This window comes from Cebidichthys violaceus, unplaced genomic scaffold (assembly GCF_023349555.1).
Source record: "Cebidichthys violaceus isolate CVI_PGR_0920_01 unplaced genomic scaffold, fCebVio1.0.p SCAF_2, whole genome shotgun sequence".
In the NCBI taxonomy this organism is placed as follows: Eukaryota; Metazoa; Chordata; class Actinopteri; order Perciformes; family Stichaeidae; genus Cebidichthys; species Cebidichthys violaceus.
In genome coordinates, this window is record NW_027176372.1 from 17,307,021 (window position 1) to 17,432,986 (window position 125,966).

At 40.0% G+C, this 125,966-nt stretch overlaps 5 protein-coding genes across 7 annotated transcripts; 4 read left to right on the forward strand and 1 right to left on the reverse strand.

The window, feature by feature from the left end:
- Positions 1-1,958: 1,958 nt before the first annotated feature.
- si:ch211-175m2.5 (uncharacterized protein LOC568697 homolog) lies at positions 1,959-4,613 on the reverse strand. The gene is made up of 5 exons (XM_068714897.1): positions 4,381-4,613; positions 4,136-4,297; positions 3,950-4,049; positions 2,953-3,083; positions 1,959-2,800 (listed from the first exon to the last, which is right to left on the reverse strand). Exons 1-5 carry the CDS (start codon positions 4,432-4,434, stop codon positions 2,510-2,512), a joined length of 738 nt encoding a protein of 245 aa, XP_068570998.1. The 5' UTR covers positions 4,435-4,613; the 3' UTR covers positions 1,959-2,509.
- A 1,366-nt stretch (positions 4,614-5,979) lies between these two features.
- Positions 5,980-9,265, forward strand: polr2g (RNA polymerase II subunit G). Its single transcript, XM_068715450.1, has 8 exons — positions 5,980-6,094; positions 6,374-6,483; positions 6,705-6,864; positions 7,271-7,321; positions 8,210-8,275; positions 8,549-8,620; positions 8,731-8,764; positions 8,910-9,265. Exons 1-8 carry the CDS (start codon positions 6,083-6,085, stop codon positions 8,921-8,923), a joined length of 519 nt encoding a protein of 172 aa, XP_068571551.1. The 5' UTR covers positions 5,980-6,082; the 3' UTR covers positions 8,924-9,265.
- Positions 9,266-9,444: 179 nt separating this feature from the next.
- Positions 9,445-17,313, forward strand: eef1g (eukaryotic translation elongation factor 1 gamma). Its single transcript, XM_068714898.1, has 10 exons — positions 9,445-9,513; positions 10,401-10,559; positions 10,676-10,739; positions 12,170-12,312; positions 12,481-12,624; positions 12,766-12,895; positions 13,521-13,725; positions 15,067-15,239; positions 16,135-16,259; positions 16,935-17,313. Exons 1-10 carry the CDS (start codon positions 9,502-9,504, stop codon positions 17,091-17,093), a joined length of 1,314 nt encoding a protein of 437 aa, XP_068570999.1. The 5' UTR covers positions 9,445-9,501; the 3' UTR covers positions 17,094-17,313.
- Positions 17,314-28,326: 11,013 nt separating this feature from the next.
- ahnak (AHNAK nucleoprotein) lies at positions 28,327-61,368 on the forward strand. Of its 2 annotated transcripts, XM_068714900.1 has the most exons (8): positions 28,327-28,614; positions 35,964-36,027; positions 40,710-40,761; positions 40,914-41,070; positions 41,177-41,394; positions 41,509-50,490; positions 51,199-55,303; positions 56,012-61,368. In XM_068714900.1, exons 4-8 carry the CDS (start codon positions 40,914-40,916, stop codon positions 60,394-60,396), a joined length of 17,847 nt encoding a protein of 5,948 aa, XP_068571001.1. In that variant the 5' UTR covers positions 28,327-28,614; positions 35,964-36,027; positions 40,710-40,761; the 3' UTR covers positions 60,397-61,368. The 2 variants fall into 2 exon arrangements, with proteins under 2 accessions (XP_068571001.1, XP_068571000.1); XM_068714899.1 differs by having other exon boundaries at positions 51,199-61,368.
- A 4,456-nt stretch (positions 61,369-65,824) lies between these two features.
- On the forward strand, positions 65,825-94,769 carry klhl4 (kelch-like family member 4). 2 transcript variants are annotated; one of them, XM_068714903.1, is made up of 11 exons: positions 65,825-65,929; positions 79,865-80,032; positions 81,229-81,365; positions 81,704-81,900; positions 85,190-85,402; positions 86,717-86,903; positions 86,994-87,218; positions 90,291-90,453; positions 91,467-91,679; positions 92,729-92,900; positions 93,244-94,769. In XM_068714903.1, exons 2-11 carry the CDS (start codon positions 79,890-79,892, stop codon positions 93,301-93,303), a joined length of 1,710 nt encoding a protein of 569 aa, XP_068571004.1. In that variant the 5' UTR covers positions 65,825-65,929; positions 79,865-79,889; the 3' UTR covers positions 93,304-94,769. The 2 variants fall into 2 exon arrangements, with proteins under 2 accessions (XP_068571004.1, XP_068571002.1); XM_068714901.1 differs by lacking the exon at positions 65,825-65,929 and adding an exon at positions 71,234-72,475.
- The last annotated feature ends 31,197 nt before the right edge of the window (positions 94,770-125,966 follow it).

Genomic DNA, 125,966 nt, shown 5'->3' on the forward strand with positions numbered 1-125,966 from the left:
ACACACACACACACACACACACACACACACACACACACACACACACACACACACACACTCACACACACACACACAGACTTTGCTGGAGAATGTAAATTACTGGCCACGCACATTAACACAACACTGTGCATTATGCAGACTTGCACACGAGCATGCACACTCTTAACAGGAACTGACACAGAAGATAATGGCCTCATCCTTGTGTCTGTCCATTTACTAATGTCCCATATGTGCTCGCTTGGTTGGAATTCATCCCATATGCCTGCCTGCATTTTCTTCAATGAGTCACAAAGTGCGAGTGCATCTCTGGTGTGTAAATAGAGTATCTCAGTTAAAGGAAAAATATAATTTCTAATAAAAAAAACTAATTCGAAAGCCTAGAAATACAGCCTGCTGTCAAGCCAAATTCCCATGTATTTGTATGACTCATCACAAATAATGTGGGTGCCATTCAAGTGCAACCTCTGAGTAGTAAAGGGTTTCTTACTGTATATATTCAGATTTTGGGGTAAGTTTTGCTGAATTGGAGTGCTGTGAAATACCGCAATTTGTATGCAAAATCTGCTCAGAAATTGCTGTGTAGTTGCTGCACCACACTCAGATGAAGAATGTCTTAAACATGTTGCTGCTCCTTACTTTACAGTAATATCCTCCCACATGAAAGTTAAGCTTCATAAATGATGTCTACTTCACTGGTGATATTTTTCCCCTTTGACCCACAACCTCACTGATTCCTTTGTTGCATTCAGCTCTTTTCTCCAGCTCTCTATCATGCAGCCATTTGACATATTACTTTGTCCATCAATGTAACAGACTACAATAAGAGACGAGTGAGAGCCTCCACCTGAAAGCTATTAACTTTGTTTTCATATGATCTGTCTATTTATTTCAGCAGCAGACCATAAATTAGCCTTTTCTGGAGCCTGATTTCTCCTTTTAATACTAATAAGAGACATGGGGGTCAGGAGGGTTGGTGCAATGAGGAGTTAGAGAGCAGTTCTTTAGACATGTGACGCTTAAGGTGGATAAGGACAGGACAGAAGAAGCCCTGAAGTTAGGTTTCAGATGATTTAACAATGTGTCTTAAGCTCAGTGGAATTCAGTGCGAGTGTGTGCATACTTGAAGTGTCTCACTGAAGAAAACATCAAGTTTGGATGACCTTCAGAGTCTGGGTGACTTTCAGAATGTCACTCAACATGTTAATTCCAATACATAATTTGGATTATTTTGGACTGTCGTTCCCCAGAGCTTTGTTCACAACCAAACACATAACTCCTAAATATCAAAGTGAATGAGGTTTTTTTTCAAATGCACACGCAAAAATAAGAGAATTTGCACATGCGCTCTTATTGCCACCCAGTATTTGTAACTCCGACGTCACTCACACATGCACAGCAAAGCAAACCTTAGGTGACGCCTGGAGTCATGTTTGACTTGTATCTCTGTGGATAATACACAGCACAGGAGACATCAGCATTAAAAGTAGGTTGCCAGAAAATAAGAGAATGTTGTTTAGCACACAGAAATTAGATCAGGAACAGTGATTCATCACATCTCCAATGAAAAAACAACAGAAAATGACAGCTACGATTGCACCAATCATGTGTGAGCCTAACTGATAATAGAAAATAAATATGTATTTCTCTCTACTGTATAAGGCTGTGTTGACTAATGGCTCACATATGCAGCTCTTATGGGGTATAAAACCACATTCATCTTTAAATCATAGTTCAGCAGTGTACACATGCACACGATATATGCATGGGTGTGGTGCCATCTGGTAGTGATACACAGTACTTCACCAACATTTTGTGATTTCTTCATTTATACCTGTCCCACCATTGGCCGTCCTGCCAGCAGCTAACTGTGATACAGGTGATCTGTTAAAATCAACTATTTCCCCCCCCCCCCCCAAAAAAAAGGTAAATTCAGAAAAATAAGTGCCAACACTTTCACATTATCAAGAAAAATAGTTTATTTAAAAGATAAAGGGAAAGCTTTGAGAAGCAGTTTTAAAATTTACAACACAATCAATGTCAGTAACATATTTACACTATTCCTGGTAGTCACAGTAACAACGCATTGAGCAACAACGAGCACTCAACTTGTGAACAAGGAAATAAGGAGCTGGCTTGAGAGTATGAGTTTCGTGCGATTATGTTTCATAAGACACAAACATGGAAGTTAGAAGACAACGATGACATTTTCAGTAAATGTAATGTAATGGACAACCAGCTGCAAAAAAAAAAGAAGTTTCCCCACTATATGGCAACCAGAGTTATAGCCACACAATCCAAAAATTATATAGATTAGACACCAACAAAACCACGTATGCCACGTCAACACATTCACACACTTTGTCATGTAAATGAGCACAATTTACATCTACAGCACATATACTTTGCAAAATCCTCAATTTGACATGCTGTGCTCAAAGTGGAGGGCCGGCAAAATAACACTTAGGAGACTTTTGATTGATTTGAGGCATTTACTAAAATATCAGTGATCTTACTCCCCTTTAGCTTTCCCTTTGTCTTTGCTCTTGTCCTTTGGTATACGGCCCATGTTATAAAATTCTATGTTTGGCCTCATGTCGGTGAGGTGGGCGAGCCGGTTGGACATGGCGAAGAAAGCAGCGATGGCAGCGATGTCCCACGCATCCTCGCGGTCAAAGCCCACTTCCTCCAAAGGCTGGAAATGCTGCTCTGTAATGGTGTCGCTGCGACACACAGCCATCGCAAAGTCCAGCATGGCGCTCTCCCGAGGTGACAGCTCTGCATTCTCATAGTTAACGACGACCTGCGTGGAAATAGGGAGGTAGATAATTAGACATAGTGGGAAATTTAAGTGATTTAAATTAATATATAACTTTTTTGAATCACCAAAAAAAAAAAAAAATTTTGCTGTGAAGGAGAGGTAAGTAGTAAAAAAAAATCAAGTAAAGTTTATACCTGATCGCAAAGAGTGGGTTTCTTAGAGTAGATGCGGTGCAATGCACTGTGGGATACCACACAGTAAAGACATTTGTTGTGGATACTGGTAGCTACTACAATCAGCTCACGATCTGCCTTAGTCAATCCGCCTGGAAGACAGAAGACATCATATTAATGTGAAATTGTGAAAACAATAACATACACAACAACAAAAACATACACAGAAAGTACACAGCACCAGAGCTGGCTGGCTGGTTTTAGTCAACAGAGGAACTTCGTCAGATCCATGATATTCAAGAAGTGGCTACAACGCCAAAAACAACATTCCTCTACAAAACTAGTTTATGATGTTCAGTTTAGTAGAGACAGGGTGATGGGAAGAGAATGCTGAGGTTTTTAGCGCCACTCCCCTGATTGTGTTGTTCAGGGGAGATTTGTATTGTAAATTGTAAGTGTGAATGCTTAGAGGCCAAAATGGCTAAAATTTAACGAAAAGCCAGATCGTGGTTATCCAATAACTAACTAAGCCTACCTAAAAAATGTGAATGATCTGTGCAGAGATCCTGTGAGAGTCAAGATTCAGCCTGCATTATTGAATCTGTATGTCTGATCACCCTTACACTGGTTGCACACCAAGCCCCACAGAGCCCTGCGGAATACAGTACATAACAAAAGCCAAACAGGGTGCAGCCTTGTAAAAGGAGTCCGCATACTGCCTACAAAAAGGAAGAAAAATAACATCTTGGCTTACTTTAAGTGGTGGATGATGGGAGGTGTGACCTAGTAGCTGGATAAGGGGTAAAGTGTGAATGCTGCATTGGAGTGTTTAGGGGCCCTGGAGCATGTTTCAGGAGCCCAAGCGCTGTCCCCAGGACGCCTATCTATCACCGCTCCAGAGTAACACCACTTGCATCTACTGCCACCACAGAGAAACATAACACACACACACACACACACACACACACACACACACACACACACACACACACACACACACACACACACACACACCTACCTGTCTCTTTGTTCATTAGTTCATTGTAGTACGCAAAGAAGGCTCTGAACTCTGCTGGTCTATGAGAAAGGGCTTTGAAGACATTGGGCAAAAAGCCTCCCTGTAAAGAAATAAATAGGAAGTTTAGCAGGTAAAATGAGAGTCGATCTGAAGAGTTTAATACGTTCTGTCTTTTTGTTTTTATACCTTTGACTCAACTTCCTCCATGAGCTCTACTATATCATACGGCAGATCTTTCTTGTACGGAATTGGATACCGACTGATGTTCTCCGGTGGCGGCGGATCGCTGGAGAGAAGCCTGATCCCCGCTGCCTTCTGTCGAGGCACGCAAACCGACCGGAGAGACGCCTGGACGGAAGACAGGAGAGTCACACGAGTCATGCAGGAAACAGCATTGGCAGAGCTCAGTGGAAACATAATCGATAACTTACCAGCTGTGTGAACATATGGGGACGAAACAACTTCGACACGAGAGTGTTCGCCATTTCAGTCCGAAAGAGGAGCGTCAAAAACAGACGGTTTGCTCGGGTAACGCTAGTTTCAAGTCTTCCCACTTTACTGAAGTCTGGTAAAACTGAAGTTTGGTAAAAATATATATTATTTATCAGTCTTTCCTTCTGTCAGTGACATCATTGTTTTTACTTCGTTGATGTTGTGAGTCAAGTCAAACAGCCAATCATAGAGTCGTACTGAGTCACGCCCATAATTCTTTTTCTTCTTCTTCGATTTAATTTGCGGCAGACTAGACGCAGCCACGGCCTGTTGCTGCTCTCCACGGTTATTTTGCGTAATTTTTATTATTAGAGTCCAATACAATGTTGAAAAATTGATTACAGATTCTGTTGTTTCACAATTTCCAACGGTGAGAATTGACTCACATGAATGATCTGTTATTCCTCTTATTGACAGCTCCGTATGGCGTGATGCTTATCTCTCTGTGATAGCTGGTGCTCCATAAAGGAGTGCTTTACAGTTTGTAATCATCCTCACAGCTTCCATCTGGATGCTTACCCACCATAACCAGCCCATTGTTTCAGTCCACAGTGACCCGGCCTTTGCCTAGTTATTAACACATTGTCTCTTCTGTCCCTTCTTGTATTTGGCTCCTGCTGCAATGTTGGCTATATAAAAAAGATTAAAAAAAACCTGCCTCTGTTTCAAGAGAGGGGCGTGAATTTGAAGGGCCCTGTACCCACGAGTTGCAAAAATATCCTAAACATTATCGTGGGAGTTTTGCAACTTGTGGGTTACATTCTAGACACAACCGTCAAGTTGGTTGGTCTCAGGTCTGTACGGTCTGTCCCTATATACAGTCTATGATCTGTCCCTATACACAGTCTATGATCTGTCCCTGTACACAGTCTATGATCTGTCCCTATACACAGTCTATGATCTGTCCCTATACACAGTCTATGATCTGTCCCTATATACAGTCTATGATCTGTCCCTATACACAGTCTATGATCTGTCCCTATATACAGTCTATAATCTGTCCCTATACCGTCTATAATCTGTCCCTATATACAGTCTATGATCTGTCCCTATATACAGTCTATAATCTGTCCCTATACTGTCTATAATCTGTCCCTATATACAGTCTATAATCTGTCCCTATATACAGTCTATGATCTGTCCCTATACACAGTCTATGATCTGTCCCTATATACAGTCTATAATCTGTCCCTATACCGTCTATAATCTGTCCCTATATACAGTCTATGATCTGTCCCTATATACAGTCTATAATCTGTCCCTATATACAGTCTATGATCTGTCCCTACAGTATATGATCTGTCCCTATATACAGTCTATGATCTGTCCCTATATACAGTCTATAAACTGTCTCTATATACAGTCTATAAACTGTCCCTATATACAGTCTATAATCTGTCTTTATACACAGTCTATGATCTGTCCCTACATTATGATCTGTCACCACTCTCATGCAGTACCCCTCCTCGTCGCCAGGAGTCAGTATGGAGCGCACTGGCAGCAACAAAATCCCATCTATCTACCCTTTGCCCCGGAAATGACTTAGAAGCGAACGGTCGCGAATGAGCGGCGGTTTCTGTCAAGACGCTTTGGATAATTTATCAAAACAAAAAAGAATTACGAATTGAACATTACAGCAACATGTTTTACCATGTAAGTATGTGTAATACCCTCCGTGTACGAGCCGGCTGTTAGCAGTGTAGTGGTGTTTTGATTTATCAATGTGTGACTAGCTTGATCGGTTAACGTAGCTATTGTAGCTCAACTAAACTTCTCAGAATCCTCCACGCTTTTGATTAACCAGATGCAGTGTGGCGGCCACCGTAGGATCACATGCATACCATAAAATAATATAACATCTATAACAGTGTGCAACCCGCATCATCAATGCAAGCGGTGTCTTATAATGCGTGTATTGTTTTGTGTTATCAGATTTCTTTGGAGCATGAAATCTTACTACATCCGAGGTATTTTGGCCCTAACCTCCTCAACACCGTGAAGCAGAAGCTGTTCACAGAAGTGGAGGGTACCTGCACTGGCAAGTGAGTAGCTGCGAGACTCAAGTTCACCTGTCATTTCAGTGGAATGATGCATAACTGTAGGTTGTAACATGTGTTACTAAAGTGTAGTGAATTGAAACCATTTGCAATGGAATACATTGCATTAACAAAAACACAATCAAAGGCAACAGATCAGGGAGGAAGTTATTACCTTTGCATTTATATTCCCACATGTTATTGATTTGTGTGTGTTCCTCCTTCAGGTATGGCTTTGTCATCGCAGTCACCACCATTGACAACATCGGGGCAGGTGTAATACAACCGGGGAGAGGGTTTGTCCTCTACCCCGTCAAGTACAAGGCCATTGTGTTCCGCCCGTTTAAAGGGGAGGTGGTTGACGCTGTGGTCACTCAGGTCAACAAGGTAAGGGACAATACAGCTTACTGGCATGTGAAATCTGACATATTGATACTATAATATCTCGACACGGCACTGCTTTTTATCTAGTTTTCTAATACTAAAATGTGTACATTTACTTCTGAAAACTCAACACAGTAATGTAACTGGCTATTTTAATGGATATAACTCATGTTGTTAAAAAGTAAAACAAGGTGCTTTGTAATATTAATCATAAAGGTAATTTAGATAATGGCAAAGATAATTTGATATTGGTTAATGATCACATCTTTTAACTTTATCATAGTAACTGTGCCTCCAGTGGAGAGTTGATGCTTCTGTAGTGGTTGATGTTGATAAGTAGCTGATAATGGATATTTTTATTTTGTGTCTTTATATATATTTGACCCGTATTTTTCTCTGTTTCTTGCAGGTTGGATTGTTCACAGAAATTGGTCCCATGTCCTGCTTCATCTCTCGCCACGTGAGTCAGCATAAAATGTATAGTTGTGACCGAAACGGTTAGCTTTTATAGGCTCTTTGATTTATATCCTCTTTGTTAGACGTGGATCGATTAATCTGACATTTTTCATATAATTGTCATCAGTTGAACTTGGCTCTGATTGTGGCTCATGGCTGCACAACCGCCACCAGTCATACGGGGACATACATCACCATTGACAAACCATATTCAGTTTATTTCTCCACACAAAAGTTACTTCTTGAATATATAACGCAACACTATGTGCTCTTTGTCCACGATGGCAGACAGGGAGGAACATAAATCATTCTACTGTTACTTATTTAACAAGTAACATTCTCTTCTCCAAATCCAGACACATAACTATTCATGAAATAAAATGAAATCGCACACTTAAGGATCCTCCTTACCTCGGGAATATGCATGAACATTAATGAGTGTCATTTAATAATCCTGGCCAGTCATAAGCCCCAGAAGAGGGCATCGGCCATTGCAAATGAATAAAACATATTCCAATGATGTAATCGATCCACTTACACACAGGATGTTCTTTTACTCATGATTACATTTGTAATGACAAAAAATGGTTTATTAAAAACTGCTGATGCAAAATTGCTGACAGAAGTAAAGCATGTCATAAACTTCAACTAAAACTTTCACTTTTGTTCTTTCAAAATAAATGTATGCTTTGATGTTCAGTTCCAGATTACTTTTTTAATTACTTTGAGTCTGATGTTCAGTTTAAGATATTTATTACTTTGAGTTTGATGTGGCCGATTAATAAGATGTCAGCTAATTCCTGTTCCAAACTGTTGTTATTCTATCTGCCTTTAAAAGTCCACTATCGGTTGATCTCTAATCTTTATCTCACAAGAAACTTTGTTTTTTCAGTCCATCCCTTCAGAAATGGAGTTCGACCCCAACTCCAATCCTCCTTGTTATAAGACAGTTGATGAGGTAAGAATTCATTAATTATTACTTATTACCAGCTGGAAGGTTAAAAAGGTATCACTATTACACACCAGTTTTTAATTGAATAGATCACCACAAATCCAGGTAATTATAGTAACGCTGGAGTAAACAAAGTTATTTTTTAGAAAACATAATAAAGCAAGAGTGAAGTAAAAGTATAATGTCATACATTCTGTATACAAAGTAGTTACAGTGCTGTTGTGCTCTTATTATTTTACTGTTCCTGAGTCTTGGATGTTTTCTTCTCCTCTTGTCAAGGACATTGTAATCCAGCAAGATGATGAGATTAGGCTAAAGATTGTGGGAACAAGAGTGGACAAGAATGACATTGTAAGTATTTTTCTTCTTTGGATCAGATGTTACACAGTAGTTTATAAAAGTGATGTACTGTGTCTTAATATAGGATAAGTTTAAAAACAAGCTTTTCTCTTGTTTTTCAGTTTGCTATCGGTTCTCTCATGGATGATTATCTGGGTGAGTATTACACAGAATATAGTCATACAGGTTCTGAATCTGTTCGTCAATGTGAAATTATTCTGCACAATAATGTGATACAGCTTCAAATGTCTTATTTTCTGTTTTTATAAATTATTCTTTAACTTGCCTTCTCTACTTCCAGGTCTTGTGAGCTGATTCGGCCCAGAGGGAGCACACTCCACATGGGACATTTATGTAGTAGCTTAGTGATTTTGTTGTTAAAATTAATATTTTTCTACATTGATCGATATGGTGACAGGTGGAGAAGCCCCATAGCGACCTCATTTTGTTCTAATGCTGCACAGCTTACATTTGTTTTATTGGAACTAGTGTAAGAGTCAGAGAAAATCCAGGATAATGTTTGCTAAATCTATAGCAAGATGGCATACAATGCAGAAGCAGAACATGTATTGTTTCTTTGTAGAATTCACAATTTCTATCTCAACTATACGTTTTTGTTTTTTGTACACTGACTGTAATAAAGTATTTTATTTGTTATATCTTTGTATCGGTTTTTAAATGTCCCAGCATGTTAATATGTCAGAGCAATGCTCTTTCTTAATCTGCAAAGAGACTTGATGCTCAACTGCATCTGTGTGATGTGGCAAAGCATCACCCTGTCTGTATATGACACGAGGCGAAACGTGAACGCGGAAACTTCGCAAGTACGCGCACGACTCACGGACGTAAATACGTCAGCAGAGCGCTCGTTCTTTCTTTCTCTCGTCCTGAAGATGGCGGCGGGGGTGAGTAAGATGGAAAGATGCACATTTGGGGTTTCTCTTGTATCTTTCCTGGCGCAATCCGTCGTAAATCAGGCCCATCTGCACTGCTATTGAGTAGCTTTTAACGTAAACGATGCTTTCGGTTTGTTAAGTAGCAGTTATTGGCCGTATTTACGAAGAATTTCATTCAGTGTTCGTATAAACTAAGGTTAGCTTTTTGCTATCCTGACGTAGCATTCACAGTGAATGACGCTCCTCTTCCGACCCAGGCTTGTGCCACGTTACCGTGGCTGTTTTCAAGCTGTAAAAATGTATTGTTGGAGGTAATTTCGCACAACCTTAGTGTTTATATCCTGTGTTTGGAGGCTTTCGACAAACCGGTACTGCCTTTGGCTAAAGCTATATTACCGGTATCGGTAGCTAGCATTAGTTAGTATTTAAAGCAAGCTAAAAACCACGTGAAACAATAGTTGTTCGTAGTTGACGTACGTTAACGTACATTTGGCCTCGGTAGCCATTAGTTTTATCTAAATAAACTAGACTCCAGCTTCACCCTGCTCCCATTCGTGCCTAGTCCGTTTAAATGGCAGTGCGTCCAGGTTTGGTTAGCATCATCCATTTATGTCAAGAACTCTACCAGACCAAGCTATCTCTCACACTGGTTCTGTGGCTTTATTTAACGCACCACTCCTATTTTCATAGATGTGTCAAGACCTTTCATATTATATTGTAATGCAATAGAACTAGAATACAGCCAGAAAACATGCTTTGGTATCAAACCATTGTGAGATATTGGCATGAAAACCTCAACTTCTGTTCCACATGCTAGCAAATATGTGATGCATGCATGCATGCTGAAATCATGTGTATTTTAAGTTAAACAATTGCTATTTTCTCCCCCTCTCCAGACTCTGTACACGTACCCAGAGAACTGGCGGGCCTTCAAGGCCCAGATTGCAGCCCAGTACAGTGGGGCTCGCCTCAAAGTCGCCAGCAACTCCCCTGCCTTCACCTTCGGGCAGACGAACCGCACTCCTGCCTTCATCAACAACTTCCCACTGGGCAAGGTTGGTGTGGTTATGATGGGCTTGTAGGACCTTTTTTAAAAACCTACAACCAAAAAAAACACATGTTCACGGTAGAAATGTGTTAAATCATTCTTGAATTCTGCCATTGTTTGTAGGTACCTGCCTACCAGGGAGATGATGGTTTCTGTCTGTTTGAGAGTAATGCCATTGCTCACTACTGTAAGTTATTAGTTTTTATTAGTAATCGCATGGTTAACTGAAGTGTCTTATGCACTATTCATCTTGGTGTGCATCCAATAGGTCCATATTTATTGATAACCTTAAGTTTTAAAGGAAGCAGAGTAAATGCCGTTAGGTTTAAGGGACAGTTTCTCTGGGGTTTCCCCCACATGTTAAGAATTTGTGGTGGTCGTCGCACGAGTCCGCCAACAATTCAAATTCATAAATTGCATAAACTTAAAAATATTAGCTAGCTTATGTGGCGCAGGTCACTGTGCTCTATCATGTGCGTGTCATGGGTCCATGCACACATGCATTGAATCCAGTCTTCAGAGGTCCAACGGATCGGATCAGCGGAGAAGGAGCCAATATAACTTTATAGATCCCTGATCAGGTTTTTTGTTGCCGGTCCATATTGGTCGATACAAATCCTTGTTTAATTATAGCAGCTGGTCTACAAGGCTCCAGATCGTCGTCTTTTCTTTGTCTACGAAGATAGACAAATAGATAGGCTGTATTCTGTTTACATGTTTGTTACAAGTTAAATTTGCATTCTTTAAATGTGAGGAAGATAAATGGTTGTAGTTAAAGAATTGCACCAAAGTAACTGGATGGCATTTGACAAACTTATTTTTAAAGTGTTACATAAATGTAAATTAAATACTGAATCACTTTCAGTGACAAAAGTCCCGTTTCAATCAAAAACCAATGTCTTGCCATATTTCACAATTCATCTCCAAAGACCTAGATAGAAACAAAGCTCAACTCTTTGGAGGAAATGGATGATCCCCAGTCTTTGGGCAAGGCAGTGTCCAGTCATGGCACCAAGTCTTAATCTGACAGGGGAAGAGAAACTAGAGACCATGTTCATCCCAGTCATCTCTGTGTAGTGAGTTAAAGGCTGGTTCATGCTATGGGCACAGTAACAAGAGACTTCCCTCAGGTAATTGAGATAAGACAGAACTGCTTAAGTTTTAATAGTTTCACAAAAGGGGAAAAGGAGCAAATATAACTTTAAGAGATCCATGATCACATCTTTTTTTTGTTGCCGATCAGTGATGATCCATATTAGTCGATACAAATCCTTGTTTAATTATAGCAGCTGGTGTACAAGGCTCCAGACTTTCTTTTTTACACTGTCCCAACAATCATTTAAATTGTTCTCGGTGATAATCACCAACATTGTTTTCCTTTTGCTGTGTAATTAATTAATAGTTATACCTGATAGACCGGTTAAATGTTTGCTGCATACATCAGACTTTGTAACTAGCCTGCACCTGAAACTGCTTGTGAAGCATGCTGTTGAAGGCAATACATTAATACTGCAATGCATCGTTAATGCCATGAAAACAAACTTGTCTGTGCGCTCAGTGTACAAAATATAGAATGGTATGACATTATGATTAAAGATATTCACCTTTCACTCACAGTGAGCAATGATGCCCTGCGCGGTGCCACTCCCCAGGCCGCTGCCCAGGTGCTGCAGTGGGTGAGCTTCGCTGACTCGGAGATCATCCCACCAGCCAGCGCATGGGTCTTCCCCACTCTGGGAATCATGCAGTTCAACAAGCAGGTTTGCAGCTCAGCATTTTCTGGTTACGCTAAAGACTTGAATGTGGATTTTGTTAGCTGTGGTGGGAGGTTGGTAACCATTTTAGTTGGCCAGAGTGGCTTGCGCTGTAGTTGTCATAGATTTTATGTTTAATTTTGCATAATCATTCTTCCGTCTGGGTCTGTCTAGGCCACAGAGCAGGCCAAGGAGGACGTGAAGAGGGCCCTTACTGTGCTGAACCAGCACCTGAACACCCGTACCTTCCTGGTGGGGGAGAGGGTCAGCCTGGCTGACATCACTGTGGCATGCTCCATGGTCTGGCTCTACAAACAGGTTTGGCATACACACGGCACGTAACGGTTACACACTGTTAATAATAAATATTATGTTCTTGTTGCAGCACTTGCAATGAATGAGTAGTATTTGAGTTGGGATGCTCTCCGGGAGGACCTAACACACCTCTGTCCCCTGTAGGTCCTCGAGCCTTCCTTCCGTCAGCCTTACCCCAACGTGACTCGCTGGTTTGTCACCTGTGTCAACCAGCCCCAATTCAAGACTGTCCTTGGGGAGGTCAAGCTGTGTGAAAAGATGGCCCAGTTCGATGGTGAGTAGTCGCCAGTGAGATCAGAAGACGCACATTGAGCACGCTGCTGGAGAACCCGGTGTAATTTAAAAGATAAAATGTGACATGCACCTGCCTTTCAACAGATACGTTCACATTTTTCAGTTTAAGTGAGAACAAAGATGTGTAACTAAATCTTTTGGATGGGCTGCATTCTGTTTACATGTCTCCTAAAAATGAAGTTAAATCTGCAGATAAAGATATGTGGTTGTGGTTAAAGGATTGCACCAAAATAACTGGATGGCATTTGACAAACACAGCTATTTTATAAAATGTAAATGAAATGCTGAGTCACTTTCAGTGACAGAAAAGTCCCTTTTTAATGAAAAGGCCGATGTCTTGCCGTATTTCACAATTCATCTCCAAAGACCTAGATAGAAACGAAGCTCAACTCTTTGAAGGAAACGCAGGGTCCCCAGTCTTTGGGCAAGGCAGTGTCCAGTCATGGCACCAAGTCTTAATCTGACAGGGGAAGAGAAACTAGAGACCATGTTCATCCCAGTCATCTCTGTTTAGTGAGTTAAAGGCTGGTTCATGCTATGGGCACAGTAACAAGAGACTTCCCTCAGGTAATTGAAATAAGACAGAACTTGTTCCGTTTCTCCAGCCAAGAAGTTTGCCGAGATGCAGCCTAAGAAAGAGACGCCACCCAAGAAAGAGAAGGGCGGGAAAGAGGCAGCCAAGCCCCAGGAGAAGAAGGAAAAGAAAAAGGAAGAGAAGAAGCCTGCCCCAGAGGAGGAGATCGATGAATGTGATGCCGCTTTGGCTGCTGAACCCAAAGCCAAGGACCCCTTTGCACACCTGGCAAAGAGGTAAAAAGATCTTCATGAGTTCCTTGTCTAAAGCATGTGGCTCCTCACACTTCAGCTAATACTGTAGAGATGGTGAGCCAATAGTCTGCAGGTTGCCAGTTGATCACTTCAACAGATTATTGACCCTATTTTGTGCATCCAATCAAAAAAACTGTTTATCCCCCGTCTTTGGGCAAGGCAGTGTCCAGTCATGGCACCAGGTCTTAATCTGACAGGGGAAGAGAAACTAGAGACCATGTTCATCCCAGTCATCTCTGTGTAGTGAGTTAAAGGCTGGTTCATGCTATGGGCACAAACCAGATTAAACCTCAAGAGCTACAGTTCTACAGAGAAGCATTTCTCTGTAAGACATGTTAAGTTGTGCAAGTAGTCCGTAGTGGCTCAGTTTTCCACCTCCTACAACTTAAGTAGGCGGGCAGCAATGCTCTTTTTTTCAAAATCATTTTTTTCTTCTAAATTGCAGAAATAAATGGGTGTGCAGGGGTAATTAAGAAGTCAACGTTTACCCAAACATGCAGTGATGCATCTAGTCGTGTCCTTTATGACTAGGGCTGTGACGATTAGTCAATGATGTCGGTGCTGAAAATCGTTGGAGCTGCTAAATGCACCAAGTGTTTTATTTATTTAATCTTTTAGTGTTCTGCCTTTTTTGTGTAGCTGCTTCGAATACTTCTAGCTAAAAATATAAATTTTTCAGAAAAGCACTGTTGACTTTTTAAAAGCACTGTTTATCCTGAGCCTTGTATATCAGACAGACGCTATTATGACAAAGACCAAACGGCTCTTCTGTGGGAGCGGATCATTCCGGTGGACACACAATGTTGCTGGTGAGCGTTGTGCTTCTTGCTCTAATCTTTCGGCCGTCAAACGGTGCGGCGATGAGGTCATCCATACAACGTGTAAAGGCCAGCATCCGGTTATGCTCATGGGGGGAAAAAAAACATGTCACGCAAATATATTGTAGCCGAAATGGATAATAAACCTCAAAGGGCCGATGCTAGTTGTAAATCATAAAACAGTAGTGGGTGGTGATATGTTGTCATAAAAAGATAAAAATAATAATAAGCCTCAGCGCTCTCTTTCCATAAAACGATAGGATGAAGCGCTCCCCAGGCTATAATGACACGGGCCCTTATGCTAGTTTGTCAAAAAATGTTCGTCTATCATTTCAATTACAAACGTGTAAGAATATGGGGAGCATACTTTGATAGGCTACTCTATTCTAATATATTTCAGGTGCAGTGTGATTTTTGTTTTGTGCTGCATTATACAGAATATTGTCAAAATACAATGGATATATAGTTATGACCCAATCTTATTTTCCCTTTTATTCTTTTCTAGTGCATTTGTCATGGACGAGTTCAAGAGAAAGTATTCCAACGAGGACACCCTGACAGTTGCCATTCCCCACTTCTGGGAGAACTTTGACCATGAGGGTTACTCGATCTGGTACTGCCAGTACAAATATCCTGAGGAGCTCACGCTTACCTTCAAGAGCTGCAACCTGATCTCAGGTGAGACTCTGCAGCAGCTGTTTAACCAGACGCCATAAATCAAAAGTGAATCACACTTCTTCTTTTTTTCCCAGTCCTGCTTATTGGAGCAACAATACTGTGAATTTTGTCTGCGAAGACTGATTCATGTGTTGGTGTGAGTTTCCGTCATTTGTTCAGGTTTGCTCCCATAGTCTGAAAACAATAGTCTGTTTTTGTTAAAAGTGGCGCACATCGTGTTTGTTTTATAGTATCACAATGTGAATCAAGCCTTACTTGAAGGTTGTTTCTTAATGATTAATAAATGGGTTGCAAGTTAAGCTAGAATTATGAATCTTCTGGAGGCTTAGTGTAGATTCTTAAGTGGCATAAACCAGGTTCCTGGGTGGTTTTGGCCCGTATTTCTGTGTAGCAGAGCTCTTCTGTGTTCATTAAGATCATGCTCAGAGAATGCATAACAAACCAGGTTCCTGGGTGGTTTTGGCCCGTATTTCTGTGTAGCAGAGCTCTTCTGTGTTCATTAAGATCATGCTCAGAGAATGCATAACAAACCAGGTTTAGTTGATGATCAACGCTTGTGCTTGTTTTAGGAATAATTCAATTTTGAAATCTTTGCTGTTGCTTCTTAATAGTTGTAGAATCAGGCAACCCCCCTTCATGTGGGGGGGAAGCATATGGTCCCCCGTCTTTGGGCAAGGCGGTGTCCCTTCATGGCACTATGTCTTAATCTGACAGGGGAAGAGAAACTAGAGACCATGTTCATCCCAGTCATCTCTGTTTAGTGAGTTAAAGGCTGGTTCATGCTATGGGCACAGAAAAAAAGACATAAAGAGAACTACTCTAAAGGTGTTTAGTTTTTATGTTTTGACTTGTTTCTATTGATTTAATGTCTTAAATCTCTCCATGTTCTTCACAGGTATGTTCCAGCGCCTGGACAAACTCCGAAAGAATGCTTTCGCTAGCGTCATCTTATTTGGCAGCAACAACGACAGCAGCATCTCTGGCATCTGGATCTTCAGAGGCCAGGACCTGGCCTTCCCTGTAAGTTCTGACGGGGACAGACACCTTTTCCACGAAGTCCTGACCTGATAACATCCTCACCCTCAAGCATGTAGTGCTTGAGTTTGACACACTGATTTGGTCAGTCGTTCATGTGCATAAGTTGCTAAAACAAACTGCTGCGGCTAAACATTAAACCAGTGTTTCCTGAGTGACAACATGTTTGATTGAATCATTTAGATCCCCCGTCTTTGGGCAAGGCAGTGTCCAGTCATGGCACCAAGTCTTAATCTGACAGGGGAAGAGAAACTAGAGACCATGTTCATCCCAGTCATCTCTGTGTAGTGAGTTAAAGGCTGGTTCATGCTATGGGCACAAATGATTTCCAAAATCTAAATAATAGATGTTTTAGGTTGATGAGTGTCTTCTATGCTGTTTGGGCTTTTGTCTTTTGCTAAATTAAGTCACATGACTAAATTAGACTGCAGCTCACAATTGAACAGATTGCATGAGACCATGTTCTAGCTTGACGTTCTTGAATTTGTTAAAGCATAGACCGAAGCTCTCGAAGTTTGCATTTCAATGCACACCATGTGATGGTCCAATTATTGTGTACAGGAAAATCATCTGATTATCAGTTGTGGTACATTATCAATTCATCAGACCCGAAGGTGATTCACTCGCATTAATAATAACATGTTTTTATTCCCCTCCTAGCTATCTGCAGACTGGCAGATCGACTACGAGTCATATGACTGGCGCAAGCTGGATCCAAACAGCGAGGAGTGCAAGACCATGGTGACGGAGTACTTTGCCTGGGAGGGTGACTTTAAGCACATGGGTAAAGCCTTCAATCAGGGCAAGATCTTCAAGTGAGAGGACACTGAGAACGTCTGAACAAAAGCACTCGTCGCTCTGCTGTCCGGCACTTAAAATTGATTGACTTTCAGCCATCATGCGCTTACTTTTCTGCAAGAATGACTTTGAATTACAGTGTTTAAGGCAGGAGTGAATTGTCTGAGTGGCCCCAAACAGTTTTTTTTTTTTTGTTTTGACCTGCGAAATAAAAGCATTTTCCACGATGCCATCTATGGGATATGTCTGTGGTCTGACTTAAGTCTGTTTGTTTAATGTTGTGTTTGAGTGGAAACCAATTCCATAATTTTTATCTTTTCCTAGTCAATGCCTCCCACAAAATTGACAAATGTCAACAAGAAAAAATAATTTAGTTTACACAATGAGCAGAATATCACGGAGAGCTCTGCTAGTTTTTCCATTCACCTCCAGTCAAAAGTAGAAGTGAAACCTCGCTACAGTTGAAGAAAAGCCTTTCTTTTCCTTTTTTTTTTTTTTTTTTTTTTTTTTTAAACGCACGAGTTCCCTGTTGCATGGTATAACGGTGCCCCTTTCTGACCACACCAAATGGCAATGCTGTGTTTGTGTGGTTGGCAATACATCAAGAATTAAAACTAATGACCAGAAGACTGTTACTCAAAGCTCAGCTGGGTATCAAATCACTGATTCCCCACAGAAGATACTAGACACTTTTGTTCCACCTCTACTACTGATTTTGTGAACGTGTGAATACATTTAGCGTCTCAACTGGGAAACATTTTCGTTTTACTTGAATTAGCCCCGGAGGAGCAGTTCTCTAGTATTGCGCTGTAACAGTGTTCAGCTGCTGTCTTCTCTTATTCCAGTAGGGGGCAGCCAAAGACTTGAAACTGGAAAACCCTCGAGCGTGTTGAATGGGGATCATCCAATAGGGAGAGAGAATTACTGGGCTGAGCTCTGTGGTTTGCTCAGTCCAAGACAAGAATGCTGTCTGCTTTAAACTATGGGTTACTGTTTTGATGTTTCTGGTGCTTTCCCAAAGAGCGGAAGCCTGAAAAAATATTTTATAAAGAACATCAACTTGAATGCCCTTTAACCGTCTTCTACAAGGCCAAGGGCCTTTCTCTTTCCAAGTTTCATTGAGACATTGGCATTAGAAAAGAAACGCCTACATACTGACTACAATATCATTTAAGTAGACACTGACAGTAGTTAATCCACTGAACTTTATTTTATCAACAACCTGCATTGTTCTTTGTACATTTCTATTTGAGGGTTTATTTACAGGCGGATATAATCCGTGCAGTTTCACTTGAATGTGGAAATACATTTTAGTGCCTACTTCTGCAAGTTGGTATCGTTTATTACATTAACAGGAATAGATGTGTGTAGTCTGCATGTATAGATACAGCCATTCTTTTCACATAAGACTGAATGCCTAAATCAAAAACTAGACTTTTCTATCTTTCCTAATGAGGGCGGAAGATATTTCTAAAGCATCAGGATTTGTGTCCCAATAGAGTAAATATTGGACTGCGAATACAAACCATTTGGTTTAATCGGACACACCCAACCATATCGTAGTTTGTATTGCACTTTTGATCAGTGATTGTTCCCACACCTGCAACCTTCCACTTTAGCTCTAACTGAATTCTTTGTTTGGTGATTCATTGTGTGTCGTCTATAGCTGCAGGTAAAATAGGACACCTGGGACGGCCCGTATGATTTATTTATATTCATAATACAAGTTCACATCTTTGAATGTCAGTCTCGAGATGCTTAGTAATATATTTAGCAATTTAGCACAATCAATCCTAGTTTTATCCCTGAATATGTTAAAATCTAAAGCTGAGAAGATCTTGGGTGGATCAGTTTTTCTCTGACACACACACACACACACACACACACACACACAAGAAAGGAATCCCATCCGGGAGTGAGTCAGAGCTGTAATTTTTTCCAACGTACTAAGCGTGATTCAAGATCGTTTGGGTTCAACCATCTTCCGCCACAGTGTTGAATGAGGGAGGCCATTTTAGTTTGTTCTGTAGTCTCATGGAAATCAGAAAATGGAAATGTTCCCACAACAGCAAAGCGCCCAAGTCCTTGAACACATGACTCACCCATCCTGTGGATCGTGGTGGAAGAGGGCTGTAACTTGAGCAAATAACTTCAACTTCATCACAGCAGTTACAACACCGCTGATAGCTAACCCTTTGATTGCTGAAGGAGTGGTGTTACAAAAGCCTTGTAATCTTGCAATCAAATATGAAATTAATGTGAGGAAAGCACATTGAGTTTTACACTCTTGAGGCAAGTTTCCTTTGCAATGGCTGCGGTATTCCAAACTATTTTCTGGTTCTTATTTGTGTTTAGTAACTTTAGAGTTAAAAAGCAAAACTAAAGCCAACCACAAGAACAATACGCAGTTTTATGCCAACAGCAACATTTTTTCTTCCAGCCCTGCCAACCGTCCTCGCCCTGGTCTTTATTTCTCTCTTGGCCACACACTCACTACTACTTCTTCCTTCCTCTCTTCCTCTCTCCTTGCGCTCTGGACATATTTCTATGTCCATACATGTGCTGGTGTTGGGGCTGTGGGGGTGTGTGTGTGTGTGTGTAGGGAAGGGGGTTCTTAAAAGCTGTTGCAGCAGCTAGGAGTGGCGGCAAGGGAGGAACACCAGAGAGAGGCTGTATTGTTTCACCACATAAGGTCCCTGTGTGGCTGTCAGCCCCCTGTAGGAGCTTTATGCATGGTATGCATGTGCTGAGCATCTGGTGATGGAAGACACATCTGGAAAAGAGTGAGGCGGCCAGTGGGGGGCTTGGAACAGCGAGGTGAAGGGCTAACACTGGGGAGTCTGAAGCTGAAACCTGACAAAGTTTTCTTTAAAGAAGCTCAATACATTGCAGATGCTATTGCTAAAGAAGTTCTTTTCTGGGTTTAGCGTTTTGGTGACTCGAGAAGTTATAATCAGACAGTTAGAATGAGCGATTTATTTGTTTTTGTTGCCGCAGATAACTTAAATAGATATTTCTTCCCCTTTAGAGATGTTTACAGCTCTGCACAGTGTCTGGGCTTAATGGTTGAAACAACATTGTGTCAGCATTGTCAGACTGTCGTAGGGGCGTCTCTAGGCGAACAGAAACAACACTCGGCCGCCACATGTACAGAGTCCCACCCTCTGAGTTTTATGGAGTTTCCCTTAGACCCTAGTTTGGGTTTGGGCTTGCAACCCCACTGACACACACACACTAAATTAGAACAACAGCAAAGGAGGTAGGAATACGGATCCTTAGTCAGCACTTGAGGGCTTCTTCACTTTAAGCATGCCCCCCTTTGCATTTGAGGTAAAGCCAGGAACATGTGAATGCTAGACTGGAATTCTAGGGAAGGCAAATAAGGCCACTGACAAACGCATGTAAAGCAGGGGATTTATGTCAAGCATGCACACATTTGACGGTGGTAGAAATGCATTTCTACATACAACCTGATGTATCTGTTTTGATTAGGCAAGAAAAGTGACCTTCGTATTTTAACCTCGGTTCCGGAGAGAGGGGCGTTTCCTACCATTGGTGCACTTAAAGGGGTTTGAACTTTCTCTGTGCACTACAACTCAGCATAGTAATTTAGTACTGGAATGGAATGAGAGAGGTCAGGGGTGAGTATGCTGAGGGGGAAATGGCTGAATAAGGCAGGGAGAGACAAGATCATGTGTTACAGCATCCAAGGAGGCTTTGCTCCATAACAATGCTTGCAAGTAACATCCTTAAGTTGAGTTTATTAAGTTTATTGTTTGGAAAAGGGATTATTTATTAATTATTTCTTGGTGGGTTTGTGTTGCCCTGCAACAGAGGTTGCCAGTGTGAGAGTGGAGAGGAAAGTGCGTGACAAGGAGGAAGAGCGAGAGAGGTACGGCGGAGGGAAAACAGACAGCCCCTGCGCTTTTGGACATGAAACCCCAGAGTTGCCTCTGGCTCATATTACCAGAATCAGGAGGTGGGGCACTGAGGGATATTGTCAAACTAAAGCAAAACTGTAATACGCAGTATGATTACAGAGTGTAGAAATATTGATAACTGTCATGGAAAATAATAACAATACTAATTTGTTCCCTTTCATCATACTTCCAGTTGATACACTACCTTCCAAAAGTATTCAGAATTGTGTTTTAGAAATACTACCTTTAAAAGTTAGTCGTCATAGCTTTGCCAGCGCTTTGTGGTTTGGGTGTGTACTGAACCTTCAATTTTCCCATTGGCCCCAAGCTATCCATTATCTACCCTTGAAACACAACTGCAATTGCACCTTGTTGGAAACAGGTACTTTGTAGCTATAAGAACTGAAATCAGCACTGTTTAGAGTAACTTACATTGTTTTCAGACATTTAATAGACTTCCGCCTTCATTGTGTGGCTACGAAAGAGGCAGTTTAGGTCTGGATGAGCTTTCTGAACATGCATGTGAACGTATATAGATTGCAGTTTCATGTATTGACTTGTCCGTGGTTTACGATTTACATCACACCCAAAGAAAGAGTTGGAGTGTTGGCCCATTTATAGCTATTTCTGGAATGTACAGCGAAGGAGGGTTTCTGCGTCTGTTGAAGCACAACAGATGGGGGGGTGAGCCAAAGGGAGGGACAAGTCTTGCAAAACCCTTCATTCCCATGGATCAATGATTCAAAACAGTTAACGGTGAGAGATTGTCAGACACTGTATACAAAGGGATCACATAGTGGGCTATCATATGCACACACAGAAGTATCTGTGGCTACATGAATGTGTCAAATCTACGGAGTTTCCAGGGACTGATATGTTGAAATAAATTGGGCATCAGTAATACACCTAAAATGAAGCTTGTAACGTAATTACTCTGGCTGCACATTGTGGCGGCAGGCCAAGACTGAACATGTGAAAGGTGTTCCCAGCATTCACCTGTTGAGATGAGTCTAGTGTGCAGACATGAAAAGACTGGGTGGGGAATCTGAAAAAAAATAAAACAATCACAAACAAAGTAGAGCAACAGTTCCTCCCTACATTACAAACTTCTTTGTGGCATGTGATATTTATCCATACACACACAGAGCATTGCTATGGAAACACCCCTGGAAGTACCTGCCCCCTTGCTTATTATGTTGCTATAGCAGCCATCCCAGAATAGTCTCTTTTTTTCCCCTCCGTCTCTGTCCCTCCCTCGTGTTCGTGACTCACAACTTGCAGTGGAAACCACAATTCATCTGTCTCTCATTCCCCTTTTTTCCCCCCTTTACATTCTTCTCTGTACCAAAGGATCAGCTTGCCTTTCTGAATCATTGACGTGTGCGTGAGGGAGCACGCAGGCGCTGTGGGGGGATTCCAAAATGATTACCAATGATGAGTTACTATGGTGAACACAAATATCAGGCGGGGTGACCTGCGTGTTGCAAGATAGTGTCGGCTATCTTGAGTGCTGCACGCTGTCGTTAGCTGACTGTGATTTCTTTGTAGTTGTAATCTCTCCATGGATACGCTCTGCTCCCGCTTGTTACTTTAGGTCCACTTTGTTTTGAGAGGTTGCAATTTGTGGTCTGCTTACTCACGGGGCTCCAGGCACTGGATGGCACAAAATCACATGCGCAATAATGTGTTGCATATGATGCAACATATGAGGCATTTGGTAATTAAGTTAAGTTAACTTTTTGCACATCATCTCTCTTTTGCTTTAGTTCCATTGTCCCTAACTAATTTCACAAGAAGATGAAGAAAATCCAATTATCTGTGCTAATTAAATTAAATTAAATTGGATTTCTAAAACAGGATGAGGCCAATCCTTAACTTTCACAGCAAATTTACAAGTAAGGAATTTTCAAACCATATTCAAAGCTTCACTGGTCTCAGTTTGAGCAAATAAAGAATGGAAGGAAAATCCAGTGAGTTTTGACTACGGTTAACAGTTAAAATTTTGTTCAAATATGTGTTGAAATTGTTTCTGGCAAAAAACATTAAAATGAAAATTAAATGAAATAACGTAAAAGTAAGCAGCAGAATGGCTCCTTTAGACATTTTATTGTTATATATTATAGGATAATTATATTTAAGCATAATATATACGCAGAATTTCTTTGTTGTTGCAGTCTGAGGTGGAGCGAATGTTAAGTACTTAGTATGCTGTTAGGTAATGTATTTATATAGCATTACCTAAATGCTACTGAATTTCTGTATTACATTCCAGCACTGATTATAAAAGAAAGGCTTTCACTTTTCGAGATAGTAATGACTATATGTAAAGATAATTGTGCAGTGCAATATTTGAAGTTATCAAATTAGTCTGAAGTTCTATTTATTTGCACAAAACCTTATTAAACTATTTACTTAGACTATCCAGTTTGTTAAACTGTAAAAAAAAAAAAAAATTCAGGTTGTATTAATTTTCTTAACACTATATTGTCTAATTCCATGACATAATATGATATTGCATAACATTACATTACATTAAACTTCTGATTTTAATAGCATGTACATTTAAAGATTAGTGTGAGGATGAGTCTGAAGATGGGTGTGGTCAGTAGGGGGTAGTAAGTGGAGAGCAGGGGCTATTGGCCCCATGGTCTCTACTTTGATTTGATTTGACATTTTTATCTCAGCAATGCAGTCAAGAAATTATAGTTTCAAACAGTCAACTGATTTGTAATCCACTGTGTTTTAATTAATCATTCACTTATAAGAGATACAATACAACACTGTCACAGGAACAGTTGGTCTTGTTGCATTTATTGAGTTAAGGACTCTGAGCTGAGAGAGCCGATGCTGCAGGCGATCACACATACACTTACATTCGTCAATATCTTTACACAAGAGAAACTGGTGTGTTATTTTGTAGGATTCCTTGTACATATGAAAAAGAGTTCCTATCTCAATGAATCTACCTGGTTAAATATAGGAAGCAAGGTCAAGTGCAATTGTAATAAACAGTAACGCGACCAAAAGTAAACAGCACTCGGAAGATATCGCTCAAAAATCTCCTTTTTGACTCATCTTCAGCAATAGCACATACTCGCTTATGTGGAGCACAAGTTGAATCTGTAGTACACTTGCTTTGACATTCTTCAACACTGACAATGCCTCTTTGACAGTGTTTATCTATTTGTCTGTCTTCAGCAGTCACAACATTGACAATGTTGCATTGTGTGAAAAATCTAATGAAATTGTTATACAAAGAACTCTTCCATCTGCACACAATCTGCTATCTGTAGTGAGTCCCTGCTTTTATTACTGATCTTGACGACGACCTTTTAAGTTAAATGGCATTTTTAAGTGACCACAAATGCAGCAAACAAGATCAGTTCCAGTGAATGCAGGCCATTTGAATGGGTTTGGTGTTTATGTAAATCAACAATTTGTTTGTTATACTCCAGTATATAGTTATTGGTTACACCTTACAGTACTTTCGCAATAATTGTTGTTCTAGTCACCTAGAAAGAGAGCGAACATTGAGTTACATTCTCAAATGTGTTTTGACATAAAACCCTTCTATTGTATCTTATGTTCTCACAGATTATCTTGATGACTCATACAAACGAGGCCATGTGCCATGTACACTGTGTGCCTTGTCTGAATTTAGGAAAGAATTTCAGCTGACAATTGTGACACTTTCCCAGAGTAAAACATGGGTTTTCTCTCTTTTCATTGCATTCCTAACCTTTTTCAGCTATTTTAAAAACGATTGTTTATTTGTTTGGGTTAAAAACTCTGTTGAGATGTGTTCAGATAGTGCCTTGTGTCTGATTAATCCTGCGTTGCGCAATCAAATGGGCAACTTCCACCCATCTGGCTCTCATGCCAGTAATAGGCTGTTGCTCAAGGATAGAATTTAAACAATCATTATATCTAGGTGTGGTGTCAGTTTTGCTTAATCGTATCACAAGTTACAGTTCTGCTCATGCCAGCACCATGTGACTTCCCTTATCCTGCGGGAGACATTAATCATACACACACAGTCTCTCACATACACACACACACACACACACACACACACACGCACACACACAGACACACACAGACACACACAGACACACACAGACACACACATTCAACCGTCCATCCCCATCTAATCCTTTGATTTTCCTCTCCTCGACAGTCTGAGCTGCCTTGTTTTCATTGTAGTCATGGGCTGTGAGTCATCGAGCATCTGAGCCAAGATATTTGCGCTGGTTCACACTGGCCGACACACCTAGGACCAGGAAACACACCCATTCTCACATATCCTTGTATTCAACTGGAATGACCTGCCACAAAGTGGTGAAAGTAAGTAGGGTTTCAGTTTGCTTAAACACGCCTTGCAGGTGTGCAAATTATTAAGGACATCTAATTTATTGTTGATTATTTTTGTCCCTATTGCACAATCCACATTTTAGTTCCTGATCTTGATCTTGATCTTCAACTCCTGTTTTGGATTGATTTAGCTTTAATACACAACGGGTGAATCAATCAGTAATCAGGCTGTTTATCAGTAGTCACCTCACCAGTGTAAGAATGAGCTTTTAAGTTACAGTGAAGTATATAATAAGTATAATAAATATATAAGTATAGTGAATCCACATGGTCATTCTGAGTAGTAAAGAGCGCGCAGCAGTGCCAGTGTTTTACTGTGGGGTTGTTATTTGACCCTAACGACTTAAAACCTAAAAGTTGTTGAGTAGCACACAAGCCTGCAGATGTTTATATGTGCACACACTATTGGATACCTTGAGCTGAAACTGTTCTTCAAAGACAACAGCCACACCTCAGTGGCAAAGAGTCAAACGTGTGGAACTGAGCAAACCGGTGCAGTAGCAGGACACTTTGTGTACATAATATAATCATCCTTTTCACCGCTTTAGCCACACGGTTGAAAAGTACCAGATGGTTTCTCTAACATGTGGACAATATAAATGATCTCTGCAGTCAATAAAGTGAAATGTAATGTAATGCATGTTGTTCACCTACTCATTTACAGAATAGGATTTAAGAACTTTCCGAGCCCTGCAGTAATGTGAAAAGCATTGTTTATACAAAACGCGGTTGCAGTCCAAAGAGTAAAGCAACGCCACTCTTGCAAACAAAGTTCTTTAAGATCTCAGTTTATTTTGCACATAGAAGGGATTACTTCTTCACTTTTATCTCAGCATGCTCACAATTACAGACACATAAACACATGCGTGCACACACACACACCGTGAGGATTCTTCTTTTTGAGGAGGAACTACACCCTGTGTTTGATAGAAAACAAAATCAGAGCTGTCTTATGATGTTGTAATGTGGCAATATTAAAGTATGTGTGCGCGCGCATGTATGCTTGTGTGTGTCTGAGTGCCACTCCCTGTTCGGTCTTTGCAAAGCCACGCAGTAACTTCCTCTGTGTGTACTTGCATGTTTGCTACTTCTCCTCACTAAGCATGGGTGTGACATGTACAAGGAGGAAAGGGGTGTTTCAAGAACACTGAACATTGGTGTGAGAAATTAACATATCCTAAATTAGTGATTTCTAACCGGGGCGACTAGAGTAACACCATTTTAATTCTGTTCCGCTGCTTATATGCCAGTAACAACACTTAATTACCACAGTCTACAGTGGTGTACTGGCCATCTGGCATGTCAGGACAAATCCCTGTGGGCCGCCTCATCGGTGGGTCGGTGGACTGTCAAAGAATCCATTACGTTTTTTGCCAGCCATCCAGCGCTGTCTGCCTCCTCACCGGCCCTGTCTGTGTGCGCTACTGTTGCGGCTGTTAAATGTTGGAAACATTGTTTTGAGCGTCACCATCTACCGAAATGACACGTTTCAGAATCAGAATTGACAACATTTAAAAAAGTCCTCAACCTTTCTCTTCTGCATACTAGTAGCAACGTAGTCCCTCTCAGTTAGCTTAGTGTTAGCGTAAACCCTCTACAGCACTAGGCTTCCCTTGATTGCACTTGACTGTTATGTTCGTGTCCTTTACTTTGATAAAGTGTAAGTAATGGGAGTACACCCAGACTCTGCAGCCATCTCAGCCATCACATTTTGGCATGAGGATTCTTCGGGGTTAACACAACTGTAATAATGTTACCAAAATCCTATTAGTAATGTGTTGTATTACTTTGCTACTGTTTGTTGTTAAAAGCAATGTGTTATTATAAGATGTTGCTTTTGTAACTTTTGTGCTTTCGTAAGCACTACGCCCAACACTGGCAGCAACAGCATTGTGAGAGTAGGATAACTGAAACATCATTCAGTACAAAGCAGTAAGAGGAACTGTACCATGACTATGATGCTTCACTCTAAAACATCTTTCATGTGACTCTGGCTATTACAAAATTATGCAGGGGAGAGAGTGTGGTCTTCATACTGACAATGGCTGAGATTACTATTACAATGCATATGTCTTAAAATCCAAAACCGAAATGAAGTTATTTATGTTTATAAAACATGCAGCTCTTCCAATTCAGTAAGACTTAATTCAGGGTGGGCATTGTTAAAACAAAAAACTTGTAAATACACACTTCGCCTTTTGTATGTAAGTAAAGGACGTACTCCTGAGTCATTTTTTGTTAATGATAACTTTGTGTCAGTTTGTGTGCAGTAGTTTAAACACTGTAATAACATGTTTATGCTATTGTCCAGCATATCACATTGTGGTGTGTTACTCTGTGTGCTTTATTCTTACTCTTACTCTTACTGAAATGTGAAACAAAAACTGATGAAAAACAATTTAAAACAGTTCCATTTTGTTTAAAATGGCAAGAAGTTAAGAAACAAAGACACAACTGCATGGTTTTGACTGCTACACTGATCATTGTATAAGCATTTATGCAAGGCAGTTAAAGTCTGCTGCTGGCTGTCAGTTGGATATGAAGTGCGTCACATTCCTTGAATTAGCTTTAAACACTCAACATGTACCTTCCAGTTTTTTTAATTGTTATTGGCAGAAAAGATGAAGCACCAAAGCTGCCCTGTATGAATAATATATGATATGGCTCAAACAATATCTTGTCAGCCACTGCTAGTTGTTCACTTTGATATAAGCATTTTTGATAAAAGCAGTTTCAAAAATGCTAACTGCTGGTAAACGTTTGGTGATGAATGTATTATGGACATTTTAGTTATTGTATAGTAAATAACTTTTTCGCTCCATTTATGTTTAAAGCTGAAGTTACTTTTCCTGTCGCATGTCACCGGAGCCCTCTATCAGTGGGTGGTCCCACGGCTGCTGTGAACCACTCCCTCGCACCGATCCCCTCCCCTGAATTCCCCTCCTTCTGCAAACCAGGAGCCCTACCCATGCAGCTCCCTCTAACCACTCTGCTCAGCCCAGAGGAGCAGCCACACAGAGAAAAAAAAAAAGTTTAAATCAACTCAGAGCAGAGGAGGGCGGGAGAGAGGGGGAAGAAAACGCCCTGGAAACTTGGTCTTGATCGAGAAATAGGAAAAGAGTGACAGAATCCTAACTACAAAGTTGTGACTGGAAGAAGTGCTTTTCTTGGGCTGGGAGAAGGGAACAGGACAAGTTTTCAAGGATGCTCAAGCTGGTGTGAGGCTTCTTGGGCGCAAAGACTGCGCACAGGTAAAGATGCACTTTGTTATTTCCTTAGATTTAAGTTCATGCTTTTTAAAAACTGTGTTTGTGAACTTTGTTGCCAGCTGTGCTTTGCTTCAATATTGCTGGTTGTTAGTTTTGCTGAAAAATAGCAAATCCCTTATAATAACCTGGATTTAGTTTAAACAACTACGTTGCAAAATCCAGCTTTCTTGTAATATTCCAGGCAACTGCAGTGTGTGTAACAGTGATACGTTTATGGTGACTTTTATGGTGACGTTTATGGTGACTTTGTCCTACTTTATTTTATGTGTTCAGCTTCTGTGGTAACCTATGGGTTTTTTGTAAAGGGAGGTTTTGCAATAGTGATGTTTTGTATGAAGACAAAATTGATATCACTACTTATGTTTTTTTCTGTAGAACTGCAAAGTGGCAGTGATTTTGTGTGCATTTCATCAGAAGTTTAAATACTGATTTAAAATAGGGAAAGAAGTAAGAAGTGGGTGTGTACCCACAGACGCCACATGAATGCAGAGGGCTTGACTGGAGTTGCGCACTTTACTTTTCTTTCAACTGCGCACAAAGGTTGTTAACCAAGGTGCATGTGAGTGCTGAACCCACTGTTATAGAACGAATATACGGTACCTCCATATGATTTAAGTCAAGAAATGAGAGGTACCAAATATCACTACTTTTTTATAATTTGACTTTGAATCCACATAATCACTTTGGGATAGTGAACTTTTTTTTTACTGCACTAGAATATCCCACACAGTAGATGAAAGTTGAATGGAGGTTAAAAATAAAAGAGTCGGGTACTTTGCGTTTATGTTATTGTTCAGGTCTTTCTCTTATCTGTCCAACGACTTTTGCTAAGACCGTGAAGTTTAGAAAGTAAAGGTAATTCTCTATGAACGCGTGCAGCAACAAGCTTGGGTGTGGATTCCTCCCTTTCACCTCCCTCCACCCCCGCCTTTTCCCCCTCCCTTCCTTCTTGCTTTGCTGTCTCCTCACAGAGGCACACCCTGTATAGCAAAAAAAACCCATACATGCTGCAGACTTCTGTCGCAGTGGGTCCCTCTAAATCATACAAAGGTTACACAAAGTACTGATCATAACGTTTTTCTCTGCCTATTAACTGTGTTGTAGGGTGTTGTATTATCAGCCATATGAAACAATGAAAAATTCATATATGGGCCTTTTTAACGCAGTCTGCTTTTGTGGAATGCGGCAAACATGTATGAAGGTTCTTGATATGACATAAATCCGTTTTTGAATAAGGCCCTTTCCAGCTAGCGTTACGTCAGAGAAAGTTGGCAACTATCACTGCTGCTTTGTTCTGAGAATTGTTATGACTTACTTTTTAATATTTCGGATAAAGAGAGATTTCTCTGTCTTTCTTTTACCTTGGGTCTCTTAACCTGGGCACCCGGCCAGGGTGTGCAGGGGAGGAAAGAGGGGGTGCGGGGAGGAGAAGGAGGGAGGAAGACAGGGAAAGAGAGTCAAGGAGTGAGTAAGTGAGGGGGGATGGGTGGGGTGAGGGTGAGGAGGGGAGTAATGGAATGTAGTGGTTTGGAAAGACAAGCTAATTGAAACCAGGTTTGAGGCATAGAGGGGGAGCTTAGGCTTGGTACTTTTGGAGAAATAGAAAAACGCACTTTATCTGCCCAAAAAAGTTGTGTAATATAAATTTTCCGTCCTAACTTGCGTACATAGTATTAGCGGAACCTTTCCAGGTGTGCTTCAAACCAGAATCATCACATATAGTCTTGTCTGATTGATATGATGTATTGGTTCAAGTTGAGTAAAAAGTTATGGGAAAAAAATGACCAAATGTAATTGTTTGTCAAATCTCGATTGAATGTCAAATTTCTTGGTGTGGAGTTGCTCCACTGCTCCGTCTTGCCACACCCAAAAATAATTTCAGTGTTAGGGAGAGCTGCTTTTTGCTCCGCTCTGCACAATCTTGTCTACAATGCGCACTTAACTCATGATGAGGGCCTCACAGTTGTACATATCTGGCATTTCTCAAATTAGTCTTGTCAAGGTGATTGATTGTGACTGCTTGAGGAGCCAAATAGTGACACAGGGCTAAAAGGCCATTGGGTTATAATTTAAGATGATTAGGGTTCTTAGCATTTAAAAAAATACATGCTTTAATTGGGGGTAACAAACATATTAGTAAAGGTGAAGATTTGTTGCCGGAAGGGGATGGATCAATACAAATATTTGAGTGCTAAAAGTCATAACTTGTTCCTGACGACACGCAGCTAAAACGCTTGTCCGTTAACAGCCTTATCTTGGCCTGGGGGTGGATACTGTTTTTCAGAACAGTGTAGAAGCTATTTTACATTGACACTTGATGTAATGTCTGATATTTTCACCCCACTGTGAAATTTTGAAGAAGCTTAATTGCTCAGTCATTGTCGCCAACAATGTTTCTTGCCAGTCATGCTGATTATGATGCAGTTGCCACCCGTGTGACAAACAGCATCTCTGCCAGCCTTAAGGACATGCCTCCTGACTGTTTGGAGTCTTAGCACAATCATGTTAAGATACTTTTTACAGAAGCACTATCAATTCTTGACAGGCAGTACAGGCGAGAGTGTTGTTACTCATCCGTGCCAGTGTGAAACGGAAAGAAACTGGTCTCTAGCACGCTTCCTCTACCATTTCCTCATGGGCTTGTTGAGTGGGTGGTTGGAAAGAGGGACAGCAGGGAGAGGCAAAAAAGGAAGTTGGATGTACTAGTGAATACTCAAAAAGAAGGGAGGGTGGTTGCAATCAAACTAGAGTTGATTTGTTTCATACTCGCTTTTCATTTAGAAGCAAAGCTCGGCTTTCGGACATTCTGCAGTCTCAGCAGACTCCCTGAGGGATTGGTTGAGTGAAACAACAGCCAATTTGTAGATCCGCAGTTGTTCCATTGAGGGAAGTTTGTTTTTCATACAGCTGCAAATCAACAGCAAACTGCAGTGTGCGATTCAGTTGTGAGCCTTTCTAGGCAATCCACCCAGCAGCCACTCCCTTCTCGTCCATCTAGTGCCGGTTTGCAACGTTTCAGCGTGTCCTCAGTATGCTCACCTATCATTAGCATTGCTTGCCTTGTTTTGGAGAAATAGTGATTTGAGAAGTACGATGGGACAGTCATCATAAGTTACACACAAAGCCTCTGCAAGTCACACCCATGCACAGGCATGCAATTCAGACGTATTGTAGCTTTAAACTTGGTGAGATTGATGCAATCATGGGATTTAAAAAGGGTGTGAATCATTTCTCTGATAAGCCGATAACTTTCACCACTTCTCTGCCAGACAGTTGCTCTACAAATCCATCCAAAAATGATCAATCTCACATGACTGTTGCCTTACTGCAAGTTCTACCTGCTCTCCACTAATTTTATGTCCTACACCCCAAGCCCCCAAAAAGCTGTTATGTTGACCTGCGTAAGGAATGACAAGAACCCTCTTTGGAATGGGGCAGCCAAAATGTCAGGGCGACTGGGCTCGGAATGTAAATTCAGAAATACATTCAGCTTTGTTTAAGTTTTCTTTATCTGCCACAAGATACGCAAGAATGGCACGTCATCACAATCCAACACTCTCTTGCTCTAAACAACTCTGCACTACTGTGGTGTGGTCGAAATGCTAAGTATGAATACATATACTAACGCTGTGATTATGCTACAAGCTCTACAGCTAAGGAAGTCTTATGTCTATATATACATTCTGCTGCTACGGATGCCATCTCACCCTCCTTAACCTTCTTGTCTCCTGCTCCATGAATGGACTTGCATTTGTTCTTGTTTAAACAGCAGCTGCTAATGACAAACTGAAATGAGTTGAAGTTGGGCAGTTATGTGGCATGGCCAATAAGGTTGTTATGGATGTCTGTAAATCTCACTTGGTATCTTATTTTTGTGGCAGAACTTTGTGAACGTCATTGTCCTTTCTCTCTCTCTCTCTCTGGTGTAACTGTTTATGCCACTTTGCATCCTAAACTCAGTTATTCTGCAGCTGTGCTTGTCATTGTCCTTTTTTTTTTTAACTGTTAGTTTCTCAATGTTGGCTCTGAAACTACCCACAGGCACCAGCCCAGGATCACTTCACCTTTCAGAACCTCATCTATAGCCACAGTGGTTTGTTAAATGTTTGCAGAAATGTTACTGTTGTTTCTGTTGTATAGCCCAATATTACACAAAATGTCTCAGTGGGATGTACAGGCCCACAACGGCAACAGTTTGTGATGCAGCCTAAGTCCATGAGAAGACAAGGAAAAACTGCCCTGAAAACATTAATGCATAAGGAAAAAATGGAAGAAACCCCGGGAGAGGAGATTCAAAGTGAGATCCTCCCTCCTTGGATGTCTAGGAGTGTGATAGAGAACAATGAGTAATCATAGGAACCATGATTTATCCGGTACTTATTGCCTCATATAGCATAGAAGAGTTATTTTACTTTCCTTTTGTGAAAAATGAAGCTTAGAATATAATTTACATGAAAATCAAGACATAGTTGACGCTCAGCGCAACTCCGGTTCACTTTGTGATCTCGTAAAACCAAGAGAACAGGATTTTAAGAGTTTTCTTCAGTTTTTCCATTTTGTGTGCAAATCCTGCCAGAATCACAATAGTTTAATCAGCAGCAGGCCAAGTTGGCGTCAGTGGGCAGGCTTTGGTTTATGTAGGACTTGTGGTTTAGTTGAGGGCTGTGTGGACTATGGAGTGCAGAAAGAACCATTTATTTTGACGTGCATTCCTTTTATATGTGTCACACATGCATGTCCTATCTGCGTTTTTGAGGGAAGTCGGGGGCCTGCTGTGTCTCTTTTGGTATTTGCTGTACTTGCTGTGTCAAACTACAATAGAGAGAGACTAACAGGGAGTTTATTCTGCTTTGACAGCCCAACTGATTTGGTCGCTGCTTGCCTCTCTCTTTCCCTCTCTACACTGGGGCCTTTTTATTTTATTCATAATGAAATCACTCACCACGGTGCTTGATTCACTTACAATTGAGCTTTAATCATTGTCACACTGCCCTTGTTTTCTGTTCGCCAAATTGATTAGATTTGGCAATCAATATGATGGATTGACAACAGCCACTTTGATCAGTTTCCAGTGTACTGTGACCTACTACGCACAAACAAGTCAAACTGTGCAGGTATGTGCCCTCATGGCATAGAAGAAGACACAAGGACTGGGAATGGGTGAGGTGTAGAGTGTTGTTTTTTTGCATCTACTTGGTGCACAGGCGAAGCTAACTAAAATGAATGATGATGACGATGATGGTGACGTGGATGGTGAAAATGGGATCCAGTGTTGCTTCTCAGTGTTCATTTGAGAGCGTGTATTTTAGGGTGCCTCTAAACGTGCATATCTGACTGAATGTGGTGTTCTTGTTTATTTGAGCAGAACCTGGAGGTTGGGGGTGACGGCGGGGGGTGGGTACTCAGGCAGGGTGCAGGGTGGGCGGCATAGAATGAGGCTAGAGTCGGAGAGAAAGAGGACATTTCTTTGGAGTTAGTCACTGTGGGGAGAGGCTGGGCTCCCTTCCAGCTGGCCTGACAGCTCTATCAAGGAATGTGTGTGACTGGAGGCCTGGGTGGGGCTGTGCACTGAGCTGCTCCCTCTGCAAGCAGAGCACAGGGGCAAAGCGACGTGATCCACCTCGTGGACTCTGGCGCGGCATTTCTACTATTCAACATGGAATGTGTTTTCATTGGCTTTCGCCACTGTAGGTGACCACACTTCACCTTACTGTGCATGCCTGCATGTGTGTTTATGTGTGGCCTCAACCAAGGTATTGAGAACAGAAGGTGTTTTCTATCTTTTGAGTCATGTATCTGGAAGTCATCACAAATCACATTCATCAACAAATCTCACAAAATAAGTCATAAGCATCTCTTTCACAGAGATCTCAAATACCCTTTATCTAATTTAGTTTTGGGCACTAGTGATCCAGCTAATTATATCTCACATTACCTTAAGTAATTTAACAGATTCTTGACAAAAATCTACCTTTTTTTTCAGTCAGCCCTTCATCTGAACGACTCCCAACATGACAGTCTGATTAATAAGTCTCTCTAACAAGAGTATGGGTTAGAGAGTGTACACAGCTGCTTGGTCGCAAATTTCTCTCAGCTATGTCCCATCTATTTCAGTATAAGGCCTGTTCAAAAAGGTAATCAACAACCCATTCTTAGGCAAAGCTTTGAAGTGTTTTACAAGCTTTGTACCAATGTCGCTTGGTTTAAGGAGCATGTTTGCTCTCTGTCGCTTTATAGCATTTAGCGTTTAGCATCGTTATTCAAAACTAGACTGTTTAGAAATAGGTTCAGAGACTTGCAAACACAGTCATTTGGCATACGTTTCCCAGAGTAATGAGCAATTTAATTTGAACATGGGGGGCTGGGGAGGCGAAGGTTAATGATGGGGTTAGAGAGCCTGTCTCCGAAGAATTTGTCTGAGGGACATGTTCCCACTGGTAGATGCCTGTCTGTACACACATCAAGTCTGGTTCTGTTTGTACTGAGACTGACAAAGAGAAGGCTTTGTTTAGCAATATGCCGATGGGTTGTAGCAATAATCCTTGTTAGTCTGGTAAGAGTTTGAGCTACCCCCACAGTGGGTAAAAGTAAGATTGACTTGGTATGCAAGATGACACTTGAAATCTAAACCATGGATATAGTCGCAACATTTTTAATTGGTGTATTGGCTTTTGTATTTGCACATTTCTTTTGTTATACTACAGTGGTTTTATACATCTTGGCAGTGCAGTCTTGTCTCACAATCATCTCTCAAGCAATGAAACTAGAGCAGAGGAATTTACAGGCATATTACATGTCCTTTTAAAGTTCCTCTTGAAGTACTTTTTAACTCTCAATTTCAAATTGCATCAAACTGAACTGGATCCTGCATAGATACTGTGTTAGTGTGTCCGTCTATCTTCTCTTCTGCAGAAGTGAGGGCAACACCAAACAAGTAGCTGGATTTATTTACTTAAAGGGAGTCGTTTGCATATTTACTTGCCAGGGTCAGTGCTTCTACTTCTGTTGGTTTAATTATTAAAGTCTCTGAGGACTCGGATTGGTTATGGGCGGGACCATTGAGCATGTACACAAAAAAGCCATGAGTGAATCGTGGCTGTATGTGGCTTCATGTGTCATGTTGGGACACACCCCTTAAAGCAACAGTGACTTGTATGTGAGGAATATGTTTTGCTATCTGTCAAACATAAGTCTGTTATGCATGATAAATTGACTTCTTTTGTATCACCCATGATGACGGTAAAATGTATTAACTTAATGTTCTTGTTATTTAAGACATTTTTAATCATGTTATTTAAATCCCAATCTTGTTTTTGTTCCTCTGCCAACAGAAGCCAAGAATTCAAGAACCACAGCATCAGACTGAAGGCCTTGGCCTTGCTTGAACAATCCAAGGTAAGTGTCCTTAGACATAATGCAAGAGTTCCACACAAAACATTTATTACTGGTTAAGTAACTGAAAGAAAACTACATTTCTTATCACCCATCACTCCAATCCAAGGCCATCTAGTCAGTGTCACCTTAGAACAGTGTTCTATTATGCGGCCAGACGCAAAAACCTCTGTTGGAATGTTTGTTGCAAAGCCTCCTTTGAACCTGGAAGGTCATTCCACCACCATTCAGCTGTGAAAGGCCTGCCTTGTGGAAACCTGACACTTGGCTACTTCTGCTCCCAGTGCCTCCTCTTTGCAGCCCTCCTTCCTCCCCCAGACACCACCTGTTCCGCTGAAAACCCTTCACCCTTCTTATGAAACAAATCAAAGGCCTGCCAAGCCCATACTGTTTTCACTGTTTGAAGTTGGCAGCTGTGGACAATTTATTCCTGAAGAGTCGAAGAATAGCATAAGAAGCTATACCAAACCCAAAACGTATGCAGGCTGTAAGAGAGGCGTATCCAGAAAAGCTCTGTGGTTGCACTCTAGTTAACAGAAGCTTTTGTCTGTCTGGTTGTCCTCACATCCCCCCTTGCTCAACACACATACCAGGCCATAATAACACATGATAGATAAACAAGCTCATCTGTTTCCATTTGCCCTCCTACCTCCATGCCATCCTTTCCTTTAATGCTTCTTGCAAAAATCTAATTTTGTTAGATTTACAAATATGCATTTTATGACATCATTAATCAAATTCGCAGACATGTGACATCAGAAACATCAATCTCAGTCAGCGAATGAAAGAGAAAGAATAGAGGACTGGCTGATTCTCATGCTGCCTGATTGCATTGAGTCACAGACTGCCCGCCTGTCTTATGATCTCAAGAACAGAGGCTTGCTTATTTAGCATCTGTTTACAACACAATTAATATCTAATCATATGATCTTTGTCAAGTTAATTGTTTCTCTGTGCTCTATTTCCAAAAGAGGTTATGCTATGCAAGGGCATATTTTAAGCTTGTCTCAATAGAGGGAGTCTTATACTTGAAACTCATAAATAATGAAAACATAGAGAGAAGCATGTATTCACAATGCCCTCTAGTTGTTGTAAGCTGCTGAGGAGACTCTTCAGTGATAGCCCTATTTTAAAACCTTCAATTCCTCCCACCTCTTACTGTTAACTTATATGCTTACATTTCACAGGGCAGTTTCACAGCCATTCCTCTTCCTTTCTCACTTACTATCTTGCTTACTTTCATTTTTTTTCTTTTTTACCATCTCCCTCCCTCTCTCTCTCTCTCTCTCTCCAAGTTCCTTCCTTCCCTCCTATATTGCTGTGAGCCTCAGCTCCTCACTGCGGCTTGCTGCCAGAAATATGTCAAAGCTTAGAAATAAGGACAGCTCAAATAGTTCACCCTTGTGGTACAATGTGAGAAAAAGAAAAAGAAGTTGAAATATGGAAGGTAATTATGCATGAAAATAGAGAAAGTAAGAGGGTTGTGTCCTAAGGTTATACCAATTGAAGATTGAATAAGAAAATAATTTTCTTTCCCTTGCTCTTGTTTTTTTTTGTAAACACATGGCGTTGTCTTCCACTTTCCTCTGTGAGATTTTATAAAAAAAAAAACTTCTAGCCAACAATAATACGACCTCATTTGCGAGTGAAAATACTTCAAATCCACTGTCCCCCTCTGAAACTGAAGTTCTACAATTTAGTGCAATGTCAACAAGTCCTGAGAAGCATGTGAAAGCAAAAAAGTGAGGAAACCAAGATCATGTGAAAAGTTTATCAGCTATTCTCGTCTGTTTTCATTGACTGAATGAAGAGGGGAGGCGGGTATGGAAAATGAGCTGCGTTGTGACCCATAGGGAAAACACAAATTCTTTTGGTTCAGTTCAAATGCTCTCGGCCTGGTTAAGATACTATAACTGGCAGTGTTAGTTGACCTAAGTGGAATTGGATCTTCATGAGTTAGTTGGGTAAAACTGGGTTTGTGGAACTTCAAACTGCCTTGCTTGTCCCCTCCATACACATTTCAGCGGTGTTTGATGCATGTAATGTTATGGATACTGTAATGCTTGAGGTCTTGATAGATTTATGTTAATATCTTCAATCAAGTCACACTGACAGAGACAATGAGAAAGAGGTAGGAGGGAGAAGATCAGGTTGTAGATGCCTGCGAGTGGTTGGCGTCATATTTGCCATTAACACCATTTCTGTCTTATTGTATTATCACTCTCGGTGGCCCTGGCTCTTGTTATTCATTCCTGAGAGTGTGCAAAAGGCTATTTTAGAGAGCAGGCTTAATATTACCCCTAACTTAAAAAAAAATAATGATGTGTTAATGGTTGGGATACAATTACGTCAGGAGACAAACTGGTCTCTAACTCACACACACACACACACACACACACACACACACACACACACACACACACACACACACACACACACACACACACACACACACACAAGTCCACATTTACACAAGGAGCTACATGCACCACCGGCTACAGGATATTGTTTAAAGTCCTAGTGAACTAGCCAAAACATCAGTGGCGTCTTTTCTTAACCTTCTCATTTGTTTAAAATACTATATACTGGCAGTGTGGTGAGAGTGCCAGATGGCCGTTGACTGAATAATACTTAATATCGACCCTTTTGAAACAGCTGTTTCTTTATCTTTTCCTCAGGTTCCTCTTATTCCCAGCAGCGTGTTATCTTGTAGAGCAGTGTGGCAGCTTCAGTGAATGGGGAAGGGAGACTTACTGGTGTATCATGTTATTTACTGTGGTACAAAATAGTATGGAAAAATGTGTACGTGTGTTTTTTTGTAATTATTTCTCAGATTGACATTTGAAAGGCAATTTTCTCAGTTTTCCTAAAAAGAGAAAGTCTAAATTATCCTTAAATCTTTTTCCTGATAACATGTAAATCCAGCTGTTGTAACAGTTTCTCATGAGTTTACATGTCTTATCTTGTTTTATTCACGTGTATGTGAATTAAATGATCACCCACGGTTTACTATGTACTATCTCAGCAATCCAACTACATGTCATCACCTTAAATAATGGTCTTGAAGCAGGTCTGCTTATCTCAAAGGAAGACACTTGTATACCAAGTGGAAAAAGGCATGCATGAAGTGTGTAGCTGACCACCCAGAGGTTGTATTTTGCAATGCCCTGAATAAGTATGGTGCAGAGTGATAAAACTAGTAAAGAGCTTCTAGCGTCCGTTTCCAAGTTGGTCTTACATTGTCAAGTCCTCCCCATAAAAACACATGCAACTGTCACCGCTATGACTCATATCCTGTTCGTATCCTGTCTTGTGCCATCCTGTGGATAGGATTTTTTCATGTATTTCGGCTGATTACATGCAAATAGACAATTTGCTGAAACCTAATGAATGGCTGCACAGTCTGATGTGGTAAGATGCATCAGTCAACAGTGGAATTATTCCCTCATAAAATTACAGTGGTATTATAGTTTTGTCATGATGTAATATCAAATGTAATATCAAACGTTCTAGCAGTGGATGAAAACATAGCTCACAGAACAACTATGCCTATTTAAATGAGACTATTTATGACAAAAAAAGTGATCAGTGTTCGAAAAATATATCACTTTGCACAATAGTTTTAACCAAATGAATGCAATGTAAAAACACTCAAACCAATGCTGACTAGGTAGAGACACATGGCTCAGACAGCTTTGTGTAATTAAAGGTTTGGGTTGTGGAGAGTTTGGTAATAATGAAACAATGTTTTGTCTGATCCAAACAGCAGCATGTTTGAGGAGGCTGGGTTGAGACTGTTGTAAAAAAAAAAACTTCATATCTTTGTGATGGTTGCAAATGTGTTTACTACAGCACGCATAGAGATAGAGAGTTATAGAAAAGCTAAACATGCCTGTAAGTTGGCTTGATATGAACCGATAGAAATATGGTGAATTGTTACATTATTATTTGATTGTTAAAAGGGATTCTGTATTAAGACCAGCAATATGTAGTAAAGTTGACTGACCACACCCAGTAAGTAATATGACGTGCTTTTGTATCGCTGAGTAAACCTTAAAAGTGATCAACTTTGTGATGCAGTGGTAGTCATGAAAATAATTACCATATGGTCAACCTAGATTGAAACTGATATGTAGCTGTCATTAATGAACAGAATAAGAACTTTGCTGTGCATTGCGTATTTGAGAGCATTTCAAAATGTGTACTTATTTTAGTATTAAACTACTGTTTGTGGATATGCATGTGTGTTAAAGAGAAGACATGCACCAACATACTTGTGTATGTGATACTGTGCATTTTCACACCCCTGTGTGTGTTTTCATAACACAAGGCAGCTTTAACCATCATTGTTCTCTCTATTGACATTGGAGCAAGGGTGTAGGCGCAGGATTGGGCTGTTTTCCTCAGGGCAGGGTGTGGTCAGACTCCAACCAAAGTTGCAAAACACAGCGTGCGAGGTAGAGGTAGTGTTTTCTGGAAGGGTTTTACCACCACCTAGTGTTTGCCATTTGGTCCTACATGCCAAACCTATAGACAGTGGGTTGGGTAAATGTTAAATTTAGGATTAATCTTAAGGGTGAAAGAAAAACATTTTATCTGGAATAAATTACTTTGTGAACATAAAGTGATGGATTGTACTCATAATTTTGTCCTAATGATTATTATTGTCTTTTTTTTTTGCGCAGGAAAATCAAGATAGAGTTTCCAACACACCGGGCTTAAATAGAGCAAAACAAGGTATTTTATAAAAGTCATAATAAATCTCTTGTACTTTCTATATATAATGCATACCTTGGTGAAAATACACTGTACACTCTGTATATACTGTTCCTGCCAACTTTCTTGTAATGTTTCTCTCAAACACATTATTTGTATGGTTATGTTTGCAGATGGCTGAAGAGGAGGAAACCAGAGAGGTGCTCTTTCCAAATTGGGAGGGCCCAGACAAAACTGGATTGACCATTGAACAGACAAGTGGAGGAGATATCTTTGTCAAGGAGGTGAAAGGAGAGTCACCTGCAGCACGGTCTGGAAAAGTGTGTGAAGGTAGGAAATCATTTTCTTTTCTCAAATCATGAAGTAATGTATGTCTCACCTACATGCTGACTCGTATTCTTAACAGATGTTTGCCCTGTCTCTACAAAATTCATAGGTGACCAAATTGTGGGTGCCACTATCTACTTTGATAACATGAGCTCAGAAGAAACAGCTGAGCTACTGAAGACACTGAACCACCACAAGGTTGGACTAAAACTACAAAACAAATCTCCTTGCTGCTCGCCCTTGAGCACACCGTGTCGTTCACCAGTCAGCACCCTCACATGGGAAGGGAGGACCAGGTTAGGAAGTTCCAGTCCAGACATCATCCTTGTAAGTTATTTTTTTAATTATATGATCATTGATTTGTTTGTGGGGCATCTATTGAACAAAATACATGGGATGATAACGTTTCCATGTTGTACGTCTTATTGTATTTTTCTACAGGGTGGGGAGGATGAGGACTATAAGAGAATATATTCAAAGAAGATAAAACCAAGGCTGAAGTCTGAAGACCTTGCAGAGGGAGTAGATGTTCGCACAGAGCGGCATAGCAGCACAAGCAACGATGGCAGCACAATTACGACCGTGACCCGCCGCATCACCACCTACACAGTGGATATGCCGGGTGGTATAAGTGAGCAACTTGAACTTTCAAGCCCAGAGTTTAAGGGGCTAAGGCACGAATCTGGTGATGGCTCTCCTCGTAGACAATTCTTCCAAGGCAGCCATTCAGGTAAAGTGGGAGCAGAAGAGGGAGTTTTTGAGTCAAGTAAGGTCTCTTACACTGGGCCACAAGTGAGCACCAAAGAGACAGGGGGAAGTGGGAAAGTTCAGGTCACAACTACAAGAGAGGTAGAAAGTCCCAGATTTAAAGGGCCTAGCTTTGGAGTAACAGAGGGTAAAGGCCAGAGGAGCTTTGAGATCTCAAGAGGGAGTGGGGAGCAAGGTGATGGCAGCATTCAGATGTCAGGAACAAGCATGACACTAAGAGACAGCACAAACACTGGTAGTGGACGTGTTACAATGGGAGGGTTGGGAGGTGCAGAGGTAACCTCAACTGATGAGAACGGAGGGTCAATTGGTCTTTCTTTACCAGGAAAAAGCATGCAGATTTTGACTTCATCCATGGATAAAACACAAGAGGGAAGTATTGACACCAGTTTAGGTGAGAGGACAAAAATGAAGTTATCTGAAACTACCATCAGTCACCCACAGGCAAAGGGATCAGGCAGCAGACTAGGAGGACCAGCAATAACAGTTGGCAATGTTTCCACAGGTTATTCCTCAGGGTCAGGCAAGATTTCAATGGCAGGTGATAATGTCAACATTAAGGGTTCAAAGTTGAAAGGTGAGGTTGATGTCAGCCTGACAAGCACAAAGGGAGGAATAAAAGCAGCTGGAATAGACACTGAAGTTCCAGGGTATAAAAATGAGGGGACTGTGAGTGGCAAAAAAACAATCAAGATGCCTGTGTTTGGAATGAAAGGAAATAAGGAAGAGGGAAATAGGGTTGAAGTTAAACTCAGTGGTGATGCAGGTATGTCAGTACCTGTAACACATGAAAAGGTGCGGAAACCAGAACTAGATATCAAAGGTAAAGATATGGAGATCAAAGGTTCTAGTACTAACATTGTAGGACCAGTCGTCAATGTAAGACTTCCAGAGGCAGAGTTCAAAGCACCTGAAATCAACTCTAGCATTCAAACCAAAGTACCAAGGAGTGATATCAAATACAAAATGGAAATGTCGGAGGTGAAAATTCCATCTATATCTGGGCCAGATACAAAGGGTCTAGGGGTAGGGGGAAATATTGATTTAGCCGTGGCAAAGACTGAGGGAGAAATTAAGTCACCCAAAATGGACCCTAAAGTTCCAGTTATAAATATTGAGACGAAAGAAGGAGATTTAAAAATGCCTCAGATAAAGATACCGACATTTGAGGCCAAGGGAACAAAAGTTGATGTAAAAGCTTCTGGGGTTGACTTTAAAGCACCATCCAAAACAGGGCCCACAATTTCAGAGCGGGATATCAGTCTGAAAGGAAGAAATGTGAAGGGAGATGTGGATGTGTCAGTTCCAAAGATTGAGGGACATGCAACAAAATCTGAAGTTGAAGGACCAAAAGTTGATATTGAAAGGCCTCAAGGTGGATTTGAGATGCCTGGAAACAAAATTGATGTCAAGGCACCTGAGGTTGACATAAAAGCATCCAAAGTTAAAGTTGAAATACCAGATGTAGACATGCAAGCTCCCAAAGTGAAAATTGACCTTGAAGGACCTAAAGGTGGATTCAATCGTTCCAAATTTACAATGCCGTCCATTGATCTGAAAGGTCAGAAACTTGAAGGTGATGTGGCTTTGTCCATACCAAAGATTAAAGGAGACATAACAGCACCTGAAGTGGACATAAAAGGTCCACAGGTTGATATTGAATGTCCAAAGGGTGGATATGAAATGCCTAAAATCAAAATGCCATCATTTGGCATCAAAGGTCCAACAATGGAGGTTCCAGATGTTGCTGTAAACCTTCGCAAAGGCAACATTGATGTTAAAGTACCTGATGTTGACATTAAAGCACCAGAATTTGATGTTGAAGGCCCTGAAGTAAAAGGACCCAAATTCAAAATGCCATCAATATCAGGACCCAAGCTGCCCGAATGGGATTTGAGTCTGAAAGGACCGAACGTGAAGGGAGACTACGATGTGTCAGTTCCAAAGATTGAAGGTGACATAAAAGCTCCCAAGGTTGACATTGAAGGACCGGATATTGACATAAAGGGCCAGAAAGGAGGATTAAAAATGCCTAAATTTAAAATGCCATCCTTTGGACTGAAAGGTGCAAACGTTGAAGGGCCAGAAGTTGATGTAAGCCTCCCGAAAGCTGATATTGACATTAATGCTCCTGACTTGGATATCAAAGGACCAGATTTGGACATTGAGAGTCAAAGTGGTAAAATCAGAGGACCCAAATTCAACATGCCAAATATTTCAGGACCAACAATTTCCATGCCAGATATGGATTTCAAACTGAAAAGTCCCAACATGAAAGGTGATGTGGATATGGCAATGCCAAAGATAAAGGGAGGCATAAAATCACCTGAAATTGACATCAAAGGTCCACAGGTTGATATTGAAGGTCCCAAAGGTGGATTTGAAATGCCTAAAATCAAAATGCCATCATTTGGCATCAAAGGTCCAACAATGGAGGTTCCAGATGTTGATGTAAACCTTCGCAAAGGCAACATTGATGTTAAAGTACCTGATGTTGACATTAAAGGGCCAGAATTTGATGTTGAAGGCCCTGATGCACAAGTGAAAGGACCCAAATTCAAAATGCCATCAATATCAGGATCCAAGCTGCCCGAATGGGATTTGAGTCTGAAAGGACCGAACGTGAAGGGAGACTTCGATGTGTCAGTTCCAAAGATTGAAGGTGACATAAAAGCTCCCAAGGTGGACATTGAAGGACCGGATATCGACATAAAGGGCCAGAAAGGAGGATTAAAAATGCCTAAATTTAAAATGCCATCCTTTGGACTGAAAGGTGCAAACGTTGAAGGGCCAGAAGTTGATGTAAGCCTCCCGAAAGCTGATATTGACATTAATGCTCCTGACTTGGACATCAAAGGACCAGATTTGGACATTGAGAGTCAAAGTGGTAAAATCAGAGGACCCAAATTCAACATGCCAAATATTTCAGGATCAACAATTTCCATGCCAGATATGGATTTCAAACTGAAAAGTCCCAACATGAAAGGTGATGTGGATATGGCAATGCCAAAGATAAAGGGAGGCATAAAATCACCTGAAATTGACATCAAAGGTCCACAGGTTGACATTGAAGGTCCCAAAGGTGGATTTGAAATGCCTAAAATCAAAATGCCATCATTTGGCATCAAAGGTCCAACAATGGAGGTTCCAGATGTTGCTGTAAAACTTCCCAAAGGCAACATTGATGTTAAAGTACCTGATGTTGACATTAAAGGGCCAGAATTTGATGTTGAAGGCCCTGATGCACAAGTGAAAGGACCCAAATTCAAAATGCCATCAATATCAGGACCCAAGCTGCCCGAATGGGATTTGAGTCTGAAAGGACCGAACGTGAAGGGAGACTTCGATGTGTCAGTTCCAAAGATTGAAGGTGACATAAAAGCTCCCAAGGTTGACATTGAAGGACCGGATATCGACATAAAGGGCCAGAAAGGAGGATTAAAAATGCCTAAATTTAAAATGCCATCCTTTGGACTGAAAGGTGCAAACGTTGAAGGGCCAGAAGTTGATGTAAACCTCCCGAAAGCAGATATTGACATTAATGCTCCTGACTTGGATATCAAAGGACCAGATTTGGACATTGAGAGTCAAAGTGGTAAAATCAGAGGACCCAAATTCAACATGCCAAATATTTCAGGACCAACAATTTCCATGCCAGATATGGATTTCAACCTGAAAGGTCCCAAGATGAAAGGTGATGTGGATATGGCAATGCCAAAAATAAAGGGAGGCATAAAATCACCTGAAATTGACATCAAAGGTCCAGAAGTTGATATTGAAGGTCCCAAAGGTGGATTTGAAATGCCTAAAATCAAAATGCCATCATTTGGCATCAAAGGTCCAAAAATGGAGGTTCCAGATGTTGCTGTAAAACTTCCCAAAGGCAACATTGATATTAAAGTACCTGATGTTGACATTAAAGGGCCAGAATTTGATGTTGAAGGCCCTGATGCACAAGTGAAAGGACCCAAATTCAAAATGCCATCAATATCAGGACCCAAGCTGCCCGAATGGGATTTGAGTCTGAAAGGACCGAACGTGAAGGGAGACTTCGATGTGTCAGTTCCAAAGATTGAAGGTGACATAAAAGCTCCCAAGGTTGACATTGAAGGACCGGATATCGACATAAAGGGCCAGAAAGGAGGATTAAAAATGCCTAAATTTAAAATTCCATCCTTTGGACTGAAAGGTGCAAATGTTGAAGGGCCAGAAGTTGATGTAAGCCTCCCGAAAGCTGATATTGACATTAATGCTCCTGACTTGGATATCAAAGGACCAGATTTGGACATTGAGAGTCAAAGTGGTAAAATCAGAGGACCCAAATTCAACATGCCAAATATTTCAGGACCAACAATTTCCATGCCAGATATGGATTTCAACCTGAAAGGTCCCAACATGAAAGGTGATGTGGATATGGCAATGCCAAAGATAAAGGGAGGCATAAAATCACCTGAAATTGACATCAAAGGTCCACAGGTTGATATTGAAGGTCCCAAAGGTGGATTTGAAATGCCTAAAATCAAAATGCCATCATTTGGCATCAAAGGTCCAAAAATGGAGGTTCCAGATGTTGCTGTAAAACTTCCCAAAGGCAACATTGATGTTAAAGTACCTGATGTTGACATTAAAGGGCCAGAATTTGATGTTGAAGGCCCTGATGCACAAGTGAAAGGACCCAAATTCAAAATGCCATCAATATCAGGACCCAAGCTGCCCGAATGGGATTTGAGTCTGAAAGGACCGAACGTGAAGGGAGACTTCGATGTGTCAGTTCCAAAGATTGAAGGTGACATAAAAGCTCCCAAGGTTGACATTGAAGGACCGGATATCGACATAAAGGGCCAGAAAGGAGGATTAAAAATGCCTAAATTTAAAATGCCATCCTTTGGACTGAAAGGTGCAAACATTGAAGGGCCAGAAGTTGATGTAAGCCTCCCGAAAGCTGATATTGACATTAATGCTCCTGACTTGGATATCAAAGGACCAGATTTGGACATTGAGAGTCCAAGTGGTAAAATCAGAGGACCCAAATTCAAGATGCCAAATATTTCAGGACCAACAATTTCCATGCCAGATATGGATTTCAACCTGAAAGGTCCCAACATGAAAGGTGATGTGGATATGGCAATGCCAAAGATAAAGGGAGGCATAAAATCACCTGAAATTGACATCAAAGGTCCAGAAGTTGATATTGAAGGTCCCAAAGGTGGATTTGAAATGCCTAAAATCAAAATGCCATCATTTGGCAGCAAAGGTCCAAAAATGGAGGTTCCAGATATTGATGTAAACCTTCCCAAAGGCAACATTGATGTTAAAGTACCTGATGTTGACATTAAAGGGCCAGAATTTGATGTTGAAGGCCCTGATGCACAAGTGAAAGGACCCAAATTCAAAATGCCATCAATATCAGGACCCAAGCTGCCCGAATGGGATTTGAGTCTGAAAGGACCGAACGTGAAGGGAGACTTCGATGTGTCAGTTCCAAAGATTGAAGGTGACATAAAAGCTCCCAAGGTTGACATTGAAGGACCGGATATTGACATAAAGGGCCAGAAAGGAGGATTAAAAATGCCTAAATTTAAAATGCCATCCTTTGGACTGAAAGGTGCAAACGTTGAAGGGCCAGAAGTTGATGTAAGCCTCCCAAAAGCTGATATTGACATTAATGCTCCTGACTTGGATATCAAAGGACCAGATTTGGACATTGAGAGTCCAAGTGGTAAAATCAGAGGACCCAAATTCAAGATGCCAAATATTTCAGGACCAACAATTTCCATGCCAGATATGGATTTCAACCTGAAAGGTCCCAAGATGAAAGGTGATATGGATATGGCAATGCCAAAGATAAAGGGAGGCATAAAATCACCTGAAATTGACATCAAAGGTCCACAGGTTGATATTGAAGGTCCCAAAGGTGGATTTGAAATGCCTAAAATCAAAATGCCATCATTTGGCATCAAAGGTCCAAAAATGGAGGTTCCAGATATTGATGTAAACCTTCCCAAAGGCAACATTGATGTTAAAGTACCTGATGTTGACATTAAAGGGCCAGAATTTGATGTTGAAGGCCCTGATGCACAAGTGAAAGGACCCAAATTCAAAATGCCATCAATATCAGGACCCAAGCTGCCCGAATGGGATTTGAGTCTGAAAGGACCGAACGTGAAGGGAGACTTCGATGTGTCAGTTCCAAAGATTGAAGGTGACATAAAAGCTCCCAAGGTTGACATTGAAGGACCGGATATCGACATAAAGGGCCAGAAAGGAGGATTAAAAATGCCTAAATTTAAAATGCCATCCTTTGGACTGAAAGGTGCAAACATTGAAGGGCCAGAAGTTGATGTAAGCCTCTCGAAAGCTGATATTGACATTAATGCTCCTGACTTGGATATCAAAGGACCAGATTTGGACATTGAGAGTCCAAGTGGTAAAATCAGAGGACCCAAATTCAAGATGCCAAATATTTCAGGACCAACAATTTCCATGCCAGATATGGATTTCAACCTGAAAGGTCCCAACATGAAAGGTGATGTGGATATGGCAATGCCAAAGATAAAGGGAGGCATAAAATCACCTGAAATTGACATCAAAGGTCCAGAAGTTGATATTGAAGGTCCCAAAGGTGGATTTGAAATGCCTAAAATCAAAATGCCATCATTTGGCATCAAAGGTCCAAAAATGGAGGTTCCAGATATTGATGTAAACCTTCCCAAAGGCAACATTGATGTTAAAGTACCTGATGTTGACATTAAAGGGCCAGAATTTGATGTTGAAGGCCCTGATGCACAAGTGAAAGGACCCAAATTCAAAATGCCATCAATATCAGGACCCAAGCTGCCCGAATGGGATTTGAGTCTGAAAGGACCGAACGTGAAGGGAGACTTCGATGTGTCAGTTCCAAAGATTGAAGGTGACATAAAAGCTCCCAAGGTTGACATTGAAGGACCGGATATCGACATAAAGGGCCAGAAAGGAGGATTAAAAATGCCTAAATTTAAAATGCCATCCTTTGGACTGAAAGGTGCAAACGTTGAAGGGCCAGAAGTTGATGTAAGCCTCCCGAAAGCTGATATTGACATTAATGCTCCTGACTTGGATATCAAAGGACCAGATTTGGACATTGAGAGTCCAAGTGGTAAAATCAGAGGACCCAAATTCAAGATGCCAAATATTTCAGGACCAACAATTTCCATGCCAGATATGGATTTCAACCTGAAAGGTCCCAACATGAAAGGTGATGTGGATATGGCAATGCCAAAGATAAAGGGAGGCATAAAATCAACTGAAATTGACATCAAAGGTCCACAGGTTGATATTGAAGGTCCCAAAGGTGGATTTGAAATGCCTAAAATCAAAATGCCATCATTTGGCATCAAAGGTCCAAAAGTGGAGGTTCCAGATGTTGATGTAAACCTTCCCAAAGGCAACATTGATATTAAAGTACCTGATGTTGACATTAAAGGGCCAGAATTTGATGTTGAAGGCCCTGATGCACAAGTGAAAGGACCCAAATTCAAAATGCCATCAATATCAGGACCCAAGCTGCCCGAATGGGATTTGAGTCTGAAAGGATCCAAAATGAAGGGAGATATGGCCACTCCAACGATTGAGGGAGACATAAAAACACCTGAGATTGAGATCAAAGGTCCTAATGTCGATTTTGAAAGTGGACCAAAGCTGAAGTTACCAAAAATATCTGGACCGAAAATATCATTGCCAGATGTTGACATCAATCTGAAGGGACCAAAGTTGAAAGGTGATTTGAAAGGGGATATTCAACTACCAAAAGCTGAACTTGAGGGTCCAGATGTTACAATTGACGTTCCAGAAATTGGCACAAAGAAATCAAAATTCAAAATGCCAAAGTTTGGATTCAAGAGCCCAAAGATAAAGTTACCAGAAACTGATGTGGAAATGGTAAAAGGGGACATCAGCATAAAAGGGAAGACTGGTAGCTCTGAACATCTTGATCTTGACCTTGGGTTGACTGGTTCGAAAACTAAAGGATCAAAATTCAAGATGCCAAAATTTGGTTTCAAAGCCCCAAAGGTTGAAATGCCAGAAGTTGACATTAATCTTCCCAAAGCTGGCATTGACATAAAGACTCCCAATGTTGACATCGAAAGACCAGGTGTTAACATTGAGATTCCAGAAGGAAAGGTCAAGGGACCAAAACTGAAAATGCCAACATTGTCAGGACCAAAACTTTCCATGCCAGATGTGGATTTCAATCTGCAAAGTCCAAAACTCAAAGGTGATGTGGATATGTCACCTCCAAAGATAGGAGACATAAAAATACCAAAAGTTGACATTAAAGGTCCACAGGTTGATTTGGAAGGTCCGAAAGGTGGAATGGAAATGCCTAAAATCAAAATGCCAGCATTTGGCATCAAAGGTCCAAAAGTGGAGGTTCCAGATGTTGATGTAAACCTTCCCAAAGGTAACATTGATGTTAAAGTACCTGATCTTGACATTAAAGGGCCGGAATTTGATGTTGAAGGCGCCGATGTAAAATTGAAATCACCCAAATTCAAAATGCCATCAATATCAGGACCCAAGCTGCCCGAATGGGATTTGAGTCTGAAAGGACCCAAAATGAAGGGAGACTTCGATGTGTCAGTTCCAAAGATTGAAGGTGACATAAAAGCTCCCAAGGTTGACATTGAAGGACCAGATATCGACATTGAGGGCCACAAAGGAGGATTAAAAATGCCTAAATTTAAAATGCCATCCTTTGGAATGAAAGGTGCAAACATTGAAGGGCCAGAAGTTGATGTAAGCCTCCCGGAAGCTGATATTGACATTAACACACCTGACTTGGATATCAAAGGACCAGATCTTGACATTGAGAGTCCAAGTGGTAAAATCAGAGGACCCAAATTCAACATGCCACACATTTCAGGACCAAAACTTTCAATGCCAGATGTGGATTTCAACCTGAAAACTCCCAAAATCAAAGGTGATGTGGATATGGCAATGCCAAAGATAAAGGGAGACATAAAATCACCTGAAGTTGACATCAAAGGTCCACATGTTGATTTTGAAGGTCCCAAAGGTGGATTTGAAATGCCTAAAATCAAAATGCCATCATTTGGTGTCAAAGGTCCAAAAGTGGAGGGTCCAGATGTTGATGTAAACCTTCCCAAAGGCAACATTGATGTTAAAGTACCTGATGTTGACATTGAAGGGCCGGACTTTGATGTTGAAGGCGCCGATATAAAATTGAAAACACCCAAATTCAAAATGCCATCAATATCAGGACCCAAGCTGCCCGAATGGGATTTGAGTCTGAAAGGACCAAAAATGAAAGGAGACTTCGATGTATCAGTTCCAAAGATTGAAGGAGACATAAAAGCTCCCAAGGTTGACATTGAAGGACCAAAGGGTGGATTTGACATGCCTAAAATCAAAATGCCATCATTTGGCGTCAAAGGTCCAAAAGTGGAGGTTCCAGATTTTGATGTAAACCTTCCCAAAGGCAACATTGATGTTAAAGTACCTGATGTTGACATTGAAGGGCCGGACTTTGATGTTGAAGGCGCCGATATAAAATTGAAAACACCCAAATTCAAAATGCCATCAATATCAGGACCCAAGCTACCCGAATGGGATTTGAGTCTGAAAGGACCCAAAATGAAGGGAGACTTTGATGTATCAGTTCCAAAGATTGAAGGTGACATAAAAGCTCCCCAGCTTGACATTGAAGGACCAGATATGGACATTGAGGGCCACAAAGCAGGATTTAAAATGCCTAAATTTAAAATGCCATCCTTTGGACTGAAAGGTTCAAACATTGAAGGGCCAGAAGTTAATGTAAGCCTCCCGGAAGCTGATATTGACATTAACACACCTGACTTGGATATCAAAGGACCAGATCTTGACATTAAGAGTCCAAGTGGTAAAATCAAAGGACCCAAATTCAACATGCCACACATTTCAGGACCAAAACTTTCCATGCCAGATGTGGATTTCAACCTGAAAGCTCCCAAAATTAAAGGTGATGTGGATATGGCAATGCCAAAGATAAAGGGAGACATAAAATCACCTGAAGTTGACATCAAAGGTCCACATGTTGATTTTGAAGGTCCCAAAGGTGGATTTGAAATGCCTAAAATCAAAATGCCATCATTTGGTGTCAAAGGTCCAAAAGTGGAGGTTCCAGATGTTGATGTAAACCTTCCCAAAGGCAACATTGATGTTAAAGTACCTGATGTTGACATTGAAGGGCCGGACTTTGATGTTGAAGGCGCCGATATAAAATTGAAAACACCCAAATTCAAAATGCCATCAATATCAGGACCCAAGCTGCCCGAATGGGATTTGAGTCTGAAAGGACCAAACATGAAGGGAGACTTCGATGTATCAGTTCCAAAGATTGAAGGAGACATAAAAGCTCCCAAGGTTGACATTGAAGGACCAAAGGGTGGATTTGACATGCCTAAAATCAAAATGCCATCATTTGGCGTCAAAGGTCCAAAAGTGGAGGCTCCAGATGTTAATGTAAACCTTCCCAAAGGCAACATTGATGTTAAAGTACCTGATCTTGACATTGAAGGGCCGGACTTTGATGTTGAAGGCGCCGATATAAAATTGAAAACACCCAAATTCAAAATGCCATCAATATCAGGACCCAAGCTACCCGAATGGGATTTGAGTCTGAAAGGACCCAAAATGAAGGGAGACTTCGATGTGTCAGTTCCAAAGATTGAAGGTGACATAAAAGCTCCCCAGCTTGACATTGAAGGACCAGATATGGACATTGAGGGCCACAAAGCAGGATTTAAAATGCCTAAATTTAAAATGCCATCCTTTGGACTGAAAGGTTCAAACATTGAAGGGCCAGAAGTTGATGTAAGCCTCCCGGAAGCTGATATTGACATTAACACACCTGACTTGGATATCAAAGGACCAGATCTTGACATTAAGAGTCCAAGTGGTAAAATCAAAGGACCCAAATTCAACATGCCACACATTTCAGGACCAAAACTTTCCATGCCAGATGTGGATTTCAACCTGAAAGCTCCCAAAATTAAAGGTGATGTGGATATGGCAATGCCAAAGATAAAGGGAGACATAAAATCACCTGAAGTTGACATCAAAGGTCCACATGTTGATTTTGAAGGTCCCAAAGGTGGATTTGAAATGCCTAAAATCAAAATGCCATCATTTGGTGTCAAAGGTCCAAAAGTGGAGCTTCCAGATGTTGATGTTAAAGTACCTGATGTTGACATTGAAGGGCCGGACTTTGATGTTGAAGGCGCCGATATAAAATTGAAAACACCCAAATTCAAAATGCCATCAATATCAGGACCCAAGCTACCCGAATGGGATTTGAGTCTGAAAGGACCCAAAATGAAGGGAGACTTTGATGTGTCAGTTCCAAAGATTGAAGGTGACATAAAAGCTCCCCAGCTTGACATTGAAGGACCAGATATGGACATTGAGGGCCACAAAGCAGGATTTAAAATGCCTAAATTTAAAATGCCATCCTTTGGACTGAAAGGTTCAAACATTGAAGGGCCAGAAGTTAATGTAAGCCTCCCGGAAGCTGATATTGACATTAACACACCTGATTTGGATATCAAAGGACCAGATCTTGACATTAAGAGTCCAAGTGGTAAAATCAAAGGACCCAAATTCAACATGCCACACATTTCAGGACCAAAACTTTCCATGCCAGATGTGGATTTCAACCTGAAAGCTCCCAAAATTAAAGGTGATGTGGATATGGCAATGCCAAAGATAAAGGGAGACATAAAATCACCTGAAGTTGACATCAAAGGTCCACATGTTGATTTTGAAGGTCCTAAAGGTGGATTTGAAATGCCTAAAATCAAAATGCCATCATTTGGTGTCAAAGGTCCAAAAGTGGAGGTTCCAGATGTTGATGTAAACCTTCCCAAAGGCAACATTGATGTTAAAGTACCTGATGTTGACATTGAAGGGCCGGACTTTGATGTTGAAGGCGCCGATATAAAACTGAAAACACCCAAATTCAAAATGCCATCAATATCAGGACCCAAGCTGCCCGAATGGGATTTGAGTCTGAAAGGACCAAACATGAAGGGAAACTTTGATGTATCAGTTCCAAAGATTGAAGGAGACATAAAAGCTCCCAAGGTTGACATTGAAGGACCAAAGGGTGGATTTGACATGCCTAAAATCAAAATGCCATCATTTGGCGTCAAAGGTCCAAAAGTGGAGGTTCCAGATGTTGATGTAAACCTTCCCAAAGGCAACATTGATGTTAAAGTACCTGATGTTGACATTGAAGGGCCGGACTTTGATGTTGAAGGCGCCGATATAAAATTGAAAACACCCAAATTCAAAATGCCATCAATATCAGGACCCAAGCTACCCGAATGGGATTTGAGTCTGAAAGGACCCAAAATGAAGGGAGACTTTGATGTGTCAGTTCCAAAGATTGAAGGTGACATAAAAGCTCCCCAGCTTGACATTGAAGGACCAGATATGGACATTGAGGGCCACAAAGCAGGATTTAAAATGCCTAAATTTAAAATGCCATCCTTTGGACTGAAAGGTTCAAACATTGAAGGGCCAGAAGTTGATGTAAGCCTCCCGGAAGCTGATATTGACATTAACACACCTGACTTGGATATCAAAGGACCAGATCTTGACATTAAGAGTCCAAGTGGTAAAATCAAAGGACCCAAATTCAACATGCCACACATTTCAGGACCAAAACTTTCCATGCCAGATGTGGATTTCAACCTGAAAGCTCCCAAAATTAAAGGTGATGTGGATATGGCAATGCCAAAGATAAAGGGAGACATAAAATCACCTGAAGTTGACATCAAAGGTCCACATGTTGATTTTGAAGGTCCCAAAGGTGGATTTGAAATGCCTAAAATCAAAATGCCATCATTTGGTGTCAAAGGTCCAAAAGTGGAGGTTCCAGATGTTGATGTAAACCTTCCCAAAGGCAACATTGATGTTAAAGTACCTGATGTTGACATTGAAGGGCCGGACTTTGATGTTGAAGGCGCTGATATAAAATTGAAAACACCCAAATTCAAAATGCCATCAATATCAGGACCCAAGCTGCCCGAATGGGATTTGAGTCTGAAAGGACCAAACATGAAGGGAGACTTCGATGTATCAGTTCCAAAGATTGAAGGAGACATAAAAGCTCCCAAGGTTGACATTGAAGGACCAAAGGGTGGATTTGACATGCCTAAAATCAAAATGCCATCATTTGGCGTCAAAGGTCCAAAAGTGGAGGCTCCAGATGTTAATGTAAACCTTCCCAAAGGCAACATTGATGTTAAAGTACCTGATCTTGACATTGAAGGGCCGGACTTTGATGTTGAAGGCGCCGATATAAAATTGAAAACACCCAAATTCAAAATGCCATCAATATCAGGACCCAAGCTACCCGAATGGGATTTGAGTCTGAAAGGACCCAAAATGAAGGGAGACTTCGATGTGTCAGTTCCAAAGATTGAAGGTGACATAAAAGCTCCCCAGCTTGACATTGAAGGACCAGATATGGACATTGAGGGCCACAAAGCAGGATTTAAAATGCCTAAATTTAAAATGCCATCCTTTGGACTGAAAGGTGCAAACATTGAAGGGCCAGAAGTTGATGTAAGCCTCCCGGAAGCTGATATTGACATTAACACACCTGACTTGGATATCAAAGGACCAGATCTTGACATTAAGAGTCCAAGTGGTAAAATCAAAGGACCCAAATTCAACATGCCACACATTTCAGGACCAAAACTTTCCATGCCAGATGTGGATTTCAACCTGAAAGCTCCCAAAATTAAAGGTGATGTGGATATGGCAATGCCAAAGATAAAGGGAGACATAAAATCACCTGAAGTTGACATCAAAGGTCCACATGTTGATTTTGAAGGTCCCAAAGGTGGATTTGAAATGCCTAAAATCAAAATGCCATCATTTGGTGTCAAAGGTCCAAAAGTGGAGGTTCCAGATGTTGATGTAAACCTTCCCAAAGGCAACATTGATGTTAAAGTACCTGATGTTGACATTGAAGGGCCGGACTTTGATGTTGAAGGCGCCGATATAAAATTGAAAACACCCAAATTCAAAATGCCATCAATATCAGGACCCAAGCTGCCCGAATGGGATTTGAGTCTGAAAGGACCAAAAATGAAGGGAGACTTTGATGTATCAGTTCCAAAGATTGAAGGTGACATAAAAGCTCCCAAGGTTGACATTGAAGGACCAAAGGGTGGATTTGACATGCCTACAATCAAAATGCCATCATTTGGCACCAAAGGTCCCAAGGTTGACATTGAAGGACCAGATATGGATATTGAGGGCCACAAAGGAGGATTTAAAATGCCTAAATTTAAAATGCCATCCTTTGGACTGAAAGGTGCAAACATTGAAGGGCCAGAAGCTAATGTAAGCCTCCCGGAAGCTGATATTGACATTAACACACCTGACTTGGATATCAAAGGACCAGATCTTGACATTGAGAGTCCAAGTGGTAAAATCAGAGGACCCAAATTCAGCATGCCACACATTTCAGGACCGAAACTTTCCATGCCAGATGTGGATTTCAACCTGAAATCTCCCAAAATTAAAGGTGATGTGGATATGGCAATGCCAAAGATAAAGGGAGACATAAAATCACCTGAAGTTGACATCAAAGGTCCACATGTTGATTTTGAAGGTCCCAAAGGTGGATTTGAAATGCCTAAAATCAAAATGCCATCATTTGGCGTCAAAGGTCCAAAAGTGGAGGTTCCAGATGTTGATGTAAACCTTCCCAAAGGTAACATTGATGTTAAAGTACCTGATCTTGACATTAAAGGGCCGGAATTTGATGTTGAAGGCCCCGATATAAGATTGAAAACACCCAAATTCAAAATGCCATCAATATCAGGACCCAAGCTGCCCGAATGGGATTTGAGTCTGAAAGGACCGAACGTGAAGGGAGACTTTGATGTGTCAGTTCCAAAGATTGAAGGTGACATAAAAGCTCCCAAGGTTGACATTGAAGGACCAAAGGGTGGATTTGACATGCCTACAATCAAAATGCCATCATTTGGCACCAAAGGTCCCAAGGTTGACATTGAAGGACCAGATATGGACATTGAGGGCCACAAAGGAGGATTTAAAATGCCTAAATTTAAAATGCCATCCTTTGGAATGAAAGGTGCAAACATTGAAGGGCCAGAAGTTAATGTAAGCCTCCCAGAAGCTGATATTGACATTAACACACCTGACTTGGATATCAAAGGACCAGATCTTGACATTGAGAGTCCAAGTGGTAAAATCAGAGGATCCAAATTCAGCATGCCACACATTTCAGGACCGAAACTTTCCATGCCAGATGTAGATTTCAACCTGAAAACTCCCAAAATTAAAGGTGATGTGGATATGGCCATGCCAAAGATAAAGGGAGGCATACAATCACCTGAAGTTGACATCAAAGGTCCACAGGTTGATTTGGAAGGTCCCAAAGGTGGATTTGAAATGCCTAAAATCAAAATGCCATCGTTTGGCGTCAAAGGTCCAAAAGTGGAGGCTCCAGATGTTGATGTAAACCTTCCCAAAGGCAACATTGATGTTAAAGTACCTGATCTTGACATTGAAGGGCCGAACTTTGATGTTGAAGGCGCCGATATAAATTTGAAATCATCCAAATTCAAAATGCCATCAATATCAGGACCCAAGCTGCCCGAATGGGATTTGAGTCTGAAAGGACCCAAAATGAAGGGAGACTTTGATGGGTCACTTCCAAAGATTGAAAGTGACATAAAAGCTCCCCAGCTTGACATTGAAGGACCAGATATTGACATTGAGGGCCACAAAGCAGGATTTAAAATGCCTAAATTTAAAATGCCATCCTTTGGACTGAAAGGTGCAAACATCGAAGGGCCAGAAGTTAATGTAAGCCTCCCGAAAGCTGATATTGACATTAACACACCTGACTTGGATATCAAAGGACCAGATCTTGACATTAAGAGTCCAAGTGGTAAAATCAAAGGACCCAAATTCAACATGCCACACATTTCAGGACCAAAACTTTCCATGCCAGATGTGGATTTCAACCTGAAAGCTCCCAAAATTAAAGGTGATGTGGATATGGCAATGCCAAAGATAAAGGGAGACATAAAATCACCTGAAGTTGACATCAAAGGTCCACATGTTGATTTTGAAGGTCCCAAAGGTGGATTTGAAATGCCTAAAATCAAAATGCCATCATTTGGTGTCAAAGGTCCAAAAGTGGAGGTTCCAGATGTTGATGTAAACCTTCCCAAAGGCAACATTGATGTTAAAGTACCTGATGTTGACATTGAAGGGCCGGACTTTGATGTTGAAGGCGCCGATATAAAATTGAAAACACCCAAATTCAAAATGCCATCAATATCAGGACCCAAGCTGCCCGAATGGGATTTGAGTCTGAAAGGACCAAAAATGAAGGGAGACTTCGATGTATCAGTTCCAAAGATTGAAGGAGACATAAAAGCTCCCAAGGTTGACATTGAAGGACCAAAGGGTGGATTTGACATGCCTAAAATCAAAATGCCATCATTTGGCGTCAAAGGTCCAAAAGTGGAGGTTCCAGATGTTGATGTAAACCTTCCCAAAGGCAACATTGATGTTAAAGTACCTGATGTTGACATTGAAGGGCCAGACTTTGATGTTGAAGGCGCCGATATAAAATTGAAAACACCCAAATTCAAAATGCCATCAATATCAGGACCCAAGCTGCCCGAATGGGATTTGAGTCTGAAAGGACCCAATATGAAGGGAGACTTCGATGTGTCAGTTCCAAAGATTGAAGGTGACATAAAAGCTCCCAAGGTTGACATTGAAGGACCAAAGGGTGGATTTGACATGCCTACAATCAAAATGCCATCATTTGGCACCAAAGGTGCCAAGGTTGAGGGTCCAGATGTAAATATAAACTTTTCCAAAACTAACATTGATGTGAACACACCTGAAGTTGACATCAAAGGTCCAGAGTTAAATATTAAAGGGCCTAAGGGTGAATTTGAAATGCCTAAAATGTCATTGCCATCATTCAACATCAAAGGTCCAAAAGTGGAGGGTTCAGATGTTGATATAAAACTTCCCAAAGGAAACATTGACTTGAAAACACCTGGTGTTGATGTCAAAGTAAAAGGGCCTAAAGTCAAAGGAAAGATTGATGCATCAGTGCCCAAATTGGAATCAGATATCAGAGGTCCAAATGCTAACATTGCTGCACCCACCATCACTATGGAAGGTGGGTCTATTGATCATGTACTGACCGGTGTTACATTTCCCAAGTTCAAAGGTCCTAAGTTTGGAATGAAATCCCCGCAACTCGGTGTGGAAGCACAAGGTTCAAAACCTGAAATTAGACTCCCAGATACTGAAGCAAGTCTTGATGCCCCTGATATTAATGTCAATGTAAAGGGGAAAAAGGGGAAATTCAAACTTCCTAAAGTGAAAGGAAGGGCAAAGCAACCTGATATAGACATAGAAACATCAGCAGCAGACCTAGATTTTGACACACCCAATATTCATGTCAAAGGAACAAAGGTAAAGAAGCCTCTTTTTGGTAAGCTTCATTTTCCTGATGTGGAATTAGATATCAAATCACCAAGTTCTGATATTGAAAGTCCAAATTTTAATTTGGGAGAGACAGATGTCAAATTGAATCCTAAATTAAAAATGTCCAACATATCCACTTCTAATATTGATGCAAATCTTCACAGACAAGGAGAAGCAACCATGTCTGCAGGTTTTACAGGCCCAAAAGTAAATGTGAAAGGTGGTGCAGAAATTGATGCAAGTGTTCCAGGGGGCAGTGCAAGCAGTGGCCTTCATTACCCAGAAGGTACTGTAACATTTCCCAAAATCAAGGTGCCAAAATTTGGTATTGCTCTGCCTCAGATGGAAGGCCAGGCAGGTAGAGGAAATGTTGAATCAGCTAGTGGAGGAATGAATATAAAGTCTCCATCTGTCAGTTGCCAAGTCAGTTCACAAAATGTTGAGGTTCCCAGTCCAGAACTGAGGCAAAGAGAAGGAAAGGTAAAGGTAAAGATGCCAAAAATGTTTGGTAAATCAAAAGCAAAGGGCAGTAGTGCAGGTGACCTTCGGGGACCAGAGGTAGAATTGAGTACAAGTGGAAAAGGCAGTAAGGCACATAGTGGAAAATTTGAAGTGGAGGGTGATCCTGGGCTCAGTGTGTCAACTAAAGGAAAGTCAGCCTCACTGGATCTATTCAAGAAATCAAGGCATCGGTCTTCTTCTCTGAGTGATGAGGGGGGGCTTGCAGTAAGTTCTTCTTCAGGTCACTTAGAAGCTGAGGGTGGCGACATTTCATTAGACTTAGGAGGAAGCAAGATCAAAGGAAAGAAAGGCAAGTTGAAGTTTGGCACCTTCGGAGGTTTTGGTTCAAAGTCAAAGGGCTCATATGAAGTGTCACTTGGTGAGGAGGGTGAAGCAGGTGCAGGTGTTCATTTACCCTCTAAAAAATCAAGATTGTCTTCATCTTCCAGCAGTGACAGTGGTTCGAGAGGTGGTTTCAGGTTCCCAAAACTTGAACTATCTGTTTCACCAAAAAAATGATTAATTATGAGGTAAATTAAACTCTTTCATGTACACCAAATAGACTCTAATATTCAATGCATACATTTTTAAAAGCTAAGGGCACGTACACAGTCATCTCAATATTGTCAACTATGTGTAATTTTTTTCCAGTAATTAGACAGGAGTGCATGAGATTGTTCAAAATCCCTTATAACTGTAAATAAGATAAATTTGTATTGTAGTAATAAATATTGTTTTTTGTACATAGTCCAGATTTATTGAACACATGCCATCCCACCAAATTTTCACAAATAGTTCATACAGGGTTGTCATTTTGTCCTATTTTATGCTATTAAATACATGTTATTAATGAACAGGTGTGGTATATTTGTATCCAGGGATTTATTGCACAGAACAGATAGTTACAATTGTTATTTTGAAGGAAGATGTTGTTTGTACACCCAAACACAAGTATAAACAGATACCAGTTATTTTATGTATGAAATTATTTTATTTTCAAGCTTTGTAATTATATAATCTGTGTAGAAGCATATTTAGGCAACATAGAGCTGGCCCTTTATAACCCATTCTAAAGAGTAACGGTGTTGTATATACCATATTTGCAAAGACAATCACTGTTTGGAAACTACCAATTCTCTGAAGTGCTGTTAATTTTTTAAGAAACTTTATTCATCCTCTGATTTTGTAACATTTCTGTTTCATTTGTTTTAAACATGTTTTGCTTTCCAATCCTGTGTCATTTCCATCCTCACCTGTTCTGTTTCCTGTCACTCTCCTTTTGTACACTCACCTTATGATAATGTAAAAAAAACAAAACAAAAAAAACACAAAGAAACTGTCACTTTTAGACTTGCAAAAAAAAATCTGTGTTAATAGCGAGTTGCATAGTTTTGATCATATATGATGGAGATAAGGCATGCTTCTTTGGGTCTATTCTTTTGTGTGCATTCTGCCAAATAAACTAAATAAAAAGATTTATAGAATTTATAAGGTTTCTGAAATCCGTATTTGCAAGTGCCTTAATCATGTGATATGATACAGGCAATATTTGATTGTGTCTGTCTGTATTTTGTTCTATGTTAGTCATTTTATCCACATTTTAGCAATATCAATCATCCATTAATTAATCCAACTTGAGTCATCATTGAGTCATCAACAGTTCTTTATATAATGTATTAACATGTTAAACTTACAAAATTTGAGCCGTGACCACTTGTGGAGCCTTCACTCACTACGCACAGGCAGTGGTAATGTCATTTTCTGCTGCACACGCCTTGCACCGGTTTTGCTACGGTGAATATTAACAGTGTTGAGTCATAGTATGTCAAAAAGGCATAAAAAAGTCATAGTAATGTATGTCAAAAAATAATGTATATGTTAAAAAAAAGCCATACAAAATTCAAAAGTCATAATATATCATGTTGAAAGAAAATCATAAAAGGTGGTAGATATTATGTTAAAAAAGTCATAGTGTAGCATGACATTTTTTTTTTCAAATTTGCAGTATAGTATGCCAAATTTCCAAGTCATAGTATAATGAGATCAATGAATGTCATACTCTAAAGTTGGAAAAAAAAGTCAATAAAAAAGTCAATAAAAAAGTCAATAAAAAAGTCAATAAAAAAGTCATTAAAAAAGTCACACTATAGGATGTTGAAAATAACATATTAAGTCATAGTATAGCATGCAATAAAAAGCTATAAAAAAGTGAAAGAATAGTTAGAAGTTAAGAGTTATAAAATAGTCATAAATTATGTTAAAAAAGTAAAGAAAAAGTAATTGTATAGTATGTTAGAAAAAAGTAATCGAAAAGTATGTTATCAATAGTCATGAGAAGTTTGTTGTATAGTGTGTTATTAAAAAGTAATAAAAAGTCTTAGTATCGTATATAAAATAGTCACAATTAAGTCATAATAAATTATGTCAAAAAAGTCTGAAAAGTCATAGTATAGCAAGTCAAAAAAGTCATAAAAAAGCCCTAGTATATCAGTGTAAGGTCATATTGAAGCATGTAAAAAAATGTTATACAGAAAAAAGTAATTAACAGGTCATCATATAATATGTCAAAAAAGTCAGTTAACAGTCACAGTACAGTATGTCTAAAAATGTCAGAAATATGTCTGTATAATATAGAAAAAAAAGAAAAGTCAAGGTATAGCATGTCCAAAATAAGTCTGAAAAAAGTCATAGTATAATTCTTCGCAAAATGTCAGAAAATATCATAGTATACAATGTTGAAAAGTTATAACATAGCATAGTGTTGCATGTTGAAAACATTACAGAAAAATATGTAAAAAAAAAGTTATAAAACTTTAAAAAGTTATAAAAAGGTCATAGTATGTCTAAAAAAAGTCATATTAAAAAAGTTGAAACAAAAGTCATAGTATAGTATGTCAAAAAAAAAGTAATAATATAGTATGACAAAAACAGTCATAGTTTAGTATGACAAAAAAAGTCATATTAGCATGTCAAAAAGTCCTTTTCATAATCATAGTGCAGTATATTGAAAAACATCCAGAAACTAAATATCGTATAGCATTTCAAAAAAGTCTTTAAAAAGCCATAATATTGTATGTCGAGAAAAAAAGCCATAATTTAATATGTCAAACAAAGCACAAAAGAGAATGTCAAAAAAAGTCATAGTCATCTGCCGATTAAAGCCAAAGTATAGCATGTTGATAAAAGCCAGAAAAAAGTCACAGTATAGCATGTCAAGAAGTCAAATAAAAAGTAATTGTATCATATTTCCAAAAAAAGCCAAAAACACAGGTTTAAACATAATTGTTTAGTATGATATTCAATTGCTGTCTATCATCTTGTGTACACATATTTATTATTTACAGTTATGTTAAGTTAATGATTTGATAGCAGATATCAGGACTAGTTGGTGCTGTTTAGCCGGCTAGAGGTTATAGGGCAAAGTAATGAAAGAGGAGAAAGTTGGTTTTGGCTTGTCTGGTTCGGTGTTGGAACTTCAATAAAGTTATGAGGAAAACCCAGAATGTGTTGGACCGATTTCTTCCTTATCATACACCCAGGCCACATTTTTTTTAAATATTATGTCAAAAATTAATAAACAATTCATAGTATAGTATATCCAAAAAAGTCATAGTATAGTATGTTAAAAAAATACAATAGTATAGTATGTTGAAAACTGTCATTAAAAAGTCATACAAATTTATAGTATTGCTTGTTGAAAAAAAGTCCTAAAAAAGTTAGTATAGTATGTCAAAAAATTCATAAAAAAATTCATAGTATAGCATGTCAAAATAAGAAATATAAAGTCATAATCTATTATGAAAACAAGTCATTAAAAAGTCATATATATATATATATAACATATCAAAAATAGTCATAGTATAGCATGTTGAAAAAACTCATTAAAAAATCCTAGTATAGCATGTCGAAAAAAGTCATACAAAGTCATAGTATAGCATGCCGAAAAAATCATAAAAAATCATAGTATAGCAGTGTGAAAAAAGTCATAGTACAGTGTCTTGAAAAAAAATCATGAAAAAGTCATATTATGTTGAAAAAATTAGTAGCTGAGTATGTCAAAAAACTCATTAAAAAAATCATAGTATAGAATGTTGAAAAAAAACATAAAAAATTTAAAGTATATTATGTCTATTTTTTTGGTATATTATACTATGAAATGTTTTATGACCTACTATACTATGCATTTATTATGGTGTACCAAAGTTATTAAAACAATGATGAAATTAAGGGGACAATATTTTGAGCTAATTCTGGCAAGCCTTGTTCTCCAGCTGTTCTTCCAGAATTTTCTGCAAGGACCGTGATGCAAAAAAACAACAACAAAACATGACACTTAATCATTCTTATACAAAAATCTTGTAATGTGACTGTAGCAGTTTCCACCTGTGTACAGGTGATAGCGTTTTTCAGGTCCATCTCTCTTCACCTTTCTGTTCTTGTCTCCATCCAGTCTGCTGCTGCTCGTCCCAATCCCTCACCATCTTTATCCTGAGAACCAACAAAGAACACAAATGAGCTCCTTAAAAGAGGCTATAATGTCAACTTCAGATTTTCTGAAGTTCTGGTTATAATCAAGTTTTGGATAATGATGTTCTAAAGAAGTTTAAATCACTTTGAATGATGTCTGAATGTCAATGTCTATTACAGACCATATCCTATAATTTCATGAACTTTCATAAGGTCATGACGAAGCTTAAGAGGCCACTGAATTAAAAATATTGTGTACACTCTCAATATTCCACAACATTAAACAGCTGGTAATGAGAAAAAAACAAACATCCTACCTCAGAGCTTTAGCAAAGGAAATATATTATCTCAGTTGGCCTGTATATCATTCCTCTTCTTCACGGATGCCATCCATTGAGGCAGCTAAAAATGTGCGAAAAAACAAAAGAACCTGTCTTAAAATACAACACAACTAACAGTTAAAGTGAAAAGCATACAACAATAATTGGATTTTATAGAATTCATAGTTATATAGCTAACATTAACACTTGAAAGTGGAAAATTTCAAAATATTCATGAACAAAATGACAAAGATACACAGGATTTGGCAGCCTGGTCTCACTCCCAAATCATTAAATACCTACAGTTGGTCAATGCCGCTTGGTCTTTCAACTAACTCCAACGTAAACCCATGGCGTCATTATAAAACTGTCAAAACAACAGCGTAATATAAAGAGTGAGATAGTTTGCACAGGTCCAGTGGTATGGGAGGGGGATGGGTTAAACAAACATAGGACTTTCATTCCAGAGACCATGGGTCGGGTCCTGTGCAAAACTTAAGGTCAATTTTGACATTTTTGCACATCAGTCATTAGTCACATGAGTTGTCAGTCACATCTTGAAAAGACACTTCATTTAACGAGTGGAAACTGACATGCTGTCCCTGCCTTGTCCAAAACTAACACAAGGCGTAGAGTGGTACCTACAGCACCATAGCTTGAAGCTTAGGGCCACAGACCAAGTGTCAGCATTTGACGAGTTGGGAGTGAGAATGTGCTGGATTTGGACAAAGCTGTATCGATTAGTTTATGAAACTAAACTTAAACTGCTTAAGAGACAATTTTAGATATGCCAAAATGTTAGATATGTGAATTCTAATATACTACCACTTTTCAAGGATTTGATAAATACAGTCTTAAAAATACTTTTAGACTGACTTTTTTGTGATGATTTAATTCTGCACTATATATTATCAGACTCTTGGTCACATTAAATGTATTAACAAGTGTTAAAGAAACACAATTTGTAGTGTAAGGCTTTGTGAAAGCAATGTTTTACCTCAAACACAGGATGTGATCCCAGTGCCCCTGGTTGCTTGAATGCAGTTATTGTTATAGTGCAGAGGAAGGAACTTATCAGGAGTTTCCTTCAAAAGAGGAAAGTGCAGCCTTCCTTTCTGGAGAGGCAAACACTTTTTTGCTGAAAGAGGGACACAGGAGAAGAAAAAGTCGAGCACAGTTCCTCTGTGTAAGTTACTGGATTACATGCAGTTTGCCTCCGTTGGACATCCATTTTAGAAGATAATTGCTAAAGATCAGTTTTTTAGGTAAGAAACATTTATTACTAACAGGTTTTAAATTGACATAGAAAAATATTTTACTTTAAACAGTAGCATAAATCTGGTCAGTTCCTCTGTAAAAAAAAATCCTATTTTTTACTCTATTTTCTGGTTATGGTATGTCCATGGTTACAATCAGACATGTCTAAAACTGTCTATGCTATAGGTTCAGGAGCAGTAACCTTGCCAGTTCAGAACACTAAACATAATTTCCTCATACATTTTCAACTTGTCTCCCCTGACCTCCATAGTGAGTGAAAGGCTGCATCTCGTTTCTGTATATTGGTTATAAGCATATGAGGTCAGGGATTTTACAGCAAATACTTTTGAGATTCTTACATTTGAAAGTAGTATTATTTTGCCCTAAAATTTCAAATCACTATTTGTGTGTGTATGTGTGACTTGTACATGCTGTGAGTGCCGGTGAGCATGTGTTAGTGTGTGTGAGTTTAATTATTGCTGAGCTTTAACCTCTGGTTAGTCTCATGAATATGGGCGATGGTCCATTATATTTAAATTATCACTACCCAACACTGCATGGGATTTGACATGTGAGGCCTTTCCTTCATCTTTCCAAGATGCATTTAGATGATATTAATGCTATGATCTTGCAGTCGTAGCAGGGGGTGCTGGGTGTTCCCATTCATGGTGGTATCCCACATACTCCACAGTATAATCCTGTGGATACAATGTAAAACACCCTGTACATGAATTTCTGAGTAAAGCATGGATGTTGTAGTTTTCCTTACATGGTTCTAGGCTTTTTACTGATTTACCATCCATATTATATAAGACAATTAATCATATGTAATATATATTGTTTATACCATTATACAAAAAGGATTTAACGTAGAGGTTGATTGCTAGTGCATGGAGAGAATATCTAGGTATATTCACTGGGGAGGCAGATGTTGGATGATAATGTGGTTTACCACACCAGTCTGACATCTGACATCTCATGTGTCATGCGGAGTGCAGCCAGATGGTGTCCTTGACTCCTGCAAGAATAAAAGAGGTTACACAGTGTGATGGCTTGTTACTATACATTAGATCATATCTCACTCTAATGGGCCTTTATTTTTTATGCTACATCTAGACTTCCTTGTCATAGTGTCCTGAAAATACACTATTTATTCTATGGAACAGTAATAGGACTGATGATGAATAGATGTAATGGTAGATAATACATTGAAGGATTTAGATAAAACAGTTTAATTTCTGTATTTTCACTGATAATATATTTTCACACTAAATATTACCCTTTTTGCTCACTTTAATTTTTTCCAAATCTTCATGTTTTTCTGGGTGCAATACAGCAAATACACAGCTTTATTTAGAAACTGCTTTCAGATCATGTTTCATTTAAAATGTCTCAAGTGCAAATGAGCATCAAGTGCCTCTTGGACTAAAATAAATACATTTTTCAATAACAAAAACTGCTTTCATAAATTTACATATACAGGTAATGCCACCTGTGGTGATAATGCTTCTTAGTGATTGATGACAGTTAGTAGTGGTTAATATTTAGGGATAACAACAAAATCCATATTATTTTAATTTTTATGCCTGTAGTAAAGCATGTATGATTCTGGTTGTAGAACAGCGGAGGGAGGTTAGTAACACCACTATTTTATTTAATATATAATGTAAATAATCTATTGCACGTTCATTATGACACTTAGTGAAAGTGATTACAGCATTACTTAGTGCACCACCATTAAAAAAAAAATGTGTGCAACACACTCAAGCTTGTGATCAATACATTTCTCTACATCCAAAGGTCTTGCTGCTTTTAATTAATGGAAGGCATTCCTTTCGTGATGACATTATAGATGATCAGAGAGAGCTCTGCCGTGAAACAGCAAATGTCAAAAGGTGAAGGTCTAAGGCACAGCAAACCAAGATGGCTTCCCTTACAGACAAAGGAAACCCCAGAGAGCTGAACCATTGCTCTGGTAGATACACAAAGTCAAAGCATGAAAGGACACTCCTTCAGTTATCAGATCCCAAGCAGGGACCAGTTGCTTCATGCTGATTATTTTAGGCTCCAAATTAATGTAATGTAAGATATTTTTATATGCAGAGAAAGCTTGTATTAATAATTTAGTGCTTTGCCTTGTGACTGTGAAAATAATGTTTAGAGCTCATCCACTCTCTCATTAGCATGAACACTTGGATATAAACAAAGGATGATCTACAAACATCATGCAGTAATTTATCCTGCTGTAGTTTCTACCATAGAGTTTATTTAAATAATGCATTGACTTGAGCATTTTATTATGCATATTTCTTGATCTGACAGTAGTTCTGGGAAAATCCTTGTAGTCATAATCTTTATTGTTGTTTGGCATAATTGAAGAACACAAATACTTAAAGGTAGGGTTGGTAATCTTGTCATTACATCCAGACAGCAATCAAAGAATCAAAAGTTCTAGCAGAAAAACAAAAAATCCAGTATCTGTGGCTGTCGCAGGTCAGGGTCCTGGGAATGAATTGATTGTCTACCTGCCTGCCATGCACTCATTGCGCATCAACACAGTCTTCCATTAGCCGCTAGCTTAACTAATGTTCGTTATGATATATTTACGTTCATAATAGTACTTTTGGGCGTGGCTTTGGAGGTAGGACTGAAGGGACGGGCTGTTATGATGCATTCCCACCAAACACGGTGCAAATTCTTCGCACGAGTAGATTACAAACAAAGTCTATGCACATACGCAATGAGACTGTAGTGACGTGAATTGGCGATGGCGAGGGGCGATTGACGCAAATTCAAAGTCAATCGCGCAAGTTGAAATTTTGTATCTTCTGCAAAAAAAAAATCAGTGTTGAGATGCTCCTCCTGTCATCAGTGGCGTCCTGTCATTGTTGAATCAGGAAACAAATACTGGAGCCATCTGTGTTCACCCAGAGCTCTACGATACCTCATATTAGTAGAGGCCGGACCAAACTAGGTGTATATGTACAAACAATGAATAGACGCTGCCGTATTTACACCTAGATGACGTTATTTTGAGTGTTAATGGAGCTGCTACAGTGTTAGCATAGCCTAGCACCGATTGATCCGAGCTCCATTGAGAAAACAAGTATTTTTAAAGTTATTTGCTTGTCGTCTTGCGGAGAGAACTAACAAATCATTACGTAGTTATTTCGGCATCCCTTTTTCTTCTGTTTATTGCAGGTAAAACACAGCAAAATCAGTTTATTTGGGGTTCATACAGCTGTAGTAAACCAGCCGGCTTGCTAGACACAGTGAACACAGCTCGATGAAATCCACGGTCCCCTGCAAGTAATTATAATAATTTGCGCTGCGTTTGGTGTGAACACACCTTTAGTGTTGCTGACTTCGAACTCATTTTTGTAGGAAGGACTTGTTACTTACAAATAAGAGAATGGAGACAATGTGCAGTCTGTGAGTGGAAGATATTCAAACATCTTTTTTAAATCAGATCAATGCCTGTCCCCATCAAATAACATGGGCAGTTATGGTTTAGGTAGATACTAGTGGACAGAATAGCTGATTGCGCCACTCTTCCAAACCTGCAGTGGGAGGTTTGTGGAGGCGGATGGGAGATTGTACAATATTGAAATCCATCAGTTTGAGAGTAAGGTTCTCCTCTCACCTTTCTCATGGAAGCGAGAATCAGGAAACTAGTACAGAAAAACTGTGATGCGTTTTCATTTTTATCTAGTTCATCGGCATAAAAGTTAATTGCAAATCTGTTATGTCAGTGTGTAAGCTTGCAGTTATAAAAACATGTAAACACAGTGTCAATAGGGAGGTCAGGAGCAGAATATTAACGTTGATTGAATTATTCCAACGTAGAAATCCATAAATTCTGAGCGGATGTTAAGCAGTATCAGGGAAGTAAGGATAATGCTTGTTGTGTTTCACAATCTTTCATGGTTCACAATCCATTTCTAAATTCAATTATCACCTGCCCCATGGGCATATAGTGCTTCCTTTGACAACTGGTTCAAAATAAAGTACTTAAAACATCTCGATCAAATAGTGTAGAGAGAATATGATAGGGGTTCTCAAGCTTTTTTGGATACGGGGACGGGCAAGCTGGCAAAGAGTAGTGGGTAGGTGGGATTCTTTGTAATTTAAAAATACAAAATGTATCCACTCTGTGAATATGCAAATGTATCTGACACAACATGTCCCTTACGTCACTATAACGTCCATTATCAGTGTGTGTGCACTGGCGGCATCACATTATACACAACCTCTCACCCCAAGAAGGGATGCACTGAAGATGCCAATACCGAGTACCGATGAGATACCAGTGTTTAATTGATAAACTGTATGCCTCACTCTGTGGATGTGACTGGGATCATTCTTTTATGTGTAATGGAGAATCAGGCCGACTTAAACACTGCTTTCATAACTCTTTCAAACAAAATGGAACAAATAAATACATAGATATGACTTTTCTGAATTGTCAGCAATTAAAATAATGGTATCCAATACGAGATTGGCCTATTGACATCGATACCCGATCTGGCTATTTGAATCAATATCCAATATCGAAATTGGTACTGATATCAGTGCATCTCTAATTTAAAATTGAGCACAGAGAAAATGTCCCCCTTCATAGCCTGAATCATTCTGTATATTAAACGGGGGATGATCAGCTCTTGTCAGATAACATCCATGCAGCCCAGTAACCTACACTATGGGTTGCGGCCCAGTCGTGGAGAATCACAAACCTACAGCATACCATCATGCTCTTTTCATATGCTGGTGATGCCGTCAGCATTGATCACCACCTCCAAATTAGCTTGTGCACTGTTCCACTGTCCCTTTGCCTTTGAGGTATGGGTTAAGGTGTGGTATCTCAATTACCTGCATGGTGCAGTATTAACCTCATGTAGAAGCAGGATCTATTTTTAAATGCAAAAGACTGTTTTGTGAAGCCCTGACTGGGGAAGAGGCAGCTTACTGACCTTGAAGGTTCATCAGTATGTAGTTTTTCACTTGTAATCGCAGGGGGCTTTCAAGACAGTGACTGAAGGAGAATATTTTTTCTGCATGGCTACATACACTGAGACAGTCCCCCATGGGATTCTGTTTGATGTGAGAATAGCAGACTGCTCAGATGTGTGTTCGTGTGAGATACATTTTACTTGCCCTGAAGAGTGCGTGTTGATGTGTGTTGGTTATTTATGAGACTGTTATTAATGGATCCTGCTTTTCTGTTTATGGATGAGCATGCGTATCAACATTAATGGATTACAAGCTCCTACTACAGTTATAGTCCTGATAGTACAGTGTAATAAGTAGTCTTCCTCTTTCCCTCTTTGAGCAAGCAGTAATTTACTTTCATAAGGTGTGACCTCATCATCCTGTCTCTATGATACCCCCCTCCCCCTTGGAGCCCTGTTAAACCACACAAACACACACTAACACACACAAGGCCACACTGAACAGCAGCAGAGGGGACTGGGCAGGGCTTGGGAGATTTTCTCATTTTATTTCATGAGTATATATGTCTATCTCTCAGTGTGCGTGTGTGTGTGTGTGTGTGTGTGTGTGTGTGTGTGTGTGTGTGTGTGTGTGTGTGTGTGTGCAGAGAAGAGACAAGCAGAGAAGGAGAGAGAGAGAAAACGAAAACAGGGGAGACGAAGGGGAGGGAGTGTGGATCATGCATGTGCATTAACTCAGCTCCAGCGGCACAGCAGCAGCAGCAGCAGCAAACAGAAACAGCAGCAGCACAGGAGGGAAAGAGAGATAGATAGAGAGAGAGAGAGAGAGAGAGAGAGAGAGAGAGAGAGAGAGAGAGAGAGAGAGAGAGAGAGAGAGAGAGAGAGAGGGGGAGAGTTGGAGGGAGGGTAGTAATCTCAGGCACAGGAACAAAAGCTGCGGAGGACTGCTTTCCATCTCCACTAAAAGAACAACGGAGGAGTAACAGAAGGAGGAGGGGGTGGTCATGATAGTAGTGAGACAATAACGGAAGAGAAGAGGCACATTATAGTAAGTAAGGACTGAAATCAAGGCACTCCTCTTCTCTGCTCTCCATGTTTTTGGGGACTCAACGTACCATTGCCTTCGTCTCCAACCCAGAGGAGGATGTCTGTGTCGGGGAAGAAGGAATTTGACGTGAAACAGATTCTCAGGCTCCGCTGGCGATGGTTCAGCCATTCATCCCAAGGTTCAGCTGGCGGTGGAGGGGGTGGCGGTGGCGGGGTGGGAGGTTACATCCAGCAGGATGGCCTGGATCACAGAGGGACGGCTGTCCAGGGCCGGCTGAAGAGTCACTCACGGGAAAGAGGTGTTGGAGGACTCCGGAAGACTAACAGCCCGGTCCACAGCATCTTGGCCCCGACGCCAGGGCCCACACCTGTCTATGTCAGAGCGGGTCAACAATCATGGCACCATCAGCAGAACACCATTCAGGGTCTCCAGGTCAACCAGGAATCTTCAAAGAGCAGCTCCTCACCCAGCACCCCAAGGAAAGAGGACACCATCACTGGCCAGGAAGATGTAAAGAACAGCACAGTGGAAACTGCAGAGATGGAGGCCAGAGAGAGGTATGACTGTTAGGAGACATTACATTTTTAGGAGACACAGATATATTATGTGGTGCCGCATCAGTCACTGTGCATGCTCAGTTAGCGGAAACCAGACTATGGGAAGCTATTTTGGGAAGACATGGTTACCTCACATTTTATAGTGAAAGTATAGCTTCTTGATAAAATCTGCATCTAATTGAGTGAGGCAGCACCTCAGGATCAAAAAGTAAGAATGTTTTGTTGCAATCAGGAAAAACATACTTAAAATCTGTTTTCAACATTTGTGAGACTAAATACACATGATATATGAAGCGTATATCTACAGTCTTCTAAGTTAAATATCTGCACTTGCAGATCTTTCAAGTAAGCTAAAATGAAATTATCTGCACAGCTATCATTTCCCAGTTTGCTGTGGCTCGGCAGCTGCCACCATGGCTCACCTGGGGATGAAACACTCTCCTTGTCCACAGCATGTTAGGGAGGATAAACCAATAAAGCATCCTTTTAATTATTCATTGGACGAAAAGCCAAGGCTTTCTCTGCTGACTTGTGTGCGTTGTAGTCCAGATTACATGCACTGTATGACTTTACCTGATTCCTCCAGAGTATTTAGATTTTACACATTACACTATTGCATTCTTCCATAGAGTTAAAAGTGGATAGCGGGAAAGAGCCATTACATCATACTGGACGTATAAAAAGAGGAAGCAGTGCAATCACATGAATTATCTAGACCACGACAACCACTTCATAAGCCAAAAGCTATCATAGCTAGTGGCTAGCAGATGTTATTTAATTTAATTTCTACTTACATCTTTTCAAAAACTCTGATGCCAAACCAATCAGGGTCATACATGTTTTTCTTGGTATAAATCCCACCACCTGCATTTCCAGGTTGAGTTTAGTTCCCCGTCTTCCCTGAAATGCTACGTCTTCTTCCAGGAAGTTAACAGGTTAGAGCTATGTGTGTGTTTATGTGTGTGTGTGTGTGTGTGTGTGTGTGTGTGTGTGTGTGTGTGTGTGTGTGTGTTTGTGTGCTGTCTGGCAGAACACTAAAAGCACCTCACATCAAGGATGAAAAGACCAAGTCTCCCTTTTATCTTGTCTGTGACATTCTAAGGTGATTGATCCTTAAACATTCCTGCGTGCTTTTGTTCCATGCACCTGGTGATGAAATGAACAATGGAAGTGAACCTGTCCCTTTGTTTTATAAAGCTCACCAATACGACAGGTAATTCTAAATACATACTCTCTGTCTGCAGCCAAAAATGTGTCAATGTGGATTAAATGAATTCCATGGGCAGTGGACGGTCGAGTTCCCTGAGCAGAACATGAATTATTCTGAGTTAAGATCCAGTTTTGGAATCAGCTCGACGTTCTGCTCTTCGTGTTGGTATAATTGGCAGATGTTCATGTTTTGGGGTCCCTGTATGTGAAAAGTACATTCATAAAAGATGTGCCTCACAGTTAAAATGTGTAACTCTCAGGCTTTCAAGGGGGACCTTGAGTTCATGTTGGCCATGTAAACTACTACCCATTATATTTTGACCATGATACTGACCTGCTCCGGTGGATAATACATTATTTCCTTGGCTCAGCTGTACTTGTTTGTAGGGATATACATCTATGAATTTGATAATCAGACATTGTTTTTGACAGTATTAATTGTTTGAATTTTTTCTTTAACCCAAACTGTTGACATCATTAAGAATATTGACAGCCACTTCCTCATTTGATATAAATAAATGCATCACAATATCAGTACCTCTTTTACATAATTATTAAATCATGGAATTTGTGTTTTCTGATCTTGCAGTGGCTTGAATAGCAAGGCTGCCAAAATTAGTTTGGCTTGAGAAAAATACATTTTGTGTGTGGCATGGTGGCACTTTTCCAATCAAGTGCGTGATAATAGAAATGCAGTCACTCAATATCTGTGAAGGATTAGTTGCTGGAATGTTTGGACAAGCGCTGCATCTGTACAGTAGATGTACAAAGTTGAACAGTGAACTAGGCCAGTGACTGCGTGACACATTATGGCTTGCATGTTCTTCGGTGGCTATGCAGATGTGTGGATGTCACTGAGATATGCACATTCATTTACTCCACCAGCTGGGTGGCCCTATTATGTCTCACATCATAAATCCTTGACACATAATTTGTCACAATCCCTCAGGCTGAATGAAGAAATGAGTTCTGCTGGCTGTGAAAAATACAAAAGTTTTAGCCGCTACTCTGTTGTTGTAAAATATGTGTCAGTCATTTTGTGGTACATGCCCCTCAGCGATTCGTTTTATTCACGCAATGTCTATAAGAAATCCATGCCATCAGCTTATTTCATTCGTTCATTGATTTGGTTTCTCACTTTTGTTATTATTATTTAAGATTGCTGTCAAACTGCCAAACTGCCAAAGTCAATAAAAACAGCTTATCCTAACAATGTGAGCATACATTTCGGATTCTGCTTGGCTTTAAGAATTGATGTTTGATGTTAATATGCTTCAGGATAAATGCAGGTATTTATGTCGCATGAAGGTTCTTGGAAACATTAACATTGAGCGAATGAAATAGATTTTCCTTTGTATTTAATGTAGCTAATTAGCTTTTATAGCACATTCTAAAAATCTGTCAGGATGCCATAGAGTACTAAAGATAATTTAAAAATCAGTGACTCATATTATGTTGTGGTCTATGCTGGTAAAATTATTCTCATTATGTTAGAGTTGTCAAATCAAACGTAGTAAAATAAGGAGCACATAATATCATGTTGTTTCCCACCTTTTCTCCCAACTCTCTATACTCGCTCTATAGTAATCTGTATACTATCTATTTGTTGTGTCCTCATGACTCTCATCCAAATAACCTCTCCCCATCATTGGCAGAGAATATATGACAGACGTTAACCTGAATGGAATGGAAACCCTGACCTCTCCCACATGAACACTAACAGAGGCTTGAGTCAGCGGGCTGTTAGTTTGAATGATATCTCAATTCCCTCTCCACCGCCTTGGAGAAGAAATACCACCACCTCTCACCCTGTCAACAGCAGTAATTCAGATATTTGTTGGATGTCTCATAACACCACAAGGCTTATAGGGTCTTGGTCTGGTTGTGACACATCCAGCGGAGATGTCTTTAAGGAGCTGTAAATTGCAAAATACAGTATATCTGTTATAATCTCAAAATGACATCCTCAGAGGTGTAAAGGATTTTCTATTTCACAAATAATTGATTCTGAGCATTCTTCAACTTCGCCAAATCAGCATTCTGTACGCAACAAGGCCACCTCTGATGGAAGCTGAAGATCAAGCTAGAGTTTTCCGTAGCCCCTTCATATGCTTTTGCAGAAGGCAGTGAACAGAGATACAGCAGCATTATATGCTCGACACATTCCTCATCTTTGTTCAAATGCGGACCAGTCATTTTTCCCTCAAATGGATCTAATTCAAAGGAAATAACCCCAGACAGCTTTCTATGAATCACTATTTGTAAGGGCAATGGCTTCATTCAACAGTTTCTGAGGCACTCTGTAATTTGCACTGAAAAATAATCACAGAGGCATGGACAACTATAATCAAGCTGACAATGTGATTACATAGACAAGAAAAAATAACTAAACTAACTTAACTAATTTACCCTGTTTTAGAGTATCCCCAAATAACATACCTATCTAATGCAATAGGTTGAAGTCTAAAGGTTTAAGGCCAAATGCACAAAGGATCTAAAGATCTATAAATATCTAATATATACAGTAAACCACCCAGGACCCACTGCTTTAATAATGTGGATTCATTTGTTTACCCACTAAGATTAGATGCAGATAAATTACGGACAATCCAACAATGATGACAGTCTCATACACTATGCGAGTTAACCTGCCATCAGCAAAGCAGTGAGGAGCTTTCTGCTAAGATCTGCACATTTTTCACTTATAGGTCGCCCTCCAACACACACACACACACACACACACACACACACACACACACACACACACACACACACACACACACACACACACAATTTACACCAAATTCATCAGCATTACAATGCAGAGCTCAGCATTGTAATCAGTTAATCTATGGACAAGAAGCAAAAATCGCAATATGGAATTAAGATTTACCATCAATACCATTAAAATGTACCATCAAGGCAGTTCCAGTATTAATATGCTGTACGTAACAACAGGAAAAATTGAATTGCTATTTTGAAATTCATTCATCTCCTGGCACATTATTCCTCAGTGGCTCCAAGCAGATATTTCACTTAAGTGTGCAAGTCAGTTATGGAGATTTTCATTATTAAACGAACAGATATTTCAACTGCTGGTTTTTCATTTTCACTGTGCATGATTTCTCCTCTGGATGCAGTTTCTTAATATTCAAAACAGGAATTGGTATGCCACCTGAGATGTTCATTAGCTGTTCACAGACATTCTGCTGATATGACTTTTACACCATCACTTCGTCTTAACAAGGTGCACGGTTTTGGAAAACCTATAAGGAAGCAATATTTAATTTCTGTATGTGACAATTTTCAACTGCACTCTAACATAAAGGGCTTGCTGGCCACATTCAGAGCAGATTTCAAAAGACACGCTTCTCGTATGCAGCTCCATTTCATCCATCATTATCAATATTAAGTATATCTGGTATAACAATGGTATCAGAAGAAGAATGTCTGCTGCAAAGCCTTGGTGAGATAACAAAGAGCAGAGAGGAAAATCTATTTCTGTACAGAGTTATCATCCCAGCCTCACTGCTGGGATCAAGTTATTACAGTCAGTGTATGTATTTCTCTCTACAAAGCTGAATGACAGCAATACCGATTGTCAAAGCACATGAGGCATAAAGATCTCATGGAATATATAGACTTGGCCCATGCTGCATGAGGCTTTATAGGAGTTGTTGGATTCTCAACCCAACCCAAGCTACTCAGCAGCCTTCTGGGGCAAATGGCTGTGATAAACCATTTTGAAAGAGACATATCCCATTTGGGCCGGGCAGGCACGACTTTCCCATTTGTAGAGGGATGGAGTTGACACTAGTTGGAATAATACTGAGATGAGCAACATGTCTGACTCATAACCTTTACAGCTAGGGGCTAATCCTGGCCGACGAAAGCACATCTTGAATCATCCGACCATTCATTTAGGAGGGGGGTTTCATCACGGTGAGAAGTCAGACTGATTGCAGTGAACGGAAGGGATATTGAATATGTCATTTTAATATTCTAAAAATGATTGTCAATGAGTGTATTTTTTATATTAGCACTGTATTTTGTGCTTAAAATATAGCATATGAAGATTCCATTGCACAGCCTTAAAACAGGCTCCTAACCACACAGTTCCTGATTCACCTGAATAGCTTGTTAGAGTTTTTGAATATGCAGTTCTTTTCTCAGACTCAATTATTGACATTGTTGTGATGTCTTTGGGAAGGTGTGAGGATCAAACGAAAAGACGTTGCTCACTGAAGTAAACGTCATGTGTACTGTACAATAAATTGGGATTGTATTCTTTTAAATGGGCTAATTTACCTTCTCGTTGTTCTAGGAATGCAAGTAAGTTCATTGAAACAGTTTGTAGACTACAAAATAAATCTATAGCGTGTTAGAGTCTGTGACTCTCTTTGAATTGCTTAGTAATATGCGATGTACAGCAATGTCCCTACAGCAGTTTCTCTGGAGCAAGGTGTTCTGGGGCTTTAGTGCCTCAATAAAATTGGGCTATACCTCTGATGATTCAACCCTCTACTGAAAGCGAAATATACCCCACAGAGAAATTTACTGCTCCCCAGAATGTGATACCAAAGCAATTAGTGTCGGAGAGATTGGTAGACATGAAAAATCCTTACAGCATGCCTTGGAGCCAACACAAAGGCAATGCATCTCAGTTTTAAGGCCCTATTGCTTATTCAGTCTTGTTTGGTGTTCCTCTCCAAGACTCCAGAGTCAGTGGGGAATAATCGTGACAGGGCAATAAATTACTCTCGCATTTAGCATAAAGTCTCCCCATAAAGATTAGACTACAGGATACTGCAGTCACTGGAGGGCGATATAAACAATTCCCAGTGGGAAAATATTGTTGCTTTTGGTAATCAAAGAAGAGAAAGTCACACACTCTGCTAAAAACTTTACAATAGTGTGTTAATCAGGCCATCGATAAGAGCCATCACCCCCTCCATCCCTCCTGTGTTATCAATATGGGTATGTGCCAGAACATTGTGCTGCCAAGCAGTACAGGGTTTTCAGTTCATTTGTATTGACAAATCTGTAACTTTTACTAGTTTACGCAGCTCTCATATCAGTATGACTGGTAATGAGTGGGGACATAAAGTGTCAATTTAAAGAGCGGTGACTTTTTTTTCTTGAGCACAATCCGACTTTACACAGCCGCAGGACCGTGAGATGACAGTAAATTCCCTCTGAGAGGCGGCTTGGGTCTGTTTATGTAGCGTAACAAACAACCCTAAATGTCAATGAGTGGACTTTCTCTGTGAAGGACACCAAAATGTCTGGGCTACATTATTTGCCACGAGTCTGAGGGATTACTTGGGTGACTGTAGAACAGCATGTAATCTAGCAGCCCGTGGGGACAGGGACTCAGCCTCGCCACAACGCTGCATGGAACAGGCTTGCTCACTTGTTAAGTCCCTGTCTTTGGAAAGCCCACGTGCGCACACAGATATGCAGATGCACACAGGAAGAGACACAAAGGCATACACACATACAGACACAGGGAAATTATGTCTGGAAAGCTGTTGCATAGATTGTGGTGCTTGCTTGTCCCATTAGACTGCATCTCTTAGTTATCGACTTATGAGTGGAGTTTAGTCCATAATAGCTTTAATTTCAGCTTAGAGCGGCAAGAAAGATGCAGATACACCGCAGGGAATAGAGGATTCAGGAGTGCCATGTGTCCGAATAAGCTCTTTTGTGTCCTTAATCATTTGTTTCTTATCTTGCTGTGTCCAGCTTTTCAATTTTATTTTTATTATTTCATACTTATGATAGTGGGCAGGGAGAGGAAACAGCGGGTAAAATGTATTAATTAGCTTAATTAATTAGTCTCCCTAAATAAACTGTCTGTTAATTTCACCTGAAGGGTCCAATATTGTTGTTGTTGTTTTTTGTTTGAGTCCCCATCAAGTGAAGCTATGTTCACTATTTCCTACACATGTCGATGTCCAAAACAAACGATGGCCAAAGGTTAACGCAACAGAACCTTCTCTGGTTATTTAGAGCAGACTTCATGCAATGTTCTAAATGGCTCCTGGTACAATGACCAAATGTTCAGAAAGTGCAGAAGTATTCCAATTAAATGGACAAGATGCACAGAATGCACAGGTGCTATAGACATACAGACAGGGTCTATTGCTTTTGTCTATACATCTCCTCTCTCTTCCACAGGTTGGCTCTTAGCACCTTCTCCAAAATGAACACCAACTCCTCTGATGAGTTTTTCCAGGCCACAAATCATGCAGAACAGACTTTCCGTAAGATGGAGACCTACCTCCAGCACAAGCAGCTGTGTGATGTCCTCTTGATAGCAGGGGATCATAAGATACCTGCTCACAGGTTGGTATTTGTGTCCTCTTAGATTTCATTAACCACACCTGCATCAGTTTGATTTAAGAGATACAGACGCTCATCTGGATTCATTTCATTAAGTTGTTGATGCAAGCGTTCAGGCTTTGGTCTTGACCACAGTTCGCATTCTTAAATACATTTCGTCAGTCGCAATCCATCCGACGAATAATCAAATGATCTTTAAAATTCAAAGCAAGATTGTTCTGATTTTCAGGTGACAGGAAAGATATGCAAACTCCATGTTCACTGGTTTGCATCTAAATAATGCACATTGCTGTGATCTAATTACACCTCTGCCCTTCCTCATTTCCACATTACATTTGTGGAGTGGAAGAGCACGGCGATCCAATACATGGATGTGTCAATATTTGGGCATCCAGCCCTCGGCTGAATGGCATGACATCAAATCTCCTGAATGCAGAAAGGCATCACGTTCATTGCATCACGATCACCGAGTGCATGTGCTTGTGTATGTCTGTCTGCCAGCATATTTTGTTAGTTCATCCAGATAGATTCACGAAACAGAAACCAGAATTCTCCACAGAGAGAGAAAGAAGTATCAGTGACTGACCTAGTTGAAGAAATCAGCTCTCTGACGGCCTGTTTCAATGTGGCTTTGTATTTGTTCATAGGACACAACCAAGTAAAGCAGGGACGGTGTGACAAAATAAATGAAAGATGATATAATAAGTATTTATATATATATTTATATTAGAAACCACAACATTATGGGAATATTAGACTATTGGACTGTGTCACTCGATCTCAATTCCTTGTGTTGCCATATGATCTCTCCCTGAATCAACCCGTGTTATGAGAGCTAGACAAATGAGCGAACAAAATTAGAAGTCTGACCAGTGCAGTTATTAGCAACATGGAGTATGTGGGGTAATTTCATTAATCATACACAAGTGGAATGATAGAGAATGTGTGGGAACAGTACCTAGCATGGTGTAAAAGCATTCTGTTAGAAAAAGTACTACATGAAATGATTACACCGACAGTACAATATGATGCTGTGATACCTTTTCTTATGATGCAAAGCTACATTTGAGGAGATCTCAGGATACAATCTCAGGATTTATTCTCCAACCACTCAAAATAATCAGCATATAGATCCCCATAGACATGCAAACTCATGTGCGGTACAAGAGCATTAATCCACTGCGTTTTCTTTACGGCAGACTGGTCCTGAGTGCCGTGTCGGACTACTTCGCCGCTATGTTCACCAGCGACGTGAGAGAGGCAAAGCAGGAGGAGATCAAGATGGAGGGAGTCGATCCAGAGGCCCTCAGATCCCTGGTTCATTTTGCCTACACCGGTGAGTGCTCGTAAAGACATTCACTAGCTCTTGTAAGTAGTTATGAGACTTTTGAAATCAAGTATGATTAAAATGTATCAATAAGGCAATTCATCACTGGGCTGACTGACTGGACAGCACTTAAACATAGCGTTGCTTTATTCTACAAGACAAATCCCTTTGGAGAAACGTTGGGAAAATCCATACCCACAGTATTCAAATTGTAAAATGGGGTAAAATGATATAATGATGATTATCCAGTTTGTTTGATTGCAATACTTCTCCCACCGCTGTATGTGCCACTATGGTTACATCCAGTCGTGACATAAAAATATGTTTTGCTTGTCCTGACATTGCAGGCGTCCTTGAGCTGAAAGAGGAGACCATTGAGAGTTTATTGGCGGCAGCTTGCCTCCTCCAGCTTTCACAAGTCATCCAGGTTTGCTGTAACTTCTTGATGAAACAGCTGCATCCTTCCAATTGCCTGGGAATACGCTCCTTTGCAGACGCCCAAGGCTGCGTGGACCTGCTCAATGTGGCTCATAACTACACCATGGTAGGAGGGCGATTAGCGCTATACCACATTTGCATGGCCGGGGTGGGCTAAATTATTCATTTTGGAAGAAGAGATCACACTCAAATGTGACTCTTCATTGCATGAATGCACAAGAGGTGCTGTGCTAATGAAACAGTAACAAGAGTATTTTAAAGTGTGGTTTAATTAACACTATATGTACTGAGAGGCAGCCTGTACTACAGTGAATCAAATTGACTCTGCTGCACATAATCAAAGCCTCTTTTTCAGTGCAAATCTGATGGGTAATAACCAATGTTTTGTGAATGCAGTATACTAATATATAAATATATATATATAAATATATATAAATATATATATATAAATATATATATATAAATATATATATATATATATAAATATATATATATAAATATAAATATATATATATATATATATATAAAAATATATATATATATATATATATATATATATATATATATATGTGTGTATATATGAATATACATATGTGTATATATATAAATATATATATATATATGTGTGTATATATTTTTTATATATTTATATATATATATATATATATGTATATAATATATATTTAAACAAATATTGTATATATATATATATATATAGTATATACACACACACACACACACACACACACACACACACACACACGGTATACTGTACATAACACATTGAAATATGTTTGGCTGTCCTCTGGAGACTATTTAATTAAAATAACCTGTCATAACCTGTAAAGGCGTAAACTGTCGGTGTCTTGGTTATTTATATCATCTAATTTCAGCAGAGAAATGGGTGACGTCCACATTTGAATAGAAATTGAATAGTTTCATGCTCTTACTTCATCTAATTTGGTTTTGTGGCTGTTAGTAAGAGATAGCACGTTGCTTCATATTGATTAGTGCACTGCCAGACTTGTGAAAATGTGGCTGCTATATATTTCTGCAAGGAATATTTGCATTTGATTAAGATTCATGCACATATTTGTCAGATAACATCTTGTTTGGCCACGCAGAAGTGAAAGCATGAGGCAGGCGTTATCTCCTAGAGGACATCTGCTCAGTCTGTTTACATAGACCCCATCCAGGACCAGGAGGTTAATCTAATCATCAGACTGCACAAGAGGTTCAACTTCCTGTTCAATCACTTCAGTAATGAGCAGCAAGAGCTGCGGGCTTCCGCGAAGTCCGTCATCTGGTTTGTGAGTGGAGCAAGTTGTGTTTTGATAAGCTTGTTTTTCCTGTTTAAGCAAAGCCGCTGAGATCCACCCCTAACATCCTTTTCCTTTATGAAAGAGTTGCCCTCTTTCGTTGCAGTCATCGAAAAAATGTATTGTTATATTGTTTGGATGACAGTAGTTCTTTCCAGCAATAAAACTATATTTTAGTTACATATCTGCTGCCAGGTGAGTCTGCAACGACCACTGCTGTAATGAATGAATGCAACCCACAATTGGCTAATTGGCTAACTCCCCAGTCTAGACCGCAAGTGTAGCGTCTTTTGCACTCACACGTATCACAAAAACAGATACGCTCTTATTTTAATCTCTGCAGATGTTCGCACTTGCTCCGTCCAGGTGCGCATCTCACAGTCGTAACTGAGACATTAAGCATTCAAACGTGAGGGTGATGCCTAATAGAGGCTGGGGTTTGGTGAAGCACTCAGCTGTATTATCGCTTGTGGCCCCTACCGGGCGGGGCCTGTTGAGAGTAGTGAGTGAGAAGTCAGCAAGCAGTCAATGGTAGTGTATAACAGGCTGTAAAGGGTGTTTTGAGAAACAACGAGAAGAGCATTCACACATAGCTGGCCATCTAAAATTGTACGCAGTGTGCTGCAACAGAATGCGAGATTAGGCATGGACAGACACAGAGGTGCACACTCAGTCTTGGACACATGTATGCACGCGAGCGATCACATGATTCTCCAAGCAGAAATAATAATTAATACTATAGAATTTGTGTATTTTAATGAATGAATCCAAATTTAGAAAAATTGCAAAATATAGCAATCTGTCTTTGCCAGCCTCTGCAAATTGCATGGTAATCAACTTGTTCTTAAAAAGTAATTCTCCCAGCCTCATTCCCATTAAACATCAGCGTTCCTCCGCCTCAGAAAACACTATTATTACGCAATTACTCTTTTGCAGTAGTTAAATCAATTAGCATCCTCTCCCGCTGATCTTGTTTTCCAAGCAGTTTACCCACCAATGAGTTTGCCAGCATCTAAAAACACATCCTTTTAAATGTTTATGAAACAAACTCGGTTGAGCTTTCAATTTTGTTGTCAGCTGTTCGGCACTGGTAATTACAAATAATTGGTTTAAAGCAACGTAAAAGAGTTGGATGGCTTTTCTCCCTCAGTGTTACCACAACAGATCAATAGATGTCCCTCATTTCATTAGAGCTGTCTGTGTTGAGCTCTGAAAAAAGACACTCTCATAATGGATTGGACAGAGACTCTGTAATTTGTTGCAAGTTGATGATCAATAGCCTGCTTGTTTTTCTTAATTGTTGAGCAACCAGTCTCAGTTATTAAAGCAGCTTAACAATTAATGCTCAGCTGCCTTTTTGATGAAGGAATCGGCCTGATTATGGCCAAGGATTGCTCCATATGTCTTTCATGTGTTTTAATGTTGGACATAACATACTGTAGAGGCAGGAGGGCGTTTTATATAGCATCATCTCTAATGGAACTGCCCAGAGACAATGTCCTTGAAGAGGTAGCCATGCAGTGCTGTAATATTGTCTGGGCTTCTGGCCAGCAAATGGAAGATCAATCTTAAGAAAGGCAATAGAGAACAGCTTCCACAAAAACGTACAGCTGGACACTGTAACGGTGTGATGGTAATGTTGGTGTGCAGTGCTTTTGTTTCTCATTAAGCATCTTATATTGGTTTAACGGTGTCCCGTACAATCGGCAGCAAAAATGTTGTAAGAGCTTATGAAGAGGCTTTTTCTTGGAGACGCTTCATGCCAGACTGATTTGTAGCCTGCTGTTGCATGGATGTTAAGTAAATCACATATGTGTCAAAATGTGTGAGAGAGTATTTCACCATCAGTTATATAATAAATTGTCAATAAAGACCTCTAAATTGGCATTCTCTATCTATTTGCACTCACTGTTCTTCACCTCTCTGTCCTTCTGCCATCCTCATAGGCATAGACACACAGCCACACACACACACACACACACACACACACACACACACACACACACCACTGCACCACTTCTCCTCAGCTAATGACTGATGATTATCTGCTTCCTACCCGTCTCCTCTGCGTTCCAGGAACACTTCCTGGAGGTCATTCAGAACCAGGAGTTCCTGCTGCTCCCCACGGCTGAGATTGTTAAGCTGCTCTCCAGCGATGAAATCAACGTCCCCGATGAGGAGACCATCTTCCAGGCTTTGATGATGTGGGTGCGGTACGACGTCCAGCATCGACAACAGGACCTTGGGGTGCTTCTCGCCTTCATCCGTCTGCCTCTTCTTCCCCCACAGGTGAGATAGCGGGTGAGGGGGTAGAGATGGTAAGAAAAAGGTATGATCAGGATCATATACTGTGCTTTTGCTCGAGTTTGTAGCCGTCAACTAAGCTGACGGCTTAGTGTGACAGAAGGCGTAATTTTTTACCTTTTCTACTGTACGTACCCCGGGTGAGATTTTGGATTTATAATGCACTTTTTTACAAATGTTTTCTTAATAGTTTTACAGGCTTTCAGACATTTTGTCTATGACATGTCAGGAAATGGTAATAATAACTTTCAGAGTCTGACATAAATTATATTCAAATGCCTTGTTTTGTCGTAGTAATAGTCTTAAATCCAAAGATATTCAGTTTACTATCATAAAAGCAAAAGGAAAGCAGCCATTCCTGGAGTCCTGGAGATGATAAGGAATATTTAGCACTTTAGCTTGAAAGACGATCCGATCAATGAATCGACAACTTGTTTCAGCTTTAAGCACCATACATTTACTGCAAGAGAACCACCTACCCTCAGTCTTCCACTGAAAGGCAGTGAACTACTGCATTGTCAATAATCCCTTTGTTTATGTTAGTGGTTGAAGAAGAAAAATCTCCCCTCTGAGTGAGAAATCAAACTGGCACGACAGATACACATGACTTTTTATATGCAATGTCAGACTATGCTTGCTTATGTTTGAATTATTATTGTTTTAAACACTGCACTGCAACTCATGTTTTATGAATGCTGTATTTCTGAGAACAAGCATTGTTTTACAACTGTGTCATGTCTCCCTAATTTACATAACAACAAATCCAGATAGGATTTTTTTGGCAGATCTGAAGTATGAAAATATCGCCCTTCTTTTAAATTATGGCAGCTTCATTTTCAGTTTTTTTTTTTCAGAGTTTTTTTTTTAAACAAATTTTGTACATATGTGCTTTATTTTTCATTTTATATTCAGTGAATAGATGCAGGATACAAAACTATGTACAACATTGCTGTCTGCAAACAACAATGAAGTGATTGTTTTTATGAATATAAATGATATGCAAAATATGATCAGAAACATAAGTTATCTCATCCATTGGGTAGGGAGATAGTGTTGGCTGTGATTCAGATAAACAGAAAGAAATCACTGTATTTGTCAAAATACAGTATTTGTTTGTATTTTTTTTAAGTTTACATTTAATCATACAAAAAGTAATTCTACATGAGACTAACCTGGCTTTAGGTATTTCAGTACATGTCGTATATTTGTATAAACACGTGGCCCTTTTTCTACACATTATATCTTGAATACATTATTTCTTACAATGTAGCCTATTAAAAGTGAACCCTTGAAATTTAGCTCCTTGCCGATCTGGAAAACAACAAGATGTTCTCCGATGATCTGGAATGCCAAAAGCTGCTGATGGAGGCCATGAAGTACCATCTTCTGCCTGAGAGACGTCCCATGTTTCAGAGCCCAAGAACCAAACCTAGAAAGTCCACTGTGGGCGCACTTTATGCTGTGGGAGGGATGGATGCTACCAAAGGTATGGCCCACGCGCACATACACAGTGGTTATTCATTAACAGCAAGACAGTGTATTTGAATTGTAACACTTATTGTGTCTGTGGTTTTAGGATCCACCACTATAGAGAAGTACGACCTGCGGACTAACACTTGGGTCCAGGTTGGTGCCATGAACGGACGCAGGCTGCAGTTTGGCGTCGCAGTTATAGACAACAAGCTCTATGTGGTCGGAGGGAGAGATGGACTCAAAACATCCAACATGGTGGAGTGTTACAATCCGATCAATAAAGTGTGGTCTACTATGCCTCCCATGTCAACACACAGGCATGGCCTTGGTGAGTGTGTCTCGTGAGCTCCACTTATTTGACTAAAAAGAAAGTACCACACTGATAGATAATATAATAATTACAGAAAGGAGATGTGGACACTCTCGAACGACGAATATGTCAGTAGGATTGCAACTAACATTCAGTTAGTCTCCCAATTATTTTCACAATTTACTGATTAATAGTAGTGTCTACTGTTACAAAATAATGCCAAAACATTCAAGGAAACTTTGCAGAGCTCAACCTGATGGATTCAAATTGCTTGTTTTATCCGTTCTACAGTCTAAAACCCAAAGATATTTTGTTTACTTTTATGGATGAAATCTTCTCATTTGAGAAACTGGAACCAGTGGATATTTAGTGTTCTTATTTGATAAATTGAATGATCAATGACTATATATTTAGATCGTTGATTAATCAATTTTCAGATCTACATGTCATCAAGACTTCAAAGTTCTCAATTTCATAGTATCTTTGTTCATATTTGATATTTTTGAAACACTTTAGTTAAATTAGTGTTCCGGGAGGCAAGCTCCCCTGGAAGAAAATTATGTACATTTTAAGGTTAAAGGCATCAATCTGGTGCTCTTTATACACACACACACACACACACACACACACACACACACACACACACACTGTATATGAATTAACTATTTTGTGCTCTTTTTCTAGCAATACTGAAATATAACAAAGCACAATTAGGCTACTCAAGTACTGTACTTCAGTACAATTTTGAGGTACTTGTGTTTCACTTCAGTATTTCCATCCTTTGTTTTTCCACTACATCTTAGAGGGAAATATTGTACTTTTAACTTCACTCCATATATTATTTAGGCTAGTTTGCAGATTTAGATTCTTAATATATATATAGAAATTAACCAGCTTATAAACTATGATGTATTATTTAGTATATAGCCTATATATTATTATCAATTATAAAAAGTAGTTAAAATGAGCTCTGCTGTGACATTAAAGTGATGAACACATTAATACATCAACAATTATAATATAATGATATAGGCTTTTTAAAGTAACATTTTGAATGCAGATCTTTTACTTGTAATAGAGTATTATGTATTCTGTGCTCTAGTAAATATTTGAATCATAAACACATTGGTTGTATGAATATGAATATGAATGCGATGAGAGCAAGAAAGTCACCCCCACTAAGCATGGTAAATGAGACAGGTGCCGTGTTTCAAGATGGAGTGGGTGGGTTGCCGGCATCGCCGCAGATTGTGCAGTTTAGGCAGTCCGCCCTGGTTAACAGTTGCACCGCAGGAAATGAGGACACAGCGAGCACTAAGTTCATGGCCCCTGGAAGCAACAACGTCCAGACGAGGGTCGCTGCGAAGCCGACCCGCCCAGTGCAGCAAGCTACTTTCACTTTTCGTGGTGAAATAGATCCGGTCGCTGCACATAGCTGCGGAAGAAATGCGCCAAAAGAGGGCCAGACAGCCCATCAGTGGAGCAGTGTAAAAATATTTTGTATTCATTATGAAACTGTGACGGGACAAATTAGACTTTGGCGGGCTGCCACAGCGTAGGTAATTAATGGGAAACACTGTAAATTCCTTCTACCTTTATTGTCATGTTTTCAGTGGATGTGTGAAAACACAATTCGTACAACTATTTCAAGGTTTGAGGTTCTAGCTCGTTCAGGCTACCTGGTGTTATGAAACACCAAAAACTGCAGGATGCATGCTCAGGAGGGTAACAGCTGGACTGCTGGAAAAAAAAGAAATCAGACATTTCTTTTGAGATAGACCTTTGATATTTTCCCATTCCCCTATCAAAGCTTGGCAGGTGGTGCGCGGCCCTGCTCTTCCTTACCCTTCCCTGCCCAATAAATCTCATATCAGAAGCGTTTTGATTCACAGTTGAAACAGGTCTGGGTAACAGAACAGGGAGATCTTGTCAAAGCATTCAGCTCGCTCACCCAGTGTGGTCAGAGGTATCAGCCAGCCCAGGAGATCACACTGTACAGATTACCTGTGTCGTCTTTGATCTTTCCCGTAGCAAATATCTCTTGCTGCTGTGGCGTGCATATTTTGAGTGTGAATACATTTGAGCTTAGTGTCTATCAACACCCCTGGCCAACCATTTCCTGCTGTGTGCATCAGGGGTGAAGACAAGAAAAAAAAAAGGTATTTCTTTATTCCAAAGCCACCAGTCGGTAATAAAAGGAAGTCTCCCTACGAGTATTGTTTCTGTCGGACAGTGTTTATGTCATTCGAGGTTCTCTGAATGTGGTCTTACCTCATGTTCCCTCCAAATAATTGAACTCTCACCAAAGGAAATAAGGGTGGTAATATAAAAATCCATTGTGTTGAAACATCCTCTGCTATGTTGCTGGGGAAAACCGCTTTCCTCTGTGCCTTGAGAATGAGGAATAACAATGCAGTTTTATAGTCTTCCTGTTTTCTGAATAGATTTGGTTAGCTGTATGACTCACCCTGCCCAGTTCTAAAATGAAAAACATACCTCGGCGTCAGCTCTCTCTAAGAACTGTTTCAAGAAAACAAGGCTTTTATTTGGAAATCTCATTAAATTGCATTGATTCTTTATGATCAACTTAAAAAAATTCACATATTAATACACAAGTATGAAGCACAAGGACTAATGTCACTGTGCAGGGAGCTGAACAGCCGGGAATGACCCATAATGCAGACTCTGAGACGGGCAGATTCAACAGAGATCATTTAAAGCAGCAGTGTGTAGGATTTAGTCAAATCTAGCCGTGTGTTTGCAGATTGCATCCAAATGAACACCCCTCTCCTCACCTCCTCCCTTTCCAAGCATTGGAGAACTATGGTTGCCTTCAGCCAACCTAAAAAGCGAGAGGCCCTCTTATAGCCACAGTGTTTGGTCTGTCCGTCCTAAGCTACTGCAGAAACATGGCAGTGCAACATAGCGGACTCTGTGAAGAGGACATGCTCCCTATGTAAATATGAGGGCTCGTTCTACGCTAATGAAAACATAATTCTTAGTTGAAGGTGATTATAAACTAATGATGGATTAATATATCCCATTACTGCCAATAACTCCAACCTAAATCTCTTGTTTCCATCTGTGTAGGTATTGCAGTGCTGGAGGGCCCAATGTATGCTGTGGGGGGCCACGACGGCTGGAGCTACCTCAACACAGTGGAACGCTGGGACCCGCAGGCCAGACAGTGGAACTATGTGGCGAGTATGTCGACACCACGGAGCACCATGGGAGTCACAGCGCTCAATGGAAAGTAAGTTGCTCTATCAAACCTACAGACATTGTTATGCATGTTTTAGCAACATCAAAATCACCTTGTTTGACCTGAAATTTAAGCACAACCATCATGTCTGCTTTAATTAAGATAAGCCATCTGTGGTTGTCATGCAAAAACTCTGTGATTTTAACAAAAACTAAATAAAGTAGTGATTAGATTTATTAAAAAAAAAAATTATTTGCTGAGTGAACTGAACAAACATGAACAATTTAAAAAATTGCTTCGGATAAGGAACATAACTAATGTACAGTAATATGCAACTTGGAATAGAGCATGCAGTAACACAGCTATGATGTAATTCCCAGTGCACAAGTCCAGGTAAAGCTGAAGTGCAGCATTGGTGCAGTAATAGTTTGACAACATTGCACTTCTTGAATGCAGAATCAACCTTTGTGGTCTGTGTGAGATAAACTACACGGTGGCTGCAGTAGTTAGCAGCTCACAGCAAAGGCTGTTCTGATCAGTGTGGTAATTTATTCAGGGTAATCGAGACTCTATAAAAGCAAAACACTTTGTATATTTGTATGTATTAAATGCCTAACAACACTATTTAATAGTAAATTAAGCAAAGAAGCGACTGGCTCACAGCCTCATTTAAATGGGTTTGTGTGGTGAAGGAAGAACAAGCTTGCTGCTCGGCTACATCCAGTATTCAGTGTTAAAGTCAATGCAGAGTTATTTCTGCATCTAGGTCAAAAATAGACAACAAGGAAACTGTTTCCCTTGTCTCTACTTTCTGTCGGGCCTGTGAGCTACAAGCGCCTAAAATACTGATGTGATTTTTGTGGGAGAGAACTCTCACAAGGTACGGGCCTTTAAAACAATGCTATCCACTCTGCTGTATCTTGAACATCTGTCACGTCATCACTGTTCTATCATAACTTTTTACAACCATCTGATGTGAGCCACTGCCTCCAGCTCCACTAGCACTGTATGTACGTACGTGTCAGATGTTAGAGATTTTTAACCCAATATATTTAATTTCTCAGATTGTTTGCAGTCGGTGGTCGAGACGGCAGCTCATGTCTGAGGTCAATGGAGTGCTTCGATCCGCACACCAACAAGTGGAGCATGTGTACTCCCATGGCCAAGAGGCGAGGAGGAGTGGGTGTGGCGACGTACAACAACTTCCTGTATGCTGTAGGCGGCCACGACGCGCCAGCTTCCAACCACTGTTCTAGACTCTCCGATTGTGTTGAAAGGTCGGTAAAAGCCTCTTCTCTGGATAAAACACACAAGCACGAAAATGTTTCATAAGCGCTTTTGGATTGCAGTTGAATTCACTCGTGGGTGGAGACGAAGCTGTAAGAACAAAAGGGAGACAAACTCACGATCCCCACCCTGTTCCTGCATTTCGAGACATGTCTGTATTATAACACTCAATTGAAGAGATCATAGTTTCCACAGATGTTTTCCATTTTATAATATCTGGCGCCATCTGGTGGCCGTTATATCCTGAATCTGACTCACAGTAGAGCATCTCCAGTGATAATTAACTGCTCAGAATACCTTCTTGCTTTGTATTTTTCCACCATTTGACATTTTATTCCAACACCCATTTACTCAAATAATTAGTTTTCAAATAATAGTAGTTATCCTTCAGCGTTTAATCAATGAGGCAGTCATAAAGGGATCTTTAAAACAGTGATTTTACTCACTGGAAAGCATTTTGAGTCATTTAAATTGAGCATTTTAAAGTCGATTATATTAATGTAGCAGTCTCCAATATTAGACAATATTTTAGCTTTCAAATTAATATTTTTGAAGTATTTTACAAACCATGAACTGATTTGTTTAAAACTGATAAAAAGCTTTAAACTTTAATACTACCAACTTTCAGCAAGGCATGACTACATTTCTCAACATTTAAATGACTTCATTATCCAGAAATCATTGAAAGAAAATCATAAAGGGTGTCTTCTTTGTGCTCATTTTAGCGGTCAGCATGGTGAAAACGACATTCAGCAACATCTTCCTTCACTCTTGAGTCCAGCTCTCGGTGGAGCCAGCAGCCGCCAGCTGCTGTCCAAGAAACAATCTTTGCTTTTAGTTTCAATCTGGCTCCCTGTGTGAGCTGAAAGAAGTTGACCATGCAGACATCTGTGATTAAAGAGGGGGGGGGGGGGGACATCAGGGTTTCTCATTAAGTGGGGATGGGACACAGTTTTCCTCTTGAGATTCATGTTGATTGGATAATTTAAATCATTTTTTTAATCATAAAATCCCTACCTGTAAAACTATTGTATTACAGGTATGACCCAAAGACGGACACATGGACCACTGTGTCCTCCCTCAGTGTTCCCCGGGACGCAGTGGGTGTTTGCCTGCTGGGTGACAGGCTTTATGCTGTAGGTGGATACGATGGCCAGTCATATCTGAACACTGTCGAGTCCTACGATGCGCAGAACAATGAGTGGACTGAGGTAATCACATCAACCGATAATTCATCACAGTTACACAACTCTTATTATTGTTTTGGACATAAATATAAATAGGGAACTTTTGACATTGAAAATGGTGAAAACTGTTCAATTGAATTGTAGCTTTTGCCAGAACTGGTTACATGTAATATCGGGGTTCCAGTTAACACGCTTTGGGAGGATAAATCTGCTGAAGTCTCTGAATGCTATCAATACTTTATAGCTTGCTATGTTTTTTTTCTATCTCGCCTCTGTAACCCTCTTATATGCATGAAGTAAAATGGGATTCCTTCTGAAGAGAGCCTCAGATGAGAGGCTGCATGTTAACCCCTCTGTCATCCTGTAGGAGGTCCCTCTCAACATTGGCAGGGCCGGCGCCTGCGTGGTGGTGGTGAAATTGCCTTGAGCGTTTTGTCTCACGACAGCATGGGAAACAAATGAAAGAGCGGCGAAGAAGAGTGGACAAACAAAACAACGGATCAAGGACACATCCTTCGAGAGTCATGTTTTATTTTTTTCTTCTTCTTTAACTCGGCTTTCCATATTTTTCTGAAGGAAACACAGACAGAGCCTTGCCCATAAGCCATTGTTTCTATCATTAGTGGACATGCCTGCCCACTGGGGAGGACTAGTTCAGAAACTGGAATGCACTGCACATTCTCCACATTCTCAACCGATCAAGAATTTCCATAGACTTGGCAGAGCTGTAGCAAGTGCCAGGCCTTTGTTGTACTGCTTTGTTATGATAGTTTTCTGAAACATTCTGTGTACGTCTATAAAAATTAAATGTGAAAGTAACATTTCGAGCAAATAAGCCTGCAGGTTAGTTTACATCTATACAGAGACTTTTCTTATCAGTGCCATCACATACAGTACAGTATATTTTGGGGTTTATATTTCACTTTATAGCTACTCAAATGAAAGTTCTTATGATACATAAATGGAACCTTGTTCCTGTGTCTTTCCTTAGTGGGTGGTCTGAAAAGATTCGTACTCTTTAGGGAAGAAGACCGCTTTGAACAAGAGTTTGAAGTACAGGAATGAAATCCAACTTTTTAGTGAACAATATATTTGGACATTTTCTTTTTTTATTGAGCCCGTAGCTACAAAACACCAAAGTCATTTGCTTGTATTAGAAGTCGTGTTACGCATTATATAAAAAGTTTACAAAATTGTGAATTACAGAAAATATATCATATTGATATTTCACATTGCTGTAGATTTTTGTGAACTTTCTGAAACTATATTTGTGTTGATAGAATCATACTTAAACCAGTGCACTCTGGTGACTACAGTTGTTATTATTATTATTTTGTCTTTATTTCTGTGCATGCTGACTGAGCGAATGTTTTGAGTTATACAATATTCTATATCAACATCACTGTCTGTTCTGTACTTTCTAGGGTAGGATGCCTTTTGGGTCATGTAGATGATCTCAACATTCACAACACAACCATTGGAGTAACGCATAAGTAACAGCAAACTATGGCTGAGTGACACCAGGTGCATCCAAACCAGCATTCTGAGTCTTATGTGCAGCATTCGGGAAACTTGATTTCAACAGAACTTCACTATTGTGACTTTGATTAAAATCTTTAGGTTCATAGTTGTGTGTTCTGATGATACAAATTGAAAAACTACTAATTTCATCACAATGACAACAATTTGTAACTGTAATTATAACATGTTTTGGGGTCCAAATGTTAGTTTTGAAATCATAATTTTGTACAGCATGCAAAACTATAAATAAAATGACTTCAGTCTTCTCTGCATGTTCAAATCCATGTTTAGAGCTGAATGTGGCCCCTCAGCGGGAAGGTTTTGATTTCTCTTGTTCTGCTTTGAGTAAACTAAACTGATTCTTTGACTAAACAGACTTGGAAGCTTCTTTGAAATCGTCATTAACCTAAGTGTTCTTCTTATTGAAGTGTTGACTTTTTTTTTTTTTAAATCAAGCGCATGTTTGTTGATATCACTCGACAGACTGAGGACCAACTGCCATTGCTTGCCTTCGTTTTTTCATTGTTTATCCTCAAAATAGTTTCAAGGTCCCCCCAACCTCCTCTCTCTTGTTTGATTAGATTTTGATGAATACAAAATACTGGCTTATGTGTTCACACGAAGAGTTCTAGTTATTTTCAAAATACACAACATATTACACACCTTTATCTTTTTCATTTTGAGGAATAGCTTTTTTTTTCTTTACTCAATCCGTATCTCAGATCGTGTGAAGATTAATCTCCTTCTCCAACTTTCTGTTTCTGTTTATCGGCATCTCCTTCTGTCAGATCGTATAATGGAGATCAATAAAGGATAATAGCTTTCCCCTGAGTTCACCTGTTCAGAGCACAATATTACTGAACACCCTAGAATGTAGAATTTACAGTATATCTCACTTTATATCTGTCGTATTAATTCAAAGGCATAGTGTAATGTCTGTGATAAAAATAGCTGTATGTAATTTGTTGCAAATGTGCATCATTAGATTATTCTCCTGAGGGTAGCTCAGTATTGCCCAATCTTAAATTATATATCTGTTAGACAGTCTAGTTGCCACACATAGTTAAAAAATACATCATGACCTAAACACTGAGCCAGTCAGTGTCACATGATAAGTGCATACCTCAAATCATAAGGTTTCCAAACCTGATGTGGATGAAAGGGCCATAGGAAAAGTGCTTTATGTTACCATACAACTTAACAATGGTAAAGGTTACACTTTCACTAGAGTCATTTGACTGTTGCTCAATGTTTTGCCAGAATTTTTAAGTAATACAATCCACTGATAATATAAAAGTGAGGTGGTGCAGCACTGACTTCACTCTAGCTACCTGAAGTTTAACAACTCAAAAAAACTTTTATGATAATCCTTTGATCCTTTTATTTAACACTTTTAGGTATTCAACATGACCTACATATAATAAAACATATCACTTTAAAAGGTCTTCAGATCCTCTTTAAATTGAATCCCAAGAATCCGACATGCTGACTAAATGATACTTCTCTATATTGTATATGTAATTATGTATTAATCTATATGAATCATCACAAAACAGTTCCTTCTTGCCTGAAATTATTTTTAAATCACACCAGAAAAAAGCCAAATCCCCAAATAATGAATAAGTGTTAAACCCCGTTTAAACCCAGAAACATTACAAAAAAGGAGCTAGAGACAAAGCTAAACAGAAGATTTAAGATATTGGGCATTACAGTTTGTGTTAAATGAGATGTGGATATTGTCCATTCAGTGCAGTACAAAATACAGAACAAAACAGAAAGTGGGAATATGATAAGTGCAGAGGTTTCCAACACAAATTTACATTGTCAACTCCTCATGCAGGAACTTGGTAATACAAGTATTAGCTTTGCATTTATCCATTTTAGTTTTGTTAGTGAGAGCTCAGTTTAGTTAATTTGAGCAGTTTTGAGTTCTAGTATATATTTCACCTGTATCCCACACAGCTCCTCCATGGTGATGTAATTATATCATAAATTATCAAGAGAGGGTGCTGTTGCACTGCAGAGAACACACCAAACCACACTTACCACCGCGAACAGCAAATCAAAGATCTCCAATATCATTACTGTTCATAATAAATGTCAACCGGCATTAAGAATGCCAAGGACAAATACTTGAGCTAATAACCCTGCATAATTATTGAGACACGATGATGAAATGTTGGGAAATTGGATGTTAAGGCGTCTCCTTCTCTTACTTTCAAATGAGCATCTTGCTGAGTTTTAAGGGAAGCACAGAACCTACGAGGAAGAAAAGTCCTGACTTGAGAGATGATTGTCAGGTTTTAAAGGGATTTTGGCGTCACAAAAGTTTGAACAATCGCTCATAATTCTGTGACAAATGATTGTTCTATTTTTGAGCTCTGCGTCTAGCCTTTGTGATTTTCTTCTTTTTTTTTTTCCAGGAGTGAGGGAGCAGCTCTCACTCATATTTTATTATCCCTTTTTTTGTTTGACAGTGAACAGAGATGGGAAGTGATGAGAAAAAGATGCAACAGCGCAGTGTAAGCTGCAAACAATGTACCATATTGATTGTGAAGACACACCATATGTATACCAGGTTGCTTTCTTCTATAACATACAATATATAAGGGTTAAAAGTCTAAATAAATTATAAATCATTGCATTGCAAAGATGTTACAGCATTTTACAGGCACAGATTTTGGGATTTCACCAAACACATTTTCCTCTGCCAGATAAATGAAAACGCTGCATAATTGTCAAAGTACAGTCTCAGAACTTCAACGCAGATCAGATGGCCTAATGCTCGCTGAAGAATGCCTGTAAAAAAATGGATTTGGATGGTTTATTTGTCAAAACACTGTATTATAAGAAAGACTGAGAATTTTTTAAAAAACAGCATGCGAGGGATCATCTTCACCATGGGGACAAAAGACAAGATGGATCCCTCTACAAGTGCCACAACAAACTGTCAACTTAGAATAAGATTGTCTCGTCGAGCCTGCTTAAATAAGCCCTTTAACATGGCACTTTTGACATCTTCCAATGGATTGCCATGTCAGGCAAAATGTTGTGTCTTCTCTTCCCAGGTGACGGTAATGTTACACAGCAACTGTTTTTTTTTTTTTTTTTTTTTTTTTTTTTTTTAAGTGACTGAATTCAGAGAGTGACAAAGATTAAACATATCACACAGGCAGCAGGACAACAACCATATAGATATGTGTTCCTGCTCGGCTTACAATCCAAGTGAGCTTGAGAAATCACCTGCTTGAGGAACTACACAAACTACAGCTTTTCAGTTACAGTGATAAAGTAGTTAGCTGCACTTTCATGAGACCAGCACTGATACAAAGAGTGACAGTTGCTTTTCCCGTCTGATCAAAGGCTGCAGACAAGTGCTGTAGAATGTTTCCCCCCCTGTCCTCCCCCCCCAAAAAACCCTGTCTCTATCTAATGATAGTTGAATACATTGTCATCTCATTATCTTTGAAGAGGGGAGAGATCCCTCCCGTATGAGTGGGCACTGTGTCTCTTGCCATCAGACGGGCCCTAAGATTGGTGAAGCGCATTCTCGTCTCATTATGTTGAGTGAGAGATATCAGACATATCCCATCTGCCGAACGCCTTCCACACACATGCCGCCATGCTTGAGCCATGCAAGCTGGTGCAGGAATACTGGGAGTAGTTTATCTCTAATTCTATAACTGAGCTATGAGACTTGTATTCTAAGCCGATCCGGACAATGCTATTAACTAAATCACTGCATTGTTAAATATCACTGTCAGAATTAAGAGAATAGAGAGGGCTGGTTTTTTTCCTATACAGTGGTAACCGTCAAAGAGCTCTTGCGTTTAGCCTGTACCTTATATCATCATCAATATTGCAGCATCATGTAGTTTATTTATTAATGGTTTTAAACTTGTACACAAAACTCATTTACCCTCCGGCAACTGGCTGCAAGGCTTTTTTTTCCCCCTGGTTCCTTCAGACAAATAAAAAGAGAACAAAATCTGCTGTCCCACCCAATTTTCCAATTTGCAAACCCTCTCCAGGGCAAAGAAACAGCAGCGATAGGAGGAAAAAAAGCCGAGCACATTACAGAATCACACAATCTGATACAACGGGCACCATGCATTGCGACCTCAAAAAATGATCAAGAATGAATATGATTAGCTTCATATGTATGCTTTTAAATTAACTTTTTCAATTTAGACATACAGTGCAATTACATTCAGGAATAGTTTTGGTACTTGTGTGACTATTCTAATAAGAATAAAAAGTACTCAAAGCCAAAAGCCAACAATAACTTGTGACAGAAGAGCCAAATTGGTCCCAGTTTCTCTTGACTGGCTTTAACAGATGTCATGGGCCGATTGCCAAAACATCTTATCGTGGACACAGTACAGTGAAACCACAACACTGATCTACATGATGGATGTCAGATCAAAATGAATCCAGCCATGGTTTTACCAGCTTTGAATTCATGCATGGGGAAGCCTGTCAGGGGCGAGAGATGATGTGGACACTGGCTCTCACTGTTTGTCAAGATTTTACATCCCTCCCCCTCGCTACTCGTTTGAAGCTAGTCATCTGCTGTCTAGCAGCTTGCTGCCAATACGCCTGAGAATCTAGATTCAACATTTGTGGACTTCTTACAGGAATGCATGCAATTAGACTGTTTTGTGGGTGTAAAGCGTCCCTTTGCATACACCATGCAATCTATCATTTTAATGGGCCTCAACTTTCACAGGGAACACGCTTTAATTTGGAAACAACACTTGTCTTTTTCTTATTTTACATGTCTAATACTGACAGTAAGGTAGTGACCCATCAATGGCACACTTTTTCACAGCAGTTTTTCCTCTTTTGAAAGAAACACAGAACTAAAAACAGACTTTTGAAAGTTGAGTATCAAATGATGTTTTGACATCAAATGGGATAATGAGGGGCATCAAAACCAGAGGATCACCTACAGTCCAACACTTTAAATGAGACGCGTTGTTTGTTTTCTGACTGATACAGCCGTGATGATAAAGTTTATCTTGTCCAACTCACTTTCTAAGCCATTGCAGCATCCATAATTCAGAGAGCATCATGTCCACCTCAATAACACAAGCTCTCGCTCCCCTGAAGGACACACGCATTATACATTTTACTGCCTCTTTTTTTTTTTTTTTAGATAAATCTTTGCAATTGAAGGATGAAAAAAATCTAGCGTTACTTGTGGGCCACTAATGTGTCTGCTATGCCTCTTACCCCACATGATCTTTCTCTCAGCATATTACTGCTGCCCCTGCAACGCCCGCTTATGAATTGCCTCCAGAACTAAATCACTTCCTTTGTCAGACACGACTGCCTTTCTTTCCCAGACCCATTGCTTACTGCTATTGTTAGTGAAGATGAACAGCCTGCGACAATTAAAGGTGTGGACCATTACTTCTGCTGTGAGGTCGGTTAGGCTTCATGCTTTACAGCCTGAGGGAGAACACCACCGTTTCTAAATCTTTCATCTATAGCCATAATGGAGAGCCCTGAATGGATGAAGAACCAACAAATGTCCACCAGTCTGCATGTGGTGGGTCAGGTTTTTGTAGAGATGTCGGATGTCTGAAGGATGCTTGGAATATTATGGAAACATAGTGAAACTAAGTAAGCCTACTGCAAATACAGAAAAAACTAAATGTAGGAATGCTGCAAGTCCAACATAACACAATGGAAATTTTCATTCCATTCCAGCTAATTTGTAACCGTGTTAAGTGTAACCACAATGGACCACAATGCATTTGTGATGAACATGACAGTAGGCCTATAGGGTGAAGACTGGCAATACCAACGTTAAATGCATCCCCTCGATTTCTGCATCAAAATGACTATATTCTTTGCGCTTGTGACAGCACCAGACTATGTGTATCTGTGTTGGTGCTTTGGTTGCAAATAATACTGTGAATCTGAGTTTACATACAATGTGTATGTGCTGGAAGGACAAACAATTAGGATCTTTGCAGATGATGTGGTTTGGTTCTGCTACATCAGACCGTGACCTCCAGCACGTATAGGGGCGGGTTTGTAAAACGGAGTGTGAAATGATTGGGATGAGAGTCAGTACCTCCAAGTCTGAGGCCATGGTCCTCTGCAGGAAAGCGGTGGATTATGCCCTCTGGGTTGGGAGAGTGTCACTGCCCCAAGTGAGGGAGTTCAAGTATTTCTGCCGTGAGAGCTGGAAGGCAAAGCCATCGATTTCCCAGTTCATCGAGGTTCCGACCCTCTGCTATGGTCATGAGCTTTGGATATGAATGAAATGATGTTATGGCGGATACAAGAGGCCAAATTGAGCTTCCTTCTTACAGTGAGAACTCGGACTAGGGACTAGCTATTCTTAGGAAGATAAACGGGTCATAATTTCCTCGCTAATATCTATTCAATATTGCTGTGAAAACATCTTTGTAAAACAACTGCATTTATTAAAGTTTCTCAACAAAACTACATTTTACAAGATTATATTTGAACACATTATGATAGCGGTATAATTTACTAGCGTCTAATACAAATATTTACTGAATGGGGCTTGAACACACCATAATGTTACTAAATGGAACCGCCATATGATATAACAGCATCTGTTAGACGTTGTTGCCAACCTTACAGGCTATCAATGCAGAATTCAAGAAACTATGACTACCGTATGAAACTATTACGTTATTCAACCAAGGTTATGGCAAAAATAATCTAATTACAACATCCCTAACTCAGACATTCAAGGGAGCACAGAGTTTAGCTGCTGCTTCTTTGTGTGCAAAGGGGCCAGCTGAGGGGGCTCGGGATTCTGATCATGATGCCTCCAGGATGGCTTTCTTTAGAGGTTTTCAGGGCACGTCCAATTGGTAAGAGGCCCCAGGGTAGGACCAGAACACGCTGGAGAGATATACATCTCGTCTGGCCAGAAAAAACGCCTCTGGGTTCTACAGGAAGAACTGTAAAACATCGCTGGGGAGAGGGACAACTGGAGCACACTGCTAAGCCTGCTGCCCCTGCGACCCAGCCCTGGATAACTATAAGATGATTGATTGATTGATTGATTGATTTTTCCATCAATGTTTTAAACCATGCGGCTTTGTCATGGGGATGTAATTTCTAGAGTGCTGTTAACTTAAGCTAGCTGTTGATGATCTGTAAATACCTCTTAACTAAAGATGCACCAATTGATTGATCGAAAACAGGTAGGTTTTCTGCTGATCGGCCATGACTGGTGACCGGTCGATCAGTTTAATTCTTTTATATTCACACACACGTGCTGCTGCAGTATGATAGTTATACGTCAGCACACAGCAGCACAGACAGTGATGTCACAGACACACACATATAGCATTTGACAGCAAGTTAAAGAACCTTAAAAACAACTAACTTAATGAGCCTACATGTGTTTTGTGGACCTGGAGAAGGCGTATGACCGGGACCCCGGGAGATACTGTGGGAGGTGCTGCGAGAGTATGGGGCGACGGGGCCACTTCTGGGGGCCATCCAATCCCTGTACGCCCAAAGCGAGAGCTGTGTCCGGGTCCTCTGCAGTAAGTCAGACTCGTTTCTGGTGAGGGTTGGCCTCCGCCAGGGCTGCGCTTTGTCACCAATCCTGTTTGTGGTATTCATGGACAGGATATCGAGGCGTAGTCGTGGGGAGGAGTGTTTACAGTTCGGTGGACTAAGGATTGCATCGCTGCTGTTTGCAGATGATGTGGTCCTGATGTCTTCATCGGGCTGTGACCTCCAGCACTCACTGGATCGGTTCGCAGCCGAGTGTGAAGCGGTTGGGATGAGGATCAGCACCTCTAAATCTGAGGCCATGGTTCTCAGCAGGAAACCGGTGGATTGCCCACTCCGGGTAGGGAATGAGTCCTTACCCCAAGTGAAGGAGTTCAAGTACCTCAGGGTCTTGTTCGCGAGTGAGGGAACAATGGAACGTGAGATTGGCCGGAGGATCGGAGCAGCTGGGGCGGTATTGCAGTCGCTCTACCGCACCGTTGTGACGAAAAGAGAGCTGAGCCGCAAGGCAAAGCTCTCTATCTACCGGGCAATCTTCGTTCCTACCCTCTCCTATGGTCATGTGGACTGGGTCATGACCGAAAGAATTAGATCGCGGGTACAAGCGGTCGAAATGGGTTTCCTCAGGAGGGTGGCTGGCATCTCCCTTAGAGATAGGGTGAGAAGTTCGGTCATCCGTGAGGGACTCGGAGTAGAGTCGCTGCTCCTTTGCGTGGAACGGAGCCAGTTGAGGTGGTTCGGGCATCTGGTAAGGATGCCACCTGGGCGCCTCCCTAGGGAGGTGTTCCAGGCACGACCAGCTGGGAGGAGACCCCGAGGGAGGCCCAGGACCAGGTGGAGGGACTATATCTCCAAACTGGCCTGGGAGCGCCTCGGGATCCCCCAGTCAGAGCTGGCTGATGTGGCCCGGGAAAGGGAAGTTTGGGGTCCCCTGCTGGAGCTGTTGCCCCCGCAACCCGATCCCGGATAAGCGGTTGAAGATGAGATGAGAGATGAACTTAATGAGCCACTTATTATTTTGTAATTCATAACTATGCATGCTGCTCGGAGTGATCACAGTGACCAGCTCGTCTGCCAACAGCGGGGTCTTTCCCTAGATAACGGAGGTAACAAGTAAAATTAGTGGAGGTCATACTGACTGGTGCGCTCAAGCTCTACTCAGAAAAAAAAATAGTATTAGGCGAAGATAAATCATAACGCTGTCATGATGTGTTCTGATGAACAATTTCTTGTGCCAAATCTTTGTCATAAAATGTACTGCAGTTTAGTTGCTTTTTTCCTGGCATTGTCTTTGTTACAAGCATGTTGTGTTCTGTGCATCACATCCAAGAGACTCAGCTATAGATGATGAGAGGAGTGTTGTAATAGGTGTAAAATCTGGGGATGATTTTTTTGTTTTTCAGCTGTAGTTTCCAAAACTGCTTTTGTGCTACTCGATTCTTTTCACCCTCTGTTTACAGTAAAACAAATTCCCAAAAACTTTTCCCAGGAAAGTCCTGCGAGACATGAGTGATTAAAGTAACTGAAATTAATTTATGTAAATACAGATTACTTTTATCTTTAAAATCACTTTTTAAATCCTTCATATGCATGCCGTATGTTCTTAATTGAAAAGCTTAAGGAGAAAGACAGGTTAGGTCAAACCTAATTTAAATCAATGAAGACAATACAGTGACTAACGCTACACACAAGGATGAGATGGCAGTTATGTGAACACGACAATTAAATGAAAGTTCTAAAGAAAAATATAATGTGCAAGTACAATCGTGTGCTATACTGCAAAAGCATTCTTCTGCAACAGTGTTTCAGCTGTAGGCAATAGTCTGTGACTACCTACAGATGGGATCTGAACAGAGGCACACCAGGGTTGATTTAATAAATTTTTAGAACATTTTGTTTCTTGCTTAACCCCAGGCAATGTGCATCACACAGGCAAAACCCACACGGCAGCCATATTGCCAGGAGGATTGCCCACGGTGGACAAAAGCTGAACCTTTCTTATCCTTCTATAGCCTGGTATCTGAATCTCATGGCATATGCATGCAGATAACAACTTCAAAAGACTAATTCTCATCTTACTACACATCTTTTTGCAGGAGAATCTCTTGTACTCAAAGTCTTTCGTTACATAGCCTTTAGCTTGGTAAAGAACTTCCCTTCAATTTCATCCTAAGGTTCATGCCTGATACCCCTCTTTGACGTGCAGTGGTGTTAAATTATTTAGGTTGGATCTGTATTTTGTTATTGAATGGAGTTGGATGGAATACTAAAAGTTAGCAGCTATGAAGGCTGAAGATGTGAACCTTGTAAATAGTGGGTTTGTACACCTGATCATAACTTCAATTTTTACCTTATTTGCCCCTTAGAATATCACATTTCAGCAACTGCTAGTGAAATTATCTAGAGAATTTTGCATGTGCTAAATTGAGGGACGTCAGCCGGACCGGCGAAATAAACAAAGAACAGAGAAGCTTGAATTACAACACACACAGACAGACAGAGTGTGACCTCATTCTTTTCTCAGGAAGATATTACTACAATATACCTTTACGCTGCAAATAGTTCATCTCCGTTCAGTAATATTAGGCAAAGGTAAAACGCTAATATGATGTGTTTGTCTTGTAATATGTAGTTTTTGGCGAGAAACTTGAAGAAATACAGCTGTTTGAGGGAGGTATTTAACAGTAATATAAAATATATATGAGAATAATGACTGGTTAATTCATTAAAGTAGGCTCAAGTTATTGCTTCAATTTTTCTTGGACAAAAAATTATATATTAAAAGAACTAAACACTGACAAAAAACATTTGAACTAACAAATAATATAAAATGTGAATTTAGTGTCAGGACAAACAGTGAATATTACATTTTAATTTATTGAGTCTCCCTCTTCTCTTGCATGGTACTGTAATGTCCTTCACAGCATAGGAAACCCTACATAAAGACCAGGCTTCCCAGCATGCCTCAGGTTTTCCAACATAGTTGCCAGCAGGATGCAACACTGTGAAAGGTGCTGCCTCTTTAAGTCTCCTGTATGGCATGTTAAGCAATGGTAATCTGCCGCAGTGCAGACAATAAATTCCACTGCATAACTAAGCGTGGCCATGACATCGTACCTGGATGGAATATCATATGGGCAGATGAAGGAATAGATGGAGGCCATGCTCCTTGCAGAATAAATATGTGTCCCCAATGTTGACACAAAAGGAACAAAATCTGTCAACTAGTCGCGGTGTCACAACTTGTCCATGCGCTGTATTAGAAAAAAAAAAAAAAAAAAAAAAAGAGGACTGTGCATTAATTATTTCCCCTAGCTTAGTGCTTGTTTGGTCAGCATGCGATTCATCTGTTCAGTGCAACAATGGAGCTCAATGCTTTGACAAATCTGAAGGCTTGGGCTGTCTTCCCAGTTCCCAAAAGCTTAATAGTGTGCCATGTGGAATGATGTAATGCTAAAATACTGCAAAACTTGAGTGCTCACCAGCTTTAGTGAGGGCAGGGGAAAGAGGGAGAGACAGCCTGGAGAGAGAGGGAGAGAGACAGAGAGACAGAAGGAGACTCAAAGGGCCTGATTACTGCATATCATCGAGAATACAACTTGTACCACACAAATCTCCAGTGAGATCCCCATACTGTTGGAGTACGATAACAGAAATGAAAGCTAGCTTGTGTTGGAGCTCTCTTAACGCAGCCGCCTCCCAGTGTTGAGGAAAGTGATCTTCGAATGTTCACTGCATGACTTAGACAGCAATTCTGCAGTTATTTGACAAACTAAAAGCTATTTCAGGCTGTCACAAGAAAAAAATATTTGGAACACCCTGTAGCAAGGACCTATAATCCCCAACAAAGAAATGTTATTATTCACAACAGTGTGAAAAGAGGCACACCAAAGCTGCCCTGCACTAAGTGTGGGTTTTGCTAAAGGGTTTTGATCTCTTTTTTCCTGAATGTTTTTTATGAAAGATATTAGACATTTTTTTTCTTCTTTTAACTACAGATGATTAAAGGGTAGTACTCTATAGCAAGCCCAGTAACACTTGATAAAACAGCTCTTTGCATAGATATTGCTTCTTACATAAAGGAAACCCGCCAATGCAATTTTTGAATGTGACGGCATGCTGTCAAATGTAATGAGAAATGCTAAATCAGAGGCAATGCAATATAAATTATTGCTCAGTTGTTCTAATACATTTGTATGTTCTCCTCCATAAATGTGAATACCAAACCTCAACATGCAATGCTAATTATGGTTTTGTTTGATTGTTTAGAGGATACAGTACATGAATACAACATTGCCAAAAAGTCAACTTTTTGAAGCAAACAGTAAATTTGAGATATAACAATGATGATGGAAAGAAAGAATGCTACTGCTTAAAACTTCAACTTTTGCTTAAATTGAGGCATATATCTATATCAGGTTATTGATTTTCTATGAACAATGGCGAGGTATTACAAGAGTAACATTTAGTTCCAAGAAGTTCATGCAACCCACATATCTGTGGCATTTAAATAACTTGAAATGAAAATCTGATATGATTATTTTTATCTACCACTGCATTCTGTGAGTGTTTCAGACTCATCTCACACAAAAGCAATAATATGCAGAGGGAATATATATATATCAGATCTTGATCAGAGAATTCCAGAGATTAATTGTAAGCTGCAGTTGATTATTACATTACCAAACAAATTACATTATATCATTTAGCAACATAATAGCAGTTTGTATTTTAAATCATGATTTGGAGGAAAACATTAGATCCATGGTATAATGAGATATGATTCTAAAAAGGTCTCGTAAGAGCAGTTTCCTAATGGCGAATCTTTATTATTGTGTGGTACAGAAATCAATTACAGTTTTATAGAGAATCTTGGTCCCTTTATGAGGAATTCAGCAAGGAACACTTTGCATTTTTACAGGTATTCAGGATTTAGACAGCAAAGAAATTGGTGTCATGTTCAGGGGTTTCAAAGCCAAATGCATGCTGGGTAAAAGTATAGTGACAATAATAACAATAACAAAAATAATAATAATAATAACATAAACCCAATTCAGTATAATTCCTGCTTCCCAACACTAAAAACCCATTAAATTGTACATACTTAATTACTTTTTGGTCACTTGGTATCCTCACATTCATGGTCAATTTTCAATTTCAATTCACATCCCAGACCAATTTGTTGCCACCCGCAGAAACACACTTTTTACTATGCATGGCGTTCTAATACCCTTAGCCATTTTTGGACAAAAGGCAGAGCCAAGAGCCAGGGGCATTTCATTTCATGCTCTGCCACCTCAACCCCAGATGTTCACCTCGAAAACATCTCCGCTGATACAGGTAGAAGCTTAATGGCCTGCAAATTGCCCCGAGCTCAGGTAATGAAATGCAACCTCTGTATAATTTTAATTGAGAACTCTGGATGGAAATCAAATGATAATGTGCTCCATGCATGGGAAGTTTTCAAGTAACAGTGAAATTTGTGTCTGGTGTGTAAGTGCAGCTTGGGCTAAGGTAAATGGCTTTTTCCTTGTGAGCCTCTCTCCATTTTAATTGTGGATTGCACGGTGTAATAAATGGGTTGGTCATGACTTAGCATCTGGTAAATGAAGCAGAGGATGTACACACCTCTGAATGCACAATGGTGCTCCATATTTACAATTCAATCCGACAGGGTGCCTATTAGAAGCCATAAAGCTGCTCAACTGTTAGATAAGACACCCTCAATAACCCCCACCCTTCCCCCTGGTCACCCACCTCTCCATCTGCAGAGACACACACACACACACACACACACACACACACACACACACACACACACACACACACACACACAGTTCCTGCACTTAACACTGTTCAGTCAATCATCATATTACATTTTTTTCGATATTGCCGAGATCTGTTGTACTTGATAAAGACCTGCACATAACAGCGCACTTGTTATTTGTGATCACCTGTTCATATTTTTTTTAAACGAGATTTAATTAGAGTCATATACATATACATGAAATGTACCTTCTGCATTTAACCCATCCCTAGCTTATTGGGAGCAGTGGGCTGTTGAGAAGCACCCGGGGACCAGTTAGGGGTTCAGTTTCTTGCTCAGGGACACTTCGGCACAGGAAGCAGCCGAGGATTGAACCGCCTACCTTGCGGCTGCCGGACGACCCTCTCTACCCACGGCCGCCCAGGGTCGCAGCACATAGAAACCCAAACAACTGAGTTACAAAGAGTCCCAAAAGTGTTGGCATCAGAGCTTCTCCGTAAGTGAGTGTGTAAGATTAATTTGAACAAGCTCACATAAACTACCGTCATCAGCACAGTCAGTCGGTCAACCAGTACTTAATCTATCTTAATTCTGCTCTGTTGTCTCTTAAAACGACTCTGCAGTTTTCACTGAGTTTGATTTAAACATCTTGCATATTATTCTGATGGAAAACATTTTAGCGTCTAATGAATCCATGACAACATTTAATACAACCAAAGACTCCCAGAGTGTCCTTGTATGAGGGCTCATTACTAGCATGTTGATTTTTTTTTCTATTTTAATAGATTTTTGTATTAATTTTATTTGTCCCTGAAAACCTGGGACTGGAAACAGGGGTGATGTGAGTTTTTAGAAGCAAAACTGTTGCAGGTGCAGACCTTCATCCTCCTCTAAGCCGTAGTAAATTACATTTATACCACAAGTTTGCTGACCATAAGCAGGTCCTAGTCAACAGGTATAAGCTGTGGGCGCAGTGCACTGCTGGACGGGCCTCAGGGCAAACCAGATGTCAACCCCCTCCATTTTGACCAATATAGTATTTGAACAAAAACTTCAGTGACAATGCAATGATTAAAAAAAGGTGTGGATGCTGAGATAGAGCGCAAGTGCTTGAGATACTAGAGAGGCTTATGAACAGTTCACTAAAAAAGCAATTTATATGAAGCAAAAAACGTGTCTTTTTGACTGTGACATTTGACACAAGGAGCAGACGTGACACCTAACTGAAGTGCCGGTATCATCTCCAGACACTACTGCTTATTTGTCACCTGTCTCACTTCTTCCAGATGTTCACAAGAGTCCTAATGACTTGCTCCCTCTCTCTCTCTCTTCTAAAGGAAAGGGATGAAATTTGTTCTCAGCCTTAAGTTGAATCTCAAGTATGTTGCACATGTGCACAAACGCACACATACGCAGACATAGATACTGAACTTAGGGCACGGACGGACCGTATTTGAAAGACTGCTGACAGGCAGCAGGTGACGGCGCCAAGGCCAGCTGCCGTTGCCCCACCTCTGCTCAGCTGTCCGAGCCCAGAGCAGCCTTTGAACAGCCTATTACCCCGACACAGCACCGGGGGAAAGCAATCAGCTCCAGAGGTACACCGCTCTCACACCAGATGGTGTGGGAGATGAATCGAGCCATTATATTAGTGCTGGATAATTCCTCAAATGAAGCTAATTAAAAAGAAAAATAAGTGCTATCCTCCCTCTTCTTAACTCCTTTGCAATCTGAATGGAAACGCCACTGACATGAAAAAAAGAGAGAAATAGACGGGGGTTGTTTTTTTTTTTTAGATTCCCTCCGATTCTTTCCTCCGAACATCAAGAAATGCAAAGTTCCTTTTATCAAATGTAGATAACAAGCATTTGAAAAACACCTGTTCCTAACAAAAATAATTGACAGCACAATCTGATGCTGTTTTTTTTCCAGACGATAAAGACTGCTGTTGACAAAGTAGACACGCTTTGCAGACTGGAACCTGTGTATTTTAATTAAACTGAATGAGATCATAATCTGATGAGATCATCAGCTCATGATTTCTTTTTTCTCCCAATATGTTTATAGTGGTTGGATTTAACACTCCACCTGTATGAGCAGTTACATTATACAGCAACGGTTTGTATTAAGATATTAAGCACAATAGGAAACATGACTTTTTCAGCCACAGATTTTACAATTTTAAAATGTTTTCATCCACACTGAAAGCATTCATTAAAGTACAAAATAGAGGCACAGCATTTTATTATATGCATATTTCTTAATACTTAAGTTCACATGGCCAGCTGTGAAATTAACTGTGTCCCTAATATTGTTTGTAGTCACACCTTGAAAAATGCAGCTGAAAAAGTATGTCAAAGAGCTCTGTAAATATGGTACCCCGTTGGCTTAAGCCCAAGCAGACAGAGACAGGCAACACCAGAATGTGAATCTCAGTTAGCTTTAAAAGGATTTAGGTAAACTCTGAAACAGTGCTTATTGCTCTCTTATCCACTTTTGTGTTAATGAAAAGCATGTCCTGAATCTGTCAAGGGAGATTAGGTGAATATCATTACTATTGTCCTTTTGCCTATGTAGATTCACTGTATCCACAGGGATTATAGTCCAACCCATCCCAACGTGTATTACCTCTCTCTGCCAAGGAAACTTAAGAAAGGTTGAGCTGATGATAAGGACTAGAAATCACGTGTCACAGGAAATTCAAACTGCATCAAATTCTGAGGTGGATCCTATTTTTGACTACAGCAATGCCATCTATTGTCCCCAAATAACGTACTGAACTTCAGAAGGGAGACGGGGCTTTTGACCATGAGGTGCGCATTGGTTCCGAACACAGCCATCTCCGAAACTAAATTCTGTATAATGAAAGTTAGACTTTAATTCAATTTGAATTACATCACAAGATCAAACACAGAAAAAGGTGTGTAATCATCAGATCAATTCATTTTAGCTTTATTATTGAAGAACACTTGATTTTTTATTCCTTAAGCCCATAACTGTTTATGCATATTGGTTAAGCAAAAATGAACTTCTGATGTAATCATCAGAAGTTGATTACATTTGATAAAGAATAGCAAACACTTTCTGATTGATTGTCCCACTCTGGTGTCAGACATCAGTTCAACAACACTCAGAGCTTCAGTGTCCTGAACTTTCTCTTGTTAATCTTTGCTGTGAGAAACAGATTTTAATGGCAGCTCCCAAAAATATATTTCCAAATTCAATCTTTTAGCTGCTCAGGATGTTCTTCTCTAGCTCTCAGTGGCCCAACACCACCAAACAGACTTCCTGTTTTGATGTTTCCTTTAAATGCCAAACAAAAATCCATATCAAGGCAAAATGATTCGTAATCAGAGCCAAGCTGTGATGTAGTTTAACTCTCAACTTGGGCACAACATCAGAAATATTTAAATCACTCATCTCTAACTCCTGCCTCATTTGAAACCAGTGGCAAAATGATGGTGGCCTTAATTCCCAAAAAAATGTACAGGTTCACCCGCCAAAGCCTGGAGATAGCTTGAGGGCTTTTTCGATGAAAGATTGCAGCAACTGAATTATATTTTTAAATATAACCCCTAACCCTAATTAAATCAACTATACTCTTTATATTTAAAATTGACATAAAATGTCTAAGACAGTGTCCATTACTGAAAAGTGTTGTGACAATTTCATAACCTTTCGAAATTGTTGAAAAATAAAGTCAATTTTAAAAATGTGGATTATACCCAAATTGAAAGATTTCCAAAAGGATTAAAGCAATCTGAAGTCTCAATTTTTAGCTGCATTTTTCAAAACCGAATTGAACTCAACTTCATTCACAACAGCAGTAAATTATGGCACGATAAATTCAAACTGGTTCGAACTGGTTAACCCCAGTTATCAAAGGTCATACTGCTGAGTTGAACACGTCCACTGCAGCCACTGCAATGTTTAGAGTTGAGAGCAATGTTCTACGCACATGTTCAGCATTTTAAAAGACTCAACAAAAAAAGCCAACTGAGGATGTCAGCTCAAAATAGAAAAAAGTCAAACACATCCAGAAAATGCAAAGCAGCCAATTATGTAGTCTGTGTAAGTTGGTGTTAGTTGCAAACACATCACAGACATGCCAGCAGCTGTCTGTGAACTGTTACACCACAGAAACTTTATTTTAAGGCCCATGTGCAGTGGTCAGCAATGAAAAGGATTCCAAAGTTAATAAAATCATGCACTGTTCTAAAAAGCTTAAACCCGAAATTTAATACTGTTCACTTCTCATGTAAGTAAAATGAAACTATGTAAAACCGAATCCAGCCCTCTGCGCCTCCTTTTTTTGTTATTACTGACAGAGGAGCTAGGCCTTCTTTACAGATCCGTCACTGGCACTGAAGCATTAGTCTAAACACAGCGCAGAGCTGAGGGAATTTAAAAGTATAGCTGTTTCCAGCTAAAGAATTTGGCATTTGTTTTAAACCAGAAATGAAGTCAGGAGAATAACTAAGAATCTGAATGTTGTTTCACGTTATAATTCTGATACTACTGGCTGCAGCACCTCTTGTCCAGATAAGTTTGGTACTTCAAACTTAGCTCAGAGCTTTGAGGAGGACTGAAGGCACAAATGAGATTGTCAATGCCACAGGTTACAGGCTATTCGTGAAGCTAAGATGCACTTAAAAATTCATAGAGTATCGATCCCTACACTGGAGCGAAGTAAAATAGCACATATAAAGGTAATATTGATTTATACAGTACTTGAAGTATAATGTTTGAGATTTAAGTTCAAGAGACCACATATTGTAGATCCAGGAGAGGAGGTCTACTTAGGTCTTAGCTATTACTCATGCGATATGTATTTCTTTAACCTTTGTGTGGCTTTTTTAGTTGACAGGAAAAACAGAGGAAAGTTGAGGTATACAAAGGGGAGTTTGAGGAAAATTGAAGTGGCTCTAGATAAGAAAAAAAACAACAACCACAACAAGTAAACCCATCTGAAGAGGCACAGATTAGATGTTTACAAAAATACATGTCATGTTATTGAGATTTTTTTTTCCTTTGGTGTTAAAAAAGATCCATCATTCTGTTCATTTGCTTCTCTCTGTACAACTGTAATTCCAGGCCAGTGCTCAGCCTTGTTTAGCAATAACAGCTAATCATGCAAATGGCATCAAGAGCGCCGCCTTTTCTCTCTTTCGCCGGCGTTTACACAAGCACGCACACAAAATACATACTGCAGACAAACATGGAATTTCCCTCCAGTTGTCATTTACAGCAATTCCATCCTGCAAAAGCTGTCGTACTACATGAGTGGTATACAATCAGTGGCAAAAGCAACCCATAAAATAGCCATGCACTTGTCCAAGGTGTAATTTCCATTTCAAGATGTGATTGCATGCAGTTGCTGAGTGAAATGAATTGGAATACTGTTTATATGTCTTTTCTCTATCACCATCCGGATACGGCATGATTTGGAATGTTTATCTTGCATCTTACCACACAGATGACGACAAGTTATGGACTGTTTCTATCAAGTATTTACAGCAGAGGGTTTTTTTTTGAGACTCAAAACTGATCGTATTGCGTAAGTAATTACACGCCGAAAATCTCAACACCTTTGCTTTGGTCAGAGATATAAGCAATCATATAACGATAAATTAAGAACACACAAAAATAGTATATGCAAAATAGACATGAACATAGTGTAAATGCAACCTTGAAATGCTAATATTTTGCAAGTCTCAAGAGTTTCCCTGACAGATACTCTGAAGAATAGTTTGATGTTTATGTAAATCATATCTTGCTGACAGATGTATTGCTGTCTTTGGAAGTGCAAACAAAGAAAAACGGGGAAAGTGAACGTAAGCACTGAAGAGCATGTCTATTGTTTAGACAGCTTGTGTCCCCAGCATCTGGCATCAAACAAGAACAGCATGTCAAGATTAATGAAATGTTGCTTTTATTGATCTACAGCGTGCAGTATATAAATATATACTTCTTTAGAAACTGCAGGCACTCATATAGTACCCAACAGCAAGTGCACGCTCAGTTTTGCAAAGTTTCTGAAGTTTTAGGGCTGCAAACTCAAAAGACAAGGTTTCAGCCAAACTGTACCGCAATTTAAAAACAAATGTTCGGTGCAGGGTTTAGGGAATAGATAATCTTAATGTCTTCCTTGCTATATTCCGGGGCTTTAAATTCCAATCAATGAAGTGAAATTAAAGACCATGTGAATGACTTTCAGCACGAGTCGACCGAGCGGACTTGTTAGTGGGAGCAGGGGCACAGTGACAAGAGCGTGGCAGAGACTGCTCCCTCACTCTCCTCTCCCCATTTAATTTTCCAATCCACTTCCTCCACATAGTTAGGAGAAGTGAGTTTTGTTCTGGTTTGATACACCATCTAATGAGAGCTACTAAGAGCCTGTTGAAATCATTCCCTAATAACACATTCTGAAGGCTGCGAACGCGGAATATTTTCCCTCCATCTCTCCATTCAGAGCTTAATATATTCTCTCACTCACCTCTGTTCCATTTCCCTTCCTCCACTGTTTTTCTCCACTTTCATTAACTGTATTTCAGGGGGAAAAAAGATTTCCAACAATCATTACACTTTGATTTAATATGATTTTAACAAGCGCTGCATTTTGGTTTTACAGTACGCGGTCACTGGCGGCTGATATACTCCAAAAGAAAAACTAGAAAGACATCTTTGAAACACCACAAGAGCACAAAATGAGCAGCAAAGGGATAGAGATTTTCTACTCAGCGATTCACAAGATACAAGTGTTGATGTAAGCATAACTTCTTATCTCAATAGGCCATAGGCTTTACCGAGTAACCTTGATTTGATCCAAAATTGGTCACACATCTACCATAAAAATGTGTTATGATCCTGTTTATCAGGCAAATACTTTTGAGGCATTCGATGCTTTCTACAAATAATTCATTATTCAACACTATACACAAACAGATGCCCCATTGAACTGAATGCTACATGACAACATAACCTGTCCACTCTTAATCCATTCTATTTGCTTGACACACTCCAGCTGTAACAAAACCGAGTGACCTGACCTGTGCTGCTATATGCCGTCTGCTTAAAACTCCTCTGTGGTTTAAATGTTATCTGTTCCGAAGATAAAGCCACCCTCCCCCTCCACTTCCTTGGGCTGTGCGTATTAGTTACAGCTGAAACACTGGTTGCCATTCAGCTTTGAATCCTGGAATTGCGTCTGCACCTTGACGTTTGATTGGATCTGTGCAAATGCATGTATATGCAAATTTGCCAGATATCGCTTCTTGCTCGGGGTGAAATAGGAAACAGGGGCTGCATTCTGACGAGCCTCCTGCATGGACTCTCCCTCTCGTTCTCCTTAGAGAGCAGCGTTTGGTGATCTATAAATTCCCAGTAAATCTCAGAGCCTGGGTGCTTTCCCTGACATTTCCACGCTCCCACATAGCATATTTTTAAGAAGGTAAAATCCATAATCTGTGTCAATGGTATCACACGGTGTATTTGCAGGGGGCCCGCTATGCACTAAACTGGCCAAGGATGCAGTGCAGAGGCTCAGAGGAGGTAAAACATGTTTGTTCTTACCTCTGTTGTCATACTCGTGCCTCAGGGCCTACACCAGGGTTACTCATCCCTCTGCAGAGACAATCCAATATTATGCTTAGTATTCTGCAACGACTAAATGTAACCGTATTTATAGAAATTATGCCATTATGTGTGTACTGAATAGAAATAGCGCAGTTGCTAATGCTACAGAATATTAACATGAAGGTCAAAATATGATACAAACGTAGTAAATTATACATTAACATTTTGTGCATGGAGTTACACACTGAATGTTTAAAATATTAGATACATACCTTCTGTGCTGAACTATGGCAAAGTGGCCGATCCACATCCTGGTTTCAAAATCCCTCTATTGCATTTCTTTATCTTCATCTCCTCTTATTCAAAGACGAGAACATCACAGAGAGATAATGGCTTTATGATATTATATTATGATGTAAATCAGTGTACAGATATAGTATATCTTTATAGCACATCCATTTACAATGTAAAACTATTTAGCACATAATTATGTGGTTTTCACCTACTTATATCAAACTAATATGTTTATTTGTAACCAGTATCTTTGCTGAAACGCTTTGCTTTAATTATAAATTGATGTACTACCAATTGATGCATCACATCACCCACTACACATGATTTGTGTGCTCCAAAGGGAAGGTATAGTAGTGTAAATCAGTTTGAGTAATTCAGTTGTATATAAAAAGAGCTCAGAAACACTTCCCCTCCAGTGTCCCATTATTCTGTAACGACGGCTCAAAATCTTCATGTTCTAATCATTTGTGGTATTTGGATTTCGATGCGTTGCTACTTTGACATTCATTCTTGCAGAGAAGAACAGATAATTGTATATGATGCCCACTGAAAAGCGGTTGCACTGCCGTGTCTGCGCATCTGTGCATTCTGACAGTGGTAATCATTAGTCTTTCAGCGATCTTTGCAATTAATCTATCTTGACATGATAATTTGCGTCAGTTCTATTCGAGGTGTTTTTGTGAACCTTTGCTCAGCAGGGTGGCACGGCGGTGTGCTTCCGTAGAAGAAACGAGAGGCAGATGCATTCAGTGTTCCAGTCTGTCAACACGACACAGGCTGTTAACAGCAGAGATCAGAACAGGCCTACCAAATTTTGTTCATTGTGTCACCAAATTACACTTGACAAGTGGAGGGAAAAATTGCTTGATTGATGAACAAAGTAATTCTCGACATGTAATTAATACACTACTAATGGATATCCATTTGTCTTTCATACCGTGCTGTAAAACCCAGAGGAAGGCGGGCGAACATATTGCAATGAAGGCACCAAACTGACCGATGTGAGGAGAGTGGGCTTCCATTGGGAGATTGTGTTACCTAATGGCTTGTCGGGAAACCGTAGGGACAATGTAATGGAACATTTAATGGATAAAGGATTGTGTCGATGGGCATGTGTTGACTTAACAATATTGATCTGGAGAATTTATATTGACAAATGCAAAAACATTTTGCAGTGAAACTCTGATGCAGTTTTTTGTGATGTACACAAGGAATAGCTCACAGCTTTTGCATCCGCATAAAGTAAAAATCTGCTGACATTTAAAACAAATGAGTCTTTGGATACCCGGTATCAGAACATAATGTTAGATAATGTGAAAGCTTTTACCTGTTCTAAAACACAAAAGGTCTTCTCCAAGACAAAAAATAAATACAAAATATCTGGTGCATTTTCATTTGTTTGGAGGAGACAACAAGAAAAATGTAACAGAAGAAGAACTACATTGCTATAATGAGCGGAGATGCCAACTTGAGGTTGAGCAGGCCAAAAAAGAACATCACATACAGATACGCCAACTTTAAAAATGGGAAATCAAAGTAAAAAGATGCAACATTGCTTAACACACTCTTTGATTGAGAGGATACCTCTCGGGAGCTTGGTTCAACAACACCACAGCAAAGAGCACTTGGCACCAAAGACAGCAGCAAAGTAAAACAACAAAAACAGTTTATTGGCAAAGTCTTTTAATTTAAACTTCAACAGGAGTGGGATTACTTCATCAATTAAAACTTGATAGATGAGACGGTCAGTTAGACAGATAGAGAGCACCTAATCAAACTGTGAGCATGGCGTGATGGTATGAGGGAGAGAGAGAGAGAGAGAGAGAGAGAAAAAAGGGGGAGGGAAGAAAGAAAACAGGAGAGATCGTGATGGATGACACAACATCCGGCATAGTATCATATCTCTGTGGATTAAATGCTCTGGGAAGCTGGCCCCAGAGTGTGCTTGTGCATATCATTAAGCCCCATGAAGAGGAGGTGGGCACGTTGGAGCTGCTGCCAGGCCAAGTGCACCGATAGGCCACGTCTCACGGCTGGTGCTTGCTAGACTCCAACGGCAACAGTTTCTAAGAAGGATTGGGTTTCATAACTTGTATATATTTTTCACACAGTATTGGAGATGATAAACATTTCATCTGGACAGAGGGAGGAAAATCAAAGTAGCCCTGCAGGACTCAGTGGTTGTCTGTGCTTGCCTGAGTGTGTGTGTGTGTGTGTGTGTGTGTGTGTGTGCTGGGGAGGGTGGGTTTTGTGAGTGTCTGCAAGGTTTTGCACATGTATGCACATCCTTGTATACCGTTCAGCTTGTGTGCGCTCCAAAGTGTATTTACCTGTGTGCGTTGGTGTGTGTGTGTGTGTGTGTGTGTGCGCACACGGTGTGCGTCATTCTTCCGGAAGGCAGTTTTAAAACACACTATGTCAGATATTGGATGGCTACTGTATAATTTGACGGGTCTGTGCACAGAGGCCAGCTGTGGTATGAGTCATTGATTACACATCAGCTTAGTATGCTGCAGTGCAGACCCCTACATTGGAGGAGAGGCAACCTGAAGCCCCCAATCAATAGCTGCCGGCCTGTGAAGCTTCCGTCAGGTCTGGAGTGAAGGACTCCCCAACTCTCCTCTGGGCCCAGGCCTAACCTTTTCCAAAGAGAGGTGATGAAGAAGCTCATCATTTCTAATGAGGAATTAGTGATCGGTCCAGAAGAAATGACTGTCAGCACCACATTGAGGAGTCAGAAAGGTCCCGGAGAATGGGAAGTGCCAAACGGTATTCATTAGGGACCTGGAGATTTTCCTGATTTGCTTAGAGCGACAGACAGCAGGGTTTTAACGGTCGGGCTGGGAAGTCTAATGATTAACTAAATCTGTGTTCCTGTCATTACATTTTTTATGCTGTATGAATATTGCGTTAGGATGATCCATTTGTCTCCTCTTTAGAACAAAGCCATATTAAGAAATATATTCTATATTCTAATTACAGAACTTTTCACCCAAAAGACCTACACTTGTTCTAAAATCAGAACAAATACACTCTTTCTGAAACCATGTGATACATTTCATGTTTAAGAGATGAATCACTCCAATTGACAGAAACATATTCACAGCTAATTAAAAACGTAATTGCGTGCACTTTAGCCATTTAGAGGAAGATGAATGTGAAATCATTAGGCATCCTCAGAAAACCAGATGTTCATTAAATTATGTCTATACAAATGCCATTGTTCAATAGATTGCCAGAATATATGCTTACAGTAAAATGCTGGGTAATTCATCCCTCAAAGCGCTTTAATTGATTTAAGCCTGCAAAAAGACCCCATCACTGCAGCCCAACATTAAAAACCAGAACCAGCATGACAATTAAATGTTATTTTCTCCCTTTCTTTCTGTCGCTCTATAGCTCATCTATTATTAAGATCCATTTTAGAAACTGAAATGAAATGTGAATGAAAAGGAAGTCTGATTAATCTTAAAAGAGTAATCCAGTTGCCAAGCAATGTTGCTTTATAATAAATAACGTCTGTAACCTAGTAATACGTATGAGTGTAATCTTATTTTGACGCATGATAATCAAAGCAGAGATAAGGCGACATTCCCCTTTACCGGGCCTCAGACAAAAGCATCTCTAGAGAATGCAACAATCATGCCTCGGTCTCTCTCTCTCAATTAGCCCCCGCTGTGCAATTCATTGGGTTTGCTGTAACAGTCCCTTAACAATACGTACCCGGGTTAGTCATTACTCAGTTCTACGAGATAGTCACCACTTTCTGCATATTTTGGAGACATGATGTACAGTCTGATCAGTGATCCAATTCCGATGGCTCCTGATTATGAATAAGAAATACAAAATGATCCAAATTCATTAAAAGTAACTGAAAACTGTTTCATTTCTTGTTAAAGCCACCTACATATTATTTATTTCTCTTAGTTCTTGTCAAATTAAGCTCAAATGTTGGCCAAAAAAAACAAAATCTCTGTTTGCACTGCCAAGTGGCAGTGACAGGCTGGAAACAACAATCCTCCCAATGTCTTGCTCATCTTTCTTTTGCATTTTGATTTTCTGGCTTTTTGGAAATATATAAAAAGTTGGACTTACTTAGTTTGTACAAACTGTGTATGCACTTTCTGTTCTGAGGCAGGATCAGAAGGCTCTGCTTCAGTGGAGGGGTAACAGTTGTTTCCCTGGCAGACGAAGGGTCACTGACCTTTCTGATATTATCCCTCTATCCTGCTCATGTATATTTCCCTCCTTTTTGTGTTTTGACAAGTATTGTCAGGCGCACCAGAGCCAACTCACTGTGGTTTATGTACCTAATAAAAGCTGTGCTGAGTAATTTCAATTTCTCTGAAGCCACTGCCTCTGCTTTTTCCATTAGACAACTCTTCCACTGGCTGTGGAATGGACTAATGGAAAGTGTACTTTTCCTTGTTCCTTAGAAGGATGGGGGAGGAAGAGAGAGTTAGACGTTTAGGACGACAGATGGGTAGACTGCAGTTCTAATTGGTGTTGAAACAGCAACTTGTTTATTAAACACAGATTTCTGCATCTTTAGCTCACATTATGATTAGTCTCAAATGACGAACACGTCCTCCACTTTAAATGGAACAGTTTCCAGTTTTTTTACAATATCTAAAATATCCAACAAAAGCAGCCAAGTGAAAAGTGATTAGATTCCTTCGTGATTTTTACAAACCTACTATTTTTTTATGTTACTGCTGGCAACAGCCTAAATGTGTTGCCATCAAAAGGGTCTGCTTAGACACCTTGCTCAAAGCAGCTGCATCTATCAGTCTCTTCTCGTGTGGAAACAAGAGGGGGAGCTTTTAAGAGCATTCACTAGGTGGCAGTCTAGCAACATAAAACCTATTAGCTGATATAAGCCTGCATGCATACATCAAGGCAGAGAGATGTGCCGATAATGTGGATTAACAAGATTTGGCTGTTTTACAGCTTTTCCAGAATATATAATTTGATGCTTGGTTTGAAAAAAATAAATAAAAAACATTAAAAGATAAGTTGTATACATCAACAAGGCTACTGGCTATGGTAATTAATGTTTTTTTTTTCTCTTTTCAGTAGATCACTGGGTTTGTCGATGCAGTTGTAAAGGATAGTGACTAGGCTGCGGTAGGTGGTGGGGGGGGGGGGGGATGAGGGTGGTCTTCTTACTTTAAGGATCTGTAAATTGTCCAAGCTGTGTTCTTTCCTGTGATACCTACCCACCTGAAACTGCTGTTCCTACACTTCACTGAAGCAATTATAGAGAAGGACTTTGGCAGATCAATGAAATCCCCTTTAGATGAGAGAGCCGTACGGGCGTTTTGATCAATTCCAGATCAATTCTACTGTTTTGCCCAAACCATGGTCAAATAAAAGTGGAACTTTTGGTTGAGGAGTAGCACTCGTGGATAATGATAACAACCTCTCCGTCGATGGCTGCCTGTATCCGTTTTCTGGCTTGTGTCTGGCTACAGTGTATTGTCTCCACTGCTAGGCTTAGCACACACCTGCTGGTCTCTCTCTCTCTTTCTGTACATCTCTCCATCTCCCCTCCTTCGAATGTGGAAAAGTGACAGGCGCGTGAATGCAATCTGAGTTGGCAACTCACATCAAAGCTCTCCGTAAATTCTAAAGAGGAGCTGAAAGTCGTCATTAAAGAGACTCTGCATGGCTAAATCTGACAAGACTAAGTACTGAGTGTAATTGAGATGGCAGGAGATTGAGTGATAGTAAGATGTAATTCTTCCAAAATTCACTGTCATTGTGCAGTATGTTCAGTGTCAAAAAGTGGTCAGAACAATTTTTATGGATTGTCATGATGCATCCCATAGTTTTGATTTATGGTTCCACATTTCCATTGTAAGGGTAAAAGCTTCACTCTGTAACTGTATTTCTAAGTGGCTCCTGATTGTAGCCGTTTGAAAATGATGAATTCATTTCCAAAATCTGTTAGATCAGTAAACTACAAAAAGGATGTTTGTCATTACACTAGCCTTATAGAAATAGACACACAAAAGGGATACAAAATCTTTCTCTGCACAGAGGTATGGTTACTAAGAAATATTCACAACAGCATCAGCATTTCATCTGAGCAAATATAGGCCGAATCGATGTATTTTCAATTAGTAAGGGATGGAACTGTCTTCTCTAATGCGGCCTCACTTTGTGATGAGCCTGGTAGAATGGGTGTCTTTTTACATTATGCAGCGTGAAAAATATCGACAACTAATGCAGGATATTTTTAGCCATCTAAGAGCTGCTTTGTTGGTTGGCCAAAATGTAATTGTTGAATCCTCATTTCAAAACTACCATTATATGTTTACCTTTTCCAACGTTCCCTTACATTTTAACCCTCTGGTCATATGAAGCTCTGTACTCTTACCAGAGTTAACATAACAAGTGTGAATGATGATTTCATACACTTGAAATTTAAACTCTGCTCTGATAACCACACAGACACACAAGCTTCGCCTCTTCTCCTGTATACACGGGGAGCACAGGCAATATTTGTAGAGTCAAGCATACTCATCCTGTACTTTGCACCAGAGCAAGTCAGGAGCTGTTAATACATTTCGGTGCGGCTCCAGCTCTCCACAGCTTCATGATAATATATTTCCATCAGCTGAAAACAAGAAAAACACATCTGAGGCCTTTAATAATGTAGACAAGAGAGCCACTTTGCCCCACCCGCACAATGCATCCAAAAATTAGTGTCAAAAGCATGCATCTTCTGAAATAGCTTGGCAGCCAAAGCAGACTGAAAAATAAATATGTCAAATGTATTGGCGTACTGTATGAATAATGGATATTATAATACATCAGTGCGTTGTATTGTATTGCAAAAGAGCCATATGAAATATACATCATCTAATTAGACGATGTTCTCGGACGTGGCGCAGCCTGTTTTTGATCAATATGTAATAAGATCTAGTATCAATTAGTGATGGTTGAGGGTAGAGATTTAGCAGCAGGAAAATGGCAACTCTAAAAGTAAGTAAATGACAGTAAAACCACTGCAGCAGCAGGGATAAACAAATCACACAATAAAGATTTAAAAGTTCCATTTTGAAAGCCGAATATTGAAATATCTAGATTTACTGCATCATTATGCTGTGGCACAGCTATAAGCACTCTATTGATCAAAGGAATTATGTCTGCCTGGTTTTCTACAGTGCATCATGACTTTTCACTCTCTCAGAAGACAACTTCTGAAAAGGTGACAAAATAATTGCTGGCAAAGCAATAAATCCAATAATTATAATTATTGGGTATATTCACAGTCACATGATTTTTGCGTGCAAAATGGGGTATTTTTTTAATGGGAAACAACAAGGTGTCACTGGGTGACAAAATGATCAACTCATGAGGAACACCACTAAATGAACAGTGTTATGGGTTATATATCAATCTATTTATTAAAGTCAATATTCTGCCAAGAGATTAAACCTGAGTTATATGCATATCTATCAATTCACTCATAACTGCAAGTCAGCCCCGCACAAGGATGCCAAACAGGGATGTACAGTAAAAGAAGATTGTGATCTGACCTGTTCTCCCGCCTGGTGGTGGCAGGCAGCCTATCTGTAACACAGGGGCAGTGTGTGTGTGTGTGCCAGTGTGCCTGTGTGTGTGTTGAGGGAAGTCACTGAAGCAAAGACAGAGCATGCACTTGAATGATTGAGGTTACTCGGGTGACCTCATAAACCAAAACCCATGGCAGTCTCCCAAGGTGAACGCTGAATTATGCCATCATTAAAGGACAGGCCCAGTTGCCAAGGTTAGTATGTAAAGTATAATCATCTTCCTCCCCCTTCTTCCAGTCACTCATTAGTCCCCTCATGGGCCAACAGAGATTATACCTTGAACTTGCCTGACTATCGCATTCTGCCCACTGGGAATGGATCCGCTATGGGCCATTTATATCCCCTCCCACTATCGCCAGCTAGCTCGGCCTGCAATTCTGCAGGTGTAGTGTCTGTATGTGCCTGAGAGAGTCGGAGTGTACTGTGTGTGTGTGTGTGTGTGTGTGTGTGTGTGTGTGTGTGTGTGTGTGGGCGTGTGTGTGTGTGTGTGTGTGGGCGTGTGTCTTCTACCCCAACACTTGGCACACACAGATCATCAAGTTTGTCCCATAAAAAATGTGGGGTGCTTTGATTTACCGCCGCATTATGTCCCAATTTATAAAAGAGCCGTTGGGAAGAAGCCCACTGGCGTTGCAACAATTTGTTAGAATTAAGACCATTTGTTTTGTTTCCCTGGGCACTCGGTGCTGATTCAAATCCTTTGCATCCAAAATGGCCTCAGAACCGTTGTAAGTGCAACAGCACTACCAAACATCACATAAATATGTGTCAAACAAAACTTCACTCTTCAATTGTAAAAGAGTATCTGTTGAGGGTAATGGCAATCGAAATACATATTGCAATCAAGCCTGGACACTTAAAGCACTTCATCACATTAGTATGCATACAGGTCAGCCAAGTTTAATCAAATCCTGGAGAGCAACCAAAGGTTTAGTTTTGAGAGGAAGTCGTGTGCTGCTAAAACCAACCAGATCCTTCATCACATTCATTTCCTATTGTTTACCTGACATTGACCGCTCGGAAACAAGTGCCATGCAAAGTCACAGCAATAGCTCGAATGAACACTTTTATTTAAACTATTAAGTGTTGTTTTGTCTGGTGGTGTCTCTTTTGAATATGCAAAAGGTATTACTTAGAGGTGAGCTGTAATCTTGTTAAATATTTTAGCAGTAATGTGAACAGACTGTTTATGTTTGCATGAAGTGATAAATAATGTTTATCCACTTTCCCATTTACTCTAGCCAATTGCCTGCTAATGTTGGTATCGGACGCGGAGAGGGTATTCATTTCAAAATTGGCAGCGACACTAAGCACACTTCAAGCTACAAGTGCTTCTGGTTGGATGTACAGCTGCTAAAATGTAACACATTCTGACTCAATTGATGTGTCTCCTTTGAGTTAGTCGTACATTGCCATTCCATTTAGTGAGTATCATTTCCGCTGCTTTGTGTGAATGGTTTTACAACAATAGAGCTTGTGCATCAGGTAACCATTATATGGAGTTTTATAGCATCAGAGTCACTGACGGCACATCTCAATCCCCTTAAGAGAATAAAGCAGTGCTTTGTTCCTGTAAAGTTCACAAAAAAGAGAGTTTGATCAAGATAACTACATTTTTGCTGGACAATGATAGAGAACTAAAAAGGGAAGAAAGTGCGTCGCACACTCTTAAGAATACAAAGCTCCATTATCATAAAGTAGACTTTGTATTGGCAACTAAAGCTTTCTTGGTGCCTTTCTGAAAATACTGTCTTGTGATGTACAATTCTTTTAAATGGATTAAAGCCAACTGACATTTGCTGTAAGGCAAAGACTAGCCTTTTTAAGGTTCAAACAGGCTTTGATGTACCAGTGTTGAATGTATTGTACAGTAATAGACAAACAGATACAGCACTACTGTATGTGGTACTGAGGAGAGACCATCAAGATGCAACAGATAACTTGTTCTTCATCTGCTTTCCCACCTTTTTATAATGACAGAAGCATGACGCGATTGCAGTTCAATGACTGCTGGCAGGCAGTGGTAGAGGAATTATTCAGATCCTTTACTTAAGTAAAAGTCCTAACACCACATTATCCTGCTTTGACAATTTCACTTCAAAAACTTCAGTCAAAAGGATATAAGTAAAATGAGGAAAATTGACCTAAAGTATTAAGAGTAAAAGTTCTGAATGCAGAGAAATGGCCCTATGTGCGTTATACTATTAATATATTATATCATTCGATTTTTGCATGCATTAATGAAAAAGCAAGATTTTACTGTTGTTGTAGGTTGAGATGGGGCTGTGGAGATTTATTTGTACTATTCTATATCAGGCTGAAGTTATTATTATTCATTATGGACTGATCTGCAGATTATTTTTGATTAACTAATTGTTGTTTGTTGCTTGTTTTATAAATTAAAAATCTTAAAATAAGAAGAAGAAGAAATAATTAAAAAGAAAAGTAAATCCTTGCATTGTTGGATGAACCATTAAATGTTTTTGCATTTAATGACTTTCATGTTGCCAATGTGTTTTCTGTGAATTGATTAATCGATCATTTCCGCTGTACTTGTGTATACTGTCTGGGAGTTAAAGTTATAACTAAAAATCGTATTTTGTAAGTTTGTAAAGTAACTGAACCATCATGAATTGGAGTCATAAACCCTTGGGATAAGAGTGATATATATATATTTTTACCTCACTTTGAAACACTTGAATAGTGTACTGTATGCATCTTTGTCCCAATGCACCCAGAGCAAATATGTGTCCTTTTGCTTTTTGGATCAAGACAATAGAGAAGAAGCACTGCTGGGTCTTTGTGGTAATCACATACAGGTGCTCTTTGGATTTG

What these genes read in the sequence shown, in the direction of transcription:
- si:ch211-175m2.5 (XM_068714897.1), bottom strand. Translation starts at nt 4,434, where the DNA reads ATGGCGAACACTCTCGTGTCGAAGTTGTTTCGTCCCCATATGTTCACA. An exon ending in CCCATATGTTCACACAGCTG is followed by an intron (nt 4,298 to 4,380) that starts GTAAGTTATCGA and finishes TCTTCCGTCCAG; the next exon opens with GCGTCTCTCCGGTCGGTTTG. An exon ending in ACTAATGAACAAAGAGACAG is followed by an intron (nt 3,084 to 3,949) that starts GTAGGTGTGTGT and finishes TCTGTCTTCCAG; the next exon opens with GCGGATTGACTAAGGCAGAT.
- polr2g (XM_068715450.1), top strand. An exon ending in TGGTCACTCAGGTCAACAAG is followed by an intron (nt 6,865 to 7,270) that starts GTAAGGGACAAT and finishes TGTTTCTTGCAG; the next exon opens with GTTGGATTGTTCACAGAAAT. An exon ending in GAGTGGACAAGAATGACATT is followed by an intron (nt 8,621 to 8,730) that starts GTAAGTATTTTT and finishes CTTGTTTTTCAG; the next exon opens with TTTGCTATCGGTTCTCTCAT.
- eef1g (XM_068714898.1), top strand. An exon ending in ACAACTTCCCACTGGGCAAG is followed by an intron (nt 10,560 to 10,675) that starts GTTGGTGTGGTT and finishes CATTGTTTGTAG; the next exon opens with GTACCTGCCTACCAGGGAGA. An exon ending in GCCAGGACCTGGCCTTCCCT is followed by an intron (nt 16,260 to 16,934) that starts GTAAGTTCTGAC and finishes TTCCCCTCCTAG; the next exon opens with CTATCTGCAGACTGGCAGAT.
- ahnak (XM_068714899.1), top strand. Translation starts at nt 40,914, where the DNA reads ATGGCTGAAGAGGAGGAAACCAGAGAGGTGCTCTTTCCAAATTGGGAG. An exon ending in GTCTGGAAAAGTGTGTGAAG is followed by an intron (nt 41,071 to 41,176) that starts GTAGGAAATCAT and finishes CAAAATTCATAG; the next exon opens with GTGACCAAATTGTGGGTGCC. An exon ending in GTGACATAAAAGCTCCCAAG is followed by an intron (nt 50,491 to 51,198) that starts GTTGACATTGAA and finishes AAAGCTCCCAAG; the next exon opens with GTTGACATTGAAGGACCAAA.
- klhl4 (XM_068714901.1), top strand. Translation starts at nt 72,015, where the DNA reads ATGTCTGTGTCGGGGAAGAAGGAATTTGACGTGAAACAGATTCTCAGG. An exon ending in GTCACAGCGCTCAATGGAAA is followed by an intron (nt 90,454 to 91,466) that starts GTAAGTTGCTCT and finishes TTAATTTCTCAG; the next exon opens with ATTGTTTGCAGTCGGTGGTC. An exon ending in CTCTCCGATTGTGTTGAAAG is followed by an intron (nt 91,680 to 92,728) that starts GTCGGTAAAAGC and finishes ATTGTATTACAG; the next exon opens with GTATGACCCAAAGACGGACA.